At 48.8% G+C, this 139,493-nt stretch overlaps 1 protein-coding gene across 2 annotated transcripts; it reads right to left on the reverse strand.

Annotated features, from left to right (window-relative positions):
* Positions 1-1,978: 1,978 nt before the first annotated feature.
* Positions 1,979-104,760, reverse strand: CACNG2 (calcium voltage-gated channel auxiliary subunit gamma 2). Of its 2 annotated transcripts, XM_081082383.1 has the most exons (5): positions 103,998-104,356; positions 103,567-103,712; positions 12,750-12,833; positions 4,320-4,460; positions 1,979-2,941 (listed from the first exon to the last, which is right to left on the reverse strand). In XM_081082383.1, exons 2-5 carry the CDS (start codon positions 103,706-103,708, stop codon positions 2,406-2,408), a joined length of 903 nt encoding a protein of 300 aa, XP_080938509.1. In that variant the 5' UTR covers positions 103,709-103,712; positions 103,998-104,356; the 3' UTR covers positions 1,979-2,405. The 2 variants fall into 2 exon arrangements, with proteins under 2 accessions (XP_080938509.1, XP_080938508.1); XM_081082382.1 differs by having other exon boundaries at positions 103,567-104,760.
* Positions 104,761-139,493: the final 34,733 nt, after the last annotated feature.

A 139,493-nucleotide genomic window follows, 5' to 3' on the forward strand; every position in this document is an offset into this window, starting at 1 on the left:
GAGGATCCTCTTTTTCTCTGACCCCTAAAGACAGTGGGGGAAGCATGGTGGCTGATGTCTTCTCACAAGGAAGCCCCCTCCCCTTTCTGTGACTGGGTTATGGCATTAAAGGGGACACAGAATGAAGAGTGGCTTTGGGGACCTCTGGTGCCTTTTCCCTCTCTGTCTGAATGGCAGGATATGTTTGCTCACGTGTGTGTAATTTTTGCTTTGACGTTGGATGTGGGGGCAGGGGGTTGGGAGCACAGTGAGGAGGCATATGGTGTGTGTGTGTGTGTGTGTGTGTGTGTGTGTGTGTCTGTCTGAACAGCTGACCGATAATTCAGAAATGTTCTCAATGTTTTGGGGCTGGATGGCAGCTATTTTGGTTGTCTCTGGCATCTTCCTCTGGGCAGGTGGCATATCTTTTTAAAAGTCATCAGCGCCAAGAATAAGAATGAGCCTTCGGAGCTCATCTGGGTCAATCCACATGCTTATCACACAGGGGAAACTGAGGCCCAGAGAGGCCACACAGCAAGGGTTTTCAGAATTCAAAGCTGGATTCTAGACTGGTGCCCTTTCCATGCAGGGAAGTGATGTGCATGTGTGTGGTGGGAGGGCACTGTGAGCATACATGCCAGTGTGGAGCTGCTGTCCATGGCTTTGGAGGGCATGAGTCATCTTCTCTGGACCCTCCCTCTGCCTGTGTATGGGATGGAAGGGTTTAGATGGCATGTGTATCCCCGTGAGTGATTCTAGCCCTGGGCTTCAAGGACTGTGTGTGTGGGTGTGTGTGTGTTGTGCGATCTCCTTCGTGAAGAGAGGATTCTCCATCGTGGTTCTCTCTCTCCGACAGTAGCAGCGCCTTCCTGGTCTAAGGAAGAGATCTTTCGTGACAGGAACTCCCTGCAGCTCCCTAGGGCTTCTTGTCTCTCCCTCCTGCTTTAAGCCCAGCTCTAATCTCTCACAATAGTATTTTTTAAAAAATGGATTTGTATATTTGTTTTGTTTTTCTCTTTACAAGTTCCCTGCTAAATTTTAAGTCCCCCACCCACCCCATTTTTTTTGTTTTCACAGTTTAAAGCTGGAAAAGAATTAAAAGAAAAATACTATCTGATTTTCTTTCGAGTAAATCCACGTATTATATATTTACATTTATTTATAGTCTGTGGTTTTTTTTATTAAAAAAAAATCACCACTTGTTTTTCCTTTTTCTTTTGTAAAAAGAAACCTTTTTGCAATTTCATTGTTGGACCCACTGTACCCCAAGGGGGCTTCAGTGAGTCCAAGGACCCCCAAAGGGTCAGTGAGCCCCCTTCCCAGGGGACTGCGGGCCTATGAGTCTGGGGGTCCACCATCGCCCCAGGGCCATTGGATGGCCCTGAGGTGAGGGGTGAGGAGGGAGAGCTGCTTTATATCCCCGGGGGTGGGGGTGGGATTTCCTGCCCCCAAGGACAGGATCTTGGGGTTTTGACCCCAAGAGGCTCACCCTGAGGATTCCGGGGTTTCTGGGCATCTCAGCAAGCCGCCGGCAGCCATCCCTCTCCTTCCTTTCCCTCAAGGCCTAGGAAGTCATCACAGTGGGTTAAGGACCATTAAGGACTGGGAACCTGGGGGCTGGGCAAGCCCCAAGTGCGCCCCCCTCCAGGCACCTTTCGGACAGGAGGGACCAAGGACTCTTGGGTCACCTGGAGGCCTATAACTGCCCCATTGATGCTGGGTGGAGTGGACTCGCAAGCCAGGAGCTTGCCCAGCATTCCTGGGGCACCCATCCAGAGGCTCCAGGGACCTGGCAGTGACCAAGAGGCTCACCTGGCCCCGGGGCCTCTGAGTCTCCACCCCCACTCACCCAGGGAGGCAGAGCCCTCTTGGGGTTAAAGGGAACAGAAAAGTAACTCTCCCAGAGCTTAAAAAAACAAACAAGCAAGTAACGGAAAGCCCTGATTAAATGCAAAGAACATCTCCCTTCCTTTCTGTTCCTTCTCAATTTTTTGCTTTAATGTTATCTTAGTTCCCTTTTATTTTTTTCATTTAAATTGGTTTTTATTAAATGTTAAAATAATGGTACATGGGAAATCATGCATTTTCTTTTAGATTTATTTTCTATTTTTAATTTTTATCCTCTCGCTGTTTTTAAAGTTTGTTTTTTCTTCCCTCATTAATGTGTTTTTCACATTTTCTGTTGTTTGGCTTCTTTGTTCCTCTTATATTTTGTTCTTTTTTTTAAAATTTACTTATGTTTTTCTCTTTTTTTTGTTTTTTTTTGTGTTTTTTTTTTGCTTTGGGAAGGTTTCCCCCCCAGTGGATGGTTTGGTTTCCCCCACCCTCCCCTACCCCCAGGCCCACTCCACGGGCCGGGCCGTGCCCCCACTCTCGGGCTCTGCCTGGGACCCGGCAGGGCAGGCGCTAGCGAGGGCCCCGTGGCTTCATACGGGGGTGGTCCGGCGGTTGGCTGTGTTCGAGTGGAGAGAGTCTTTGTTTTCCTTCTGGATACAGTTGTGAACTTGGAGGAAGCTGTTATCCCTGTCGGAGTTGTAGGTGGCGGTGGGCGTGGTGGTGGCCTTCAGGGGGTCCCTGCTGAGGGTGTACATAGAGATCTCCGTGGACGGCAAGGTGTTGAAGCCCTTGAGGCCCACGGGGGAGGCGTCCCTGGAGTGTGAGGGCTCGGTGGAGCGGGAGCTGGAGCGGCTGCGGCGTTGATAGCGGTAGCGGTAGCTGGGGATGCGGGTGATGGCGGAGGCCTGGAGGTAGTCCGTGGCGCGGGCTGTGGCCCGCAGCTGTTTGTGCCGGTCGATAAACATGTGCACGGCCAGCACACCGACCATCTCGGCAATGATGAAGGACAGGGCCCCGAAGTAGAAGGACCAGCCATACGAGTAACTATTCTTTTTGGAGTCGCTCTTGGAGGGGTCTCCGGCATTGGCAGATATGTACACTATGATGCCAATGATGTTACTCAGACCTGTGGGGCACAGGGTGGACACGGAGGGGGCGGGGCAGAATCAGAGAGAAGGATGTTAATTTCCAAGCAGAATGCCAGGCACTTGAGCAGGATTAAAGGACATGGACGGTTGCCCTGGCTGGTGTGGCTCAGTTGGTTGAGCACCTTGCTGTGCACAAAGGTTGCTGGTTGGATTCCCTGTCAGGGCACATGCCTGGGATAAGGGCTGGATCCCCCGGAGGGGGTGTGCAGGAGTCAGGCAATGGATATTTTTTCTCTCTTCTCTCCCTCCCTCTCCATTCCTCTCTCTCTAAAATAAATAAAAACATTAAAAAGGGGGGGGGGCAAGGACAGTTGGCTGGGCCTTCATTTTCACAGTGCATGGAGAGGCGAGCATACAGGGATGTTGGAAAGCATCGCCTTTATCATTTCATTTGGAGGGAGCTACAAAGGAAAGAACTAATGGAAGCAGATATGGAGGAGGGGGAGGAGAGGCATTCGAGTATCATTGAGTAACAATAATAATAACAGACGTTGTTTATTGAGCATTTACCACCTGCCTTCACTGCTAAGTGCTTTTCCAGGGGTTTGCAAAGGAGGAACTGGATCACAGAGAAGTTAGGTAACTTGCTCAAGGCTGCCCTGGGATTTGAAGCTGGTGTGGCAGGGAGTTAGGACTGGTGCCTGGAGCCAGACTACCTGGATTCAAAGCCTTTGGCCAGGCAACCTTGGTCTGAGTTTCCAGGCCTGTGGAATGGGGATAATGATAGGACTTGCCTTGTAGGGCCATGGAGAGGATTAAGTGAATTGATACATATGAAAGCTGTGAGAGTCTGGGACTTGGTAAGTGCTACTCAAACGCTAGTCATTCTTATTAAGTGGCTCATGCTACAGCCCATGTCCTTTTTTCTGGAATTGGAAGCAAATGTGACTTGTCATGTAACCGGGCTGAGAAATGTGGTTCTGGTTGCCTGCCTGCTACCACTGAGGTAGTGTAGGGAGGGGAGAGGGCGACGGAGGGTAGACCCAGTACCCTGGGAGGGCCTAACTTAAAATTCCCTTGTCTGTGAAACCTTCACTGACATCCTTCAGCAAAGTGTTTAGGTCCTTCCTCTGCTCTTTGGGATTTGGGCCCTTTTCTAAGAGGTGGGAGGAAGGTGGGCCATTGGGCTAAGGGACAGGGTCTGGGATATTCCTGGGATCAGTGTGAGGAGGGGTGTCAGGCAGGAGCCCCAGCACAACCTGCCTTCCCCTCAATACGACCTGTTGCAAAGCCCAGAGATTCCTTTCCTCCCTCTTCTCCTCTCTGGTCAGGTCCTCCCAGCCAGTGAGCACCCAAACCTCAGCCTTCTCCCCACTGGCGGGCCTGGGCTCTGCCTGCTAGCTCAGTGGTCATTACCTGCAGACACGAAGAAGATGCCAGCACTCAGGATGATGTTGTGTCGAGTCTTGTAGAACTCGCTGGCTGCGATGCAGAGTCCACCCATGAAAAGTAGAATCACACTCAGGATCGGGAAGATGCTTGAGGCCCTCACGGCCCCTGCAGAACATGGAGGGTCAGGGAGAGAAAGAACATGGCTGTGAGGCTGAGCATGGCGGAGGGAGGAGACGGTGGCACATAGGAATGGGGTTATGGACACAGGACCCAAGCCGAGGTTGCTTAGCAATACCAGGGAGGACCACCCCCGTATCAGCTCACAGCCCTGCAGGGGCTCATCTCTGCCTACAGGCCCCAACTCCAGTGCCCCTTGAGGCCCGTAGGGCCCCGTGTGACTTGGCCTCTGCCTGTGTTCCCTCTTGTCCAGCAACAGCAAACTTCCCATATTATGTCATTGCATGCCTCTGACATACTAAGCTTTTTTATTAGAGTATTTTTCCTGCTCTTTTTAACTCAGGAAACTTCTATTCATCCATCAAAACCTAACTTAGCCGAAACCGGTTTGGCTCAGTGGATAGAGCGTTGGCCTGTGGACTGAAGGGTCCCAGGCTCGATTCCGGTCAAGGGCATGTACCTTGGTTGCGGGCACATCCCCAGTGGGAGATGTGCAGGAGGCAGCTGATCAGTGTTTCTCCCTCATCGATGTTTCTAACTCTCTATCTCTCTCCCTTCCTCTCTGTAAAAACTCAATAAAATATATTTAAAAAAAAAAACAAAAAAAACACCCCTAACTTAAAATTCCCTTGTCTGTGAAACCTTCACTGACAACCTTAGGCAAAGTTTTTAGTTCCTTCTCTTGCTGTTTGGGGGTAATTGGGGGTATATTGAGAGGCAGTACATAATAGTGTCCAGGAAATCACATGACCTGGATTTGAATCTGGCTTTAGCATTTATCAGCTGTGTAAGTTTGGGTAAATTATCTCACCTCTCTGTGCCTCAGTTTCCTCATCTGTAAAATGGGGACAGCAATAGTGCCTGCCTCCTAAGGTTGTTCTGAGGATTAAATGAGTTGATTCTGACAATGCACCTAGACAAGTCTTTGAGGGCATACAGTAAACATTTCATGAATGGTAGTATCCAGGTGGGCATGCATGGGGTGAACCCTAGCTGTGTGAGAGGAAGAGGGCAAGGGGTGGGGGGCAGCTGGGTTACTCTGCATTCTCAGCACTCTTTCCCCTCTGCCCCCAGGCAGGGATGGAAGTACCTGCTCACCAAACCTGGGTGTTCTCTCCCTGCAACTTGTTTATAAGATAAGGTGCTGTATCTCCAACCTGAGCCTTAGCCCACACATCTGCACACACACACACATGCATGCTCAGATGTGCACAGTCAAAGCTACCTGTATTCTCATCTTCATAAGCACACAGGGCTGGTGAGAGCTTCTTGAAGACCCAGGAGAGAGAGAATGTTTGTTGGGTCTTGAGCGGGTACCTAACATACATGATATAATAGCCCTTCATGTGTGTTTTTTATCTCCAGTTGATAGATGAGAGAACCGAGGTTCAGAGAGATGAAGTAAGTTGCCCAAGCCCATCCAGCTAGTGAGTCAGAATGGGGATTATGCAGTTAGTCTCACCGAAGTTCAAATGTCTGTGTGACCTTGGACATGTCTTTACCTTGCTGAGTCTCAGCTTCCCCATCCCGTAAAGTGGGAAGAGCAATAATAATATCCAACTCACAGGTATGTTGTAAGGCCCTGCACTCAAAGGGTAGTCTGAGCAGCAGCACAGACCTCATGGGGAGCTGGCTAGAAATGCAGGTTCTCAGGCCCCACCTGACCTACCTACTGAACCAGAATGTACATGTTAATAAGACCCTCATAACAAGACTTGTATGCGCACAACAGTTCATAAGGATTAAACTGGATAATATCTGCATTGTTTCTGACACTACAAGGAATACAGTAAAAGATAGAATAGTTGTGATTTCTGATGCCCCTGCCCCTTCAGTCCAGACACAACTTCGCCATGAATTGTCTTGACTTTCCCTGAAGCTGGTGTGGTCTTAGTGCTAAAATCTATCAGAAAATATCTGATTTTCTCCATGAACAAGTATTTATTGACCTGTGAGTATATGGAACTACACAATAGCTACTAATATTTAGGGACCTCTTCCTGTGTGCTAGGCCCTCCCTCTTCTAAGTGCTGTCCCTGGGTTAACCCATCTAAACCTCACACCAGCCCCATGAAACCATGGGCCTTGGCTTTGAGGAGATTCCACATTCCAAAAACAGGTGGTGGCAACCTTTTTCCATAAAGGAACAGATAATAAGTATTTCTGGCTTTGCTGGCCATACAGTCTCTGTTGCAACTACTCAACTTTGCTATGGTAGCATGAAAATAGCCATAGACAATATGTAAACAAATGAGTGTGGTTGTGTTCTAATAAAACTTTATAAAAACAGTTGGTGAGCCAGATTTGGCCTGCTAGTTGCAGTTCAGCCACCCCTGGCTGAGACCCTAATAAAGGCTGCAAGGTCTCGAGCAGGGAGATGCATTGCTCTTGACAACTGGAAGTCCGATGAATAAATACAGGCTGAGTGCTGGCCACTGTGCCAGGTTCCGGGCTAGGCATGAAGACAGAGGAATGCAAAACAGGCCCGGTCCATGTCTTTATAAGATCTCATGGAGAAGATATATATCAGATAATAACACAGATAAATGGTTATCAACTAGGACAGTGTTATGAAATAAAGATGCCGTATGGCACCATGAAGGCATGGGACAAGCTAATGTTCATTGAGTGTAGCCATTTGTCCAAGGCCACCCAGCAGAGACATGGGGGGCCTGGGTGTATGAACCCAGGCAGTCTGCCTCTAGGCTCTGTGTGCCTACCACTGCACTCCCCTGCTTCATGCCTCTCAGAGCCTCTTCTGAGTCAGGTGGGGGTCAGAAGAGGCAGTGATGTTAGAGCTGACCTCTGATGGATAGGGGGAAGCTAGTTTGGCAGAATAGAGGCGGGATGTGGAGAGTGTTCCGGAGAGAGGAAGCAGCATGAGTGAGGGCTTGTCCAGGGAACTGAAAGGAGCTGGATCACTAGGAGCTGGTGGAGGGGCCGGGGGAAGCACTGAGGGAGATGGAGCCACTGGGGCCAGGCCACACAGGGGTTCATGGGTCACCAGGGTCCTGTGGGTCATGCTCCAGAGCAGGGGTCCTCAAACTTTTTAAACAGGGGGCCAGTTCACTGTCCCTCAGACCGTTGGAGGACCAGACTATAGTTAAAAAACAAACAAACTATGAACAAATTCCTATGCACACTGAACATATCTTATTTTGAAGTAAAAAAAACAAAACGGGAACAAATACAATATTTGTATTTGCATGTGGCCCGCGGGCCGTAGTGTGAGGACCCCTGCTCCAGAGCTTACCTTTATCCAGAACAATGGGCAACATTAAAGGACTTAAAGCGGGCAGGACTGTCACACTCTGATTTGCATCTTAAGAAACACAAGGATTCTCAAGATATTAAAAAATACATATCCTCAGGTGAGGATTAAAAAAACACATGGAATAAGAAGGGGCCAACGTGAGTACAGGGAACCAGTGAGAGGGCTATTGCAGTGAGAGGGCTAGTGCAGTGAGAGGGCTAGTGCAGTGAGAGGGCTAGTGCAGTGAGAGGGCTACTGTGGCTGGCCAGACAAGTGATGGTGCTTGGCCAGGGTGGGCACAGAGGGTATGGGCAGAGCTGGGTTTGAGGGGTGTTGAAGAGGTGGACTAAGACTCGGCGATGGGTGGATGGGGGCACACTGGCTTGGGAGGAGCTTCCAGGCTCTTGGGCATCTCTCCCTCTCTCCTTCCACACTGTGCCGGGTGCGGTCACCGGTGACTGTGGAAGGGGAGGGGCTGCAGTAAATGCGTGTATGAGTGCATGTGTGTGAGTGTGTGAATGTGTGAATGTGTGAGAGTGTGTGTGTATGAGTGTGTGGGTGTGAGAGAGTATGAGTATGTGTATGTGAGCGTGTGTGTGAGTATGAGTGTGTGTATGTGAGCGTGTGTGTGAGAGTATGAGTGTGTGTGTATGTGAGTGTGTGAGTGTGTGAGATAGTATGTGAGAGTGTATGTGAGTGTGAGTGCATGTGAGTGTGAGAGCGTATGTGAGAATGTGGGTATGTGAGAGAGTGTGTGAGGGAGATTAGGGGAGAGAGGAAGGGAGAAGGAGAGGAGGTGGGAGGGAGAGAGAGAAGGTGTTATTGGAGAGGAGAGAAAGAAATGGGAAGGGGACGAAGAAGGTGGTGGGTGAGGAGAAGAGGGAGAAGTCGAGAGTGGAGGTTGGGAGCATGGGCTCCAGGTGTGGGCCGCTTGGGTCCCGTCCCATCCCTCCCCTGTCTTTGTGGCCTCCGTGCCTCCTCTTTCTCAGCTGTATGACGGGACACCAGCAGTACCTTCCTCTTGGGGTGGTCGTGCAGATGGATGAAGATAATGCATAAAGTGCTAGGCCTGGCCCCGACACAGCCGGCATCCAATGAGCGTCTGCTGCGTGTAATGACACATGAACAGAACTCGGAAGCTCAGTGAGCGTCCTCCGGGAGCACCATCTGTGCAGGTTCTGGGAGCCTTCCCAGTTCCTGTTGTCTCTGGGGTTGGTGACCCGCTGCAGGACAGGAGAGAGCGGCCTGCACCGTCTCCCTCGCTGCGCTGCCTGCCCTCCCTGAGCCTCAGTTGCCCCCGGGGCCGCAGGGAGAGGGTCAGACGCCGGCTCAGAGGGCTGCAGTGGTGTCACGGGTACACGCGCTTTAAGCAGTTAGAACAGTGCCTGGTACTGAGAGCCCTGGGAAATGCTGGTTCTCCCCGCAGCAGCTTATTGTTGCTGTTCCCGGGGGCCTGCGCTTACCTGGGTTGGTGTTGGTTCAAGGCAGGTTGTGCCTCATGACTAGCTGGTGTAGTCAGCATGGTGGCTGCAGCCAGCACCTGAATGAGTGGGCCAGGACCGAATAGAAATTGCCACGCGTGCACAGCGGGCGGAGGGCAGGCCCCGTGTTGTGAAACGTAGGCTCTGGTTGCATGGATGTGAGCACCAGCTGCAGCTGAGCAGGTTCCCTAACTGCAAGGATCGGTCACCACAGTTTTAGCGACGCTGACCATGGTGACCTCTAGGAACAATTTTGCTAGAAGGGGCTGCAGAGCTCGGACAGTGGACAGGAGCACTCGGCCCTGCCTAACGTTCCCGGGGGCAGGTGGCATCCCAGGTAGTGTGCAGGGCTGGGTAGGCCATTTAACCTCTCTGGGCCTCGGTATTTCCTCATCTGTAAAATGGGAGGATGGGGTTGTGTGTGCGGCTCCAGCATTTCAGGAGCGCGGGTGTATCGCTGTGCTTCTGTCCTCTAACTCCGTGGTCGGCAAGCTGCGGCTCGCGAGCCACATGCGGCTATTTGGCCCCTTCAGTGTGGCTCTTCCACAAAATACCACGTGCAGGCGCGCACGTACAGTGCGATTGAAACTTCGTGGCCCATGCGCAGAAGTTAGTATTTTGTGGAAGAGCCACACTGAAGGGGCCAAAGAGCCGCATGTGGCTTGCGAGCCGCGGTTTGCCGAGGTGCAGTTTGCCGACCACTGCTCTAACCTGAAGCGGGGTGATGGACTTCTCTCATGTTCCATGGGCAGCGGGGACACTCTAACAAAGCACCATCCTAGCCTTTGTCTCATCGCTCCTCAGCGTCCCTCCCGGGGACTGGTATTCATCCAGGCTCAGAGAAGTTGTGTAACGTGCCCAAGGCCACAGAGCAGACCTCACCTTGAATTCAGGTCCTTTCCCTCTAAATCACAAGCTCAGACCTTGACCCCTGGTATTCCCCACACTTCCCATGCTGAGGTACCTAGGAGACCCCTCGGTGCCTGGTGGGCCCAGCATAGGGGGGCAGAGAAGGGGAAAAAGGGAGGGGAGTCCTCTGAGGCTGGGAAGGGTGGCTTTGACTCAGCTTGAGACCCTGCATCCACCTCTGTCCTCATTCTGGGAAGAGGGTGAATGTGCCAAGGGGCCCTAGGAAGGGTGGGTTCTCATTTACTCATTCAGCAAACATCTCCAGCTGGGTGAGGGGTGGAGCGAACTGTCCATTTGCAGCTACTCAGAGGAGTCGCTGTTCATGGTCCAAGGGGCAGGGAGAAGAATCCGTAACAAATCATGACATGCAGGTTGGGGCAGAGGATCCTTTAAGAATGATCCCTGTCTTTTAGATGCTCTCGCCAACCAGGTTAGAGCTTAACAGAGAATGATAGGAACTCACATCTTCCAGGTTAAAAAATTACTTTTCTTGTCTAGCCCAAGATTAGCATATTATAGGTCAGGGGTCAGCAAACTACGCTGCTTTAGCCGCTGTCTGTTTCTGTAAATAAAGTTGTTTCATTTCCTTCTGTTTTGTCTCTGCCTCTTTTGTGCTCCAAGGTTAGTTGAGTAGTTGGGACAGATTGTACAGTCTGCAAAGCCTAATGTATTTACTATCTGTCCTTTTGCAGAAAAAGTTTGCTGACCTCCTATTCTAAATGCTTAAAAATATTGTTGCATTTAGTCAATTCAGATCCTCGGACCCTGCGCCGCTAATATATGTTCAAGTCTTTTGTCCAGGGACACCAGCATGAACCCAACACTTGAAGCTCTTCTCTCTTTAAGAATTAGGAAATGAAGGTATGGAGTAGGTAAGGGAAAGTCACTGAAGAATCCTATTAGCTTTCCTTTATTTAACAAGCAGCATTGATGGAGCATCTACTATATTCCAGAAGCTGTTAAAGGCATAGCAAAGAATGAGACAGAGTTCCTGCTGCAAGCACTTGGCATCTAGCCATGCTCTACCATTGGGGCTGTGCTGTGGGGCTCAGCTTTGCCCCCTTCCACCTCTGTGTGCAGGATGCATCTCTGCATGCGGGTCTCCCAGTCCAGCTATTTCCCTGAGGGTCCTCCCAACGTGATCTCCCCAGGGCCACAGCCTGTCTCATTCATTCCTCTGGATCTCCTCAGCCCTGAGCACAGGGTTAGCACATGGGCGGTGTTCAGTCAGCCTTCTCACTATCGCCAGACTCCTTCGGGGGCCCCAGACATGATAACAGGGAACACAATCAAATGGCCCTTCAGGAATTCCATTTATGAGCAGCATCTTGCAGGACTTCATAAAAATAAATGACGAGCATTGTAAGATATTCTCCCTCATTTAAAAAGAAATCTATAAATTGCATCATGTTCCCTTCCTTCCTCTTCCCAGCTGCCTGGCTGACGTCATGTTCTGTGGCTTCTCAGCAAAACCCAATTCCAGGCTGACCTGAGATTGGCTTTGATGTGAGGAGTAATTATTGAAAGAGATGGGTGATCCATAAAATAAAATACCTCCTACATTTTTCATAAAAGTAATCCGAGAGTAATGCTAACCCCTCTGCCTCAGGGGAGGGGTGGAGCGGGGCAGTTCCTGGGGGGAAGGATGGTGGGAAGGCAGGCCCAAGAGCCCCAGCCGAGCCTTCAGCCACTTCTGCTCAGTGGCTTTGCTATCCCGGGTGTCAAGGACCCTCAGCCCCTCTCCTGGAAATCCATTTCTCAGGGAACATTTCATCTTGTTAGTTTTTGCCGATTCTTGAGAACCTTTTTTGGGGACTCAAAGGCTTTCTCTTGCTAATATGTGTCAGGCGGACTTAAGATAGCAGCTATTACATCAGGATTTAACTTTGACTTGACTTGTGGGGAAAGAAAATAAAAATCTCACAATGTTTCAGTAGAAGTTCTAATCTGGCACTGCCCAGATGAGTGTCTTCATTCAGTTATTTAAGAAATATTTACTGAGGGCCCTGGGCTAAACATATAATGCAGACAAGATGGGAAGAGCCCTGGCTGGTAGCGTTGGTAGGACGGTGAGGGAGATGGTTGCTCAAACAGACAAGGACTCTATAGCTTAATAAAAGTGCTGTGCTCTGGGAATCTGTTCAGGGGGCATGGAGGACTTCCTGGAACAGGTGATGTTTCAGCTGAGACCTGGTGGGTAAGTTGGAGTTTGTCAGACAAAGAAGGGAGGGTAAGGTGCTGTAGGCAGAGGGAACAGCATGCATGAAGGTTTGGTCTCCGGACAGGAGGGAAGGAGGCAGGCCCTCTGCTGAGACAGGGACCTCTAGATAGTCCTGGTGTTTGTGCTCTAAAGCAGCGGTTCTCAAACCCTGCTCAAACCCTTTGGGGGTCGAACGACCCTTTCACTGGGGTCACCTAAGACCATCGGAAAACACATATAAAATTACGTATTGTTTTTGTGATTCATCACTACCCTTTAATTATGTTCAATTTGTAACAATGAAATTGGGGGTCACCACAACATGAGGAACTGTATTAAAGGGTCACGTCATTAGGAAGGTTGAGAACCACTGCTCTAAAGGCTGGAGGGCAGAACCCATCCCCATGAAGGAGATAGAAATGGCTTGCACTCACGGAGGAAATACTCTGCTGTGTCAGCTTCATAATCTGTATCCTCTGGGAAGTGATCAATTTGCTTGCAGAGACCTTTGAAGTTCCCTGGAAAACAAGAGGAGAAAGGACACATGAGACATCATAGTTTCTGGGGTTCAGACCGCTGGCGTCTTCTGAAGCTGGCCCAGCCTCTCCCTCACTCTGGAAGGGAGGTATTGCTTTGTCTGTGTGGACATCCTCCGGGTGAATCAAAACACGCAGTGCTGGGGAGAGGATCTAAGGCCTAAGACTTCAAAACCCAGCCCTCCACGGAGGCTTCTGAGGATTAGCTGAAGCTTGGCGGGTGGTGGAGGTTTGATTCGGGGCTGGGGACTGCCACAGAGGAAGCCATCAATGATGAACCGGTGTGGTCACCTCTGTGCCCTAGCTCCCCCACAGTCACCCCACAGTTTGCAGGAGAGAAAACAGATAGCTTTCCAAAGAAGACAAACCCTAAACTGATGCTGACAAACATTCCCACAGCACTTTGGATAAACTTGCAAAACGCCATCCCATCTGCAGGGCATGAAATTCACGGCACCCGGCCACCAACAGCTCTGAAATCCAGCGGGTGAGCCTCCACGGGGGTGGGGTGCGGGGTCGGGGGAAGCTGGGCCCTCTGCCAGGCTTTTGGACTAGACTCATTCTGCTCTACCACAGGCCTCTGAGGGGGTATTTTCATCCCCATTTTACAGATGAAGAAACTGAGGCTCAGGGAGGCTAAATTAATAAGTACTTGTGCCAGGAAATGATGGAATCAGGGCTTTTGACTAAATATTTGCTCAGTGAGAAGGTGAGAACTGGCTCCGGTGAAAACCCCAGCCCAGTGCCACAGCAGGCGCCACCAGCAGTCACTAAGTGAACTGCAATGCAGTCTCCATAAAGACAGATGCACAGAACAGAATATACAACCATGTCCACTTCATGACAGCAGGGACTTCTGTGTCCCCAGCACCAGCATAGGTACAACAAGTGTTGGCTAACTTTCCCTATGCTGGGAGATACGGTGTAGGGGTGAGAGGCTGCGAGATACGGTGTAGGGGTGAGAGGCTGGGAGATAGATAAGGTGTAGGGGTGAGAGGCTGGGAGATAAGGTGTAGGGGTGAGAGGCTGGGAGATATGGTGCAGGGGTGAGAGGCAAGTCCAGCCTCACTGACATGCCTCAGTTTCCTCACCTGAAAGTAGAGATCATAGGAATTCTGCCTTCATAGCTAGTCATGGGGATTAGATGAGCTGACATGTATAAAGTGCTCAGAACAGCGCCTGGCACATTAGTGAACGTGCTCGAGGGCATTGCTGTGAGAGAGAAATGGATTTGGACTATATTCAGCCACTGACATTGGGGATTTTTCTGTGACAGTAGCTAATATAACCTAATTAATAAGTCCTCAGTACATGCTAGCAATTTATTTTCCTAGAGAACTCTGAGTGGCACATCCCATAAAGAAGGCTTTATTGTATGCTGTGGAAATTGGTTATGAATTTTAAAGCATTGTAACACAGACCCGTGTATATTACACCCGCATCTACAGGACGCGGGTATACTTACATGAAATAAGCATTTTATGTATTTCTAGCTATTGTTATATGGTTGACCCTCCTCACCTCCCATTCACTGTCTCTGTACCAAATTCACCTCCTTTCCCAACTTCTGCAAGAAAAACCATTCCCTAAAGCAGCGGTTCTCAAACTGTGGGTCGCGACCCCTTTGGGGGTTGAACGACCCTTTCACAGGTGTCGCCTAAGACCATCGGAAAACACATATATAATTACATATTGTTTTTGTGATTAATCACTATGCTTTAATTATGTTCAATTTGTAACAATGAAAATACATCCTGCGTATCAGATATTTACATTACGATTCATAACAGTAGCAAAATTACAGTTATGAAGTAGCAACGAAAATAATTTTATGGTTGGGGGTCACCACAACATGAGGAACTGTATTAATGGGTCGCGGCATTAGGAAGGTTGAGAACCACTGCCCTAAAGCATTTTGAGATTTCTGGCAACTTGACGGAAGCTTTGTAGGGTCCCAAGAGCACAGAGTTTCACCCAAATGCTCCCAAGGGCAGGTCTCCTCTCTGAGTGTCTGGGCAGTCCCTCTCCTTGCTCCCTTCTCCCGGACCTGTTGTCTCCCCGCTTCTCTGTCCTTGGAGCACACCTGCCCTGCCCTCGTGCATCTTGGTTCATTAACCAGTTAACTGCCACGGTATTTTGAATTTAATTAAAAAAGGTCCACTGCTTGCATCTATAGACGCTTATGGCGTACACATGGTTAACAGGAGGCCTCAGACCCCCCAGCAGTTTCTCCCCCTTTCCAACCACACCCCCCTCTCTCCTGAGAAGTGTTTCTATACCAGCTGCTAAGAGGATATACTATCCTCCCTAGTGTTAAAATTACAAATCAGTGTGTTTGAAAAGCATTTTGCAAAGCACTTTCATTTTCTCTCAATTCAATCTGACAAATATTTCATCAGCGCCAACTCTAGGCCAGGCATCTTTCTTTATAAAGAAGCCTGCAGGAGGTGAGGTGTGGAGAATGGTCCTGACATGCCCCAAGTCTCCTAACAGATGGGGGACAGTGCTCAACCCCAAGCCAAGGGCTCGCAGGCGGAGCCTCCACACCCCTCTTGTAAGGGTGCATGGCCGCATCTGCTCCCCACGCAGCCTGGCTGCCCTCTGCACAGGCCTGTGCCTCAGCCATCTTTGGACTGACTGTTGGCTCCTAGCACAGTGCTGAGCACAGAAGAAGGGCGAAGAGATGCTTGTTGGGCTTGTTGGGCGAAGAGAGGCTGTGTGAAATAATCAGCTGCACGGACCTCTCCTGGGAGGTCCAGACCTGGATAGTCAACTGCTTATTTGATGTCTCCTGGTGGATGTCTTAAAGGCATCATATCCTCAGCAGGTCCAAACCTGAACTATGATCTTTCCCTCAAGCCTGGTCTTCTGGAGGCACCAACTAGCTCAGCGAATACCTCTCCATTGCTTCCTGGTGCAAGTTTGAGCCCAGCCATCATCTCTGACATCTCCTCCTCCTCACTGCAGGTTCATGACACCCTGCTGTATTAGCTTCTCAGTATCTCTCAAACTCATTGATTGCTTTCCATCGACAGTATCACCCACTGCCAGACCACCTTCCCTGCTTCCCTGGAGGACTGCAATAAGTTCCCCACTGGTCATTTTGCACCCACTCTTATCCCACTCTACAGAGTTATCAGACTGGTCCTTGGAAAATGCCAATCTGATCAGGCCATCTCCAGCTTAAAATACACAATAGCTTCTCCGTGCTCTCAGGAGAAAGCTCAGCAGCCTCTGTCTGTCCTCCCCTCTCTGTGCACATGCTATCTGGGCCTTCCTTCTTGCATGCTCTTTCCTACCACAGGATCTTTGCACGTGCTGGTCTGGCTGCCTGAGCCCCCACCACATCCTTTGTTGCCTCCTTCCCTCTACTTCCCAGTGAGATATCTACCACCCTGCTGGCTATTTTGTGTTGGGGGAGATGTTAAGGCACGAGTGATGCTGGTGAGAATGTTCCAGTAGAAGAAAGAATTGGCATAGAAAAAGGAGGGAGCAATGTATAAGCAATGTGAGGGGGGATGAGGTCCAGGACACAAGTACAAGGGTGGCCTTTGATGGGGTGGATGATGGCCTGTTCCCTGCACCAGGAGGGCAGGAGACACATGTGGGTAGACATGGTGGGAACTTGTGACACTTCTCTCCTGGTTGCTTCTATTTTATTGATGGAATGGGAAGCAGGGCCATCAACTGAGAATTAGAAGGGGCGGTAGGGTTGGAGATTCAAGGAAGGAGGGAGTCAAATTTTTCTCCACGAGAAAGGGAGAGAGAGTGGACCAGACTTGAGACATGAAGTATGTATGTCGATGGCTTCAAGGTCCCTCTTGAGATCCTGTGGTTTTCTCAGGCCACATTTAAGCATGCCACTGCAATTTATCTAGCTGGAGGGTTGCCTTTAACCAGGACGGGGGTCTGTGAGGAGAGTGCAAGAAGGGGAGGGAGTGATTATGAAAACGGACAGGCACGAAACTGGGTAAACAGGGCAGTGGAAAGATGGGCGTCAATGCATTGGCAGCTGGGGGGTGGGTGGGGGTCAGAGAGTTGTTAGAGTCAGGGGCTCTTGGGAGTGAGCTGAAAGGATGGGCCTGGGAGTCCAAGAGCGGACGCAAAAGACAGATTGTGGAGTGTGGTTATTGGTAATCTCAGGGCCAAGTGTAAACCCATGAACTGGGTGGTTCAGGTTGCAAGGAGGTAGGGGTGACATTCAAAGTATTTAGCAACTGGAAAGGGCATCCAAATGAACATATAAGACAAAGCTACAGTTCGTTTTCATTTTCTATGTACATGGAGTATATATTACAAAACTGCTTACTAAGTTAACAGTTGAAGTGCAAATGATTCATTACATTATCCTAATATGCCCCAAATTATCGGTTGGTTTTTAGAAATTATTGGTGTGATCTTTTGATGATGAGGCTCTTACAAGCTAAATGATGGCCCTGTCTGGACCACGATTTGACACAGGGAACCACACCAGATGCTCCTGGCCCTTCTCTGCTGCAGCACGAGTCATTCCGTCTCAGTGAGTACTGAATCTTAGTACTGAGTTTTCTCCCACTCTGGTCGGAGGACTCTGCGAAAATGGCCCTCCATCCTCAGCAGCCCAGCAGGCGGGATTGATGGCGGTGAGGGGGAGGGCTGAAACCTCAGAAGTGGTGCTTTCACAGCAGTAGTGTGAGCACAGCTTGGCCTGTCACTCAGGGCAGCAGGAAGGGTCTGCTCTGCTTGGGCCCTTGAGCTTGTGCTTGGGCTGGGCCTTGGGGTTGGTAGAGATGCAGGGCCTGAGGCTCAGAGCTCACCCTTCTGCCCCTCTTTGGGGAGGAGGGAGAGTAGATGGGGCTTCGGCCCCAGCCCCTCCCTCTTCTGCCTGTCAAACAAAGAAGCCAGCCTCTTCCCTAGACTTCTTGGGGCTGATCGGTGTGATAAGTAGGATTTCAGTATTTAAGGACCAGTGACCAGACCAGCAAGGCAGGACTAGTATCTGTGGCTGAGGCGGGGAGTGCGCTGTGTGCTGGGGGGACTGTCTGCCTGACTGTGAAATCTCTAAGAGGACTGCCTACAGGAGTGCCTTGGAGAATGAGGCAGGCGGTACTACCTTCCCACAGAACAAGGTGTGCCAGGAGTGAATGGCGGCTTAGGACGTCGGATGGAGATAGCCAGGATATTTTTCAGAGAGGCAGGGAGTTTGGGAAGGAGGCTGAGGAATGGTCTGGAAATAGCAGTGAGGAGCAGGAGTGTGGGCCAAGAAACACCCCCCACATAAGCGGTTGCAGGGGAGAGAGCCAGGCTTCTGTCAGAGCAAGAAGAGAAGTTGAGAGTATGGGTGATTCTGCTGACATTGGGACAAAATTCCAAAGAGCCCAGGGCAAGAACTTTGGAGGCTGGGGAGGTTGCAGATGGGTCAGATTAGGGGATGAACAGAGTGCTGAGGGACAGATGATTAGTAGTGAGAACGACTGAGGTCACCTGGGTCCCAGGCCATAATGGGATTGGTCTCAATGGTCTCTGAGGCTGACGGTGGCAATGAGGCTGTGAGGGTCGGCCGGATGTAGTGGGATCTCCAGGAGCACTTGGAGCTCTGTGGCCCTGGACTCAGTCTGACTAATGTGATGATGAGGCTCATGAAGGGAGGTGGTACCAGTGTCACTCAATCACCTTTGGTGGAATTTAAATTTGGTAGAACCTTCCTGTCAATAGACATCACTACAGTCAGTGGAGAGCGGTGTACTCTTGTTTTCCTGATGCCAGCCTAGAGTTCTGCTGTACTTCCTTTAGACTGGTGGTCATCAAGCCCAGGGGTTGTATGGCTTCAGGCACAGATGGATCCAGGTGCTCAAAAAATCTGGTGTTGGCTTTCCTCCCAGTTGGCTTCATTCTCAAGCAGGCTCTTTCCCCAAAAGGAGACCAAGGGCTAAGTGCCTGGCCCGGGGGTGGTGGAGGGAAATCTACCTAACCCCTTCCCTTCAGGGACACAGTCTGGAGGGAAAGACAGAACGTTCGGGATGTAATATAATTTACTAGAATGCAATGTCTCACATACTGTGTTAGAGGGATGTGCAAGCCTTATGGGAGCAGAGTTGTTCAGCTAACATTTATGGAATGCTGACTGTATGTACACTCTCTGTGCAACCTGCTGAAAACAGGGAAAAATATGCTTTCTGTCCCACAGAACTTGCAGTCTATGGTGGGGGACAGAAGGCAGATGCTGTGGTGTAGCAGGATATGTGTTGTGACAGAGCAGGGCCTGTCTGGGTGCACACAGTAGGTGCATATGTGAGTGTGTGAGTGTGTGGGTGTTGACACAGGCCTCCTGAGGGGGGAGGGGTGGCTGAGCTGCTACAGAAGGTGCCGAAGGTGGAAAAGGAGTTAGCTAGGAAAAGCAGGTTGGTGTGTGTGTGTGTGTGTGTGTGTGTGTGTGTGTGTGTGTGTTGGGGTGTGGTGAGGAAGTAGTGGAGGGTGAAAAGGGATTCTAGGAAGAGGGACCAGCAAGAGCAAAGTCAGTGAAGTGCTGGGCAAACAGGAGGAACAGACTCGGGGTGTGTGTGTGTGTGTGTGTGTGTGTGTGTGTGTGTGTGTGTGAGAGAGAGAGAGAGAGAGAGAGAGAGAGAGAGAGAGAGAGTGTGAAAGAGAGAGAGAGAGAGAGAAAGTTCCCCAGAGCAGAGTCAGGGTCATGAGGAAGCCTGAAGGTAGTGGATGCTGGAGCTGGCCTGTACCGGCTCATGGGAGCCGATGGTTGGTGTCTTTTCCTAACTTACATTAGAAGCTTGAAGTCAGCCACGGTGGGAGTATTTGCACCGTGGGAATTGGCAAATAGTACAACTCAAAGTCCCCAGAGAGCCAGTTGTTAGACATCTACCAGCACACCACTGGATGAAGGGCTGTCCCTTGTGAGGGGTCGGCTGGTGTAAAGACATGACATCCTAGTGGGATTGGAGATTTCCAAAAACATGGCTTCCACTTAGAGTGCAGGGTGGGCGAGGGGAGGGCAGGAGGTGGCTAGAGAGGGGACAGGGGCCAGATCCCGCAGGGGCCCGTGGTCCAGGCTGAACTGCTCACTCCCCCGACAGACATTGGCTTTGAGCTTTTGGAAGATGAGAGAGTGAGGGGAGACTCTCCCACCATGAACTAGGGGCCCAATAAGCACAAAAGTCTCTGCTGAACCCCGACCCCAGAAGGGCAGCAATACTGCACCAACCCCAGAGCCGCGAGACTTCAGGCCAAGTCAGAACAGAAAGGCCACGGGCTGTGCCTGCGGCTGCCGCAGCTCTGCCTCCAGGAATTGACCGGCTCACACTGGAAATTTCAGCTTGCAGGTATTAAGTAGTTTAAGAGGAGGTTTCATCAGCTTTGTAAAAAGCACATTAATATCTCACAACACCAACTGCTGCCTCATGTCTTTGAATTCAATAAGCTCTTCATAAACCTGGTCATTAGGGGCTGCACGGAGCTGTTCTGTTTTCCACTTTTCTTGAGGAGTTGTAGGAACAGCATGGGAGCAGCGGGTGGCGGGGCTCTGGTGGAGGGCTGAGGCGCGAGATGGAGGCTGGCTCAGTAATTTTTTTAAGTGAAGCAAATGAAGGGTTTGGTGGGAGCTGCTTTCTCTGTGTTTTAAACCTTTGCTACTCCTAGCTCTTTGCTTTGCTGGCAGGGCCCTCCCTGAAGGCAGGGATTCAGGAGACCCTGAGCTGGTGAGCGATGCCTGGCTCGTCCCTCCTGGAACGCCAGCCCCCTGGCACAGCGCTGGCACGAGTCTGCATTTCTCACAAGCTCCCAGACAGTGCTGACACTGCAGGGTTTGAAACAACAGCCTATGTGGTTCACTCATTTGCCTATTGTTCATTTGCTCATCCATCCATTCACCGGATTGTTTTGAATGCCTACTATGTGCTAGAGCCTGTGCAGACACTGGGTGGGGTTAGAATGGGGTAAGAAGCCTGTTGTGGCTGCCTTCTTCATTCCCCTAAGTGTGCCCTTTCCATTTGCCCCGAGCTCTCACCCGCAGAAGTCCTGACCCCACAGTGAGTACTTGCTCATACGGTAGTATCCTGTCCTCATTCTTGTCTCCACAGCTACTTCTTTAGTTCCCTCCATGTGATGCAGGGGAAGAGATTGTGCTCAGACTCAGAAAGATCTGGCTTCTAAGCCTGGCTCTGCCAGCTATCTGCTGTGTGGCCATGAGCAAGTTATGTGACCTCTCTGTGCCTCAGATTCCTCAGCTGTAAGAAAGGGATATTAATCTCTGTCCTGTGAGGTGATTCTGAGGACTCAGTGGGATGACAGAAGTGAAGGCCCCTAGTGTATTCCTAACCCAGAGCAGGCACTCAATGAATGTAGTTCTCCCTTCTCTTTCTTTTTCAAATGACACCTCTTTCAGGAGGTCTTTCTTGATTGCCCTTAGCAAGAAAGACTCTTTCCCTCCCAGAGCTCCCATGCAGTGCTTCTGGATTGTAATGAGCACAGGAATCAGCTGGGGGTCATGTTAAGCCAGATTCTGACTCGGGGCCTGGGCTGGGGCCTGAGAGTCTGCATTTCTCACCGTTCCCAGGCAGCGCCGACACTGCAGGGCCCTGATGGACCACACTCTGGGCTGGCTCGCGAGCCTTTCAAGCACTACGTATCTGTTCTGGTCACATTCTGCGTCCTGGCATCATTGTTTAGAAACAAATGGCTGCAATCTGTAAGCTCCTTAAGGGCAGGATTTTTAGTTCCCTGAACAGACCACATTGCCCTGGATTCTGAGAGGCTCACAGGCACATTCCAGTGTTTTCGAAGTGGGTCTGTGTCTTATAAACAGGAGGGTTCATTTACTCATTGTTATATTGATGGCGTGTTATGTAATTAATGATAATGGCTACATGACAAATGTTTACTGAACAGACAAATGAATGAGTCAGTGTGTATGTGTGTGCGCATGTGCATGCACCTGTGTGTGGGCAGGGAGTGTACTACACATCCCCTCCTAAACAGATGAACATTATGTCAACTATTAGAATCCCCAGGGCACAGGAGATTCTGTGCCTCTCTTATTAAAAGCCCATTTGACAATATCAAAATGTGTGTAGACCCCGCCACCCAGCAGTTTCTCTTAGGAATTTGCTTTGGGAGAGCACTTGCATGTGTGCACAAGGAGATGAATCTAGAATGTCTGTCACAGCGCTGCTTGTAACAGCTGAACACCGGGGACAGCCCACACTTCTATTGTCCGAGAATGATAATACCTGGGAGGGTATTACAGTCATGGGGTCCGTGGAGGTGAGTGGACCACAGCTACACATGCCAGCACAGGTGAATTCCACAAACATAATGTTGAACATAAAAAAATCAAGCTGCAGGAAAATGATATGGCATGGTTCCATTTCCCCAAAGTTAAAAAACTTGTACATCTAGACCATTGATGGCGAACCTTTTGAGCTCGGCGTGTCAGCATTTTGAAAAACCCTAACTTAACTTTGGTGCCATGTCACATATAGAAATTTTTTGATATTTGCAACCATAGTAAAACAAAGGCTTATATTTTTGATATTTATTTTATATATTTAAATGCCATTTAACAAATAATAATCAACCAAAAAAATGAGTTCGCGTGTCACCTCTGACACGCGTGTCATAGGTCCGCCATCACTGATCTAGACCATAGATTGCTCAGAAATACCTACAATTGTGGTGAAACGTTGAAGTCAAGCAAGGCGACGATACACACAGGACTCAAGAGGGTGTTGACCTGACCTGGGTGGGGGCAGGAGATGTGGCGGGGTGGGCATACGATGGCTGTAACGTACTGGGTATGCTCCATTTCTTAGCCTGATGGCGAATGCACAGGCACTCATTTTATTGTTATTCTCTATGCCTCACTATGGCAGAGCCTGCTGGCTGTTTCCTAATATCCTCCTCTCTCTATCTTCCTGTGTTTTCCCTGATATGTGGCTTCCTAGAATGTAGGCTTTAGTTCCCAGCCTCTCTTGCAGCTAGAAGTGGCCATGTGACTAAGTTCTGACCAAGGGATATAAGTGAGAGTGGTGGGAGCAACTTCTGAGAAATGTCCTTCATGGGACATCCCCTGCTCAGCTCTTTCCTCTTGGTATATGGACTGTGGAGGTCCACGGTGCCATCTTGGAACATGACACAACCTTGAGAATGGAGAGCTGCATGATGACAGAATAAGGTAAAGGCGTCTTGACCACGCCACCATGGAATCATACCAGCCCTGGGCATCTGATCTCTAGAGTTGTGCGACGAGAGAAATAAACCATCTTTTTAATTTTAGTTTAAAAAAATCTGGTAGCTGAACCTAATCCTAATAAACATAACCATATATGTTAAAATAGTCTCTGCCCAGCCAGTGTGGCTCAGTGGCCCATGGACCAGGAGGCCACTGGTTAGATTCCCAGTCAGGGCATATGCCCAGGTTGTGGGCTCGATCCCCAGTAGGGGGTGTGCAGGAGGCAGCTGATCAATGTGTTTATCTCTCTATCCTTCTCCCTTCCTCTCCCTAAAATCGATAAAAATATATTTTTAAAAAGACTTTTTATATGTATTTCATATCATCACATTTTTAAGAAAACAATTTATTGAACCCTCAGTGCTGGCATCTAACAGGTGCTCATTAAATTTCTATAGAATAACTGAATGAATTAATAGGTATCTCCATGCTCCTCACAAACTCTTTGTTCAGGGTAAATTTTTCTACTATTCAGTGCTAGCTGTGGCCGTGAATATGGGAGGCATAGGTGGGGGCATTGCTGAGATGTAGGTGGGTGCATCAGCCTTGGACTAAGGGGGCTGGGAAGGGTGTAAGATGGTGGGTTTGACCTCAGACAGGAGGATGTAATAGATCCCAGTGACAATAAGCAAACTACAATTATGGATTGTTGGTACTTAGAAATTATGGAGGAGGCCCCTGGAGATGGTGGTCAGGGCCCCCATCTGGGGACCTGGGCGTCACGGGGAGGGGTGTGCTCATGGGCTGGTGGATTGATAGGGGCGTGACCTCACCAAGACGGAGAACTTGAAGGATCCGGGCTCTGAACTTCAAGGCACCTTCATCACAGCCTTGAGCTCTGAGTCGCGCTCCCCCATAGTGCTGACACTGGAGCAGGCCCCAGGGACAGGAAAACCTGAGGTCCACTTCACACCACAGTGTGATTGGAGGCTGTTCCCATGAGGTGAAGGACCCTTGGCACAGGTAACAAGCTAACCTAAAACATACTCCACGAAGTAGGCTATGAAGGAACCGCCCCAAAATACAGTTCAGTTAATTCAACTCCTACTACTAAAGAGGCAGGGAAGGTCAGCGGTTAGCCTCAGAGTCTGGAGGTGGGACACTGGATTTGTATCCCAGTGAACTTCTCTGGTCCTCAGTCGTCTTGTCTGTAAAATGGGGAGACAGAAAGACCTGCCTCACAGGGTTGTGAGCATAGCATAAAGCACTGCATCAGAGGGCTTAGCACAGTCCCTGGCACCCATAAGGGCTCAATCAGTGGTAGGTGCTGTTTCCCATTGCTGGGCCCCATGCTGGGCGCACAGATGGGTCCCATGCAGTCCTGCCCTCAGAAAGCTCACAGACTAGCCAGAGAATGGTGATCACACTCCGATGTGCCAAGAGAGCTCCCAGGTGGAGACATGCCCAGGGAGTACGGGGACCTGATACGATTAGATCCTACAAGACAGGACTGTTCAAATGACTATGTCAACCCCAGAGCCCCAGGAGCAGGCAGATAATGAATAAATACTGTCATCTGCCAACAGCTCCACATTCATCTTGAGGAGCCTGTGGTAGAGAGGAAAGATGGCCGTGCCATTCAGTGAGAGAGCTCGTCTCTGAGCTCTCCTTCTGCCATTTATTACCCATGTGATCCAGGGCACGTCATTCACTTTTGATTCATTCAGGCTTTCGGCTAGTCCTCAAGTTCACCGAGGGTCTACTAGATGTGGTGGTTGAGCTAGGCACCACCATAGAGAGGGGATCAGTGCTGCAGGATTCCCTGTTCCCAAGAGCTATGAGTCCAGGAGACGCCTGGACAAATAACTAACTTCTATGAGGCGGAATGAAAACAACGGGAGGGCAGGGGTGGTGGCGGGCGGCCCCTCAGGGAAGCTGGCATGAACCAGGCACTGGAATGGGCACATTACATTTTACCCTTAAACACGTTTCATTGTTTTTTTCCACTTCAAAGGTGTGGAAATGGAGGCACAGAGAGGTGAGGGAATGCATCTACGGATTAACTGCCAGTGTGAGCGAAGGAGCTGAGATTTGACCCCAAACAATGGGGCTCTAGGTGACCCTGTGTCCTGTTGTTACAGCAAAGCACAGGACACTGGAGGTGGGTCGGGGGATGCATGGCTCAGTCTGGGTGGTGGTGAGTTGCCAGGAAGGCTTCCTGGAAGAAGCTGCATCTTAGATGAGCCATAAAGGATAAGTAGAAGTTGGCAGTTGGCAGATGAAGGGAGGGCAGAGAGGTGCTAGGGAGAAGAGCAAGGGTTATGAGAGAGAGAGATGGAGAGACAGAGGGAGAGAGGGTGTGGGAGAGAGAAAGGAGAGAGAGAGGGAGGGGGAGGGGGAGGGCGAGGGCGAGGGCGAGGGCGAGGGCGAGGGTGAGGGCGAGGGCGAGAGAATGGGGTCTTGAGGCCAAGAGCATGGGTCTTTCTGGACAGATGCTTGGTCTGGATGTGTGTGTGTGTGTGTGTGTGTGTGTGTGTGTGTGTGTGTGTGTATAACCAGTTGGGAGAGATAGTAGCTGTGATCAGATTATTTAAGGCCTAATAAGCCATTCAAAGTATGAATTTAGGAGCCATGGGGAGCCACCGAGGGGTTTTAAGCAGAGGATTAATGTGACCAGACTTGTGCTTTAGGTTGATGGCCCTGGTGGTCGACTGGGGAGTAGACTGGAGGGGAAGACTGAAGCCAGGAGCCCCGTCAAGGCCACCAGGGTCTCTTGCCTGGTCACACTGACAGGAGAGGTCCAGGCGAGAGCTGGAGGTGGCTTGGCAGGGCAGGGACTGTGGGGGCGGAGAGAAGTGGATGGATATGAAGTCGCTTGAGATCACTTATCTGTAAAATGGGGAAATGGGCCGGTGCTGCTTCTCTGATAGTGTAATTGAATAGATGAAATGAGAGCTAATAAACCCATTTGGTAAATTGCAACCCCCGCCCCCCCCCCGCCCCAGCCATGCAAAGCTGCAGGCCGGTTAGCACAGCCATCCTTCAGTGAGCAAATCTATGCCAGACTTACACCTCTCCCTCCGTGCGTGCACTTTCCAAACCCTGGACGGATTGCTGCTCTAACTTGCACTGGTGTGTGACCTGGTCAGGCCACGTTCCCTCTCTAAGGCTTGATCTTCTCCCTTGTAAAATGGGAGTAAGGTTGTTGTAAAAATGAACAAGATAATGTACAAATAATTCTGGGTGGACACCAGGCCTGTCACATCGTAAGTGCTCGGGAAGCAAACATCTCTACAGGGATAGCTTCTCTTCTGCTACTCCGCGCACAGAGATCATGGGGCCTGGTTGCCAGGACGTGTCCTGCAGACTTCGCCTTCTGAGGGACACTCCTTCCTGCTAGCAGGCGTGAAGGTCTCCAATATGCACCCAGATTCATCGATGGAATGAAAAAAAATGCCAGTGGCCTTTCCTGCTTCACAAAATCCACCTTAACTTTCTGAACATTGATTTTTTCCCAACTCCCCTTGGTTCAGCTCTTTTATCTGCTTAGGCCCATTCAATTTCATGGCAGAGATCCAGGCCAGAGTGGTCAAATGCCACCCAAACCGCCGACCCACAGATGGAAATGTTTTATGCGACAGGATCCATAGGCCTGGGGATCCATCTAACCACACTCTTGTTTCCAAGCCAAACACACACTCTCACTCAGAAGTCTCCAAGACTCCCATTGCCTGCAGCACAGAGAGCAGATGTCTTAAGACCCAGACATTCTCAGCTACATCCAGTTGGACCCGGGTTTCCCGCCTCATCTGCTTTGATTCTTGATTCTTCTCTCCCCGCTACGCTGGTCTCAGAAAAGCATTTGCCCATTCCCCGCTCCTCACCTTTGCTCACATTTCCCTCCCAGCCAAACCAAGCCTCCCCTCTTTTCTGTCTAAAACATGCCTGTTTCACTGGGCTAGGAGAGCTAGGAGCCATTGGTGGGAATTCTACTAGCATTCCCAAGGTGCCTAGGTCCAAATTTAAGGTGGCACTTGCTCTCAGGGTTGTGCAGGTGCACCAAGCACCTCCTTCAATTTGTGCCTCACCTCAATTGGACCCTGTCAAGGGGAGAGGGAGATGTCAGCTTGGTACCTGGGTGAGTGTTGTGGTTTTCCAGTCTGCCTCCCAAGGTAGTGAGCTCCCTGTCACTGGCGGGGTCCATGCAGAGGGTGGTCGCTGCCTTTTAAGGATGCTGAAGAGGGCATTTCTGGGAGGTGGAGTAGATGGTTCTGAGGTGCCTTTCATCCCTTGGAAGCTAGGGTTTAAGGAGCCCTCCCTGCTCCCTACAGCTCAGAGCTGCCTCCTCTCAACTCTGCTTTTACCCCCACGATCATTCATTTGGCAATTAAGCACAAGCTGCCTCGTGACAGTTCTTGTATTGCCATCCTGTCTTGTTATTTCTGATTTCACCAGTTCATGTGCCATTTTCCTAATAGTGTTCTGTGTGCATTGAGGACAGGGATTGAGCTGTGTATCTTCTATTCTCTCTCAGGACATGTGAGGCACTGTGATATTTCTTGAAGATTCTCTCTGTGCCCATACTTTATATCTCCCCTGATTTACCTACCACATCAATCCCTTGGGTGAGTTCTATTCATGGCCCATTCTACAGATGAGGGGCGGGAGGCTCTTAGAGCTTGATAAATATTAACTGCTTTTTAAAAATAGAAACTCAAGACAGATGCTGTCAGAATACCTGGGTGTGTACCTTGGGGAAGTTGCTTAACCACTTTGGGCCTCAGTTTCCTTGCTGTAAAATGGGATAATATTACCTATTTTCCAGTTTTGGTGAGGGTTAAGTTAATATATGTGTAAAGCTCTTAGAACGGTGCATGTTATAGGCTCTCAGTACACATGATATATTATCACTATCTTTGTTATGATAACAAGAGTGGCAGGCCTCGTCATATCTAGAAAAGAGAATGATCAGAATGCGAGTCTTAGAATTTCAAGGTGTTTAAAAGATCATCCAGGTGGGAAGACAGGCGTCTCCCCTTCAGAGCATGTGGTTTCCTCAGAATTGTCCATCTCCTCAGTGGAGAGGTTCCTTCCTCCGAAGCCACTTGTAGAAATGGAAACGGAGGTTCCCATGAGTCTCATCGGCAGGAATCAGTTCCTGAGGACTTGATGTCCTTTGGGGAAAATGCAAAGAGAGTTCTCAAAACCATAAAGCTGAGGGCAGCACTTGGTCTTTAATGATCGATCAATGGATTAAAAACACATTGGCAGCCTTCGCTGTGCTAGGCACTCTGCTAGGGAAGCAGATAAGGATGAAAAAGTCAGAATCTTTGCTCTGAAGCCTTCATAGTCTGGGGGAGTGAGGGGAGGATGGAGAATTGGACACAGTGAGCCCCGGTGCCCTAAAGCCCGCCTGTACTGAAGGAGGAGCATATGAGACAGCCAGGCCACTGCTGCCTCTCCACCACCATCCCAGGAGGAAAAGGGCTCTGGAGGGATGAGGAAAACTACTGAGAGACGGTGCAGCTGATCCAGACAGCTCGGAGAGGACAAGGTCAGCAGGGCGGGGGAGGTGGTTGTGCTAGTTGATGGGTGTGTGAGGAAGAGGTGGAGGCAAGCTCTCAGGGGGCCACAAGGCCTCTTCCAACCACTGAGGAAGAGCAAGCGGGCTCTGGAAAGACCTGCCCTGCCGGCGCCTCTGGCCCACCGTTGGCCGCTAAGAGCAGCACGTTGGTTGCTGTTGGGAAGCCAAACACTGTTTGCATTTCTGTCACTTAAAACAATGTGGTGTTGTGACACTCTGGAATCTGAAGATAAATGTTTAATAAAAGGATTCAATTTGATATGATGTCAAAACTTAATTAGATCCATAATGCACAGAGGGCTCTGCAGGCCCTTTAATTAGGAGCTACATCAGAGTCTTGCATGTGTGTGTGTGTGTGAGTGTGTGTGTGTGTGTGTGTGTGTGTGTGTGTGTGTATCTCCAGCGCTGTGGAGGGGCTGCCTGGCTGGGATGGCGCCTCCCAGCCTGGAGGCCTGCAGATTCTGGCTCAAGGGCACTGCTTTTGGCAGTGCTGCCAGCAGTGATGGAGGGTCTGGGCCCTTTCTGTGCTTTGGAATCTTGTAGTTTCTCAGATTGGGGCTGCAGCATGTGACTGTAAAATGCTGCATGTGAATCTAACCTAGTTGAGGCTCAAGGTCATGACCCCAGGTCAGGTTAGGACTCCTAATAGGAGGCCAGCCCTGCACAGGGGAACCCAGGGGCATTGAAGATCAGGGCTGTTAGAAATTTAAACAGCCATGTTTTTGATTCCAGCCAACACTGACATTCCACAGGTATGTGCCGGTATAGCTACACTGACTGCCAAATATGACTGCTGTCCAAGCACCCCCGAATTCCTCCTCTCTCTACTGCCCTGGCCATGCCAACCCCTCCTTCAGGATCTTCTCAACACCTCCATTTCCTCCATTCCAGCAACTAACATGGGACCTGACACGCATGTCTCCAGGATGCTGTTCCAGCACCATGGCCAGCACCCACTCTGCCTGGTCAGGGTCTAGGCCCGAGAAGTTGTGCAATATACTGATTATTGCCCAATTACAGCCTGTAAAAATGAGAGCAGTCTGATGGCACGAGGTTATAGACCATCAGCATGAGCTCTGAAGTCAGATCCTACCCCACCCCCGAATTCAAGAGTCTCAGCGCTGCCTGCTATGAGCTATGCTAATACTCTGAGCCTCCACTGTAAATGGGGTTAATAACACCTATGTCAAACTGCTGTTATGAAGATCAACGAACATAAATTATGTGAGTGGTTCCAGGTTAGCACTTTAGATTCAGATTCCAGAAATCCAAGTTCAAGTATCAGGGGGATGTTTTAAAGTGTGTAGAATGGGGAGTTGAAGAGTACACTATCTGGCGCAGACTGTTTGGTTCAAATCCCAGCTCTGCCACCTAAAAGCCATGACCAAATAAGTTGGGGGAATGCTGGGTTAACTGAGGTTAAACAGGTTTCCTTACTACAGGGCTTGCCAGAGCCTTTCCTACACTAATTGTATTGTCGAACTCTAATGTAGGAGTATAGTGCACAACCCTCCCCAAAATTAATTTCACTCCTGACTGTGTGTGTGTGTGTGTGTGTGTGTGTGTGTGTTACCTCAGGGGCTACATACAGTCTTTTGATCATCCTTTGGGAAACATTGCACAAATGAATCTTCGATTCACTCCTGTACATTCATGTAGAGCAGAGGGTAATGAAGAAGTAGGGTACAAAGGTTTCCAACACCTCCCCCACCCCCACATTGAGTGCTAGCGTGGGAAGCATTTTTACACCCGTCCCTACTATATTTGCTGGCCTCTGCCGTGCCCTGTTGGCATCGTTTGACCCAGCCGAGCACTCTAGTCCACTGATGTGCCTCTTCCCTTGGCGCCTGGGACCCTCCTCTCACCCTGTGGCCTGGTTTTCTTCCTGCTCATTTTAAGATGCCTTTACAAGTTCCTCCTCTGATTATCCTGTAATTTGGTGTCCTGGGGGCTTTCCCCTTGGCCCACTTCTCTTTTCACTCTGTATAAGTTCCTCCTGGCTTTAATTTTCATTACATACTGATGATCCAGGAGTCTTTGCCTCCAACCCAGGCCTGTCTTTTCACATCTCCCTATGAACATCCCACAGATACCTGGACCTCAACCTGAACTTATTGTCTACTCCCCCCACTCTCTTTCCAGAAACTCTCTCTTAATAAACCACGACTCATCCGGCTGCTTTCCCAAGCGGGAGTACCCTTAATTTCTACCTCTCCATCCCCACTCTCATCTCATCGCTAATTCTCTAACACGCCTTGAGCCATTTGAGCTTTGGTCCAGACCACCACTGAACCGTCCTGTGCTATTAGAACACCCTCCAACCTCAGCGGCTCCCCTGTTTCCCTCTTACCCATTTCAGATCTACTCCCCACCCTGCAGCCATTGTGATTCGCAAAAGGTGAAATCTGGGTTGCCTCTTCTCTGCTTAAAGACGCTCAATGTCCCCGTCTCCCCTTCCCTCCCCCATTCCTAAAGGATAGGGTCCTTTGGCAAGCTCTGTAGGATCCATCACAATTACTGTTCAGATCCCCGTCTCATCTATCTTCAGAAGCCACACTTCAGCCATCCTGAGCTGCTCTGACTCCTACGATCTGCTGTGCTGGCTCCTCTCTTCGACTTTTCCACCTTTTCCATGTGTACTTCCTTCCCCACTTCCCTACAACCCCCTCCCCGCAGCCCACCCCCGGATGCCTCCTATTGGCTCTTCAACTCTCAGTTTATGCATAATTTCCTCTAGGAAGGCTTCCTTGGAGTCCTGTTCATTCCCCCACATCACCCCAAACAATGGGCTGGCCCCTCTTCTGTTTCCCACTGCACTCACGCTCCCCCATTCGGTAATACTTCCCACACCTCGTTGAGATGGCACATGGGCCTGTTTTCTCTGCTGGAGTGTTAGCCTCTTAAAGAGCTGCTGGTTTACCATCATGTCCTTAGGTAAAAGGTAGCCTGCCTGCCTTCTTGTGTCTCCAGTCGTGCCCACGTACCATCTCAGCCCTTGCCAGAGAGTGGGCAAGGTGGTGGGAGCAACAAGTAGTGGGAGCTACAGTGCCACAATCAATTTTGCTGGGTCAGTGTAGCTAGTGAAAGGCTTGTGGAGGGAAATGATTGCAACTATTGACTCAAATGAGGTTGGGGGATTTTCTGTGGTTTGCGATGATTCATTTGCCTATTACCAGCTGTGATGTGAATCAGCAGCACTGACAGACGGCCTGGGCCTACTGCACAGGAGGGAGGCGCGTTGGAGCCTGGAGGCAGAGGGGGTTGTCCTTTCCCAGCTTCTCGGGTGCCTCCCCTCACCTCTTGAGCAGTGCCTGACTGGCAGCAAGGGGCATCATGACTCGGTTTACTTCCTGTCTCCCTCATTAGAGATGCCCCAATTGGAGCAGGAACTATATATGTTTTATTCACAGTGTATCCTCACCACCCACAGGGCCTTGGCTTACACCAGGTGCTCAGTGACTGTCTGGGGAATGAATGAATTAAATGAATGTTTTTGCAGTCATCTGCCCATTACAGCATATAAGGCCCCATCAGATTGGTTTGGAGGGAAAGACTGAGCACAAAGTTTGTGGTGATTGTCTGGAATCTCACACAGAGAAGACCAATGGGCAAATGGCATGAATTGCCACCCACTGTACCCATTTTTGCGTATCAGCTACAGCCGCCCCTGGTTTAGTCTGATGACTGCTACACTAGGCTGTCACTCTCTACCATTCACTCTGCTTCAGACACACAGGCTTCCCAGTTTCTCCTTAAACACACTGAGCACCCCCCCACCCCCGCCTTTTCAGGCTCCCTGCCTGCACCGCTCTTGCCCTATCCACACAGCTGCATCTCTCACTTCATTCAGGTTTCTGACCAAAAATCGTCTGACCATTGTCCTCTGTTCCCACGTAGCTGGATTTACCTTTCTTCTTATTTAATCACTAGCTAATGTCCGTTTGCATTTTTATTTGCTGTATGTTTGCTCGGTGTCTCCCTTGCTGGAGTGGGAGATCCACAGGGCAGAGCTTTGCTCTGCTCACTGTTGCAGCCCAATGTTTAAAACAGTGCGGCACGTAGCAGGTGCTCAGTAAATGCTTGTGGGTTACGCGAATACATCTTTGCATGTTCTGCTTTAGCCTTTTGCTGTCTAAAGAAATAATGTCACAATAGGCATCCGTTTCTTTTTAAAAGACCTTACTGGCATCCTGCATTTAAAGGTAAGAAAGCGTACGTATGCTCATCCCCCATTTATTCCTCAGAACTACCTAAGCTGTAGGTGGAATTTTCATTTCCCATTTTTCTAAGCCAGGGCTCAAAAAAATAAAGTCATTGCCAAAAAAGACTCCAAATCTGGTATCCTCCGAATGACAATGTCCTTGAATTACTTAACCTCTTGTTGCCTTGGTTTCCTCATCTGTGATATGGAGATAAGAAAAGTTTAGGCCTCATTGAGTTGCTGTGAAGGTGTTAGTTTGGTTAAATGCTTAGAGAAATGCCTGGCACATACTAAGAACTCTTTAAATGCTAGTTATTCTTGTTGAGTCATTTTAATATTGAATTTTTATTGAAATCCTCCCTGATTAGAATTCCATCTCCGAACTTATGTATTTTTCATGCAATTGCATTGTAGACTTATTATGAAGACAAAAGGGCGACATCTAGGCAAATCCCTATTCCTGGCACCTAATAGGTGTGCCATAAAACATCAGCCTCTCTTTCCCTCTTGAGTTCAAAAGGCAGTGTGGTGTGGTGGGACGGATGTGAGCTTGGGAATCACAGTGCAAGGACGGAGCTCTGTCTTTATTAACCCTCTGCTTACCTACCCTCTCTGAGCTGTTTGCTCACCTGTGGAACGGGAGAACGGCTCCTGCTGTTGGGGATTTCTGAGAAGATTCGTTGAGATAGCGTATGTTGAACCCCTGCCACATTCTAGGGTCTGTTAGCCTCCAGTCTAAAACTTAGGAGCCCTCCATGTTTCAATTGCTTGTCTAGAGCAGCGGTCACCAACCGGTGGTCCATGGACCACTGGTGGTCTATGAGGTCCCAAAGGTTGGTGACCTCTGGCCTAGAGTATAAGCATGTTTACCCGGCCATAGTGGCTGACCAATACACGTGTGCTGAATGACTGTCTCTGATTTTATGGGGCTAAACGCCACCGGAGGCAGAGGTTGAGGGCAGAGGGGAAGGGGCGGGTAGTGACTTCTGAGTCATGTGCTGGTGATACCTAGAGGCTTTAGGATGATTCCAGGGCCCGGGGACACTGCCAGCCTCTTCTCTGTGACTTTGCTCCCTTGGGTCTCTGGAGGACCGACCTCCCTTTGCTTCCCAAAGAGGAGCCTGCTGCCATATGGCCGTGTCTTCAGCTGGGCTGGAGCCTGGGTGGAACCCAGAGGAAAGCAGCCAAGTGTGCCTGCAGGGGCCCCTCGGAGGCAGCTGCTCCTCTGTCACATCCCGGGCTGCAGAGGCTGCCCCGAGTTGCTGCCAGGTCTGCTGACTGCCCTCACACGAGTGCCTGGCTTTCCCCTTCCTGGGGAGACAGGTGGCAGCTCTCTGTGCTCCGTCTCCCTCCACCTCTCTGCCTTCCTGATGGCCACCAGGGCTTGGCTGCCCCTGGTCCAAACGAACCAGCAAGAGAAAGAATGGACATGGCTCAGCAAGGTGGCCACTGGCAGTGGGCGTGGCTGCTCTCCCTGGCCTGTCCTCCAGGAACAACAGAGCGGCATGCACTGGGGGTAAAATGTAGAGAAAAGGACAGGAAGTTCATTTCAATTTAAATAATTTAAGAAGTGAAAGTGATAGTCTAGGAGTCTGAATTTGCATTGCCACAGATTGCAAGAGAGTTTAGTCTTTATAATGTAATGCCTACTGCATGCCTGGAACTTTCCTCAAAACATCTTTTTAAATCCTCACAGCAGACTGCTGATGCCAATGTTATGATTCCAGTTCAGATGAGGAAACTGACAAAGGTTAATAGGGAGTTGCCCAAGATCTTGCAGCGGCCACGTGGCAGAGCCAGGATTTAAACTCAGTTCCGTCACCCCCCCCCCCCCCGATTCTGTGCTCGTCCCCCTGCTTTGGGGTTTCTCAAACCTAAGTGTTTTGTTGTAGGGTGCATGAAATGTACATGATTCTCATGGCTTTCAGGATGACAGCCTTAAAAACACTCCGATGTTTAAAAGGTAAAAACATTGCTAGGTACAGATTTCTTATGCTCCCAATTTAAAGCACTTATATGATTGTAAAATATAAACAAAATTACCAAGGAAATACAGAGTTGCAATACTGATCGAATTCAAATTAACAACATTGATTTCATGCGATGGATGTTTTCTGCGGGAGCCTCTCTCGAGTTCGTCATGCCCTGGCCAATATGTGCCAAGTGATTACTCTGTTTGTCTACCGACGTCTTCACTGTGAATTATCTCAAGGCCCTCATGCATGAGGGCCACCACCCTGTCATTTGACCGCAGTTCAGGGGAGCCCGCCATCCACAGCTACTTCTGTTCTCTTCAGTCTGTGACAGTGAAGGCAGTAAATTTCCTGCCCAGGGACACTACTCTTCGTGACGTAAAATCACAGCCTCAATTTACTAAATAATTTAAGAAGTGAAAGTGATATTCTACGAGTCTGACTTTCCATTGCCACAGACCGCGAGAGGGTTTAGTCTTTATAATGTAAAATATTTCAACCCGAGGGCCGATGGTTGTCACTTGAAAGCTGGACATACCTGCCACTCCAGTGGCAGCTGGACATGGTTGTCAATCTGTTCAAAGTTCAATGCTGTCACGAGGGGCCATTGCTTTGTGTAAACACAGAGGCAAGTTCTTGCACTGAAATGGTGCTCACAGGGGCCTCACAGCGCTGTGTAAGCCAGTTATGCGTAAGTGGATTTGAAAAGATTATCATCAGCGCGCAAATACAGAAACGTGTGCATACAGCACAACACAGCGCCTGGGCCTGCGGCCTGGGAAGGACTTCACTCTGGGAGATCCCCCCTGGCTCCTGTGACTTCACTCAGCCAAGACAAGTAATTGGACACTCACCTTTCAGCACCAATCTTCCCAGTGTGTTTGCAGAGGGCAAGTGGCTCAGAGAAGGGTTCCCTCACTGGCATGAGGACTTAAGGCAGCTGGTCCTCTGGGAGGCAATTGAATGACTCTCAACCAGGTGACAGCAAAACCCGCACTCCAGAGGGAGGCTTGCAGTGTAGGGGGAGAAATGTATTCACCCAAACGCACTTGGAGAAAGAGGCCTCTAATGTTTTTCTCCCTTTCCTTCAAATAAACAATCACCACCTAGAAAATCTCTCCTCATCCCTCTGCCAGTTCATTTGTTCTAATGATATGGTGGAATGTTTAAGAGCATAGTCTTTTTTTAAAAAATATATTTTATTGATTTTTTCACAGAGAGAAAGGGAGAGAGATAGAGAGTTAGAAACATCGATCAGCTGCCTCCTGCACACCCCCCACTGGGGATGTGCCCGCAACCCAGGTACATGCCCTTGACCGGAATCGAACCTGGGACCTTTCGGTCCGCAGGCCGACGCTCTATCCACTGAGCCAAACTGGTTTCGGCAAGAGCATAGTCTTATGAGTGACACTCCCCACTTTTGAACACCAGTGACACCAATCACTGGCTGTGTGACCTTGGGCAAATTCTTAACCTCTCTGTGCCTCTCTGTTCATCTGTAAAACGATGCTGGTGGTTGTGGGTTTGTTATGGAGCTCTCAGGGGGCTTGTATATTAAGCCCTCAGCTTGGGGCCTAGCGTCAGGGAGTCCACACAAGGGCAAGGCCGCATTTGCAATATTCGCCAACTTCTCCCTTGCATCTGGCCAGTAGGAGCCCCAAAGGAAGGAGCTTTGTCCTTAGGTTGCGCCTCCTTTGGGAAGCCTTCCCCACTTGCAGAAGCCCTCAGCGAGAGCTGCCTTCACCGAGCCTTCTCCTGGCTGCTGGATTTGCTACCCAGTCCAAGCCTGTCTGTTCTGGTCACATATTTTGTCTGTAAGAATTTTACATCTTATGAGATGGGAGCAATTGGAGCGCAAAGATGACTTTTGTTTGTGGATTAAGCTTGGTGCCTGGATGAATAAGTGATGATATCGCATAGGTATTGAGCTCATTCTTGAATTTGATAAAGAAGTCAGGAGAACAGGATAAATTCCATCCCTAACGCCCATATGTGCTTTTTATTAAAAAGACAAAGATGAAGTAGAACCTGTGCGTGCATACACCTCCAGAAGCCACCCTTTTCCACCCATGCACCGTTGGGCGCTATGACACATGTCTGCCCCCTTCCCTCCCCACAGCGCAGTTGCATTTGTCTCGCGGGACAGTATCTTATTCAACCTGGCATCACAGAATCGTAAGGCACTGGCAAATACTCGGTGCTCAGCAACTATTTCTTGGATGGAGCTGAATTAAAAAGGCAACTGGAGCTCCAGCCGTTTAAGACAAGCGTGAATGTTTGCAAGGCAATCCACACTGTTTTCCATCATGTTAAACATGCAGGTTGGTTCATGCATTTGCCAATGACAACAGCAATGAAACAGCATGTGCCATTTACTGAGTGCTTGCTATCTGCTGCTTACTCTATTGAATGCTCTATCTCTATAATCTCATCTAACCCTCCAAACACGGTGACGAAGCAGGCACTGCTATCACTCCCTGTTTAAAGACAGGAAACGGAAACAGAGGCTGTGACTTGCCTAAGGTTGCTTAGCTAGTTGGTGGAGGGGCAGGATTCAGACCCGGACAGTTGGCTCAACCTGTGTTTCCTGAGTTCCTACTATGCATTGGGCACAGACTAGGCATGATGCAAATTACCGTCAGTAGTTCTGAGTTGTCAGTGTGCCCCAGAATGTCCTGGAGGGCTTGTTGAAACAGATGGCTGGAGCCCAGCCCCAGAGTTTCTGATTGAGTGAGTTTGGGGCAAAGCCCGAAAATCTGCCTTTCTAAAAAGTTCCCCAGGTGCTGACAGTCTGGGCACTCTGAGAGCCATTGGCCTAAACTCACTTCCTTGGCCTTAAGATAGGGAAAGCAAGTTCAGCAATGTGTGTAGACACAAGCCATCCATGGGTGGGACCTGGTAACAGAAATGCCCAGTGAAAGCAGAAATTTAGCTCTGGAACTCTAGGGGGCAGGGGGTGGGGAGTGAACAATTGTTAGGCCCTGACTATATGTCATTCCTGCTCTGACGCTAATTTACTTAAAAGACAAGGTAAGACACCCTTTTCAATCAGCTGCAGAATTTGGAGAAGTAACAGAGGTATGACTTTGGAGAAGGTTTGAGGTGTTAAGGGCGAGCATTTGACATTCCTGTGCTGGGGCCAGACTGCTCAGTAAAAATCTCAGCACTGCTCCTTCCTGGTGGCGGAATCTCAGGCATGGGACTTACTGTCTTATGCTCAGTGTCCCGATGTTGGAAATGGGGTAACAGGAGTGTCTGCCTGATAATGTTCACTCTTAGGGTCAAGTCACTTAGAGCAGCAGTGCTTGGCCCAGAGTTTGCCAGTATCTTTCACTATTGGTTAATACAGCAAGACTGCCTGGCCCGTGTGGCTCAGTGGTTGAGTGTTGACCTATGAGCCAGGATTTCATGGTTCAATTCCTGGTCAGGGCACTTGCCTGGGTTGTGGGCTCCATCTCCCCGTGGGGAGGGGTGTATGTGCAGGAGGCAGCTGATCGATGATTCTCTGTCGCCATTGATGTTTCTATCTCTCTCTCCCTTCCTCTCTCTGAAATAAATCAAAACATATTTTGGAAAAAAATACAGCAGGACTGAGTCTGAAAGAACGAGGTTCAAGCCACTGAAGGGAACTGGGCTGAGAGTATGGGGAATTGCTTCAAAACTGATGATGATAATGTTGTTGTTGATGATGATAGTAATAATAATAAGAATTGCTGTTAGTATTATTCATTGAGACATTTGTGGGCCAGTCATTGTGCAAAGCGCTCTACTGCAAAATCTCACTGAATCTTTTCAGTAATCCCAACTGTTACCTCTGCTGTTGGGATGAAGAGACTGAGGCTCTACCTGGTTGGCCCCATTAACTCTCGGTGACCCTGGGCAAGTGGCCTGACCTCTCTGGGCCTCTAGGATGGAGTTGGTACCAATGTTCTCAAAGGGCTGTGCTGTTCCTGCCTGGTGACTCCTCATCCCACATCATTAAGACGTATCAGTTCTTAAAGCCTTGGGGATCCCCAGCGTGGGAGGCTCTTCCCTCTTGAGCTTCAGGTGTTGAAGTGCCAGCTCCTTGGAATTGGTCATCTGGGTTCTAGACACGCCATGAATCATTTCCAAACCATGCAGCACCTTTGAACTCTGGGCATCTCTGTGGGAAGTGGTGGGAGTGGCCCAAGGTGGAGCTGAGCAGCAGGCAGAGGTTTCTGGGCACCTTCTCAGCCCACCCTGATGCTGGGAGCACCAGCTCTCCTTTACATAGCATCAGCTGCATGTCAGGCACTGCACCTCATCCCCTGAGCTCCCTGATCCCCTGCAGCAAGCCCCAGGTAGGGAGATGCACAGGTTCCCTATCTAGATGAGGAAGCAGGCCCAGGTAGGTCAGGCTGCTCACCCAAAGCCACCCAGCTCGAGGGTCAGAGCCAGGATTTGAACACAGGCCTGTCTGCCTCCTAAGCCCACGCCAGTGATCACCACCCTGTCTCCCTGTGTCTCTTTGTTTCTCTTTCCCTGGATTTCTCATTATCCCCCCAATCTGCTGGCCCCTCTCTGAACCTGCTCATAGTGTCCCAGGTCAGGTCTGATATGCACCTTCACGGTATTAAGAAGCACTGAAGCCCTGGCTGGGTGGCTCAGTTGGTTGGAACATCGTCCTGTGCACCAAAATGTTGCAGGTTCGATTCATGGTCAGGGCACATACAGGAGGCAACCGATCAATGCTTCTCTCTCTCTCTCTCACTTCCTCTCCCTCTAAAATTAATAAAAACAGAACACCCAAAACAAGGATTAAAAAAATAAATTAAAAAAAGAAGCAGTGAAGACACTGACCCCCACACTCTGGTTTGGTAGCTCTGGGTGAGGTACCCTCTTGATCATGAACCAGAGGCCCCTTCTGGATCCAAGGTTCTTTGAGGCTTGGGTCTTAAAATGTGTTAAAAAGGGCTCTCTGCAGTTCCGCTAGGCTGTGCACAATTGCAGGTGTGGGATTCGGCACATTTCAAACACTACACTAAATCTATTCTTTATACAGAGGAAGAGCACTGGATATGGAGTTTGAGAACTCATTCTGGCTCTCCCAATAACTCACTCTGTGACCTTGGGTAAGCCCCCTCCCCTCTCTGTGCCTCACTTTATTTTATTTTTTAAAAAATATTTTATGTTTTTATTGCTTTCAGAGGGTGGAAGGGAGAGAGAGCGAGAAATAGAAACATCAGTGAGAGAGAATCATTGATTGGCTGCCTCCTGCACACTCCCTACTGGGATTGAGCCCGCAAACTGGGCATGTGCCCTGACCAGGAATCGAACTGTGACCTCCTGGTTCATGGGTCGATGCTCAAACACTGAGCAACACTGGTCGGGCATGTGCCTCATTTTAAATGAGGGTTGGATGAGATGATCCTTTTTGGCTGTACAGTTTGGAGACTGCATTCTGCCTTCACATTGCTTGTGTACCTGCCCACCCCCTTGCTGAAGGTTGGGATCTTTCAGGACAGAGCACTGGTACCCCTTGTTTGCCTTAGTTGGTGTCCCCAGGGTCTAGACAGCTCCTCTCACAAACTCTGTGTTGAGTAAATATTGTAGAAAGAATGAACAATGCTTCACAGTGTCTGGTAGGCTGCTCCATTCTGCAAACTGTAATATTACATTTAGATAATCACCAATGATAGCAGATAATCTGGGTTCTTAGAAAGAAACTGCATTGTGCTTTGTCTTACTTGATAAAGTAGCACAGTTTTGGAGACTTGTGTTTATCTTTAACTACAGTTTTAAAAAATAATTTTTAGTAAAACCTTCTGAAAGTAATTTGACTATATGGGGTTTTCTACCTCTAGCCATTTTCTTGGAGAAAAGCAAAAAAAAAAAAAAAAAAGAAAAAAAAAAGAAAGAAAACAAGTGCAACTCAGTCATAGGCAATGCTTGGGGATTTAAAAACACAGGAATGAAACATTTAGCAGAATGAGCTATCTGCCTGAAAACCTGGCTATAGAATACATTGCCATCTTTAAAACTAGTGTCAGTTGCAGACCAACTAAGAGCTCCAAATTCTAATCTAATTCCTGACCCCAACTTGTGTTAGCCTCTGAACAGGTCACTGAAATGCTTGGCCCAAGCTAGCTCCTACGGCAAAGGATGACAGCATCGACCTACTTCAGTCTTGCCTTTTGTTTCTTTCTTTCTTTTGTCTTTTGATGTGTTTTTAAAGAATCATCTGATCCATATCACTCTACTTTATCCTTTTCTTCCTTCCTGCTTCTCCACCATTCCCCCCTCCTCCTCTTTCTTCCTCTTTTTTTAATTGGATTAAATGTGAAATTAGAAAATAGAAACCATCAGGGTTTTGTTGGTCTGTTTCCCTCTTTATCAACGAAGACAATATTTATGAAAGATCTTCATGGGTTTTGTGGCAAAGCCAAGCTGAGAACCTCAACCAACTAGGAGAAAGCTTTCTGAGAGTTGAGTAATATTTCGGTTCTTGTCTACTCAATGTTTTGCGTTAGCAATCAAATTCCCAGCCCTCTGAGAGGGTTCCTGCTCTAACATTAAAATGTACCCCCTGTCCAAGCAGAAAAGTCTCAGCTGATTAAGAGTCTGCAGCTATAGCCAAGGAAATCTTGGCCTCAGCCATGGTAAGAGGAAGGACTGAGAGTTTTAGAGTAAAACTCAGGCCCCAAGATGGTCAGTGGTGAAGGCATTTATTTGATGCACGTTTTTGTCAGAGATGATTTAATTTAATCACAGTATAATCCTGCAAGCAGGTCTCCTTATCCTCATTTGACAGATGAAATTGAGGTTCAGAGAGGTTAAGTGACTTGTCCAGGGTCATACAGATAGGAAGTGACACAACCCTTCTGACATCATAAGCCTGTTCCCATCAAAGTTTGTTTCAGTTCTGCTGAGCAATGCTGCCTTCTGGCATCAGACTTGAGATGGGTGGATTGTAGCCAGATAGGAAGAGACTGGGGAATGAGGTGCTAGCCCCCTGCTCTCTCTCACCCCTGCCCACACAGGCACAGGGAGGGAAGTATGGGCAGGGGTGGAGGCTATGCACTGGAAAAATGGGAGGTGGGACTGGAACTCTTGGCTGTGTGTGTGTGTGTGTGTGTGTGTGTGTGTGTGTATACACAGGCAGAATGAGAGAGCAAGGGTAAATATATAATTAGGTATTGTTTGCTTCCAAATGAAAATAGCATTATGGTTTATTTCCAATTTTAAAAGCAAGGCATGCTCGTGGTAATATAATTTAGTCTGTACAGAAAGGGATAATAAAGGAAGTGAAAACCGCCCATAATCCCACAATCTAGAGATAACTGTGACCCATGACAGCTGGGCTCTGAGCTTTACATTCTCAGGTTTGCTACCTTAAACTCACCTCGGTCTTGCTTGTTGGTGAGTTGCCATGGAGACCACCAGAAAACAGTTAACATGAATAACTCTGATTTTTGAAATTTGGACTCACTTATCACTGGGAGGTTGTAGGGTGGCGAATAACTTCTTTGGATTTATTTGATCTAAGATGGATGTTAAAACTAGCAAAACACGATTAGCTCATTCAAAGTATGTTTTCAAAGGCAAGGAATATGGGAAAATTTTTTATATGATGTTTAGACAAAAGAGAACTTGTATTCAATATGTTGAGTCTTGAGTAAGATATATATCTACACTCAGAAAAAAAGACAAAGAAATTTCAGTATTTCTCCTAAAATGTTATCAGTGCTTATTTCTCAATGAATTATTTTAGTTGTCTTCTTCATATTTTTCTGTACTTACTAAAGATTTAATATTGTCAAAGAATAATATATGCTATTTTTAAAACAGACATTTGGGGATGAGATGTTTTTTAAATATACAGTGATTAGTAGGTATGAAGAGACAGAATGAAGCAGAGTATTAAGCAATTTCCCATCGACCTTAATCAACATTCTAACCTGGATGGATGTGGGCGAGCGGGGCGGGAGTGACTGGCTGAGGGAATGTTCATTTGAGTTTCTGAAATATTCATTTCCTGCAAATGCCTTAACTCAGCACCAGCTCTGATGAGTGGAATCAGTTAAAATGAGCAAGAGAGTTTCTCTCTGCAGGAGCCTCCAAAGTCCTCATTTATAGCTAGGGTTTTGCTTTCCCAGTGGAATTGGTGGTTTTACCAATGGACAGCTGCCAGAAATCAAACAGAAGGGACAGGTAGGAGAAAATGGCCTGTGACTTTGGCTCTATGGATGTGTGTCATATAGTAAATTCCCCCAGCTTGCTGTGTTATGGGTATGAAACTGTCAAGAACTTCCTTGAAGTTCCCACTATTTGGGTCCACTGATAGGGAGGGAGTGAGCCCACAGTCCCTCCTGGGTGGAGCTAATGAGCCTCTCCAGCCTCCTCCTGCTCTGTCCTTTCCGGACGAGTGGTAAAGGTAACAATAAAAACCAAGAATCCTTAAATCTCAGGGGAGAGAGGGGAGGTGAAGGAAGGTCTGTTTTATGGCACACCTTCAATAAAAAAAGATTTACAGGTAAGTCGTTTTCTCTTCTTTCTAGGCGTTAGATTGAGAGGCTACAGTAAACTAAGCCCCAGAAAGAGCTTGGTATAAATAAAACAATCTGACAACTGTCAAAATGAATAGCAACCCATCAGAAACACAATGTTGAGGGAGGCTTTAGTTCCCAAATAATTCAGAGAAGTGTTAGCCAGTTACAGCAAGAGTAAAGACTTAAAGGCACATTCAGAGGGTATTTAGGTTGCCTCCCCCCACCCCCCGCCAAAGTCTCAAACTTTGAGGCTGACTGACAAAAATGTGTAGCACGGGTTTAGTTTTCTCTCTGAAGGAATAATTAAAGCCCTAAGATCAGAAGAGAATACATTCTTCCCTTCATTTAAGACCTAGCCACTGAGTGCCTCCTCTGGGCAGGCGTGAGCTGGGTGATGGAGATGCAGAGTGCACAGACCGAGACCCTCCCCAGGCAGCCCCGACTATGGCTGGGAGGAGCCATAGCTATAATGCAGGGTGTTATATACAGTGGTGGACATGAATGCTGGTGGTTATTATGTTGGATAGAGAAGAGGCAACTCTGTGTGTGCGCTGATGATTGGCAGGCCTGAGCTTGAAGAACACAAAGGTATTAGGCAGGTAATGGAGGCCAGGTGATGAGAAGCAGGAGGAATAGTCATTCATTCATCATTCATTCATTCATTCATTCATTCATACAACACATATAGGGTGGGGCAAAAGTAGGACTCTGGTGTAGTGGATACAATGTATCATTTCCTTAATGCATACTTGGCTCTTTCTCCTTCTTCTGAACACTGAATTGTTCACAATTGCCTCCCTTCCCTTCCCTTTCTGCTGACCCACCCCCAGTGCCAGGGATGGCCCTCCTGGCCAATGATTAGTATGAGAATGATCATGTGGTCGACTTGGGCCAATGAGATGGGAATAGTGGTTTTCTGGGGGCTTCTGGGCAGCGGCTTCCTCGCTTTTACCTGGAAATGACACTTCCTGGTTGTCTGGGTGTTGTGTTTTGAGATTGGGTAGTCCTATATCACTGCAGCTATCTCACTACCACCGTAAGGATAATGAGAAACCCAGGCCAATAGGCCAGAGCCACCCAGTTCTGTGAGCAAACCCATATGCATACTGTGAAGCCAGTTTGAATTGCATTTTCTCTTACTTGCAGCTCAAAGCATCTAAACCAGCCGTGGGCAAACTACGGCCCTCGGGCTGGATCCGGCCCATTTGAAATGAATAAAACTAAAAAAAAAAAAAAAGACCATACCCTTTTATGTAATGATGTTTACTTTGAATTTATATTAGTTCACACAAACACTCCATCCATGCTTTTGTTCCGGCCCTCCGGTCCAGTTTAAGAACCCATTGTGGCCCTCGAGTCAAAAAGTTTGCCCACCTCTGATCTAAACAGATACAAGGGCCAGTGGGACATCCAGGTGGAGATTTCCAGCAGCACATGGGCTTTCTTTCTAGGCCTGGAGCCCACGCTAAGGTCCAAGATAGAAAAAACTAATGCTCACACTCTTCCGGAGTAGGTATTAATAGGATTGTTTTCCTATTCAAATAAGACGTTTTTTTTTTTTTTGCTTTAGAAAATATTATCTTTGTTTTTGAAAGTATTACAGAGACATTTGTACTCCCCCCTCCCCCCCCGTGACCCCTTCCTTTCCTCCCCCACCTCCTCCTCAGGCCTTCACTGCACTATTGTCTGTGACCATGGGTTATGCATATATGCATGTAAGTTCTTTGATTAATCTCAAATAAGACTTTTTATTTATTTATTTAAATTTAAAAAATATTTTTATTGATTTTTAGAGAGAGAGAGGAGAGAGAGAGAGAAAAGTGAAACATCAATTGGCTGCCTACTGCACGCCCCCTACCAGTGATTGAGCTGAAACTGGGGCATGTGCCTTGACTGGGAATTAAACCAGCAACACTTCAGTGTATGGAACAATGCCCAGCCAACTGAGCCACACCAGCCAGGGCAAGGCTTTTTTTTTTTTTTTAAATGAGGAAGGAACTGGAGTAATAAAAGGAAGAACTTCCTTGAACAACACACTCTACGGTGAGGTAGTGCACAAGGTGGATTATGGAGAATTTAATTGAGAATTTAAAGGAGAGATACATCATTAGAACGATTCAGACACTCTTCAAAGAGAAGCTGAATGACCTATTTTCTGAGGTTTTTTAACAGTGGGAACTCATTTTGTATTGGTTATTCCAGATGACCTCTAAGAGACATGGACTAGCCCAGAGGAAAGAACATGGGAGCTTTGGGGTCTGGCACACATGAAGGCCAAGTCCAGCTTTCACACTTATGAGCTGCATTATCTCCTTGAGTCTCATTTGTAAAATGGAGAAAACAACTGCTCCCCAAGGGGGTCCTGTGAGTGAAATTGGCAAACTCATAAAGAATCTATACTGTGCCTGGAAAATAGTGGAGGGAGGGAAGAAGGAAAGGAGGGGGCTCAGGGGAAAGAGAGAGAGTCTTTTTCTTCTCCCATTGTCTCTTGATCTCTCTCCATTACGCATTCATCTCCAGCATCCTCTGCTCATGCTGTGGTTACCAGTGACCTCTGCTCGTCCTATCTGCTGGTTAGTTCTCTGTCCTCATCTTGCGTGACTAAGCAGTGTCATTCGATCTGGTCAGTCACTCCCTCCTTAAACCCTCAGCCTGCCTTTAGGCACCCCTTGCTTGGTTCTCTCCCTACCTCTTGGACTTCTCCTTCTCACTTTGTTTGCTGGCTCCTCCTCATCTTCCTGAACCCTGAGTGGTGGTGTGCCCCAGGACTTGATCCTCAAACCTCCTCTCTTCTCTAGCTTTACTCACCCTTCAAGGCTCCTTATCGCAGTTCAAGTAAAAAGCCCAACATCCTGATCATGGGCTACAGGCTCTACCCAACCTGTGCGCTTTCCCGATTTCCTCTGCCATCTCCACCACCACTCTCCCCAGCTCAGCTGATCTCCTGCTGATTCTGGAAAATGCCAAACATACTCTTCCTACATCTTCACTTACTATCCCTCTGTCTAGAGCAGTGGTTCTCAACCTTCTGACCCTTTAAATACAGTTCCTCATGTTGTGACCCAACCATAAAATTTTCGTTGCTACTTCATAACTGTAATGTTGCTACTGTTATGAATCGTAATGTAAATATCTGATATGCAGGATGGTCTTAGGCGACCCCTGTGAAAGGGTCGTTCGACCGCCAAAGGGGTCGCGAATCACAGGTTGACAACCGCTGGTCTAGAGGCTCACTACCTTGCTTCTTTCAGGTCTTTGTTCAAATGGCACTGTTTCAGAGAAACCCTCCCTAGCACTCCGTGTGCACCTTCTCTTAATCTGTCTTCATAGCACTCAGCACCACTCAGTGCATTATATATTTACTAGAGACCTGATGCAAGGGGCTCAGCCTCGCAGCCCCGGCTGCCTTGGCCCTCGCAGCCCCATCTTCATCTGGAAGGTTATCCAGAAGGCCATCCACACGGTCATTCTGCTGTTTGGTCTAATTAGCATATTAGCTCTTTATTATATAGGATTAGCGCTTTCTCCCTTTAGAATGTCAGCCTCATGTGGTCAGGAAATGAATTTATGCACAGTTCTGTCTCTAGCTTTTTAAATGGTGTTTGGCACAAAGTGGGCTCTCAGTCAATACTTTATGGATGAATGCATTCATTGGGGATTACTGCTTTTGTTATTACTAATAGCATTATTTTCCCCTCTAAACTCTATGGTTTAGAGGGATCATAGTACCAGATATCAAACTATACTACAAAGCCATTGTAATCAAAACATACTGGTACTGGCACAAGAACAGGCATATAGATCAATGGAACAGAACAAAGATTCTAGAAATCAACCCATACTATTATGGTCAATTAATATTTGACAAAGGAGGCAAGAGCATACCATGGAGTAAAGACAGTTTCTTCAATAAATGGCATTGGGAAAATTAGATAGGTACATGCAAAAAAATGAAACTAGATCACCAACTTACACCATATACAAGAAAAAACTCAAAATGGATAAAAGACTTAAATGTAAGTTGCAAAACCATAAAAATTCTAGAAGAAAGCATAGGCAGTAAAATCTCAGACATCTCTCACAGCAGTATTTTTGCCAATATGTCTCTGAGGGCAAGGGAAACAAAGGAAAAGATAAACAAATGGGACTCCATCAAACTAAAAAGCTTCTGCACAGCAAAAGAAACCATCATCAAAATGAAAAGGAAACCCACTGTATGGGAGAACATATCCACCAATGATACATCAGATAAAGGGTTAATTTCCAAAATATATAAGGAACTCAGACAACTCAACAAAAGGATGACAAATAATTCAATTAAAAAATGGACAAAGGACCTGAATAGACACTCCTCCAAAGAGGATATACATGCCCTAGCCCCGTGGTCAGCAAACTGTGGCTCGCGAGCCACATGCGGCTCTTTGGCCCCTTGAGTGTGGCTCTTCCTAAGCCTCAGGAGTACCCTAATTAAGTTAATAACAATGCACCTACCTATATAGTTTAAGTTTAAAAAATTTGGCTCTCAAAAGAAATTTCAATCGTTGTACTGTTGATATTTGGCTCTGTTGACTAATGAGTTTGCCGACTACTGCCGTAGCCGGTTTGGTTCTGTGGATAGAGCCTCAGCCTATGGACTGAAGGGTCCCAGGTTCAGTTCTGGTCAAGGGCACATGCCCAGATTGCGGTATCGATCCCCAGTAGGGGACGTGCAGGAGGCAACCGATCAATGATTCTATTTCATCATTAATGTTTTTATCTCCCTCTCCCTTCCTCTCTGAAATCAATAAAAAATATTTTTAAAAAAGGATATACAGATGGCCAGTAGACATGAAAAAATGCTCAATATCACTAATCATCAGAGAGATGCAAATTAAAACTACAATGAGGTATCACCTCACACCTGCCAGAATGGCTACCATCAATAAATCAACAAACAACAAGTATTGGCAAGGATGTGAAGAAAAGGAAACCTTAGTACACTACTGGTGGGGATGCAGACTGCTGCAGCCACTGTGGAACACAGTATGAAATTTCCTCAAAAAATTAAAAATGGAACTACCTTTTGACATGGTGATCCCACTTCTGGGAATATATCCCAAGAATCCTGAAACACTAATCAGAAAGAATATATGCAACCCTATGTTCATAGCAGGGTATTTACAATAGCTAAGATCTGGAAACAGCCCAAGTGTCCATGTAGGTCAGTGGATAAAAAAGCTGTGGTATATTTATACAATGGAATACTCTGCAGCTGTAAACAAGAAGGATCTTTTACCCTATATGATAGCATGGACAGACCTGGAGATGATTATGCTAAGCGAAATCAGCTGGTCAGAGAAAGACAAATATGACATGATCTCACTTATATGTGGAATCTAATGAACTAAATAAACGGAATGAATAAAATAAATCCAGAGACATGAATGCATGGAACAGACTGATCCTCATCCCATTCTCTCTCCCACCTCCTTCTCTGCGATCCAGCCACAGGACATTGCTCAGAGGGAAAGGGGATAGGGAGAATAGAAAGAGATTAACCAAATAATTTATATGCATATATGCATAGCTCATGGACACAGATATTAATGCGGTGAAGATCTGGGGTGGGATGGGGGCAAAGGGGAGGGACAAAGGGGAGGAACGGGCGACTTCTGTAATACTGTCAACAATAATAAATAAATAAATTCTATGGTTTATGCTTGCAAAGCAGAGGTAGAGCCAATGAACTCCCAAGATTCCTTTCAATTTTGCAAACCCAAGATGCATAGCACAGCGGGTGTTCTGTAAATTGCTTACATGGGAACAGATCCAAACAGAATTACTGATCCTCAAGGGCCTCAGATCACCACACTCCTGGACGTCCTACGCTTCCTAAAAAGCCATCCTGAGCGATATGGTCAGACAGCTATTTAAGACGTGTCTGTTTTGGAGACAGTTTGACCTATGGTGAGAATGTCAAGTGAAACAAAAACATTCTGACATTTTAAAAGCTTTAATTTACTCAAGATAAAAGCCATAGCATCTGAATATGTCAAGTTCATAAGGCAGAGGCTTCAGAACAGGAATATGTGCCCACCTAATGTGAGGGCATGTCAGCGAGTTGATTGCCTTGTTGCAGGAGCACACCGGTAGCAAAGTTGAAAGAAATGGAGGATGCATCTGCAAAATACATCTGAACCTTGGTTTTAGAGTGGATCTGTCACTCTCTTTGCATTTTGGAGTTAGAATATATGTGAAATCCAATGATTACTATGCTGATTCAAACAGATGCCTCTCAGAGGCCCCAGAAGAACAGCGCAGTGATGGCTGTCAATTTGGGGGGGGGGGGGAGCATGGGCTTTGGAGTTGTACAAACTGGGGTGTGAATCCTGGCTCTGCTGTGCACAGACTGAGTATCATCAGGAACGTTACTTAACCTCTCTGGGCTTTGGTTTCTACCATCACATGACAGAGATTGCTATGAATGACCCAACCACCCTGTAGCCTAGCACTCAGCTGGACTACATTTCCCAGCCTTCCTTGCAGTTAGGTATGACAGCAGGACTGAGTCCTGCCCAGTGGAATGTGTGCCACTTTCAAGGGTAGCCCATGGGAGTCTTTCACAGGTCCACCGTCATGCCCTTTCCGCTCCTGGTTTGAAGCAGAGGAGCCGGCACCTCCAGAAGCTGTGTGCTGAAGATGGAGCAGCCACAGGATCAACAGCCCATATCCCCGAATCAGTGCTTGGAGTAGAGCTGCCTGTTGTGAACTTTCAGTGAGTGAGAAGCAAATGTGAGTGAGAAATCCACTTCTACGCGTTAAGCCCCCTGGGATTTGGAGATTAGTTGTTATATCAGTGACTGTTACCCTAATATCTTTGTAAAATGCGAATAAAACACTTTTTTTGGAGGTTTGGAATATATGTATTATGTTTAAAGCTCCCAGAAGAGGCCTGGGAATGTAGCAGGAGTTTAATAGACATGGTTCTTACCATCCTCTTGCCCAGATAGTTTATCTACACTAGTCGTTACACATCGACCCTGGGCAGAGTTTTACTAGGCCCCAAGGGGATGTCAAGAAATATAAAACAGTTCCAGCTCTCAAGTTCCAGGTACTTACAATGGGAAGACAGTTACCTTTCATGTGTATTTTTCCCTAGAGCATCTGGCCTATGAAGGACAAGAGTAGAGTGAGTGTCTCCAGGATTAGCCGTTAGAATTCAGTGGAAGGTCCCTTTGTCTGGTTAGATAGGGAAGACAGTAAATCACCAGATATTTATAATGGTCCATTAAAAAAGAATTTATGTTTTATTTTGGATGCATAATATATCCATTCTCTTAGCAGTTATCCATTGCTAATCATGTTAGAGATGTAGGCTATTTAGAAAATTAACCTAGAATATGGATAAAGCTATAAATTAGGACCAGGATATTCATTACTGGGGCATTAATAATGTCAAAAGACCCGAAACAACTCAGATGTCCAATAGCAGGAGAATGCTGAAGTACAACATGGTGCATCCTTTTGATGTGTGTCCCTAGGAAATCCATGGATGTCCACAGTCTACATTACCACCTGGACATCAACGACGTCTTTATTTATGTCTCTGGCTCTGCCTTCTCCACACTCTGATCCCCTATCTCCAGCTGCCAACAGAATGTTTGCACTTGGATGTCTCAAAGACATCTCAAACTCAGTGCTCCCAACCCTGAGCTTATGATTCACACCCTTTCGTTATCCCTCCATTGTGTCCCTCTTCCAGCATCTTCTGCCTCACAATCTCCAGTTGTAAGAGTCAGGGTTATGGGAATCTTCCTTGCTATTCCCCCCCCCCTCATCCCCATGTTCAATTATGATGTCTAATCTATTAGGTCCTCAGTCTGTTTAAAATCCATCCTCTTCATCTTTGCTGCTACCTCCTTGGTCTAAGCCACCATCTTCTTTCACCAGGACTGGGACTTAGCTTCCACAGTGGCCTTCCTGCAGCCTAGACTCCCCTCCAGTCTGTTCAGGACCACCTCTGCTCATCGTACTCTTGCCTGTCCTCCGCCTCAGCACTCCTCAATGACTTCCCACTGAGTCCCGCATTGTCTGAGCCTTGCCTCTCTCTCCATCCTCATCCCATTCTCTCTCCCACCTCCTTCTCTGCGATCCAGCCACAGGACATTGCACAGCTATTCTCTCCACTCAGAACGCACTTTCCAAACCCGCTCCCCTACTCCAAATGCACCATTGCCAGGTTCTCATCTGTCTGTGCCCTGGAACTCAGACTCTGTCACCTCCAGGAAGCCCTGCATGGGCCTGCATCTGTTAGGTCCCCTCGGGACCTGCTTCTGTGGCTCACACACAGACTGGACAAAGGAAAAAGTAGCATAGGGGCACTCTGGATGGTGAAGAGCCAGGTATTAAAAAACATTTGTTGCCGAAACCGGTTTGGCTCAGTGGATAGAGCGTCGGCCTGCGGACTGAAGGGTCCCAGGTTCGATTCCGGTCAAGGGCATGTACCTGGTTTGCAGGCATATCCCCAGTAGGAGATGTGCAGGAGGCAGCTGATCGATGTTTCTCTCTCATCGATGTTTCTAACTCTCTATCTCTCTCCCTTCCTCTCTGTAAAAAATCAATAAAATATATTTTAAAAAAAACAACAAAAAAAACCCAACAAAAAACAAACAAACAAACAAACAAAAAAAACCCAAAACATTTGTTGCCCGACTGACGTGGCTCAGTGGTTGAGCATTGACCCATGAACCCGGAAGTCATGGTTTGATTCCCTGTCAGGGCACATGCCCAGGTTATAGGCTCAGTCCCCATTGGGGGACATGCAGAAGGCAGCCAATTAATGTTTCCCTCTCATCATTGATGTTTCTATCTTTCTCTCCCTCTCTGAAATCAATAAAAATATAAAACAAAACAAAACAAAAAAATCACACACCATTTGTCATTGATAATGTGGAGTGGATCGTCTACCTAGAGTGTAGTCCTGATACTGGGTTTGAATCAGGACTAGTCTTCCAGGCCAAAAATATTTACCATGTGCCAGACACCGAGCCATTTGCCCTATTCTTGTAGAGCTTGCTATTTATGTAACACGTTTCAAAAACCTGGGTATCAGGAAAGCACATTTGTATCCAGGGAGCTCCCACCAACGTGTTTTATTTCCTTGAGTAAGACATTTAATTTTCTGGGTCTCAGCTGCAATAACAATCCTTGCTGACTGCCCTGTGGCTGGCATTCACACTGCTGAAATACTTGGACATCTTCAGCCCTGGAGTGTGATGCAGAGAAGTCCGGCTTTGAATCTGAGCTCTTGAAAGTGTGGCTTTCCCAAGACCCTTCCTGATCCTCCCTGAGGACTTGTGTTCTTAAACCAGAGACCAGAGCAGATCCTGGCTGGCAAGAACTCAGGGATTAATGTCCAGGCGTTAACATCATAATTGGGCAGGCATTGCAGGCGGCAACATCTGCTATGTGAGGCTTTGATGCCAGAGCCCACAACCGCACCTCTCTGCTGGCCAGGACCTCGGCTGGGGATTCAGCGTGGGTGGCCTTAAGGCTGTACTTAGCACATGCTCAATAGCTACTGTCAGCTGTTGAAAAGCTCTTATTAGGGCTGAGAAATTGACTTGTGTCCTGGGCTTCTCAGGAAAACAATGGGGACCCATGGGAGAAGCTTCCTGCCTGAAGGTGCCCAGACACTGGTAATTGAGTTACTGCTAAAGCAAGGAGAGGCTGTGGTCAGTGACTAGCATCACTGGTAGGAGGCTGGCAGGCTGTGGTGAGGCCATCCTGCATTTTCTCTTTAGCATGGAGTATATGGGGATTACTTCTTTCTTTAAAAGGGATTGCTGGGGGCAGTGGGGCCCAGGAATCAGGAGGGCAGTCCACAAGTCAGACTGCTGGTGTCTGGAGGTGACAAGGGGATGCCCACTTGTCCGGGGAAGGTCACTGTGCTCCATACTGTCACGTGCATTGTCTCATTCAATGACAGCATTCCCGGGAGGCTGGGTCTCTTATCCCCATTTTCCAGATGAGGAAACTGAGGCTTCGGGAGTTTGAAAGCTATGCCTGAAGCTACAGAGCCATAAAAGATGGATTGTGGATTAGAATCTCACCTGCCTCCAAGGCCACACTGCCTGTGGTACATCACAGGTCCCTTTGCAGACAGGACTGAGTTATGTCAATATCGTCTTCTGTGTTTGATGTCCTGCTTTTAGAAGGGACCTTAAATCCATCCTCTTCGCCACCCTGGCTTGCATGCCTGTTACCTGTGCCGTGACAATAGCCTCCTGACCAGTCTCTCTGCTTCCCCCTCTGCTCCCTATGGCCACGTGGCACTCCCATCCTTCCATCATAGACCAATGGAGGGATGGCACTCTCCTGCTTCACACCCCTCAAAGGGTTCCCATCACAATTAGGCTAGAATCCAAAATATTTAACGAGGCCCATAAGAGCTTCCTGAAACCTCGAGGCAGAACTTGGGGGCAGAGAGTGTTCCTTGCTCTTTCCCCGGTCTCTCCCACTCTTGGCTCTGTCCACACGACTCTCCCTGTACTTTCTGGAAGGCTCTAAGCTAGTGGTTTTCAACCTTCTGGCCCTTTACATACAGTTCCTCATGTTGTGACCCAACCATAAAATTATTTTCGTTGCTACTTCATAACTGTAATGTTGCTATTGTTATGAATCGTAATGTAAATATCTGATATGCAGGATGGTCTTAGGCGACCCCTGTGAAAGGGTCGTTCGACCGCCAAAGGGGTCGCGACCCACAGGTTGAGAACCACTGCCTAAGCTCTTAGTTCTGCCTTGGGGCCTTCACATATGCCATTCCTTCTGCCCAAAACACTCCCCCCACTTTTCTCCTGGATGACTCCTAGTCAACCTTAACTATTCCTTACTCAGAGAGTGTCCCTGTCTTAACCGTAGCTCCTCCTTAGTATCCTGCACTCTCTTCATTACTATCTAATAATTTGCAAATATCTCTTCCTTTGTGACATTACACTAGTAGACCGTTTGCTTGTTTTTGGTTAGGGATCAGGATGCTCTGTTCCCCACAATTTCCGCAGATCTGAAACACTCAGTGGATATCCAATAAGCACTTCAAGAAATTCTTGTCAAACCCATAAACGGCTCTCAAAAACTGTTGGCTTTGTCCCTGACAACGTGAGTGCATGTGAGCATATTTATAGAAGCCGGGTCATTATAATTTCGTTTCTTCCATTTATTCACCTATGAATCATTTCCATCGATGTTTACTAAGTACCAACTGGGTGCTGAGGATGCAAAAGTGAATGAGCAAAGTGCCAGCCCTCTGGTGACCCAGTGGGGTGGGGCGGGGCGGATGTGGGAATGTGTAGGGGCAGAGGCCTGCATTGTGAGTCTGTTGTTCCAGCTTTGGGTCACTGACCCTCCAGTCACCCAACTGTGTGACTTTGGGCACCTCTCTGAGCTCCGGGTCATCTGTAAAATGGAGAGGACCATATGCATCTTGTAGGGCTGTTCTGATGCTAAATTGAAGGAGAGTAAGTCTGTAAAAGCAGATCTCTACAAAGAGAAGATGTTTTGCTGTTGTGATTATGTGAGGGGGGCATAAAGGTGAGTTAGGTGAGTTCTGCTTTGGGGTTTCAGGAAAGCTCTTATAAATGAGTAAATGCCTTCGAGGCAAGGTGGGTAAAGGGGGAGGGCTTTTGAGTTAAGAACAAAGAGGGACTTCTGGGGGGGACCAGGGGTTGTGGTATTTTGAGAATTAGCATTCCCCATGTCTCTCTCTCCCTCAGGGGCACAGACCACCCTCACTCCCCCCCCAATAGTTCAGCCTGTCCTTTGGAAGTCCCCACCCCGCCATCCACTCTTCCTCCCCTGTTCTATCCCTGTTCCCATCCTTGTCCTCCCCATATAAGCCTGTACCTCCAGTTTTCCCTTTTAAGACTGGGAAGAATGAAGGATCGGAGACATCTCTGTCATCCATCAAATAAAACTGGGAGTTGGCAGCCATGGTTTATTAATGACTACTCAGCTCTTCTCTCTCAACATCTGGAAGACTTGTACCCCAGGAGGGACAAGCCAGTGACATGCAGGAACAGACTTATCACAACTTGGAGATGGATGGGGACCCTGAGGCCATCTCATCTGGCCTCCATCCTGGGCAGGAAGTCCCTGGCAGCACCCTTGAGGAGGGGCCACTTAGCCCCTGCTGCCCCTGTCCAATGTGTCAGCAGTGTGAGCTTCAGTCTCCACGCCCAATGTCAGCACAAGGATACTGAAATGTAAACATCTCTTCAATAGTATGATGTTCAAGAGTTCAGATTCTTGGAACCAGACCGCAGGGCTCACATCCCAGCTCTATCCCTTGGACCAGCTTCAGTTTCCTCATCTGGGAAATGGGACTGGGAATCATAATTCCTTCATCATAGTTGTTGTGAGGACCAGTGGGGAGCATTTAGAAGACTGCCGAGTCTATAGTAATAGTTTGAAAAGTATTGACTATTATTTTAACTTGTGGTGGAACCCTTTCCAAGCAAGGGCTGGAGTGGGATTACAAGGGCCCAGGAAAATCACTGGCCTACCAAACCATTCTGCGGAGTAGGTTTCCTCCACCAGAAAACAGTGCCTTTTGTCGCGTGGGAGCAGAGAAGCTTCTGGCAGAGCCAAGAGAGGCAGTCAGGCCTCTGCAGTTGGGCAGCCGGTAGGACTTGGTTGGCTGCTTCCGAACCAACTAACCTTGGGCAATTACCTGCCCTTTCTGTACCTCAGTTTCCTCTCTTGCACAATGGGGAGCATTATCCGCACATCAGAGGGTGGGGTCTGACTGGCATCACCCCCCTGGCTCGCTCTTTTTCCAGGCCACCTTCACTTATTGCCTTGGTTATTGCAATTGTCTCCTAGTGGGCTCTTTGTTTCCACACCCATTCCCATCTAGGCTGTGCTCCACCCCGCAGCCAGAGCAGCTTCTGAAACCCTTGTCAACGAATGGCACCCCTTTTCGTAGACTCTCCAATGCTTCTGACATCCTTCAGGGCGAATACCTCATCCTAGCCCACAAACACTTCCATGTCTGGCCCCACTTCCTCTCTGTTCCTCTTGCTTCTATCTCTGCCCTTCCTTCACTCTGCTCTCTCCTACCTGCCTCCTTGGAACACACTGAACACTCTCAGAGTCTTTGCATTTGCTGTTCCCTGAACCCAGAATGTGTTTCCCCAGAAATCAACAAGCTTATTCATTCTGTTCAACTGTCACCTCCTCTGAGAAGCTTTCCATGGTTACCCTGTCTTCTGTAACATTTCCCTTTTTGTCATTCCCTCTCCCCATACCCTGCTTCATTTTTCTACACAGCACTTATCACTGCCTGCAAATGTTCATGTATTTCTTAGTTTATTGCTTCTTTCTTCCCATTAGGCTACAGAACCCATGAGGGGAGGATCTGACTTTTGGTCTATGCTGGATCTTCAGGACCCAGCACAGTGCCTGGCTTAGTGTAGACAATCAATGAGAATTTTTTGAATGAACAAGTGTATAGTATGCAACACAGATGAACATTGTTTATGAAAATGTGCCTGGTCCATTGTAGGTGTTTGATAAATGTGAGTTTTTAATTCCCGTATTACCAAACTAGAAAGAACATTTAAAAAGCAACTGCCTTTGGGAGGGATAATATGTTGATTTGAATTCACACAGGATTCCTGTAAAAGGGAGGACTGAGTTGGGAGGGCAAAGAAAGCAGGCCAGGGGCCCTGTAGACAAACTTCACTTGCTAGGCAATTTTGCCCTTGGCCACTTCTGTTTATGTCTGTGTTTACGACGATTCTCCAGGCAATTGAATTGCATTACCCTTTTCATTCTAATAATATGAACAGAATTCAGATGTGGTATTTGATGATGTCTTGTCTATTGAACGACTTCAGGACTGCCTGGCACGCTGCAGCAAATTACTGTCAACTTGAGGGCCGCCGTGCCTCCACCAAAGTGCCAATATTTCCGTGGAAAATCCCGGTCATTTACAGTTTATGTCTCAAAAATGAATTTTTATTTCATTGGCTTAATCTTTGGAGTTATCAGAAACGTGTTTTTATTCCCAGCGAGACTTCAAATGCAAGATTCTTATAACGAGACCAGAGCTGGAAGATTTCCTGAAGGGAGAGAAAGAAAAGCGTTCCCTGCCTGGCTGGAATTGCTGTGTGTATGCTACCTGCTGGGAGAGAGAAGAGGGTAGACTGGATTCCTTCCAGAAATTGGAAGGGAGGCTGATTCCAGCTTGGGAGGGTGTTAAAATCTTAAGAGCAAGGGCTGACCTAGAGAAGGGAGGAAGTAGAGGAGAGAGGGGAATGCATGACCATCTTTCCCAGCTTTGTTATATATCTATGTATATTAAAGGCTAATATGCTAAGTGTCTGACCATCTGACTGGTTGCTATGACACATACTGACCACCAGGGGGCAGACGCTCAATGCAGGAGCTGCAGAGCTGCAGTGACTTGGCAGCGGTGGTTCTTGGGGGATGCACCCCAAAACCACAGAGGAGGGAGCCTGATTCCTCACGGGGCCTTGACATTCCACCTTTGGCAGTGGGTGATGTTGTTGCTGGAGCACTGTCGGCCCTGAATCTGGTTTACTGCACACTTTTTACGTTCCACACCCTATACAACAGCAACTTTGCAGAATGCCCTCTCGCACTCTGGGACTCTTTGGCGGATGTTGGAGAGCCACTTTCAGCCCAATCCCCACAGGCAGGCGGAGGGACCCCACCTGCCGGAGGGATCCCGCTCATTGCGCAGATGCCCTTTGAGCCACAGCACCACCCCAGGTGCGGCTGGCGGGGGAGGGACTGCAGGAGGTTGGCTCCAGGGCATGTCTGGCCCATCTAGTCCAGTCCCGCCCCTCCAGCCACCTTCTAATTAATTTCCTTTCAATGTGCATGAATCCGTGCACCGGCTCACTAGTGTGTGTGTGTGTGTGTGTATTTCAGAGAAAAAGGGAGAGGAGAGATAGAAATATCAATGATGAGAATCATTGATTGGCTGCCTCCTGTACACCTCACACTGGGGATCAAGCCCACAATACAACCTGGGCATATGCCCTGACTGGGTATCGAACCGTGACTTTCTGGCTCATAGGTTGATGCTCAGCCACTGAGCCACACCAGCCTGGCTCTAACTGTATTCTTAAAACCAAATACCTGGACATCCGCTGCCTGCAGCCATTCCCTGGGCCTGGCATATAGTAAGCACTCAAGAAACCTAAGTTTAATTGGAACTGAACTTAGCTGGTGAGCATTTGGAGCTACTGTATTTGGATGGGAAGTCAACTGAGTCTCCCCCCACAGCCCTCCTGTGCATTCAGATTGCCTAATCATCTGTCATAAGAAGCAGCAGTGTTGAGCCTTTGGCTGTGTCACAGCTTCCAGCCTTTCCCGGGGGAATCTCCCCAACACAGACAGGCACGGCTTCCCCCACACCCTGGGTCTCCAAGTCAGAAGGGCCTGTTTTTGCTGCGACTAATTTTACTACTATTATTTTTATCAAACTGGTAAAAACCCGGTTAGCTTTTTAGGGAAGGGCTCCACACCAGCTGAGACCTTGAGATTAGTTATCTTGATAAAGAGGAATTACCCTAACCAGCCCCTGACCCTGTTTCCTCATTTCCTGTCCTTAGACAATGGGGGAAAGACAGGCTGCATGGTGAAGACTGTCGTCACAGCAACTCCTCCCAAAGCTTGTAGGCTTGGCAAGGGCTGGTGGAATCCTGGGTAATTAGTGAAGTTGTAGCAACTAGCTGACCCAGCTCCAGTGCAAAGCGATTGGCTTAGTGATTGTATTAAATCCCAGTGAAGGGATTATGCTGAGCAACAGATATGGGAAGATGCCATTGCCTTTTTCTGTCTGCCTTTCAGCAACAAACAAAACAAGCAAAATGCTTTGCTCACTTGGGGCTTGTATTCTAATGATCCAAAGCTGTCTAGCCATCTCATGCAGTAACTTGAAATGACACAGACAATACAATCACAGAAAAAATCAGGCTCAAAGAATATGTCAATCAGAAGGGAAGGTGAGCACCGGAGGAGTAGAAACGAAAAACCAGTGAGCAAGTCATAGGGTCTTATACAGTTGACAGTGCTAAATGGGAGCTTTGGCCCAAAGATCCCAGACAACCAAGGCGGAGAGGGAAAGTATATCAGTCACAAGAATTTCATTGTTCAGAAAGGGACATTACTACTTTCCCTATTTCTTCTCATACTCATATCTGTTATTTAATCATAGTACCTTATTTAATCCTTAGAACAATCTTATGACCATCATGATAATAATGATGATGATCATACAATTATTATTAGCCCCATTTTACAGATGGGAAAAGTGGGGCTTAAAAAAGTTAAGTACCTTGCCCATGATCACAACTGGAAAGCGGCAGAGCAAAGATGAATTCTCAGGCAGTCTGAATTCAGAGCCTGTGCTTATAATCATAAATGTCACTACCTTTTCTTCAGGGCAAACTGAAAAAGTACATCGATGGTCCTGGGCAGAAGCCTAATTGCCCTGAGAGATATTCTCCTGCCAGGGACCGAGGGGGGGGGGGGGCGGGGGGGAGGGGAAAAAAAGAGGAAATTGGTTGTTAATTTTTTAAAAAACAGATTCCAGAGAGGAAGGGAGAGGGAGAGAGAGATAGAAACATCAATGATGAAAGAGAATTATTGATTGGCTGCCTCCTGCATGTCCCCCACTGGAGATAGAGCCCACAACCTGGGCATGTGCCCTGACCGAGAATTGAACAGTAATCTCCTGGTTTATAGTCGATTCTCAACCACTGAGCCACACCGGCCAGGCAGGAAATTGGATATTATATATGAAACTCATCAGCGTTTAGGCCCAAGACATTCCAGTAGCCCAAGAATGGGAAAACCAGAGCTGTTAGGTCCCAGGCACAAGATGACCTGGCTTAAACTGGTCGGACAATTTGCACCCATTTTCTGATGTCATAAAGGTATGATCTTAGCAAGTAGTAAAAATTCCCTTTTAGCGTGGCTCTTGCTGTCCTCAGGCTCACCCTCTTATCATGGAACCTCATTAGGGCTCCAAGAGCTGCTGCTCGGCCAGGAAGAGCAGCTGGAAGGCGCTCTCCAAGGTTCTGAAGCAAGAGGTGCTTTTCCTTTCAGATTGGCTTCTTGCCTCTGAGTCACTACTCCTGGTAACCCATGAATGGGGGCAGGGAGGGGGGAGGGAGGGGAAAGTGCACCAAAAACTCTCCTTGATAAAGGAGACAACCCACATGACCACGCTGAGAAAACATGCCAATTTGTAAGCATTCAAGTTTATTTGCCGGTGATGTCAACCCTAAAAGGTAGCATAGGGTACAAGATATAGCATGGACCCTGGAACTAGTAGACTACGTTGACTCAGCTACTCACTAGGTGGGTGACATTGGGAAAATTTGTTAAACCTTCTATGCCTCAGTTTCCTCAAATGGTAGTAACAACAACAACAATGATAATACCGATTTCAAAAAGAGTTGCTATGAGGATCAAATGAGTTAAAAGTTACTAAATGCTTAAAACAGTGCCTGGCAAGTAATAGGTCCTATATATGTGTTTGTCAAGAAAGTTAGTTACATTCCTTGGGGCAAAATAGCTTGGTAATGAGGTCATCTCTGGAGTGATGAACCTCATGCCACGGGGTAGATCCAGCCTTAGGGGATGCAGTAATGGCAGATGGCACAGAAAACAGTATCCCGCTCTCATCCCTCTCTATCACATTTACATGACAAGACAAAAGCCTGCACCAAATCCAGCGTTCTGTTGCATCTTGGAATACTAAGTCCAGTCATTCTCTAAAATGTTGAATTCTGTTTGCTATCCACTTCTTAAACAACAGCTGTTCATCCACCCCAGAGGTGATAGCGAGTCAGTATCAGGGGTTGTTCCATGCATACCCACATCTCTGGTTTTCCTCGTGGGGATGTTAGAGGCTCTAATTAATTACTGTTTGCAAAGTCCTGGGAAATTCTCTAGTGACAGTTGCTATAGAAATGCAAGTTGCTGTACTATTACATGTGCTTGTCATTGTTCTCAAAGTTTACTGGGAAAAGATGGAGAATTTCTTTTTTTGTGGCAGTGGATTAGTGCTGTGTAAATTGACATTTATGGATGTTGTCACTTTATAGAGACCTTGTATCTCTGGAGCCACAGGGATCTCTTATGGGAAGCGTACATGAAGCATGCATGTCCTCTTGCAGTTTTGCACCCTCCCCTCATTCAACTCCTATTTCCCACAGTTGAACAGATATGAAAAGAAACATTGTAAGAAGCCACTGCATACTAGTATATCCAAATTTAAAAAGGTCAAATACATATTTCTCTATAAAATTTCCTATAAAGAGCCAGTTTTTTGCTTACATCATTCCTCCCATTAATTTATCATAAAATTTGAGCAACATTAGTTTGAAATAAAATTTTGAAATAGAAAGAAAAGAAATTAGAGATAGACATAAACTCCAACATTAAAATCATGTGTTGGGCACCTCCACCTAGAAATCTATCAAAAATTTTGGCTTGACTTGATTTTGTAAAAGTGTGAAATGACTAATATCACGCTCACATCTCAGAAATATCTTTCCATGGTTATAAGTATATATGCTTTTCTTTTTTTCTTCACTATCTATTTCTCCTACTTTCCAGGGAAATACCTGTTTTATAGGTATGGTTGGCCACTATTGATGAAATGTACCCACTTTCCTTTAATGTTTCTGTTTCCTAACTCAAGTTTGAGATAGTGACATCACTCCTGGCATACTGGAAAAGCAAAACAAGACAAAGAACACACACCAAGTTCACTGGAATGAAAATTGAGCATTACACAGAGAAAGAACACAAGATCTTGTCTGCAAGCTGTTCAAGTGGTGATGAAATCTGAATCAGATAAGATTGCTATCCTTGCTACTATTAGCTGTTCCTCAGCCAAGTTTTATGTATAGCCTCACAAAAATTGATTTGCAGTCAGGTATATTTGTCTTTTAAAATCTCACAAAATCTGCCCTGGTTGGTTAGAGCATCAGCCCATGGACTGAAGGGTCTCAGGTTCAATTCCCAGTCAAGGGCATGTACCTCGGTTGCAGGTATGATCCCTGGCTCTGGTTGGGATGCATTCAGGTGGCAACCAATTGATCAATGTCTTTCTCTTCCCACTCCCCCCACTCTCTCTAAAAATCAATAGAAAAATATTCTTGGATGGGGATTTTTAAAAACCTCACAAAATCTAAGAAGTCTATTTTAGTTTATAAAAAAGAGCAAAAACTTCCTCTTGTATATGAATAAATGTAAAACCGTTCTGGAAGAATGGCCATTTTCTTACTCCCCAACAGGCACCCTGGGTACCAGTCACACCAAATACCTCCTAGATGTTCTAGTGTTATGCTCTTATGTTCAATTTGGGGATCTCATCAACTCTCCCCACCCTTTTCTTCCCCCTGCCTACCTCTCCCAGCTGCAGACATTGATGTTCTCCTCTGGGCTCCCATAATATCTGTATGCTATGGGATTTCTCACATAGTAATCAGTAAAGGAAAGGATGAATGAATGAGGTGGGTATTACTACATGAGGGTAGGGAGCCTTGTTTTGTATTTTCTTACAGCCTTTGGTGTGGTGGCCTGATTCCAGGGGCAGCAGTGATACTATGTATTCAGGCACCCAGTCATGGTCAGCTCACAACAGCAGCTCTGGATGGCTTTTGCTCCGAGTGGATTAGTTATATTGCAAGTGATCAATAAGTCAAATTATTCTGGCATGTCTTCATTTAAAATTCTTAGGGATGCTGTCACTTACTTAGCTGCATTCAGTCCTATTGATTTACCTATCAAATTCTTCCGCTCTGCTCCCTCTCTACTCACCATCCCAGACCAGGCCACCATCGGCTTTCATCTGGACGGCCGCAGTGGCCTCCTCACAGGTCTGCCTCAGTCATCCTTGCTTATTCTTTTTTTAAAAAATATATTTTATTGATTTTCCACAGAGAGGAAGGGAGAGAGACAGAGAGCCAGAAACATTGATGAGAGAGAAACATCAATCAGCTGCCTCCTGCACATCTCCCACTGAGAATGCGCCCGCAACCAAGGCACATGCCCCTGACTGGAATCGAACCTGGGACCCTCCAGACCGCAGGCCGACGCTCCATCCACTGAGCCAAACCGGTTTCGGCATCCTTGCTTATTCTTATCTTTTCATCTGCACTTTAAATTACTGGAGGGGTAATTTAGAATGGGAATCTTAAAAACAAACATCAGGGGCACTCGGGCATGGTGGGGCAGCCATGTGAGGACACAGCAAGGAAGTGACCCTCTGCAAGCCAAGGACAGAGGAGAAACCAAACCTGCCGATGCCTTGATTTTGGACTGCTGGCCTCGGGGACTGTGAGAAATAAATGTCTGTTGTTTAAGCCACCCAGTCTGTGGAAGTTTGTTGTGGCAGCCTGAGCAGCCTAACACAGATGCTCAATCAGAATGACACCCACATCAAGAGAACACCCCATCCAGACAAAGCCCTGCTTCCCTGAACCTGAAAATCACCTAAGAACACGAGCAAAATCCCACACCAAGTCCTCAGAATAGCCTCCTACTGAGACAGACGCTCTACAGTCCCGCAAGGAGTGTGACCTGAGCGCTGTGGCCACAGGCCTGGCTGGTGCTTCCCGAGAGATGCAACATGCTGCTGCACCCCAGCCACTGTCTCTCTGCTGTGACCCCCATCTGGCCACTGAGACCCCACCAGCCTTGGGAATACCATCTGGCATCTGGCAACTGACACTTTTATGCCAGAGGGGCGGCTTCTCTGTTCCCGCTTCTTTCATTCCTTGCCAGAGGCCTGTTGTTTCTCAGAATAGCAGGTTCTCTTTGCCCCATGAATGGCCATCGACCTGGGGCCAACCCTCACCAACTAATGTCAGTAGCCTTAGAGATGGAGACTCTCTGCCCAGATCCCCTCCCACCTGCCAGCCACAAGCCATCCAGGCCTTGGGATCTGAGCTCTGCTTTCCTTCTCCCTAAAGAAGCGGTGGAACTTCCCTGTGGACCCAAAATTCCGGCCCAAGCAGAAGCCCCTCTCCGGGTGTGCATGGCACGCTTACTCTGAGGACAGCTCTGTCTCTTTAGAGAAAATTACTTTATAGTCTCCCAGAAATGAGGCATCCGTAAGATTATTTTCTTCAGTTGGTTTTTGCACACATCTATGTACAACTATTAAAATACATTTTGAGTTTCATGTTTGATATTTTTCCACAGAATAACTGCCATGGCCATGCCAGCCTCTCAGTGTCTCCATCCACCAGGAGCCTCCCTGCCCTCGTTCAGGGGAGCAGAGCTGGCATAGGCAGGCTCAGTCACTTGCCCGCCTCGTAAGTGCTGATTCAAACGAACACACTCTAGGATCCGGTCAAGATGGACGCTGCACTCACCTCCTCCCATGTCCACATGAAGATTACAACTCAGTTATAGCACAATCAACCTAGACAACCACCTGAAGACTAGCTGCACAGAAGCTCTATAACGTAGGATATAAAGAAGAGACCACATCAAGACTGTATATATCTCATTTTTGTCATAAATAACATTAATGAACATTCTTCAATGTGAAACGTTCTACCATATATTACTATATCCTTAAGCTAAATTCCTAGGAATAGTATTGAATTAAAGAATATTAAAAAATAAGATGCAAATCTTATGACATCAATCCTTGGTTTCTTAAGATCCATCAGAGGTTCCCATTGCTTTAAGAACAAAAATAAACATCTGCCTTGGTTTCACCTCCCACAAGTCTTGCTCCACTTTTTTTTTTGTTCCAGTCACTCTGCCTTCCTTCCTGGTCCTTAATTATATCAATTTGCTCTCAGGACCTTTGCGCATGCCCATACCTCTGCCTAGAACAGCCGTGGGCAAACTACGGCCCGCAGGCTGGATCCGGCCTGTTTGAAATGAATAAAACTAAAAAAAAAAAAGACCATACCCTTTTATGTAATGATGTTTACTTTGAATTTATATTAGTTCACACAAACACTCCATCCATGCTTTTGTTCCGGCCCTCCGGTCCAGTTTAAGAACCCATTGTGGCCCTCGAGTCAAAAAGTTTGCCCACCCCTGGCCTAGAACATTCTTTTCTTCCTCACCATTTACCTGATTACCATGTCATCCCTTAAAGCCCAGCTTCCTTCAGGTGAGATAAACCTCTGGTTACACACTTTCCTAATTCCCCAGGCTTTGTCTTCACAACACTTAGTGTGTGTGTGTGTGTGTGTGTGTGTGTGTGTGTGTGTGTGTGTTGTTTGCTTCCCACGTGATCCCCAGAGCTTAGGCTCCCCTGGAACAAAGTAATTATTTTTAAAAAATTTGTTGAATAAATGAATGAATGAGTAACTCTGGGATAAACTTAAGATCTTTTTCTAATAAAGCAGGATCTAGAGGAAAATATGCGCTCAAACGTTTATTTTTCTAACTACTGGGCAGGTTTGCACCAGCCATGTAATAGCGTTGCCCAGCTCTACTCCCAGCAAATCCTTGGTATCAACCTGAGAAATAATGCAGTCTCCCCGCTCCCCCCAGTATGTTAAGTCCTTAATGAAATGATTCCATCAAGTCATGGCAACTATCCAAGAGGCTCATAATGAAATGCAAACAGAAAATGTAAAAAGAGCACATGATTTCCAAATCAAGCACTGGGAAAAAATTACCATGCGATTGTACAATGACAGTTCTTTATCAGTGAAATAAATAATCCAGAATCCATCCATGCAGAATGTCCTAGACACCCATTGCTCTTGGTAACATGAAATAAACCACAGTCCCTCACAGGGTTCCTGCTGGCTTTTCTACTTTGTCTTGCCATTCGTGGTTCGTATCTTATATTCCAGGACAACCTTACTCAGAGTGCCCCAAGCAAGTCCGCACTGGGAACACGTGCTTCCCTTTGCCTCAGACTGTCTACCCTTTACCCATCTCCCTCTTTGCCCTCCCGTTTACAGGACCCCTGGGAGAACATTCGTTATCATTTCCCTGCCCAAGTAACACCTTGTTCAGCTGCATTTCCCAATGCAATTCAAGTTTTAATTTTCCCTTCACCATTTTAGTAAATAGCCCCCTCCACACCCTCCATTTCCTCAAGACAGAACCCTGGGGATCCTCTTTGCTTCTTTCTTCTCTCTCCTGTACCAGCCACGTCACATCCATCAGCAAGTCTTGTCCCAAATGCATTCCTTTTCTCCAACCCCAACATCCTAATCCTAACCATCATCTTGCGTGCAAAGGTTTCCCAGTGGGTCTTCTCCCCTCCCCCCCTCTCCTCCATTCTTCCCTCAGCTGTCAACACAATCTTCTGGAAGTAAATTAGGTCGCACCCAAAAGTCTTCTGTGATTCCCCGTTTTACAAGCTTCCTTCCGTGGCCTACAGATCCCTGTGTGAGCTGGTTCTTAATTTTCAGACTGAATCGACCTCAGGGCCATCTCAACTCAGTATCTTCGTTTCGGGCATCTCAGACTTGACGTGTCCTCAGCTGTGCTCCTGACCTCCTCTAGTCCCCAACATGCTCCCTCCCCAGCCTCTGCCTCTCAGGAAACGCCATCCTTCCAACTGGTCTCCAGTATCCCCAAGCCATTCCCCATAGTTACTGCCTCTAACCATAGAGCCCAGAATGAAGGTCAGAGTTCATAGCATGACCTCAAGGACCTTCCTGAGCTGGCCTTGTCTAACGCTTCTGTCACACCCTGCCTTCCCTCTCTGTAATGCAGCCTCGGGCCTTCTTTGGACTTTGCTTTTATGTTTTGTTTATTTGTTTGTTTTTGCATTCAAACCCTTCTATCCCCTGCTTCCAGAATAACCTTTACTCCCCCCCTCCCCCCCGACCCCCCCCCCTCCACACACACACACCTGTGCCTCTTCTCTGTAAGACTTATCACAGCAGTGACTGGGCAGTAATTGGTGTGCTTTCTTGATTGATGTCTCTTTTGCCCACAGGGCTGTATGGCCAGAAGGGCGGGGATCACAGCTCCGAGGTCTTTGCATCCCACCCCCAGCAAGCTGCCCATAGCAGGTGCTCAGGAATGTTGCTGGATGAGTGAATGTGGGGCAAGATACCCCGCTGAGCAATTAATTTAGGTTGGATCTTCACTGGATAGTTAGTTTTCACACCCCATCCCAAGGAGGCAGACAAGCCTCAGGGGCACAGTAATGGCATGGGCTGTGGGCTGCAGTGTGGTCCGTGCTGGAAGGCCCAGGCTGTAAGCAGAGCAGCTTTGTTTGGCAAAGCACAGTTGGCCCACGTGGTATTTCTTTTTTCTAATTTGCATTGCTAACATTGAACAATGGGAGGTTTCACATGCCAATTTGAATATTTGAAAAGTCAAAAGATCTGGCAACCCTGGGCCTGCAGTTGGCCGGAGCTGACCTGGGTTGCCTCCTGGGGTCTGTGTTGTGCAATTGCCCACAGTTCCCACCTGGAATGCTTCTGCCACTAGGCTACCTGCCCGGCTTCTGTGCACTGGCGGCTGTGGCGCCCAGCCTGGGCTCACAGAGACAGCAGGCAGTGCTGGGTTATCTAATGATAAAGAGAAGGGCTCCAAGGGTTGTGAAAGGTCAAGGAGAGCCAACCTGGAGATGCCAGAGGCATTTGCAGACCCTGAAGGCCCGGGGCTCCGTGGGGGACCTTTACACCGGGCTCGCAGCCTGGCCTCCCGGTGTCCAAGCTTGTGGAAGCAGTGGATATGCCCACCTTCAGGACTAGGAGTATGGACAAGGAGAGGACAGGCCTTTTCTTAGAGATTCTTATAGGACTTCAAGGATTCTTCCATAATGGGATGAGAAAGAGGCCTCTCAAAAACATGATAGATTATATATATACATACATATATATGTATATGTATGTATATATATTTCTAAGAACTGTGTGTGTGTGTTGGAGTACTTTTAGAGGTAGATTTAATTTGTTTTAGAACAAATAAAGTAATTCAACTTTCATACCTGCAAGAGCTATGGATCAAACTCATATCTACCTCATTTAATAATGTTTCCCATATTTTTAAAGGAGAGTCATCCTTTTTCTTTGAGGAACAGTTTTATTCCTATTTCATCTTGTAATAAAGAGTGAATTTGGGCATGCTTGATTTCCCATGTACCCTTTCTCCCTGTAGTTTTAAAACCCATACTTACAAGAAGTCCCTTATGACACTGCTCATTGTTATATATATATTTGGAGATAACTGTGGCAAAAGCCATGACCTTCAAAAGTCAAAAGTTAAAAACCAGATATGTCAGTCCATTAAGAAGTGCTGTCTTAGCCTCTTAGCCTTATGAACATGTTTCAGTTTAATCCAGACATGTTCTGGGGTCAGGGTGAGCTTCAGCTACAAGAGTTTCAAAAGGGTTCTTTAGCCAGGCTGGTGTTACTCAGTGGTTGAGCATTGACCAATGAACCATGAAGTCATGGTTTGATTCCCGGTTAGAGCACATGCCTGGGTTGTGGGCTCAGTCCCCAGTAGGGGGCATGCAGGAGGCAGCCGATCAATGATTCTCTCGGGAGGGAGAGAACAGAGTACTGGGCCTGGGCCAGAGAATTTCAGCATTGGTGTAGGAGGCTGGAGAAGCAAGAGGTGCTTCTGTGGGTTATGAGTTGAGTCCTCTTTAGTGTTCCCACAGGATTGGCATTCCTTTTTAATTGCTCTTTGACTAACTTCTTCATATGTGACTCTTTGCTGAGCAGCATTCCATTATTTGTACGGGTTACACAAATTCAGGCTACTGGGCTTTTGGTAAAATAGTTCCTGTAAGGAGAATATCAACTCTTCTACCTGATGTTTTGATTAAGTCATTAAAATCTGGATCAAGTGAAGCCCTTCTCTACTTCTGCATCAGGTATCTAGGTTTTTGACGTCCCCACACAGGTTTGTTCATGGTTCTGTTCTAGTACTCACCTCCCTGTATGGCAGTTTGTCAGTTTATATTGTCTCCTTTCCTTGGCCTAAGACTCTAGAGGAGAGAGACCAACCATGTTCTATTGGTTTTAATAGAGTCAGCCCATAGCAAAGACCACAGTAGTTGGCACTTGATAGGCACTCAGGAAATGTTTTGTTGAACAAATGAATGAGCTACCAATGGTGCAATTTACTTGTTTTTCAAAGCTCTTTAATAGGTTCACAGTAAGGGCTACTGAAGACATTTAGGTAGCATAAGGTGGAGCCAGCTAGTAAATAGAGTCTAACCTATTTCTTGTGGGAGCTGATTTAAGTTCAGAAATGAATGTTCCCAGGAAACAATATTGGGCCCTTGTAGTCATCTTATAAATGACTCAGGGAGGGAAAGACTATGCATTGGTGAGTTTGCAGATGACACTAAGTTGGCCCCCAAACGTAGATTCATCCTTGACTCCTGTCTTTCATAATCCACATTCAGTCCAGAGCAAATCCTGCTGGCTTCACCTTCTGACACAGCCCGAATCCAATCACTTCCCATCACCTTCTCCACTCCTTGCAATTCCAGCTACATCCTTGCTCACTGAGATGTTGTAAAGGCCTCCTGACTGGTCTTGCTGCTCCCATTCTACTCCCTGTGGTCTGTTCCCCACCCACCAACCAGATCCTGACCCTCCTCTACTCAAAGCCTTCCAGTGGCTTCCATCACACCAGAGTAAAAGCCAAAGTCCGTTCAACATGGCCCATGCTGCCTCTTGACCTCCCTTAGCTCCAGGGACCTGGTGTCCTTGCACTTCCTCAAACGCACCCAGCACATCCCTGTTTCTCCTGGAGTGCTAGGCTCCGCCCCAATATCCTTGTGGCTCTTCCCCTTACTTCACTGAGGCCTTCCTTCCCTGGCTTCCCCAGGCGAAATGGCAGCTCCTCAGCCTGCCCCTTCTCTGTTAAATTCTCCATAGCACTTATCTCCATCTGACCTACATTTTGCTTTTTTATTTTATTGTCTGTCTATCTTCAGTAGAATGTAGGGCCCTTCATTTATTGGTTTTTATAGATTTTTCAGTTTGTTGTTGTTGTTTGCTTGCTCTGTCCATATTGCATCCTAGTGCCTGGCATGGCACCGTAAGTCAGTGTGTGACCTTACAGAACAAATACAGGGGCAATAAATATGGACAAAGGCCTCACATAGCCACACCAGTAAACATGGAATCCATGTCAAGAGCTTTTATAGGTAGTCAATGGGTTGTTTCCATGTGGCATGTGCCTCGGTTTCTGATGTTCGCTGTGATCATGCTGAGGTGATGAGATGATTGTGTTGAAGTTCTGTGCCTTAATTGTTAAGAATCAATGTTTAATTTCTGCCCCTTTGCCTTCTACGAGAGATCAGCAGGCACTGGGCGTGGAAGGATAGCTGAGCAAAAGACAACCCAGGCATCCACGTCTTCAGTGCGACAGTGGATGGACAGAGAGGAGATTGTGCTTTGTGGTTAGACTGGAGGGTATGCAGAACCCAGCTCAAAGGAAGAGGCTCACTGGCCCCGTAAGATGCGTGGGGCACACATGCAAGGACAGAGGAGCGAGGCCTGGGCTCAGGAAGCCTCTGCCGGGTGGAGAAGGGGCGGAGGGCTGGCCTGGAAGTCAGGCTGGGAACGCTGGGCTGGGATGGCCTTCACTTGGGTGTTCTCTGGATTGAGGAGTTTATCTCCATAAGATGTTACTTCCTAAATTGGATGGTGCTGGGCACTGGATTGACACTCTGTGCCTAAATTTTTTTAAAAAACTGTATAGAGTTTTGAGTTTTACAAATCTTAAAACTTTTTTTTCCTGGCACAATGAGATTGGCTGTGAATGGACAGTGTTGTGATGAGGAGGACCTCTTGGGGTTTGTGTGTTTTATCTGCCATGACCCAGGGAGGGGAAGCAGCTGGTTCTAGAATATGGAGCAGGCACCGTGGGCTCTGGGACCCTAGGGAGCCAGGCAGGTGGTACAGTAAATGGTGTGGTTCTGGTGCCCTGGGGGAAACAAAGCAAATCTCAAGTCCTTGTCCACTCCCAACTGTACTGAGTACCCAAGGCCCCAGAGAAGTCTAGGGAGTGTGTGGGTCGGCAGGGACTTCGTGTTTGGGGGATGAGCCTATAGACCTGTCGTTTCTAGGGGGCTAGCACCCCCCTGGGTTGTCATACACAAGTGCGTTGTGATGGATTTATCACAGCATATTCTGGTTTGCAATAAAGCTGCCAGTGAGGTCAGGGGAATCCTTACAGAACAAATACAGGGGCAACAAATATGGACAGAGACTTCACGAAGCCACATGAGTGAACAGAAAATGGCCCAAGAATGCATATGGCAGTTATAAAGGAAGGGAACTCTAACCTTGAGTGGGAGGAAGATGGACCCTGGCCTTTGAATCTCAAACCTGGACAAGAACCAAGGTCAGGGCAGATTCCTCCTGTAACATGAAGGGAACATGCTGCCTTTGCCCAGACTGAGAAGGGCGGGCAGGCACTAGGGGACTGACGGTTAGGGACAGTTCAGGACCTGCGGGAGGGAAGATGAGCAGAGAGCAGCTCTCACTCATATTGGGCATTTCACATATGAGAGCACCTTGAAAGATTCCTGAAATGGTTATTACTCTCCCATTTTACAGATGAGGATGATGAAGCTCAGAAGCTAGATAGTTTACTACTATCTCATGGCTGCTGAGGGTTGGGCTGGGGTTCAGACCTAGGCCTGCCTTCCTCTTCCATCTGCTCTTTAGTTCCTTCCTTTAGCACATTCGTATCCAGTGCCCAGCGCATGCCAGGCTCTGCTCAGGTACTGGCATCTGGCAGTGGCCAAAGCAGGAGCATTCCTGCTCTCACGGAGCTTCCAGTCTATGGGGGATGCCGGCAGTGAACCAAGTAACAGACCGATGAAGCAGTCACAGACTGCACAGGTGCCATGAAGGAAACTGCAGGGGGCAGTGCTGGGGCGGAGGTGGGGTGGTCGGGACCGGCTTCCCACGGACACTGAGATGGAGCCCAGCAGGAGGAGGGCTGGGTGGGGAGCTGTGTCTGGGCTAGGGGAGCAGTGGTGAAGGGAAGGGGTTCGTATGTCGCAGGCACTGAAGGACCCCCTTCGAGTCTGCAGAGGAGTGGGCCGAGGGGAGCGTGAGTCTGAAGGTGCTTCTCCACAGTGAACACCCTTTTCTCTCTGGCATGTGGCTTCTTCCCAAGGGGGGACGGCCCAGTCAGAAGAGGAGATACCACTATATACTGTGGGTAGGAAACTTACGGCCTGTGGAAGTCTAGGAGATGGTTGTGGCAGAAAGTACCAACCACACCCCAGTAGGTGTGGACACAGTCCACTGAGGGTTCCTGATGCATTCTTAAGGCAACCGGGAAGGCGGGGCTCCATCCTATTGAGGACAAGCAACCTGTCTTCCATGGCTGGGGTGGAGCCCTGTAGGAGTGGGAAGTGGGGTGGGGGCCATGTGTGGGTGGAAGCCGGGTCACCATAGGGATCCTGATGGCACTGCCATCGAGGAGCAAAGGACAGGAGGGAGGCGAACACTGCTTAGAACTTGCTCTGCCATAAGCACTATTAGCTCTTTAACACGCCTCACTCCCTAGAGGCCTCTCCATCTCCATTGTACAGATAGGGACACTGAGGCTCAGAGAGGCCAGGCAACTTGCCCACGGTCACTCAGGTAGTAAGGGGAGCTGTGTCTGTGTCTCCCCAACGCCACAACCCACGTTATTGCCCATGAACAGCCTGAGTGGGGGCGAGTCAGGTGGGAGGGGTCGGAGCAGCAGGCCCTGGGGTGATTCAGGAGGAGGGGTGAAAGCGGCAGGAGGATGGGGAGGGGACAGGGAACGCGTGTGCTGGGGTGGGTTTTGCTTGCGGGACCAGATGCCTGGTTTCAAATCCCAGCTGTGCTAGCTGCTGGCATCTAGCAGGTGGAAGGAACACCTGGAGTGTCCTGACTCCCCATGCAGCCCCTCCCCCACCTGCCACCCGAGAGGAGGCCCCCACAGCTCCTCTGGCCTCTGGCTGCCCGAGTGAGCAGTCCCCCGGAAGAACCTGACTCATGTGTCCTGGCTCCCTGCCACCAAAGCTGCAGGGAGGACAGTGGCCCCGTACCTCGCCGCCTGGTCTGACAGCCCAGTCTCTAGGGGACAGGCTGGGGCAGTCGCCGCACGACACTGCTCCTGCAACCTGCAGAAGCCTCAGCCCTCAGGTCAGCCTAGTGCATACCTGTGCCATCCTATTGGTGTAGTTGTATGTTCACGTGTCACTGTCCCTCACTAGGCTGTGAGCTCCTGCACCGCAGGGATGTGCCTGAGTCATCTCTGGTCCCCAGTCCCCACGCCGGGACTTGGAACAACATAGGGGCTGCTCAGCAAATATTGGTTGAATTCCCTTTTGAGTCAAATAGGAACCCCACCCCCATCCTTGCGTGGGGACGAAAACCCATGGAGACAGAGTCCCCTGACGGAGCAGCCCCCTGGCAAGGCAGCCCTCGGCTGCAAAGCACACATAGGCATCTGCTGCATTCGGCATTGTTTTCCTTCGGATGCTTTCGATGGCTGGTTTTATTCCAGCCCATTCTCACTTTCTGTCTTGGAAAATCACAAGGAAACTCCACGCTGCTCCTGGAACTGTTGCCAACGTGATTCAAGCGGAATTGAGCACATGGCACTGAGTTCCCACACAAACAAAGACGTTGCCACTTTCAGCGCGATGGCCTCCTTGCTTCTGCCAGCCTGGGCCCCCTCCCTTGTCCAGGTGAGAGGGGGCAGTGTGCATGCCTGGCTGACTCATCCACTTTTCACTCGTAAGAGGCGCCAGGGCTTGGGTGGTGTGGGTTGTGAACTAAACACGGAGGTGAGGTTGACCAGTGGGAGTAACCCAGACACTCACCACATCCTCATACCCTCTCAGCTCAGGTGCCTCCCCCTCCAGGAAGCCTTCCTTCCTGCCTAGGCACGAGAGTGCATGACCCTCTACCCAGTCATGCACCCCCTGCACAGTGATAGTGGATTCAGTTTACTCAGCACATTCCGTCTCGGGGCACTTACAAGGCTCTTTATATACCCACTTCCATCGTGCCCTACGCTGTTCCGCACAGTCCTGCTTGTCTCCATTTCGAGGTTGAGAAGCTAGGATCTGAACTCCGGTTTGTCCGCCGCGGGGCACCTGGTTATACTTTGCTTGTTCACTTGTCTCTTTTACTGGACCCTGGCTTATTATTTACCAGGACTCTATGCCACATAGAAATTCAAGGAATGGATGTGGGAAGAACCCTGAGCACTCAGAATATGTTTCTAGAATAATAATAGTTAAAAAGAGGATAGATCTCAATCAACTATCCCAGGCTCCCATCCTCCTCACTGGTTAGGACAAGTTCTAATGGGGAGCGTGAGCCCTGGGGGAGGAGACCTCGCCTGAGTCAGCCAGTGCTTGTCGCTCTGGTGCCTGGCTCAGAGGGAGGGCTTGGAAACTACAGAATCCACAGGAGCCCTTGCGCGTTAAATCTTAGTTCTGCTTTCTGTGAACCATCTACTTGGGCCCCCAACTCCAAGGCCCTTGGTTTATGCCAGGGGGTTCTTAGAGGAACTAGCGATACTCTCCCTCAGGCCAGGGAGACCGGACGTCTGATGACTGCTACCCACATAAGCAAGAAATGCAGCGACAAAGCGATGGGAACATTAAAGTACGCAGAATACCCATCTTCTCCAAGCATCCTGAGCCTTTCTTTTTAGAGCAAAACCTTGTAATATTAATAAATGACAGAGAGAAGGATGGATAAATGACTGTTTCCCTTTGACATGGCGAAGATCACAGGGACTGGAGAGACCTTTAATCTTTATTAATGTGTCGCAAGGGGGCCTCTCCCGCAAGCTGTGGGAAGCAGACATCCAAAGCGTTTGCATCGCTTACAGTCCCCAGTGTCCCTGGGCGCCTCAGATGACTGCCTGACACTGTGCAGAGTCTAGCAGGGCCACGTCACAGGGCCCCGCTGTGTCCTGGGCAAGAACAAGGCAGCCCTAACCCAGCTCCCATCTGTGGGGGGCTGGAAGACAGGAAAATTCAGGACACGGGCTCAGTCACGTGGCCCGCCTCTAACCAAGGGCACCGATGCCCTGAAGAGGCTCAGGAGGAACCAGGCTGGCGGTTGCAGGGACAGGCACAGGTCAGGCCTCGGAGAGGGCACACCTGAGTTCATTAAGGAGAGCATCCGGTAACGAGCATCCCCATCTCCCTCCCTCACTGCCCTCCACCGCCTGGCTGAGGGCTCCTCCCCAGTCCTCCTTCCTTATGGCTGGGCCAAGAGAATCCGTGACCTGGTATCATGCAGACTTAATCCCACCGAGTTAGTAAGTCAGGAATTGCAAGGTAGGCTCAGGAAAGTGCAATAGAAATGATGAGTTACCATCAGGGTTTAAGGGCCTAGAAAGTTGCAGAGGTAGACACATACACACATACACACACACACACACACACACACACACACACACACACAAACACAAACTGAACAATGGATTTTTACATGCATTCATTCAGAAGTATTTCTTGACCACCTACTCAGTTCTGGGTGCTGGGGATCGCCGAGGTTCTTGTTCCCCTTGAGTTTACACTCATTCCAGGGTTCTAGTAGGGGAGTTCCTCCAGGAGCCAGGATGTCCCAGGGTTAATCTCATTAAAGCCACATTATAACGCAAAGGGGTAGACACCACCTGCATCCCCTCTCTCAGGAGGCCAGCCTGTCCAAGGCCACACACTAGGTTCTGGACCCAGGATCTGATCCTAGATGCCAGACCCTTCTCTTTCTACGTACTGTCAGAGCTGGCTAAGAAACCTAGGCTGAGAGGGTGGTGCAACCGGGGAAGAACCGGTGGAAGTGTGCTCAAGTAAGGCCTGATTTGATTATGTCTGCTAGACTGCAATGTAATAAAGCGGAGTTCTCTCATAAGCATCATCTCCTAGTGTTTACAGAACAAGGAGGCAACATTAAGATAGGAACTTCCAGGGAGAAGAGCATGTGTTTCAAGCTGAACTATAAAGAGAATAGACCCAGAAGGAAGTGATTCCTGATTTTACAACTCAGCTCTGATGAAGGGATGCCTGGTGCGTGGGGAGCCTGGCACCCCCTGAAAGGCCTGGCTGGTGCCCGGTGGGAGCTGCTGAGAGTGGGAGGTCCCATTGGGAGGACACCAAGGTGGGGCAGAGAGGCTGATGGGAAGAGACTGGTTAGAAGGAAGGAGAGTAGTGAAGGAAAGTGACAATGAAGACTTGGGTGGCCTGTGGGATTTATTTCAAACACCTCCCTGCTCCACTCCAGTCTCCACTTTCACATGTAAAGTGACTTTTCTGGCACCAGTAGAGCCTGCTGACTAGCATGTGGACCCTGGGGCCAAGCTGCCTAGGTTTGAAGCGTGGTGTGCCCCTTCCTATGCTGTGTGTCCCTGGGTAGATTACTTGCCCATTCTGGACATCCATTTCCTCATTTCTAAGTGAGGCTTGAAGTAGATATCCAGACTCATGGTTGTCATGAAGACTGAATGAGCCAATATGCACAAAGCATTTGGCGCAGCGCCTGGCACATAGTAAGTGCTCAATTAACTTGATATGTTGTCATTATTTTAAATCTGTGTATACCATGCCCCCTTTAAAACCCAGGAGTGGAGGCTCTCTGTTGCCTTCAAAGGAAAGCCATACTTCCTAGCTGGCTTCAAGGCTTTTGCAATCCAGGCTTTGCCGGTGCTAGTTTTCTGTATCACTGCTCCCTCTGTCCATCTTTGCATCCCCACTGGATCCAGTGACCAGCAGCCCCTGCCAGCACCTTGCTCTTTCATCCCTCTGGGCCTTGCTGGTCCTTCTTCCTCATCAGGACCCCAACCCTCCCAGATGCAACATGGAATCAGCTTTCAGACTCAGCTCCCACTTTGGACAGAACTTTCTGACCCGTGTCCTCCCTGGAATTCACTACTTCCTCTTCCGTGCCTCTAGATTTGGGCCCTGTCCCCTCATGATTTCATGTTTCTGAGCTATTCGCATGACCATTCACTCCACTCAATAGTTAGGGCCCAGGCCCTATCGTTTCCGAACCCCCAGTCCTGCCCAGTACTTAGCTCCATGCCCCAGTCAGCGGCTGCCGAATGGATCTGACACTTTTTAAAGGAGAAAGTGCAGGCCAGAAGGGGCACGCGTGACCTGTTATTATTATAAAGTAAATACATCCAGCGATGGGGAAATGTTAAGAACCTTGAAAGACTGTTTAGTTTGTTTCTTTGGTTAAAACCCTTCGTGACAAAGAGCCGGGAGGGGATTCTGCATTTTGCCATCACATCGCCTCTGGAACAGGGAGGAATAAGACGAGGGTTCGGGTTTCTCCTTCGAGAAATGAGGTCACTGGGTGTTGTTAAGTGTGCCTTACAGAGCGATGCTAATCAGTTCTCTCTGGCCTAGATATCTGGTAATTATCTTGGCTTGTTGCTTTGCCAACTTGGCTTCCTAAAACAGTTCATCCACACCGTTACTTCCCAAGATCTCCAAGGATAAGGTTAACCGCCGCTACCCAACAGCGAGCATGCCAGCTCCTGCCCCTTGCCTGGCGCTGTTCTGGCTGTTTAAGTGCACAGACTCCTCAGGTCTCTGCACAGTGCAGGAGGCGGGTGATACTATTACCCCCAGTTTACAGGGGAGGGACTGAGGCTCACTGTTTCGAGGCTGTTGCCCCTTTTCCTGCCTCTCGGCCCCTCTTCCTCCTCCTCCCCCTCGTGTCCCATTCCCCATGCTCACCCCTCATCTTGGTCATGCACCAGGCAGAGCTCCCGGGTGATCCAGGCTCCCTGCCCTCCCACCCCAGGTCGCCCACCTGCCTCCGGTCTGTAGACCCCATGCACCCTCCAGGGCATGGCTTTGTCTAGGCTCTTCCAGAAAGTTCTCTCTGAACTCCAATTGCAATCCGAGTCCAGGGGTTGAGTGTGCGTGCATGCATGTGCATGTGTGTGCGTGCTCGTGTGACTGCTCTTTCCATGCTTAGATTACAACTACTTGAACGCAGGGGTCAAGTCTCATTCTGTCTTTCAGCTCTCACAGAACACTGACCTAACGACAAGATTCTCCTTACTAGCCTCATTCATTCAAAAAAACAACAGCAAACATTTGTTAAGCACCTACTGTGTGCCAGATACCAGGACCAGCTCTGGGGTGCTGGACTAGACCTGTTGTTGGGAGGGCAAAGGTGAGAAGAGAATTAAGGAGAAAACTGTTGTTTGAAACCCAAAGTTCCACAATCCCAACTTTCCACCTACCACACTAAATTATACTGTCAATAACAAATAAAATTCAACACAAAGTATAAATGTAGATGATACAGCTTAGCATCTCCTGACTAGTTGATGTATTTGGAGGGATCTGTTTTTAAGGTTGTATTTTTATAACCTGACAATCTCGCTGAGCTGTTATGAAAAGGTGGTTATCATAATAGCCAAGTAATTGAGCTTGTGTAATAGGCTTTACTTACAATGTGTTCATTGTCCTGACCACTCTCTCAGAGCAGGCCTCCTCATACCTATTTCTCTGAAGGGGAAACAGAGGCTCAATGAATTTAAGTCATTTGCCCAAAGGGCAGGACGGCTGGAATTGCAGGCCAGGTCAGTGTCCATGTGCTTTACTCTGCTGGTCTCTCTCTCTGCTTCTGCAGTTCCAAAATCATAGAGGAAGAGAGAGATGTTTTGACCTTGTGGTAATACATTTTCTGTAAGGTCAGAAATAAATAAGTGGAAATTAATCTGACAATCTCCAAGCAGGCTGCCAATACCATTCCATGTTCCCCTTGGATTTGACCCCCATAATTGTTCCACTCATTGACAGCTGATTGGCTTAAATAATTCATACCCTTTCTGGAGGCCTATGGCTGGGAATTGGCATTTGCTTGATGAGGGCTCTGACTGACGGGCTCTTACAGGCTGATATGTTCCAGGGAGAAGCTCAAAACTGTCATTGGCCCCAGGGCCTAAGGTGAATCCATGTGTTAGGATCTCATTGTTCTGCAAAGCACAGCATGTGAACATATGTACATTCCCAGTCCTCTTGTGGACCCAAAGGTCAGGGTGGATGGCTTCCTGGGACACCAGGAGGCCCCTGCACTGGAGCTGGGTGCCCTGAGGGTCTGCATGGGGCCCCTGCTTCATGTCCTCCGGGACAGAGCTTCCATAGCTTTCCAGGCCCATTGAGGACCTAGATCTGCTATGAAATGGGGACTCCAGTTTCCCCCAGCCCTAGCGAGTGCCCTGGAAAAACGGCAGGGACCTCATTTCCCTCAGCTGCCCGTGGAAGACTTGTCTCCCTTTCTGCTGCTTGTATTATGAAGTGTGTGCGCGTGCGTGTGTGTGTGTGCGTGCACGTGCATGCACGGGTGTGTATTTTTAAAATCTTTTGTCAGCTCCAAATTCATCTGAAATTGCAGTAGGAATAATACTTCAGTGTCCTCTTTGGTTCTGCCAGTCTTACAGCATCAGCCTCCCCTTCAGAGGAAAAATCATAATGAATGACTTAAAATAACTGCGGAAGAAAATGAGGTTTGATTTGAATTGCAGAGAGAACAACTCCCTTTTAGTCCCTCTCTCGCCTCATTTCCTGGCGAAAGCTTTCAGAGTCTGCAAGATCCTCCAACATTCAAAGATTCCAAGAGTCAAGAAAAACCAGTCAAATTATTTGATCTAAAAGTGTCAGGTATCTATCGCTGTAATTCCACCAAATATCCCCTTAAGCACAGGAAGCACTGAGGTCTTGGTCTTTCCTTTCTTAAGCGCTAGCTGGCCCAAAAGGAATGAGTTGATGGTTTCCCCACCACAGGTACTGCCTACGCGAGCATTTCTCTCCGGGTGGGTCAGAATGGTCCACACACCACAGAGCCCATTACGAGCTGATCTCATTAATCACTGTGATCCATGTCAATAGGAAGGAATTCTCAGAAGAAGCCGAAATGCAGGTTTGACCAATATGGCCCCATCTGAGCAGGTTCATTATAACTCCAGCAGAGCTCCCGAGAGGACACGGCAGGTCATGGGGGTACTGAACACATCAACAGAAACCCCGCTTAACCCACATGGGCAAAAACGAAGCTGGAATTGCCAGAGAAATATGCGCTGACCCTGTGGCTCTGCTCACTCCTAATAAAGTTCTGCGGATTTAATATATTTTCTCGGTACAGTGTCACAGCGGACAGAGTTGTGAATTGCACATTCTGTTTCTGCCTTGAGAATAGTTGTATTCAGCTAAAGTGGCCAATAGGAGCTCAGTAAATTAATAAAAGCAAATTCCTGTCAAGCACAATTCTGAGTATTGTTGTGGTTTGCCCCGTGATTGCGCGGATTTGAACAAAGCCAGTTTGGAGGCAGCTCAAATGAACTTATTACCCAGCTTTTGTTTACCAATGTATTTTGAGGCTGCGAGTCATGGGTGGTCATGCAGTGATGCCAGTGGTGGGAAGAGGAGAGGAGGGGTTGAATTTGTTGATATGCTGAAGCCCAAAGGGAGGGCAGCTGCTCACCAGGCTTACATTCCAGGTAAAACGAGGCCACACCAACCTACAGAATTGTCACCTCCCCAAATGGCAATACGGGTTGGCTTGCAAAGTGCTAAAGAATGAATTACACCCTGTCCTGGTGGAGATTTATGACCTACAATTTGGGGTAGGAAAAGGAAGCCTTCCTTGTCTAATGTTATATGAGGGGAGCCCGCAAGTCAATGGAATTGAGAGGAGATGAGCATAATACAGAAACTCAATGTTTAACCCCAGTGTGGATCAAAGCCAGCTTCCTTTTCCCCCTTCCCCTCTGATCTTAGAGAATCAGCCCACTCTCTCTATCACCTTCTCCTACCCTCTTTTCACCCACATTCACGTTTGACCCAATTCCCCCTTCTATCCAAAGACTCGACCCAATTCTCGAGCCTTCTCCCCCACAGTTCTGACCCAATTCTCTCATCATTTCCACAAAGACGTGACCCAATTTGTCTCCATCCTTCCCCATGCACATGTGATAACATTCTCCCTCCACCTCCCCACACTACAGATCCATCTAATTTCCACCTCCGTGCTAGTCATTCACACCTGCCCCTCCCCCACTCTGTGGGCCAGAGCCAGAGCAAGTTACCTTCTCTTCCTGCTGCCACGACACCAGCCCCTTCTCTAAAAACAGTGTAGACACGGCTTCACTTCTGCACAGCAACCTCTACGCTTCCCAGATGCCCTCGCAGGAATTTGACCTGATTCTCTCCCTCCCAAACCCCACGGGGGTCATCGATCTCATTGCCCTCCCCCCGTTCAAGGACACGTGGGTCGTGTCATTGCTGGGATGTCCAGTCCTCTGACAGCCAGCATTTCCAGTTCAAGTTCCTGGTATAGCTCAGAGCAGGCAGTTACTGCAGCACTGTTATCAGGTTATTTTTAAAGAAATCATTTTGTGGGCAGCATATCTGTCAGCGTTTTGAATTTTCTTAAAAGAAAGGTGTGTGAATAGCTCTAGTGAAGTGTGGTAGACTGACAGGGGAGACAGTTCTTTGTAAGAAAAGGTGGAAAAGGGAAAATGCACTAGCCATTGGGCACGCCCTGGCTACGTCAGCCAGGAGCCTTAAGAGGTTATAGGAGCTTGCTCTCACGGAAGACTCATTCGGGGCTGCTGCCTAATTATAAAGTAAATGTTTCATTATCACAAATGATTCCTATATATCGCTAGGAGCCAGACTACACTCATTTATGCATTTTATAAAAGTTATGAATCAGCAATCAGGTGACAAGGGCATTGCATAGTATCAATTTTGGGGACTGATTTGAGTGAGTAACCTTGGGGTGGGGGCAAATGGTTGAGGGAAGACTGGAGAGAGCTTTTGTAGCACTTCCCTAGTTTCCCTGGTGCCCATTCATCCCTATGTAACTGTCCACTGACGTCTGATGGAGAAAGGACCCAGGGCAGTCCTCCCTTTCCTCTGAACTTGGCTCAGTTGGGGTGACACTCGTGGGGGGATCTAGGATTAGAAATAGTTGTTTTGAAAAAACCAGCATATTGTTGTGAACAGAGTTTTTCTTCAAAAACAAAGTAATGCAAGTTAAAAGGTGTTAGAAACTTTTAACTTGAAGAATGTTCTGAATGTCAGTTATTATGATGACAATGCCTGTTACCAGCATAGTCATCACTATTTCCACCACCTCCACCTCCATCACTGCCTCTTCCTCACTAACACCGTCAACATTGTCGCTGCCAGCTTCATCACAGTCACAACCACCTTTATTATCACCACCACCACCTCCTTATCCACAGCCTTCATTGTTAACACCCTCATCACCGCCACCACCACCTCCTTAACCACAACCTTCACTGTTAACACCATCATCACCGCCGCCACCACCTCCTTAACCACAACCTTCACTGTTAACACCATCATCACCGCCGCCACCACCTCCTTAACCACAGCCTTCACTGTTAACACCATCATCACCACCGCCACCACCTCCTTAACCACAGCCTTCACTGTTAACACCATCATCACCACCGCCACCACCTCCTTAACCACAACCTTCATTGTTAACACCATCATCATTGCCACCGCAGCTGAACAACTCTGATCCTGACCTTTACCTCTGTTCTTGTCCTATCAACCTCTTTACTTACACTTTTATCCTTTATAAAGAATAAGAATGAAAAATAGAAGAATAATTCCCTATTTTATTATTTCGTTACAAGAGTTTTTGTCTGTGTTCTTCATGAGTTAGACGTTCAAGATCTCTATTTCTATAGATCTACTTATTTCTATATCTATATCATCTATCTATCATCATCTGTCACCTATATCTATATCATCTGTCATTATCTGTTACATCTATCTAATCATCATCATCATCATCTATTATTTTCTTTCGATTTTTGGTTGTTTCTCTGACTCTTCTCTTTTTCTCTTTCTTCACCCTTCGCCCTCACTTGCAGTGGGTTTAGAGCTAAGAGCCTGAAGGTAACTGGTGGCGCCGCAGAATGCAGAGGATGCTTCCAGATGCCCCAATAGAAAGCCCAGAGCTTTCCTGTTTGGAAACATCACGGTGAAGAGCGATTACATTATTTTATCTTTTTGTGGGGAAAAGAGTACACCTCTTTATTCAGAGTCAGAAGTTTCTGAAGTGGAGGAGCGGCAGTACATCAGGACCCTCAGTCCGCACATGGCGCCTCAGCCCAATGGTGTGCATGTTGTCACCATCCGGTGAATGGATGCTTATCGAATTGGAGCATTGGCTTTGGGGCAGGAAAGGGATTAAGTCCATAGCCCTTGGGCAGCCACACTTATTCTCAATCTCTTTTTGGGTCACATCCCTAATTTCTCCCACTGCTTCCTTCTGTCTTTTATCAAAATTTATGACTCTGACACGGACATAAAATTGACCATTTATGTTTGGACTAGGGTTTAAATCTAACTCCACCAGTGAGTAACCTAAAAAATCATTTAACTTCTGTTGGTCTTAGTTCTCTCAGCTGTGCGCTGGGGATCACTGCCATGTGGGAAATGCTCTGGGAATGGAATAAGATAAGGTGTATACAGTAGCTCCCAGAGCATCCAGGCATGGTAGGCGTGGGTCCAGTACATGTATGTTTCCTGTTGCACATCGCCTCCTCCTCTCTCTACCATGCTCCTTCCTCTACAGCCAAAGGATGCCTGGGCTGCATGCTCCTGGGGATTAGCTCTCGCCCTACCATCAGCTCATATCTACCATGCTCAGCCACTAGGAGAATCTGATAATTGAATTAGGGAAGAGCGGCATAGGCAGACCAGGAGGCAGAATTCTCATGTGAATTTGCTGCCCCTTACTCATAGCTGGGACCCTCGGAGCCAGCCCATCTCCACGGAGGGAGATGGTTCTCACAGCTGGGTGATACTTGGAGGCGGGGTGGCAGGACTGGGAGCCCCAAGCTGGAGGGACGAGGGAGTCTTAAACCTGACTCCCACCTCTGCAGCTGTTAGCTGTGTGACTTTGGGCAAGTTACGCAATTCTCTGCTCCCCAGCTTCCTCACCTGCAACATGGGGATCCTAAAACCAATTCTGCATATTGCTCTGAGGACGCAATGCTAGTAAAAATGATTGGCACCTAGGAGGGTGTGCCAGAGATACCGCTTCTTCTCTCCCTTCCCTCTCTATCCTCTTTCTTTAAGCAGGTCTCCTTTTCTTTGCATTTCCTCTTCTTCCCAGGTTTTGCGATGCAGACTTTGGGAAATACTGGCTGTTCACGCTGGTTTGATGGATCTGAATTTGTTAGGAGGATAGCCACGAAAACATCCAATAAGTGATAACTGTTTGATTGCATAAATAAGAACAACGCCACAATTATTTGGGATTATTATTAAATGATGGAATCAAATGAAGCCCAAATAATAATAATTGCATTGCAAGTCCGTGGACAGCTCCACCCGCTAATCTGTTGGAAAATACTACTCTCGTTTGTTATTGATGCTCAATCATGCAGTTATTAAAAAAGAAGACCTCCAAACCCACGAGACTAATAATGGTGATAAATCTTCCCGACACGGAGGAATCTCACTTTGTTTTAATTGAAGGGAAGCTATGGAAGTGTTTTCCCTCATTTGAAAAAAAAAAAATTCTTCCTTTTTTCTCAGGCCATCTGTCTGGCTATTAAAATCCCATCAGCTTCATTGCGAGAACGCTTACTGCCCCCATGCCTGCCATCCCAAAGGGGGCTCTTAGAGCCAACCGGTTTACGACAGCTCGGGCCTCTGAAGGGGAAGCGCCGCTCTCAGCCCTTCCTTTGGGCCTCCCGTCGTTCTCTCCTGGCCTCTCCTCCGTTCACAGCGGTGATTTATTTCCAGGCTCCACATTAATGTCCAGAAATTAGTTTAGATCTTGAATCCTGTGTTGATTTGTTTAACTGTTTAAGAAATAACTGTCTGTTCTCGGTGGCATGGGCTCTAACGAGACAGTGCTGGAACTTTGGGGTAAACATACTTGGGGTGAAGGTCAACACTTCAAGTTCGATGGGTGCTTTATAGACAGGTGGGGCTGTGGCCCGGTGAAGCCCATGAAAATAAGTGGTTGAGTCAGGACCAAAGCTATAGAAGGAAATTCTTGTGTCCCTCTGCTCCCATCCAGTGCCTGGACTCCAACGCTCAAGACTCGGGGGCTTGTGTGTCACAGTATTCCAAGCTCTTGCTGTGCTCCCCCAAATCCTTTCTCTCATTACTGTCATGGGAGATAGTCCTTACTATTACCACAGGCCAACTTACCACCCCCCCCCCCCAACCCCCTCACCCTTAGCACAGTCATTACTGAGAAATTTCATAGCATCTTCCAAGTAGTATCTGTTCACACTAGGGACAAATTCCTCTATATTTGAAAGACTGTAGGGTGGAGAGAGAAAGCCCTTAACCTATGGTAGAGCAGAGGAGAGAGCGAATTCCTCTTATTCTGGTCGTCCTGGGAGGGGGCATCTGAGGACCCTGCAGGAGAACAGGGGACATTCTCCAGCTCAAGCCAGGTTGTCAGGAAGGGAGGCAGGCTCACAGCTTCTCCCCCTGGGGGTCATCCACACCATTGTCTTTTCAGACGGAAGAATGGGTCCGGTTATAACAAGAGCCTAGGCTCCTGGTACCACTTGGAGTCCAAGTGATTTCTGTGGATTTGGCTTCTGACCTTCTCTTTGCTTTCCATCACCTAAGAAGAAAGCTGGGCCCTGGCCGGTGTGGCTCAGTTGGTTGGAGCTTTGTCCCGTGCACCAAAAGATGGCGAGTTCGATTCCCGGTCAGGGCACATGCCTAGGTTTCGAGTGCGGGAGGCAGCCAATGGATGTTTCTCTGTCACATTGATGTTTCTCTTTCTCTCCTCCTTCTTCTCTCTAAAATAAATTTTAAAAAAATAAAAAAGAAGCTGGCAAGTAATGGGGATGGAGGGACACCAATCTTCCCACCCCTGATGGGTAGTTTATTAGTCAAAATGGTGCTTTTGCAAAGTAAATGGTGGGCCTTGTGTTGTGGTCTCTGAGGTGAATCTGGTAGGTATAGGGATGGACAGTTAAACAGATTGAAGCTGAGTATTTTTAATGTTTGTTAAAAATTTAACTAGTAGGTTAAACCAGAGATTCCTTGAATATCATTGCTTAGGAGGAGGCTAAAACGGGATCAATGTAAAGATATGTGTTTGATTAATAGCAATATCGGTTGTGACCAAAATAATGAAGGTAGATCCCAAATGACTGAAGGGTGGGAAATCTCGATTTTAAACAACACCAACCATCTTTCGAGCCCCACTCTGGGTGCATAGCCTTTATCCAGATTATTTTAACTTTTGTAGCACACTGCTTCATAAGCATTATTATTCCTGTGTTCTGTGGCGGGTGGTTCAGCGGGATTAAGTACCTGCCTGAGGTTGCAGAGCGAGTTGGGATTCGAACTCAGAAGGTCTGATGACCACACAGGGCTCTTTCTGCTGGATCGTGTGGCCCAATCAACCCGAGAAGAAACTGGGGCAGGAAGTGGTTGGGTTCCAGGGAACAGCTATGGTCTGGGCTGCTGTGGGGTGCGGTCCTATCGTAGCCTGTAATTTTAGCCCAAGTCCTGGCCACAGGCTTTGTGGCTTCATCGCTCAGTCTACATTTACTCCCCTGCCCGGTACGTCGCAGCGAGTTCTCCCTGGGCAGTGTTTTGGGGCTGAGAGGGGGTGTCCATCCCCACTGCACATGCTGCTGCTGCTTCTCTTTGCTCTGAGCCATTGTCCTGAGCCCTTGGCTCCAGTGTTCCATCTGCTCCGAGGGGGCTGGCCCTGTGCTCAGGCACCTCCCCCCGCCCACAGCCTCTGCCATCCTTCCTCCGCTTGCCCCTCCCCCACCGGCCTCTTTATGCTGAGCTTCTGCCTCCTCTCGCCTGCTTTCCATGACTCAAAAAGCCACTGACTTAGACACGCATTACTCTCTCTCTCACATCAGCTACCCCACCCATTCTGCCTCTGGCCACGTCCTTGTACCAGGTTCTGTGGCCGCTGAGGCCCCTTGGGAAGCTGGAAAGACAGTGTTCTGAAGCGGGAGGGGGGCACTTTGAAACAGACCTTTCGGGCCAGCTCCTCATGTTCTCCTGTGAACTCGGTCCTGGGGGGAGGGACCCCGCCATTTCTTCTCTGAGCTGCTGCGTTCATGGCAAGCTTACACTCAGACCGATTTATTCCTCCCTTTCCTATCCGCCCTTTCATCTTCCCTTCCTTCTTTCATGAAGAGATTTTGCTGAAAGCCTACTATGTGCCAGACACTGCCATAGTTACTTCATTCCAATGAACTGGCCAATCCCGTTTATTCACCAAGCACCCGTGTGTGCCAGGCCTTCTGCCAGGCAACGGGGCACAGAGGCAGATCTCACACTGCCTGGTCTCCAGGGCCTTCCTGTCTGGCTGAGGAGACACAGACTTGAAAACTGAGACGACAAGAAAGTACACAGATCTTGGCGCACATCTGCCCCAGGGCAAGGCTCTGGTTTTTACAGCCCATGGGAAAAGGCAAGAGTGACCGCGTGGCTTCTGGCTTTGATCGGCCCCCATCCCTCCCTTCACTGTGTCAGAACAAACACTGTGGATGCCAAGACAATGGACACCATTTCCTGCCACAACCACCCCAGGTATGAAGCCCATCTCCAAAGTAGATGTCCCCTCTGGAGCAAATCCGTGCTGTTTGAGGGCTCCCTCTTCCCAAACCATACTGCCTTTTTATGTGACTTTGTGGGATAGATAGAGATGCATGGAGCTCACCCAGGGCATCAGCAGAGCTGCAAGCTGGGAGGAAGGGGCATAAAGAGACCCAGGAGAGCAGTTGGCCCTGCACACAGGTGGGATTTCATCCGCCCTAAGGGGGAGCCGCAGAGCGTGTGGTCCAGAGGGGAATGTTTGATGCTCTGGGATGGTAGAGCCCCCTCAGTTTCACAGGCTCCTCCTGTGTGAGCTCCTACTATGTGCCAGGCACTGTGCTAGGTGCTGGACTGGGACGCAGGCTGTGGGTTCTAGTCCAGCACTAGTGCCAGCTGGCTCCATGGCACCCTCAAGTCCCTTCCCTCTCCGGGCCCCAAGTTCTTCACTCATAAGGTGAGGGCCAGGGTAGCTGAGCTCCCTGGATATAGTAAGTCCTCACTTAAAGTCATTGATAGGCTCTTGGGAACTGTGACTTTAAGTGAAACGACCTATAACAGAACCAATTTGACCATAGGCTAATGAAGAGAAACAAGAGTTACATTCCTACGGGCATATTTCTGGTCACAAAAATATCATCAAACTTCTAAATAAAGAGCCAAAACATATCTAATATTAAACTTTGAAATAAAGTAAGCCATACATATATATTTAAGGAAGATTAATAAAAGCAATCCTTTCAACAATAAAGATAAATTAAAACAATAAATAAAAACAAGTAAGAGAATTATTTTCTAAACCACGTATTCCAGTTCAGTCTCATGGGTGGCAGGAGTCTCTCCCAGCAGCTCAGGACACAAGGCAGAGCCCAACCTGGAAAGGATGCCCTTCCATCGCTGGGCCACCCACACCCACACCCACACGCACTCAGACTGGGACCACGTAGATATGCCAGAGAAAACCCGTGCAAACACGGGGAGAACATGCTTACTCATGGGTTTCAGTGAGTTCTCCACACAGAATCAATTCTTTTTCTTATCACTGTTATAACAAAACAATTTTGAACAAAACAATGTTATTCGAGGACCTAGCTGTAAACCCCTAGTTACCTTCCCCCTTTCCTTTTCCTGTAGCAGCAGAACCTCTAATTTTTCAATGGGCATGTGGCCACCAGGGAATAAAGATTATATTTTTCAGATTTTCTTATAGCTAATGTGTGGTCACATGACAAACATCTGGCCAATGAGACCAAAGCAAAAATGTGTGTTATCTTTTAGAAAACCTCCTTAGGAGCCAGGTGACAGGTGCCCTTTGCCTTGATTTCTCTGTGCCATCCCCACCTTGATGCCTGGAATGTGAAGGCAATGGCCGGAGCTCTGGCAGCCCTACTGGACTATGAGGTCAAGGGCCACACTGCAGGAATGGTGGAGCAGGGAGCTGGTAGGAGAGTGAACTGCTAGCCAGTTTGTGGAGCCTCCAGACCAGACCTGTACTTCGTCTCCAGATCGGTTTTATTTGAGAGAGAAGAAAATTTTTGTCTAATGTAAACCACTTTTAATTTTCATTTTCTGTTACCTGTAGTCAAATCTAATTCTTTGATACAAGCTCTAAATTCCCTTCTAGGTGAACCATTCTGAGGTTGTGACATTAGGGGAGTTCTTTAAGCACTCACTTACTGTGCTAGACAGAATAATGCCTGTCAAAGATGTCCACATCCCTATTCCTATAACCTGTGAGTATGTAACATTGTACAGAAGAGGGCAATTCAGATTGCAGATGGAATTAAGGTTACTAATCAGATGAATCATCCATTTGGGCCCAGTGTATCACAGGACCCCTAAATATGGAGGAGGGAGGCAGAAGAGTCAGTGTCAAAGGGTTGCAGCATGAGAAGGATTCTGTCTGATGCTGCTGGCTTTGAAGGTGAAGGAAGGGGCCACTGGCCAAGGACTGTGGGCTGTTTCTAGAAGGAAAAGGCGAGCAAACAGATTCTCCCCTAGACCAGGAGGAACTCTACCAACACTGTGATTTTAGCCCCGTGAGACCATTTCAGACTTCTGACCTTCAGAACTGTAAGACAATGTGTTTGTGTTGTTTGAAGCCATTAAGTGTGTGGTAATTCGTTATAGCAGCAATTGGAAATGAATACACTCCCTCTGTTTCCTACTGGTAAAATGAGAATCATGGTAACACCTATGTTATAGAGTACCGTGTGGCTTAAGGAAGATGACATATGTGTGGCCCCTTGGACAAGGTCCAACATACAGGAGACCCCAGGGAAAATCAGTCCTTCCTCTCACACCTCTAGTCGCCATCTTTGACCATACATAACAATTTAGCTGAAACATACTGTGTGAAGTGCTCAGGCCTGAACTAATGGCTTTACCAAATTCATGCACTTTGAATTCATTCAGTGCCTGGGAGGAAGGTCATCATCCTCATCTCAGAGGCGAGGAAACTGGCCCAGAGGTAGGATTTAGATGCACATCCACCAGAGCCCACTGGCTATGTTCCAAAGCCTTGCTTCTCCAAGTGTGGCCTACAGACCTGTGGCATCAGCTTCCCCCAGGAGCGAGACACAGTCTCAGCCCCAAGCGGGACCTCTGTGGCGTCAGCAGTTCAACAAGATCCCAGGTGATTGGTGTTCACATTAACGCCTGAGAAGTGCTGCCTGGGACCTGTAGTGCTCCACTCTCTCCTCACCTCACCCTTGTGGGGCAGCCTCAGGGGATTTCATTTCCTCCGTCTGCTTTGCGCCTTTCTCCTCTGTTCTACTTGGAAAACTCCTATTCATTCTCCAAAACCCAATTCAGGGGGACCCCAGTTCTGACCTCCCCAAACCGAGTTGCTCTTTTGTCTGACTCGGGCCTTCATCAGTGCCTGAGCTCCCTGACAATGGTCCCAGTCCATGCCTGTCTCTTCTAGGCCTTGATCACCTTCAGAGCAGAGCATGCCTTCTGTCATCCAACCAACATTTGCTAAGCATCTACCATGTGCCAGGGGCTGGTCTCATCCTGGGGCTGTGGCAGTAAATAGGACAGAGAGGGACCCTGGTCTCAGAGCTCACATTCTGGTCGGGAGAGAAATAATGTACACTGTAGACAGACACATTCAGAAAGCCGGAAGTCTGATGAAGAAAATAAACTAGGCAAGAGGAACTGGGAAGAGGAGGAGCGATGTCAGCAGGAGGATCAGGGCAGCCCCACCCCCCACTTCAGAGCTGACTTCTTTCTGTGCCCCATGGATTCGCACAGAACCTGACAGAGCAAACATTCAAAAACTGCCAGGTTGGATCAGATCCAACCTTTCTTCCCGATAAAACTGCATGTTTTTGTAAGTTCACATCCTTTCTGAGCAATTGCTGGGTAACTGTTTCCCTACCAAGACAGCTTCTGAAACTTGCTTCTTCTCTATGAAGTCTTTGAGGTAAAAATTCAAAGTAGAAGATGCCCCATTTTCCAGCAAAACCCCCACCCCCTCTCTTCAGCCAACACTGGCAGCGTGGACTGTCTCCCCAGCGCCTGTCATTTAGTTATTGAATCCAACACATCACGTGGTCTGCATGACAGGGTGCACTTCCCCAACGGGGGTCAAGGTCAGAAAATGTCAGCCTCTGAGAGAGAAGCAGTGAGGGTGGCAGCAAATGGGTGAGAGGCTCTCTCTTTAAAAGCAACAACTTGTCCTGGAGACGCTCAGTAGAGGGAGTGGATGCGGCCAGCCTTCCACCCCAATCTTACCTGCAAGCACTGCTGGGGAATGCGAGCTTTTTGCGCATTTATTTACAGATGCACGGCTTTATTCACGCTTAGCTGCTACACCCTGCCAGGGCTGGCATTGTTTTGCTAACGTTTTCAGCCCACGGACCGACAAAGCTCCGCCTGTAGTTTGCCATTGGCAGAGAGGAGCTTTTGCAAACTCAGAGCTTGCAGAGGCCAGGGGAAGGCCAAGGGAGAAAAGCAGCCGCACAGACACTTGGGGGGTGCATAGCACCTGCCACACCTGAAGGGACATCTGGCTCCTGCTGATGTTGCCAAGCAGGAAAGGGGCCGAGAGTGACAAAAATACAATTATTTTTTTTCAGGGGAAGCCCCAAATATGAACTTTTAAAAACATATAGGAAAGTTCTCAACGTGTAGAACATTTGAAGGCCAAGCACAGCTCACTTGCAGGTCACCCGTTGCAGCTGGGAGTATAATCAATAATAAACACACCACTGCTACTCACAGCACCCGGCATTTCTCGAGTGCTTACTCTGCACCGACACCTTGCTAAGCACTTTGCATGGAGCCACCTACTGAAACTTCAGCTCATGAGTGAGATCTAATTTTCCCCACTTACACACGAGACAATCAACTTAGAGAGGCGAAATCCCCATCCAAGGTCACGTAGCTGGTAAGTGATAAGCTGACATGGATTCCAGGCCTGGCTAGAACATAATGCATGCTTTCATCATGACGGTGCTGAGGAAAACCTGAGACTAAATATGCATCCTAGTCTTAGATGCAAAGCTTTTTTTTATATTCATTCATTCATTCATTCATTCATTCATTCATCGAGCACTGGTTGAGCACTGGGCCTGGGAACTCAGGCGTGGAATCCCTCTATCTGAGATGAAAGGCCCCATCTTCTTGCACGTTTCTCCTCTTTGCCCTCTCTCAGTGAAGGTCACTCGCCGTCACACCTTACTCAACCCGAGCGACAGCTCCCAGGACCTGTGGGTCCTCCGGTGTCAGTGCCCTGCCGGGGTCAGCTGCCTCCTCACTGGCCGGGCTGTGCGGTCATCTCCTTCCTGGACTCCCTGCTCTGTGCTCCTCTTCCTCCCATCTCCACGTCACGCGGCTTCCTGAGCCCTCTTTCTAAAGTGCAGATCTCATCTTATCGTTTCCTCTCCACAGTCTCCTCTCTGGCCTCTTTACACAGCATAACCGGCTCTTCATGGTGTGGTCTTCGAGGCTGCCTAATCTTTCTTGTTCGTCTAATCTCATCCTTCCTCTACCTTCCCTCCCACACCAGGTCCTCCAGCAAAACTGCAAACCTGTGTGGTTTCCCAAACACCCCCACTCTCGCACCCTCTTCCTGGAACAACCTCACCTCTCCGCCCTGCGTGTGCTCGCTGTGCCCCTGTATCTCCCCTCCACCCCCCTCACCTCCACCCCTAGCAGATGGTAACTGACACATAGCAGTAACTGAGTGCATCTTGTTGAAGAAATAGACAAGAACTCATGATCTAGAGCAAGCATGTCAAACTCAAAGGCTAACACGGGCCAAATAAATGAGGCATGTGGCCCGTGGGCCATGAGTTTGACATGCTTGGTCTAGAGGCAGAGCTGAGATGGAAACAAGCAACAGAGACGATGGAAGGTACTGTGGGAAGCCTGTGTGGATGCTGTGGAAGGAAAGAGGGAGGGAACGCAACCCAGGTGCGTGCAGATGGGAGGCGGCAGGGGAGCAGGGAGAAGTGACAACTTAGCTGAGTCCCGAAACAAGTACACAGTGGTTGGAACGTGCCCTCCAGGCATAGGGCAGGGGAGAGGGAATAGATGTTCCTTCCCTCTCTGCTAGCTTCAAGGAGAGGGGTGCCCATGCATTTGAGGCACCCTCAGTTTGCACAGCAGTGAGAAAGCTGGGCAGCCCCCCCTCTTCCCCTCTCTGACCTGGGTAAGGAGCATATCCTATTCAAGCTGCAAATGTTTGAAGACGTCATCATGCATGGGGTACAATTTCTGCTTAGCTTTCAACTTCTCCAAGAATTTTATTTATAGATTTGAGGGGTAGGGGAAAATGTAATTAGTGTCATAGAAGGCTGTGCATAGGTTTTTGGGTTGGACAGACTTGGGTTGGAATCCCAGCTCTGCCACTTGCTGTGTGAACTTGGGCAAGTGAGTTAACTTCTCTGAGCCTCTTAAGATGGAGAGAATGGGCATCATGGCGCATACCTCCAGCATTTTGAAGACTGAATAAGAGCTAACTTCTGGAAAGCATTTAAGACTGCTTAGCACAAAGAGTGTACTAAGCAGATGATTAGCTATGATTATTATTACTATAGTTATTATTAGTTCTGAAGTTTTTCAGAGTTTCCTTCTTTGTAAAAGATGTTGGAGGAAAATTAGGGAGGAGAGTTCCCAACCTTAGGGAGAATTCAAGAAGGATCTGTGCAGACAGAGATCCAGGTTGGGGAGGGGGGTGGTGGAAATGTGACAGAAAAGAATTAATGACCTTTATGCAGAGAAAGTGAGAAAGGCGCGCAATGGGGCAACACGGGGTAAAGAAGGGTCTTGGTCAGCCACAGCCAGTCACCAATAAGTTTTGCCCAATGGCAAGGCCAGAGCGAGGTTGGCACTGGGGTGTTTAAATTGCAGAGTGCCGATTCCCCGTACAATGAGGCCTCAGCAACTGTGCACCTGGGATCTTGTACCTAATCCTTGGCATTCTCGTTAGCAGCTGGAAGACTACCCAAAGCCCGGGAAGTTCAGGGAAGAGTGAATAAATATAGTGTCAATAAGGTGAAGGTGTGGTGGCTCCTCGGAGGCAGACCCAGGGCTGCTAAGTCAGTACCTGTGGGCCAGGCGATAACTAACAGGGGTTTGGATTGAGAGGAAAGGTGAGTGCTGCCCAGGAGGGAGCAGGCTCGCAGCGGCTGATCAGCTTTCTGAAGCTTGATTGCAAAGCTGTGGCCCTGGCTGGGGGTGCAAGGGAAAGCCCTGCCTGTTCTCAAGAATGTGGCCCCGGCCAGGCCTAGCAGAAAAGACTGGTCAACAGGATGCTTGGTGTTTCTGTTTCAAAGCCCATCTCCCTCCTTAGATGGGAGCTTCTTGAGGGCAGGCACCACTTTTTTTGGTTTTTTTTAGCCATTCATTCAACAGGTAGCTCCTAGGCGCTCTCTCTGTGCCGAGGCGAACACGGCCCCTGCCCTCATGGAGCGTGCAGTCTTAGAGGGGACACAGATCATAAACAAGTAAATGCTAAAAAGTGAAAAAGTCAGTGTTAAAATGGTGAGGACGGAAATAAAAGAGGGTAGTGGGACTGGAGGCGACTTTAGATTTAGATAGTCAGGAAGGCGCCTGGAGAAGGGACATGTGAGCCAGCCTTTCTGGATCTTTGAGCCCCAGGGCCTCATATGCATTCACTGGAGGCTTGTTACACTAGGAAGTGGGGAAGGAAGAGAGGATTGTGGCGCGCTGCTATTGTACATCACTTGTAAGCTTCTCCCTTTACTTTCCATTTACTACAGCTGACAGTGTACGTCACCTGGGCACCACAACACCCTCCGCATTGTGCCTCACCCCATCCCTGTGAGTCTCACCAGCTCCCACCCCGATGCCCTCCCGTCAGGCCTCTCTCAGCAGCCTGTGACTGTGCTGATGGGCAAAGCTGGTTGGGACTTCTCCCCTTGCTCACCAGCGTTCTGGGTCTCCCTGTCCTTCCATGCCGAAGCACATACTGCTCCATGAGCCATTTACGTCCCTTTGGGATCCCGTCTCTGCCACCTCCCAGCCTCACTTCTCCCCGCTTCTGTCTTCCTGCCATGCTGGACTGCTTGGGCATGTGTTTCTGCACATGCCATTCCTTCTGTCTGAAGTGCCGTCCTCTCCTTGGCTCGCTCACCCCTATGATGTAGCCTTCAGAACTCCATCTTCCCTGACATACCCCCCTGCCCAGTCTCTGTGCTTCCAGGATCCTGTGCTTATATTTCATGCTGTGCCGTTGTCATCGTCTGTTCATTGATATGTCTTCTCTACTAGACTAAGAGTTCCTTGAGGGCAGAGATTGAGCCTTTGACTCTGTCCTAGACTCACACAGTACCTGGCAAGTGCTCAGGGAACAGCTGTTGAATAAAAAAATTAACTCTTGCCCTTTTCCTTGTCAAGAAAGGCGCTGGTAAGACCACATTCTTCTCTCCTCTGCTGCTTCCTGAGTCATGGGACAGATACCAGCTGCACGCTAAAGAAATCCCTTGGGCCCTCTCAGCACCCTGCCTGCATTTCTCTCTGCCAGCAAGAGAGCTTACCATCTTTCTTTGATTCTAAGGCACATATTTCAGGTTTCCACATTTCTGAAATTAGAGTGTGTTTTACAGTTGATGCATACATTCAATTCCTTTTCCCCTCCCCTGAACGCCGTTTAAGTGGATAGTTCATTTTGTCATTGATAGTGTCTTAGAACGGAGGAAAGACGGAGCTGGATGAATAAAGTCCTTTATATGCCCGGGAGCAAGGACCAGGATGCTAGGCCACAGGAGCTTATTGATAATCCTACAAAAGTTGACATGCAATTTTTGGCCTTGGGAAACGCAGTTAACATCCCTTTACTCTCAATCTTATTTTTAAAAAGTCTGGTGATATAACTGAGCTCATTCAAATTCCAGCTCGAATCCTCAATGATCCTAACGTTGTAAAAGATGCCAGGAATCCCTCTGAATTTGCAGGAGGGCGAAGAGGAGGAGTGGCGGCAGGCGACGTCAGATGTCTTGTATGAAAAGGAGCTGTTTTGTGAGATGCCTGCTCTTTAGGATCCCAGAACTGGGACTCGCCTGGAGGGTCCCTGAGGCAGGGTGGGGCTTGTTCACCACTGCCTCCCTATTTTAAGCTCAGGGTTGGCTAAATACCTCCACTGACTATATTTAGAATTTGGTTGATTGGAGTTGAATCAACTTATTTCCTCTCTTTTCTGTGTTGTCATGGAAGTTTTGAGACCACCATAATCAGGCTGGGGTGGAAGTGGGAAGAGCATGACAAGGAAAAGAAGGGAACAGTGTTCTAAGCCTCATGACAACCTTAGGCACAGGCATTCTCATCTCCATTAAGTAGATGTTGCAAATGAGGTGCAGAGGTAGAATTAACCAGCTCAAGGTCACACAGCTTAGAAGCCAGAAGTCAAAGAACAAAACTCGAACAAGACCAACAAGTCCCTATCTTTGAGTCCTCTGTAGTCCCCTTCCCACACCATCCAGCACCCCTTCCCCGCCCCTTCCCCTCCCCATCTCCATCTCCAGCCACCTGGCCTTCTCCAGTACTGGTCTCATTCTCTTCCTCATCGATCTCTGCATCTGCTGCCCTCCTACCTAGGATGCTCTTTCTTGTTCTCTTCACCCAGTTACTCCTACTTATCCTTCAGGTATCCATTCATATTCAGATATCCAGGGGTGCCTTCTCTGCTTAGATACGATGGTAATATGGTAATATTATAAACGCACAGTTCCATGGGACTCTCCTTGGGAGCACTTATAGTTGGAGTTTGTATATACATTGGGATTTACTGAAAGTAGGGTCTGTCTCTCTCAGTTGGCCCTCAGGACTCTGAGGACAGTGACCCCCCCCATGGGGGCTACTTCCCATTATGACCCAAGCTCTGGCCCAGCACCTGGCACTTGGCAGGGGTGTATCAAAGATTTAATAAGTAAAATAAATGAGTGAAGAAATGGACTGATCTGTGGCTATAAATCAACCTAGAAACTCAACGTGCTTGTTTCATTTGAATATGGGTATTTGGCTGAAAGATATGTAGTCAAGTATAAGAGGAGCTATTGAATTTGGAAATTTAAAAAAAATCCCTTGCATTATCAGTCTGGATTGTGTCTTCTCCCCCATTAACCTGGGAGCGAACACTCATGGGGAGCTGCCCCCGGGGATCTATGACAGACGCCCTGGATGATGTGGAGGCAGAAAAACATGGCCAGTGTCTATCTAGAGCAGGGGTGGGCAAACTTTTTGACTCGAGGGCCACAGTGGGTTCTTAAACTGGACCGGAGGGACGGAACAAAAGCATGGATGGAGTGTTTGTGTGAACTAATATAAATTCAAAGTAAACATCTTTACATAAAAGGGTCCGGTCTTTTTTTTTTTTTTAGTTTTATTCATTTCAAACGGGCGGGATCCGGCCCTCGGGCCGTAGTTTGCCCACGGCTGATCTAGAGGCTGTTCAGCCCCTAGCACTTCCTTCCCAGGCATTTCCTACCTCTCCACTTCCTTTTCTTTATTATCTTTCTTTATTACCACCCCTTGTGTGTTGAGTCTCCCCTTCTCTCCTCTTCCCCCCTTTCCCTCTTTCCCTCCTTCCTCTGTGTTGGGTCCATTATTTTTTAGAATGTAAAAAAAAAAAAAAAAAAAAAAAAAAAAAGATGCCTTTGCCACCACTGTTGGCTGGATGTAATTTAGAGAGCAGTCCTTTGACGATGTGAAGGGACCACCATTCCGGAAGGTGCACCCTGCAGCAGGCAGTGGTCATATGTTCCTTCACCAACAAAGGCGGGGTGACGTCTTGCACTGTCACAGGTGCTGTGCCTACAGCAATGAGCAGAGCAGACAGAAGCCCTGCCCTGGTGGAGCTGACAGTCCAGGTGGAGGTGGACAACAAACGTCCTGAGCTAAGTGCGCTGTGTGCCAGAAGGTGGTGCCCTGCACAAAAATAAAACAGGAAGGAGGGTGGATGAGGGGCGGGGCTGGGGGGTGTTGATTGCAATTTCCAACAAGGTGGTCATCGGGAAGTAGATGACAGACAGCCACTCCTTTAGTTGCTAAACTACCAACCGCCCTGTGAGAAGGCTTTTATCCTTCACTTTTACAGAAAGGGAAACTGAGGCTGGTGGAGGTGAAATGACTTGCCCCAAATCACATGGCTTGTGAGGCTGCAGGGCTTGACATGAACCCGGGTCTGTGTGGCCGCAGGATTCTTTCAGCTGCACCACACCCCACAAAGCTTCATCTGAAAACTCCCATGAGTGACAGGGGACATCCACTTGCCACTTTTTGAAAAATGCTTGCAAACGTAAAACTAACAGACAATTTACATTGAGGGCACTTCCAAAATGCAAGGGCGAAGCCAGGGAGGCGCATGGTGGGTCTGCCCTGGAGTTCAGCGTTGCATTCCCTCAGCCTCATGGGAGTGAGCAGACTGGGGCAGAACTGTCACCCTGCATGGTGCAGGGTGCTGGGTGTTGGGTGGGTCAGAACTCAGGTTTCCTGACATGCTCAGGTTGGCACTCGACGGGGTGCAGACAGACTAGAGTCCGATGCCAGCCATGAGGATGTCAATTGGGCCAGGGGCTGTGTGCGGAGCCCGCTGGAGGCTTGCAGGTGGACCTGAAACGCCTGGATTTGAGTTCTGGCTCTGCCACTTTCTGCCCATGTGTCCTGGTGTGTGTATGTCACTGTGTGGGTCATTCTCATCACGGGGAGGCAGGGGCAGGAGGGCAGTGTGAATGCCCGGGACTTGCAGAGTTTGTTCCTCATTCCAAGGTGAGTGGCTGGGCTGCTGGGCCTGGTTCTATGGAAAACTGCCGAGCAGAGCCCAAGACCATGGGGAGTGTTCTCAGGGTCCGGGGGATTGGTGGGGAAGTTTGGTAACGAATAGAAGCTTCTGTAGAAGCTACATAGGGATGGGCCAGGATGCCTGCTCTCTGCCCAGTGTCTATTCTGGTGAGTATTAAGATCAAACTGGCCTTTGATACACTTGAAAAGCAGGAAAGGGAAGAAAATCAATGGGTTATTCTTTCCTTCCCTGTAGAGGTTGAATGTACTGATGATTTTTCGTTAGCCAGTTAGGAGCTAATGCACCTGCAATGACTGACTCCTTTGGAATTCTCTTATTTTATAATAATGAATTCATGACTCATTATTATTCTTAAAAAAAAAAGTTCCAGGAAGAACAAACAAACCAGCCTGATTTCCTCACTGCCCCCCTCACTTGATTGTCACAGTCACATGTCCTTATGATGTTTGAATTAATTTCAGCAATTTTAAGAACTTCTGAGTCAATCCATTGATAAATATTTTTTATGCACCTACTGTGTGCAAAGTGCAAAAGACAGTCAAATTATCTTGGGAATTCTGGAGCCTTCGTACACAGTATGAAGGCCCATGAGCGACTTCCATACCCAGCTTGTCCATACTGAAAGGCAAGAGTGTCTGGGAAAGGTGGTTGGCCTTCCTAACATACCAGACTCATCCTTTCCTCCTTCAGAACAAGAGAGCCGTGGCTGAGCCCTGCGCGGAGCACTCGCCACCTCGCAGCCTCGCAAAGGCTGTGCAACCACGGACTTGGAGGAAAATCAAGACACGACTTGCTCAGTGAGAGCAGAGCAGGAGAAGTATGGCAGACCCTCCGTGAGAAGCAGCATGTGGAGGGGGAGACAGGAGAAGCCATGGAAGGAAGAGGAGCTTGGAAATTCAGCAGAGGGAATTAACAGTCTGAACACAGACAGAGATTTCGGCTGTGCCTCACAGAAAGGAAAGGGGTGGGAGAGGGAGCGAGAAAGCAGGGTGAGTTTCTGCTGCAGACCACACTGTAGCCCAGCCTCCTCCTCTGCAGGCCTGGAGATCCTCTGGGGGAGACAGACGTGCAGCTGGGACAGGGGAAGGGACAGGGGAGAATACACACAAAGAGTGAATTTCTTGCTGCCCCTGGAGACAATGATTCCTTTTGGTGACAACAGAGGTTAATGTCTTAGGCAGCCAGCCACTGCACAGCCCACAGATACTCGCCTGGAACAAGCTGTTTTAGTGTCCTGTTGCAGATTTTATAGAAACGGCCAATTCATCTCTGCATTTCAAGGCTCTTAACTCAGGTTTTGTGAAAAGTTCAAGAACTTCCATCACTCTCTACCTACCTGTGTCCACATGCAGACCGTCCCCTAACCTCCCAACCCCACTAAGGACACCAGCCTGTTAGGGGTTCAAGTTCATACACGGAGACGCTGCTGTTGTTGACTCTGCAGAGGGAACACATAAAGGTAGTTTCCTCCAGATTCCTGTCCCCTCCTGCTGTGTCCACCCCTAACAGGTGGTCCTGTCCCTTCTCATTCTGCAGCAGACTGATTCATTTCCAAAGCAGCAAGAGAGGCAAGGAAATATTTTCTGATTCTTATTTTCATCAAGAAGTGAAAGAAAAAAAAAATCATCTCAAGAACAAACGCCCAGTGAAAGCCAGAGAGCAGGAGAGAGCAGAAGCAGACAGGGTTGTGTTCTGTCTGGCGTCGTTAGCAGCCTCTGGGGGAGAAGATCTGAAATCTGCTCACAACTTCTTGGGTACGGGTAGGAGGCACAATAAAGAGGTGATGGGGGACCTTTTTTGAAAGTCCAGTTTCTCACAAAAACCGTAGGTTGGGGGAGACGGAAGCACCGATAATCTGATTTCCGTAAAGGACGACCCTATTGTGAATGCTCAGAAAAGCAAGCCCATGAGAGCCCCACAACAGCCGTCTGTGCCAGCCTTCAGAAATAAGTATGCTTACGATCTTGGGAAACCAGCACAGCCTTTGAAATGAAGTGGCTTAACGTCTTCAAACTACTTCCTAAGCGGCCAAGGCCCAACTTCCTAGCGGGTCCGGGGCCTGCAAAGCCCGTGTGGACAGAGGCTCTGGGAATGAAAGGCCAGGCTGAGTGGGGGCCCTGAACACTCACCCTTCCTGCCTGGGCCTTGGCTACAAGTGAAAACAGAACGAAGGTCTCAAAGGGAGCCTGGCCCAGCCATCCCCTCACTGCCCGGAGGCCCCAGCCCGGGGAGAGGGGCCGAACCCACAGCTCCTGTGTGCATCACACAACCCTTGGGAAGGGTTGCAGGCCTAAGCTTTTTAAGGATGATTCAGGGAGAGAGATGGTGTGTGGCTTGGAGAGAAAGTTAAAGGGGCTGGTTGGGCAGCACGTTTGGGGATGTGGACACCAAACAGATGGAATTTTAATGAAAATATTTAAGCCTTTTAATGCACAACTGATCCAAAGTTCTCCCTAGTCCTCCTGCCTTCTGGGGATTATTAATTGTTTAAAAGATCATAGGAATAAGAAAATACAAATAGAACCCTCATAAAGAAAGCATATGTAGACCAAGTCACCAAGCGCTGGGGATCGTTCTAAAAGAGTGTCCTGCTTTCCTCTAACCCGTGGCCGCATATCTCCATCCATCCAACTTAAATCCAAGGGAAGCAAATTGCCACGTGATCGTTTCCCTACAGCAGCCCTCATTCACTTTGCTTTTCTTCTCTTTCGGAATAAAAGTCGGCCATAAATGTTTAATTAAATGGAAGTCTTTTCGCGGTTAATGGCCAGCTGCATGAAAGGCTCTTCATTTTTTTTTTTTAAAGGAGGGGTGTGTTTAAAACAGTCTCTATTAATTTCCCGATATTGATTCTCTGGCTGGGGAAGAGCATATAGTATTCAGCAGAGAGCTGCTATGCAGACGATGTTCAAAGCAGCAGTTTGGATTGAGAAAGGGCACCAAATGCAGTATGCGTCAAATAGACCATCGCTCACTGAAGTCACTTAGCTATTCAAAACATGTCCAGCCATCACTCAACCGCTTGCACCAAGAATGTTGGGGGGCGGTGGGGAAGCACAGAGCTGATGCTCTTTCCCAGACACGACCATCTCCCAGAGAGCGGCTTTTGCTCAGTTTGGATTAGACCCTGGGGTCACATCAGTTTCTCCCACTCCTGTCCATTTCGCTCTTTGCTCCCCCCATCTCCTGGCTTCTACTCCCTGCATTACCATCCCATGTTGAGCTTAACAAACAATCCTGCAGTCTCTGCTTCCCGACGCTGCCTCCAACAGCCTTCAGTATTGGCTCAAATCAGAAGCAAAGCACATAAGCCTTCTCTCCACACAGAAACGTGTATCTTTCTGTGCACGTCTTTCTATGGGTGGCTGTAACCATTCAAACACAGTCCCTCCCATTAAAGTCTGTTGCTAAATGCAGATCGTATGACCTGCAGGAGTTTTTTTCAGTGCTTATTAGTGTGTCTCAGAAGCACATGCCTTCATCCGCACCCTGTTCACCCAGGCTTTACACTGTAGGGACCCCTCCCCCCACAGCACATGCACTGGCACATATGTCCCAATGACCCTGCAAGATCAAGGAAAACAGCTGACACCCCTGTCCCACTGCTCTCCTTCCCCCCCCCCCCCAACCTGCCCATGCCCTCGCCTCCCTCCCTGGCCTTCCTGCACAATGTCTGATTCTCCAACTGGCTGCAATGCTGACTCTACGCGCGTCTGGATAACAGACATTTCACTCTGCGTGGAAGTGAATTGGTTCTCAGCTTAACCTGCAAGTGAATCTCTGTTTATTAGAACTTGGGCTTGTTTCCTGTGAGAGACGTATGTATTTTTAGACTTTGTAAACATTAAAACACACATACACACACAGCCAGTCGCCTCCAACAATATGTGTAGCTCATAGACATTACGAAATGCTCTTGAACTCAGCTTGAGATCCTGGAATAATTAGGATTTACCAAGTAAGGATTCTTAGAAACAATTTTTTTTTTTTACAGGAGATTTTCAGATGATGATGTGTCTGGGACTTTTGGGGAGTAAGGGGAAGAGGAGGGGGAAAGGAAGAACATTTTTGAATTTCTCTCAAAACAGTGTGAGAGAAACAATTATCCTCCCCCCATAGATGGCAAGACTACATCAAATGGCAAATCCTAATGATTCCGAAGTAGGCAGAACACATTTGACTTTTAAAGACAATCCCTTGTTGTTTTCATCACATCATAGATTATTCCAATGAAGAGGTCTGGGGAAAGGGAGGTGGTGGTGGCTTGAGAGTTGAGAATGGCTTTGGCTTATTGATTTCCTTTCCTCTGAAACTAACCCAAGCAACCTTGATCCGTGGTGGAAGGAGTGAAGTAAGAAAATGGTGGAATGTGAAGGGGACTTATCCGGAGGAGGGTGGGGAGGGGGAGCGGGGAGGGGTGGGGAGGGGTGGGGTGGAGAGGGGGAGGAGATGGGAAATCAAATACCTTCTAGGCAGCAGGTTCTCCATAATCCAGAATGGGTCATAACTTCCTCGTTCTTTTTGCTGGTTTCATTCTCACTGACACTTTTGCTCTTGCAAACCCCTCTGGAGTAGAGCCAATAGTCGGTTCCCACAGCTATGGTCATCAGACTGAAGGCAGCGAAAGCACCAACGGTGGTTAAAAGCATTTGAACACCTCGATCAAACAGCCCCATAATTCTTCATTATATAAACACCCAACCGACTTCTGGTTCTCGGGAGAGTGTGTGTGAGGGTGCAAGTACTAAAGCAAAAAATAAAATAAAAATAATTCCACTACTAATATAATGGATATATGTGTGAATAGAGATTATGGAGAGATATAAAAAAGGGGAAGTAAGAAAGCTCACGGAAAAGAGTATAAATTATAAAGATCACACGGGAAGAGAGGCTTGCCTTTTGAGATCAGAAACTGTTCCAGTTGCAGTGATTTTTTTTTAAAAAAAAGGAAAAATAAAATAAAAAGACACCCCCCACCCCCCCCAAGTGAGATGCCTTAAGCTCTTTTCCTAAAATTCTGGTCTCCAGTTTCCATATGTGATAGCTAATTTGGAGATGGCTTCCACAGTGAACCAGGGAACAGCCGCATTCTCAACACAATCTCTCATGGTCGGGACCTAGACAGTTAGAGATTGTAAAAGCCGAGATGCAACCTTCCGTCTCTGCGGCCTGCGCCATGAAAATCCTTTGCTTCTTCGCCAGTTCTCTTCCTTGGGGGGTCTCGGCGCTTTCGTTTCAGACCAGACTTCCCAGTATTCTGTAAGCCCTTGATCTCAGCTGAACAGGTGCGGGGGTCTCGCCTTCCATGGTTTTGCCCCGGCAGTGGCAGCGGCAGCGGCGGCAGCAGCAGGGCGGGCAGGCGCAGCGGCGGCAGGACGAGCAGCGGCGGCGGTTATTGTTGTTGGTGGCGGGGTAGTGTTGGCGAAGTGGGGGAGGGAAGGGGTTTCTCCCGGAGAATCGAGGCGGGTTTCCCTCCCCCTATCTGCAAAGCTCCTGGAAACAAGGGAGCCGGCGTCTTGCTGCAGGATGGGCCGCCCGCCTGCCGGCCCCCCCTCCCCAACTCCCTGCCCGCCGGCCCGGCGGAGGCGCTCCCACCTACTGCATTACCGGGTGGTGCTGAACTGGACAGCTCCCTGCGCCTCCCGCTCCGCGCGCGCCCGGGCAGGCAGGGCGTTCGGCCAGGAGGGGGGCGCGGGCCAGAGTCCTCCCTCCCCTCCCGGCAGCGGGCAGCGAGGCCAGGGCAGAGCTGGGGGGAGCGCCTTTCCTCTTTTTACTCCTCTCCCAAACCCTAAAATGAGCGCTCTCCTGGGCTCCCAGAGCTTAGAGGAAGGCGTAGCTAGAGATAGCTCGCTCCCTTTCCCTCTGCCCCCCCCCACTCTCTCTCCCCCTCCCTCCCTCCCCCTTGGTGTTTCTTCCAGCTCAGCCTCTTTCTCATTCCATCTCTACGTGCCCAGAGCTTCAAATACAACCCTCCCATCACAATCAGATGGGCACAAAACTTCAACCAGCCGTTTCTCTCTGCCTGGAAGCGGTGAAAATATAACCTGGATGGGTAATTACAAACAAGGTCTTTCTCTGTTTTTTAAATCATCAGTTTCACTTTGCTGCTTGGGAGTTTATTTTATTTTATTGCCACGTTAGCGGCGTCTCGTTTTGGTTGTTCCTCTCTTGTCTCTTTGTCTCTGATTGGCGAAGTGGGGGTGTGCAGTGCACTGTGTGTGTCTCTCTCTGTAGTTTACCGTGAAATTCGAAATCTTGCTCCTACAAGCAGACATTTTGGAAAGATTATTCATGGAAAAGGGTGCGGAAGGGTGAGTGGTGGCTGGGACTTGGGCAATGATTTTCATCTTACAGATAAACATGTTTGTAGGGGAAGTGGGTGAAATGTGAACCCTTCTTAAGTTTCCCATGCCATTCATAAACTGGATTGGAAGAGATAAAAATCTCCCTGCTGGGAACACTGAAACACATCCTAACACATCTCCTCCTCTGCAGAATCCTTATCCTGGGTTAATCACAGCATCACCTCTTGTTTCTATATGTGCAACTTTTCCTTAATGTAAACTCTGGAAAACGCAGCACATCCGATTCCTGCTGCTACTGATTCCTTTTTTCCCTCTGATCAGCTTCATAGTTAAGTGAGTGAGAACACATGAGGCATGATGGAGGGTACACTGTCTTTATTTTTTGGGGGTGGGGTGGGGGGATGGGGAGGAGCCTAGAGAGAGCTGTGAGTCTGATGGGTCAGTTGGGGGTTAGAGATGTAATTTCATAACTCAATTATTTCATACTTTCTGGCCTCTCCATTTTTTATTTTACTTAACAATTTCTCAGAGATCTGGTTATTTTCAAAGAGTATGTAATACATGACTGAATTAAAATTAGACTTTCTTTGGTGTTGCCCAACTTGTTCCCTTACCTCAGAGATGACCTGCAGGCATGTCCAATGAATTCTTGTATGTGTGTAGGAAAACTACCTGTTTCTCCACCTGCATGATACTCCCTTCTCTCCCTCTTTGCTCTCTTCTATCACCCTGTGAGGGGGGACTGCTGTGCTTCAGGCACCTGGAGAGGGTTCTGGTGTCTGGAGAACAGAATGAAGATCTCACACTCCTGCTAAGGTACCTGTAGGCTATAGAAAGAGCTGCATTTGCAGACTGAAGATTTCTCCAGCTTGGTTTCTTGTCCTGTGAGGATGGGGATGGGAAGGGGCAGATGTATGGATCCCACTCAGCAGGAAACCCAGCACATTCAGCCAGTGGGACAGGTGGGTGGTTTTCTTGGCTCCCATTTTTGAGGAAAAAGTGAAGAGCAAGCAGGAAGGGCTCTTAGATAGACTAGGCCTTTTGGGGGCAGTGGAGAGAGGCTTGCGTATAGCCACACAAGCCTGAGAAGCTTGCCCTCACTCTGTCACCTTTGACCTGTCCTAGAAGTCCCTTCAGACTGGAGATAGATACCTCCTTCTCATCTCCCCACCCCTTTCACACCAACCCCTGAATCTTTTGCTCAAATGAAATCAGTAAGAGAGGCTCAGAGCTTCTGATTGTCCACAGAAGCAGCTAACATCTTAGCCACTGACAGCGGCCACGGCTTTAGCAGCATTTTGTTAATCTTCTGGCTAGATAATCATTGAGAAAAGGAAAGGGAGTTGGGGAGAAAGGTAAGAGCTTTCAGGCTGCAAGTATGGAAAGAAAGAGACTTCTGGAGACAGAATAGACCTGATGGCATAGCTCGACTCGGCTACTTGGTAACTGCACGACTCCAAACAAGCCCACTTCCCAGAGCCTCAGTTTCACAATATGTTAAGTGGGCACATTAACACCCGCCTTCTTTTTTTCTGATGTTATTCCCAGCTACTCCCTGCTTTTCACTGTTGCCACCCTGCTCAGGCCTCTACCATCTCATTCATAGCACTTCAGTGTGTATGTGTTATCTCTCCTACTGACTTGGGAGCCCTTTGAAGTCAATAGCTGTGTCTTTCTCACCGTTACATCTTCGGGACCTAGTCCAGCGCTACATAGTAGATGCTTAATAAACAATGGCCGAGTGATCATAGTGAGGTTAAATAGTATGAGATAGATGAAATTCCTGGTACATAATAGGCACTCTCCCCCCATTTACATCCAGTTGGTCTCCAGCTTCTTTTTCTATCTAACTCACGTACCACCCTCTGCCCCTTCCTAACCCAGCTCTACTCCGTAGGTCCCTTCTGCAGACCAGGCAAGGTCACCTGGGAAGAGCTGGCTTGGTGCAAGTCCCATTAGATGGTCTGGATCCACCCGGCACACATACTTAGCAGCTGCTGAATGGATGCTCTTAGGGGAGCAGCTTTGTGTGCCCGCGGTTGGTTACTCGGTAAGGGCTTAGAGGAAATTAGCTGAAATGCCACAGGCCTATTTTGAGCTCCTTCTTTGATGGAGTGAAAATAACATGGGATTTGGGAGCAGCAGACCTGGCCTTGAAGCACAAGGCTGACATTTCCTCATTGTTTGACCTTGTGCAGTCACTTCACTTCTCTGAAACTCTCTCTTCACCTGTTAAGGAGGACCACAGGCAAGAGCCTTACTGTGTGGTTGTCAGTGTTATATGTTAAAAGCAATGACAATAGCTAATGTGCCAGGTGCTGATCTAAGCTGAATTCCATCATTATTCCCATTTTACAGATGAGGAAACTGAGTCACATAATGGTTTTTAAGTATTTGGCCTAAGGTTGTCCATTTAGTGAGTGACAGAGCTGGTAGTCCAACCCAGCTGCCCAGCTTAAGAGCCTATATCCTTACCACTGTGCTGTGACCCAAGCTATGAATTTTCTGAATAAGGGTATTACACCTAGTCTATTTCCTACTCATCCACAGATCTGACAAGCATTTAGGGAGTAACTTCTAGGTGCCAGGCATTTTCACACAGATTCTCACACTTAACTTTCCAAGAACCCTGCAAATGCATATTACCCTCTTATCCTATAAATGAATAAACAGTGACTCAGAGAGGTCTTGTATGAAGTCTCAAGGTCATATATTAAGGTATGTGAAATAGAGATCTGAACATTTTGCACTGCTTCAAGTTCTACTCACTCCAAGTCCCATGTTTATGCATTTATTCATTCAACAAATTAAGCAACTACTGTGTGTCAGGTACCATGCAGATTCCTGGGGATGTTGAGCAGGGCAGACATGGTTTCTACCTCCGTGGAAAGACAAGCAGGAGAAACCGACAAGTAAGGAATAGCCACAGTTGGGTGAGGAATGCTATGGGGCCACGGAACAGGAAAACCAAATCCATCCTCGGGAGTGAGGAACATCTGGAGGACAGGACATGTAAGCTGAGATGTAGGAATGAGAAAGAGTAAGCTAGGCCAATATGGAATGCGTGGAGGGGAGCTGAGAAGAGTGGAGGGGCGCTGAGAAGAGGAAGAGCATTCCAGAAGGAGGGAACAGCATGTGCAAAGATTCAGAAGTGTGCACACATGGGAAAGACGATTGGCCAGTTCTAGGGGAAATGTTAAGTATGGCTTATACAAGGATAATGATGGGAAATATTTTAGGCTGAGAGCCTGGAGGCCATGAAAATGAGGTTGAAGCATAAGAAACAACCTGGAGGAGGCTGGTAGAACATGGAATGTGAAAACCAGACCTGGAGGCAGGGAGACGGGAAGGCAGCTATTGCTGGGCTCCAAGCAAGAGACAGTGGTGGCCTGGACCAGCTTGTGGCCATGGGGGTGGGAAGAGGTGGAGGCATTTGGGGCTACTGGGGAGGAAATCAATGAATATTGGCGTCCATTACTGAGATGGGCCACTCTGAGGGAGAAGCAGGTAGGAGTGTTGGAGGTACGGGGAGTGGGGAATTGAGAATCCTGTTTAGGGCATATACAGAGTTTTGCTATCTTCTACTGCCTCTCAACTCCTGCTCCCATTCAGTCTCTTCTCAGCATGCTAATTAATAAACTAGATTTGTAAATAATTCACTCAATTACATTGTAGCCCCACTAGAATGTAAGCCGCATGAAGGCAGGGGATTGGTCTGCTTTCTTCACATCTTTTCCAGAGCACTTAGAACAGTGCCAAGCACATAGCAGGTGCTCTGTAAAAAGGAATTACTTTATTGATATAAAATCCAAATGCATGTCTGCTGCATGCCAGGCACCGTGCTGAGGAGTTAGGGGTGCATATGAAATTAAAATACCAACATCAGGGAGATCAGCAAGCAGACAGTCAATCCAGGGCACTGAGACGCAGCCGGGGGAAGATCTGGGGTATCTGACATTCCCGCTGTGTCTCCCACAGCCCCCGCCCCCTCGTCTTTTTCTTCTTTTTTTAAATATATTTTATTGATTTTTTACAGAGAGGAAGCGAGAGGGATAGAGAATTAGAAACATCGATGAGAGAGAAACATTAATCAGCTGCCTCCTGCACGCCCCCTACTGGGAATGTGCCCGCAACCAAGGTACATGCCCTTGACTGGAATCGAACCTGGGACCTTTCAGTCCGTAGGCCGACACTCTATCCACTGAGCCACACCAGTCTTGCCCCCTTGTCTTGTGGCATGTCTCTCCATGTTTTGGATTTGCTGTTTAATGTCAGGCACATAGTACGTCCACAACACGTATCTGATGAATGAATGAAATGAAATGAAGACGTGTGCGGTGGGAGTCCAGGGCAGGGAGTATTGATTGCTGTCTTGGAGTGTCTCGGAAGGCTTTGCTTTGGTGACAAGCTCACCCTCAAAGGCCAGGAGAAAAGGTTACAATTGGTCAAGGAAGGGAGGAGGGCATTGCAGACAGAGGAGCAGCACATGTGAAAGCCACGAGGTCTCAATCAGTAGGAGGGACCTCAGGGAGGTTGGTATGATTGACAGGGACAGACAGGAAGGCTAAAGCTAACTCCAGGGAGACTGCTGTGCCTGGGACGATGGGCCATCCATTGGCATCACTGTCCTTGTGGCTCTTTCCCAGGCAGGAGCAATGAAGTGGGAAGAGAACAGGCTATGGGGTCAGATGTGCCTGGGTTTGAACCCCAGCTCTGCTGCTTCCTCTCTGTGTGGCCTTGGGCTGTGATTTAACCCTTCTGAGCCTCAGCTTCCTCAGGGGTAAGAGGTGCCTAGCTTGTTCCTGCCTTAAGTCCTTTGCACTTACTGTTCCCTCTGCGGGGATGCTTTTCTCCCTTAGTGCTGGACCCCTAGCTCATCATTCAGGTCTTAGCTGGAATATCGTCTCCAGTGAAGCATTGCTGGTCACACAACTTAAAATGTCACTCTCTCAGACGGTAGACTGTTTTGTTTAAATCAGTGGTTCTCAACCTGTGGGTCATGACCCCTTTGGCGGTCGAACGACCCTTTCACAGGGGTCACCTAACACCATCCTGCATATCAGATATTTACATTACAATTCATAACAGTAGCAACAGTACAGTTATGAAGTAGCAACGAAAATAATTTTATGGTTGGGTCACAACATGAGGAACTGTATTTAAAGGGCCAGGAGGTTGAGAACCACTGGTTTAAATCATAGTGCTTGTTGCAACCTGACACTCTCTTGTTTATGATCTGAAATCTCTCCCCACCCAGCCGCCTCCCCCAGGATGTCAGCCCACATTGGTCTTCACTGCAGTCTCTTCAATGCCTAGAAAGTGTCTGGCACGTTGTAAGTGCTCAGGGAATGGTTGAGTGAATGAATAGGTATGGCTGTGGGGGTCAAGCCAGGGGAACTAGATGAAGGGTTTGGAAATAGTAGGAGCAGGTCTCTAGAAGCCCCTGATGCTCAGCAGGTGGAGAGCTGGGGTGGGGGAGGGGAGGTGGCCTGAGAGCTGTGGGAGGCCTCGTAGCCAACAGGCAGAGAGGTTGCACCAGAGTCAGACGTGGGAAGGCCGGTGCTGGCCTAGTTTCCATGCTGCGTCTCCCCAGCCTGCTCTGCTCTCTGGACCCCACCCCCGCCCACCGTGGATGACCAGAGGCTCCCAGCCCGAATCCCCTACAGAGAGGCCCTGGGGCTGGGAGGGAAGGAGACGCTGGGAGAAATGGCAGGTTTCCCTCCTTGCGGAGAGCTGTGGAGGAAGCCTCAGGGAGCCCCAGCGTCTGCTGCCGGAGGGGCCGGGAGAGGGTGTGTGGTTGGTTCTGAGCCTGGCGAGAGCTGGGAACTAAATATCCACGCGGCAGTGTCCATGACAAGAATTCCCACAGAGAAGTCCTTTCTCACCCGGGACTTCTGCCCCTACTCCGAGCTCCGAAACACCAACTATGCAACCTCCCCCCATCCCTGGGCAGGTATGGAATTTCACTGAGCCATGGCCAAGACAATTATAATACCAAATTATTAATAATGAAGTTACAGAGTAAAAAAAAAGTAAAGAGGCCACACAAAGGTGCAGAGGAGAAGCAAGAAACAGAATGTTAAAGGGCAGAAGGGCAGGAAGAAAAGGCGATTTCCAGTGACTCTTACAGGAGAAGGAATCCAATGGATGGAGGAAGTGAGACGAAGGCAGTGTGCATGACCGAGCATGCAGGACAGGACAGAACATGGATCCTAAATGTCCTACATGACCAGGCTCCGCTACCTCACAGCCCCTCCTCCTCCATACAAACCAGACTCCTTTTCTATTCCATGGCCCCATACTTGCCTCAGGGCCTTTGCATCACAGTTCCCCTGTCTGTCTTCCTTTTCAATCTCTGGTTCCCACAGCTGTCTACCCAGGAGGGCCCAACCGACCCCGGCATAAAATAGCCCACCCATCCCTCTTCCATCATCATGCATTCTTTACCTGCTTAATGTTTCCCCTTAACTCTTACCAGCACCTCTCACCTCACATATGTGCTTATTTTATGATTTATAGTGTAAGGGGAGGGGCCTAGTCACATTACTGTTATATTCTCTGTCTGGCTCATAGTAGGTACTCACAGGTATGTGTGAACTGCATGGTAAACCCTGTGGCAGCAGGGAGGGAAACAGAAGCCGAAGTGGGTGAGGAGGAAGGAAATGGCTAGAATATCCCCAGGGGTGGGGGGAATGGGGGGAGAATTGGCCTGGAACTCTGCCCCAGGAAGCCATCTGTGTCTTGTGGAGAAGATGCTGGGGGTTTCTGAGAGGAATGGGAGTGGGGGACTTCTGAGGTTCCTGAGCAAAGTGGAACCTGGAGAGGTGACAAGTAGGAAAGAAAAGGGGGCCACTCCTCTCCATGTGGATTTCAGGCGGATCAAGAAGGAGGATTGCTGAGGTGCCTGTACAAAGTCCTGCCAGTACATAATCAGCATGGGGAAGCACTGCTGGTCAACTGCCTCTTCCCTCCTGCTTGACTCAGCAGCAAGAGGAATAAGCATCCCAGACAGGGGAACTGTGATGCAAAGGCCCTGAGGCAGGCATGATGCCATGAGATCTAGGAAAAGGAGCGCTCATCCCCCTCCCCCCTCCTCCCCTGCTCAGGGCTCCGGCCTGGGACTGCCCCTGCTAAGGGGGCTGTGTTAGCTCTGGAGGCCAGACTGCATGGGGCAGTGGAAGAACTTGGAGCCTGGAGTTAGAAGACTGGCTTACGAGTCCCAAGGACCTTGGGAATGGTGCTTCCCTCTCTGGGCCCCAATTTCTTCATCTGGGAAATGGGACCAATGGTAATGATTCCCTCAGATTAATTAATACCAAGCGCCTGGGACTGTGTGGTCCAGACAGATAGATGCTCAGGAGTGGTGTGAGGTAGCAGCATCTGTAACCATTTGTGAGACCTGGCCCAGCTCCTCCAATCTCCTCCAATCACCTCCCCCGGCTCCCCCTCCCCCACCCCCCCCCCCCCCCACACACACATTGCCTTCCAGGCACACTCCTTCTTCCGCAGGCTCTTCTGCGCTCTCCGATCCCCCACACCTCCCTTTGTCTTTCTGTACAGATCCACGTGGAGATGCTCTGCAAAAGGGCATCGCTGAGATAATGCCGCTCCTGCCAGCTGTTTTTTAGCATTGCTTTCTCTTTGGCTTGACTCCCTTCTCCCTATGCCAGTGATGGCGAACCTTTTGAGCTTGGCATGTCAGCATTTTGAAAAACCCTAACTTAACTCTGGTGCCGTGTCACATATAGAAATTTTTTGATATTTGCAACCATAGTAAAACAAAGACTTATATTTTTGATATTTATTTTATATATTTAAATGCCACTTAACCAAGAAAAATCAACCAAAAAAATGAGTTTGCGTGTCACCTCTGACACGCGTGTCATAGGTTCGCCATCACTGCCCTATGCACATCACTCTCCCATCCCCATCATCCCCATGTTAGCAACCTGTGCATTTCTGCCTGTCTGTACAATCATAAGCAAAATAGCCATGCAGACCGCATGCGCACGTGAACACACTCCTGCACCTGTCTATGCACACATTCACGAGTGGCGGTCCATCACTGTTTCCCAGAATGGGATTATATGAGGCACCCTTTCTGCTTCTTGCTTTGTCATTCAAACAACAACTCGCATGGGATGCCCTCCAGGTCGGCTGCCATAGCTTAATTCATTCTTCTAATGGCAGCATAATCTTTCGTAGTGATAAGTACTATCAGTTCTTCATCTGGTCTTCTATTGACAGGCATTTGTTTCCTGTCTCCCCTCCTCCTGCTATAAACAGTGCTGCAATAAACATCTTTGTATATACATCCTTCTAACTGGAGCTTTTATTTCGATAGAAAAATCCCCAGGAGTGGAATTGCTCAATCAAAGGTTATATGTATTTTTTTTATTTCAGTCGATGTTGCCAGATTGCTTTCCAAAAATGCTGCGATACATCACATTTTCTCCAACCATTCATGAGCCTACGATTTCTTCACATCCGCTCCAGCAATAGGTGTTAGATTATTGTTATTTTTATTACTTCCCAGTCTGATGGGGATGAAATGAAATCTCATAGTTACTTTAATTGTGAGTTCCGGTAAGCCGGAGTTTGTGCATCTTTCTGTATGTTTGTTGGCCACTTGGATTTGCGCTGTGTCTCGCCTGGTTTTATCCTTCGCCTAACTCCAACCCTCCTCTTCATTTCTTAGCACTTTAGTAATTAACCTTTTATTTGACATCTCTGTTGCAAATAGTTTTGTACTCAAATTTCTTGTTGTTTTTTTTAAACATATGTTTTTATTGATTTAGGAGAAAGGAAGGGAGAAGGAGAGACGGATAGAAACATCAATGATGAGAGAGAATCATTGATCAGTTGCCTCCTGCATGCCCCCTACTGGGAATCAAGCCCGAAACCTGGGCATGTGCCCTCACCAGGAATTGAACCCTGACCTCTTGGTTCATGGGTTGATGCTTAACCACTGAGCCACACTGGCCAGACTGTCTTGTTTTTATATTGACTTTATAAATGATATCTTTTGCCATAAAAAGTAATATCGTGGAGTAAATGAAATTTTTTTCAAATAGGACTTGCTTGTTTTTTCATGCCCTGAGACTGCCCTTGTCTTTTTTTTTTTTTTGCATTTTCTTCCAAGATATTTATTATCTTAATTTTTTGGCTGTTAAATCCTTAATTTGTCTGAGGTTTATTTATGGATATGACATAAAACAAAGTTTTAACTTTCTTACAAAAGATAGCTAGTTGTGCAAGTTTCATTAATTAAACAATTACTCTTTTTCCCACTGAATACCATTTCTGCCACATACTGGCTTCTCATGAAGATGCTGATTGCTTTCTGATCTCTCTGTTCTGCTCTATTGAGCTATGTATCGCTTCCTTACCAGCACCATTTGGATTTGATTATAGGGGCCTCAATATGTTCTGATCGCTAATAAGCCAAGTTCTTCCCCAATATTCCTCTCTTTCACAGTATCTAATTATTGCTATCTTCGTTCTTCTACACCAGCAGTTCTCAACCTGTGGGTCGCAACCCCTTTGGCGGTCGAACGACCCTTTCACAGGGGTCGCTTAAGGCCATCCTGCATATCAGATATTTACATGACAATTCATAACAGTAGCAACATTACAGTTATGAAGTAGCAACGAAAATAATTTTATGGTTGGGTCACAACATGAGGAACTGTATTTAAAGGGCCAGAAGGTTGAGAACCACTGTTCTACACGAACTTTGAAATTATTTAATTCAGTGATGTCTTAGTTACCACTGGATCCCAGAGACTTACATGGGGTCAAACATGCAATAAGGGAGCAGGGGATATTTGTTGAATGTTGTTGCTTTCCTTCCCCTTCCCCAATGGGTCCCACCCCTCCACTTCCAGGACTATTAAAGGTATCAAATACTAATATTCAAGCCAAAAGTAGGTCCCATAAAAATGTGTGTGGAGTACAAATCAAACCAAATAGAAAAAGGGTTGTCAAATTTGAGACCCTTGAAGCACAGAGATAAGGCTCAGTTAGGGAATACCTGTTTATTGAAGCCCACTGTTTGCTAGACCGTATTCTAAGTCTGGGGACACAGTGGTGGCAAAGACCAAGACAGAAGCTTGATTTTTAAGGTGTGAGGATGGCATTGTGTTTATTATTTTTCGGTGTGATAATGATATTGTGGTTATGTTTAAAATAAAGAGTCCCACTTTTAGAGATACATGCTGAAATGTTTACAGATAAAATTATATGAAGTCTGGAATTAGTTTCTAAATAAGCTAGGGTTGGGGAAATGGATGGAAGTAGAAACAAAATAAGATTGGCCATGAATTGATAATTATGGCAGCTCAGTGATGGTTTAATGGGGATTTATTAGATTAGTCTCTCTACTTTTGTCTATATTTGAAATATTCCATAATAAAAATGTTTTTAAAATGCATACAGAGCTTATTATGTTTCAGGCATTAGTCTGTTTGCCTTACATTCATTAATTCATCAAATCCTCAAAATAGCCCTGTCTTACTCAGCTATACCAAAATACCATAGCCTGGGTGGCTTAAACAACAGGCATTTTTATTTCTATTTCTTATAGTTCAGGAGGCTGGAAAGTTCAGATCTTGTTCCTGGTGAGGACCCTCTTTCTGGCTTGCAGGTGGCCACCTTCTCTCTGTGTCCTCCCATGGGGGAGACAGAGACAGCACAAGCTCTCTGGTCTCTTCCTATATGGGAACTAATTCCATCCTGAGTGTTACTTCCAAAGGCCCCGCCTCCAAATACAACCACACTGGGGGGTAGGACTTCAACACTTGAAGTGTGTGTGTGTGGGGGGGGGGGGAGCGGGGGGGGGGCATAATTCAGTCCATAGTAATCCCTATGAGGTGGCATTATCATTCCAGGTGAGAAAGTTGAGGCCCCACAAGATTTGGTACCTTGCCCAGGATCCCAGGACCTTGCTTGCAAACACTATGTACTACTTTTACATCTTCTACATCTATTCATGGCAATGAATCTATCAATGAATATCTATAATAATAAAAGCATAATATGCTAATTAGACTGGTCAGCTGAATGACCTTTCAGATGTCATTCTGGACGTCCTTCCGGACAAAGCCACCATAGTGGGGTCCAAGGCGGTTAGGGGCGATCAGGCAGGTGAGTGGTTAAGGGTGATCAGGCAGGCAGGCAGAGGTGGTTAGGGGCAATCAGGCAGGCAGGCGAGTGGTTAGGGGTGATCAAGCAGGCAGGCAGGCAGAGGGGTTAGGGGCGATGAGGTAGGCAGGCAGGCGAGCAGTTAGGAGCCAGCAGTCCTGGATTGCGAGAGGATGCAGGCCAGGCTGAGGGATCCACCCCCCTTCCCCATGCACAAATTTCATGCACTAGGCCTCTAGTATGTATATAATTTCATATAGCAGGAAGGACCAAGAAAGATAAAACCAAAGTAGGACCTTGGAGCGGAGAGAGAAGACCGGTAGTGGGGAGGATGGGTTTATGGTGGGGTCCTCCTTCAGCAAGGGGTCCAGAGAAGGTCCCTCGGAGGAGCTGGGGGAGCCGAGACCTGAATGCAGGTGCGGAGGCTGCGTGGAGATCTGGGACAGCTGTCTAAGCAGAGGGACTGGCAAATGCACAGCTTCTGAGATAAAAACAGGAAGGTCTGTGGGGCCAACACAGCCGAACAGGACACGGGCAGTAAAGCAAAGCGGTGGGACCAGATCTTCCTGCAGGTGGTCAGGCATTGACAGGTTCACAGGAAGGAACTAAGATAGTGCAGTGAGATCATAACGATTTATTGGCTGTATTAGCTCAATGATCATTTCAATACATCGCCTACATTTTGTAGTGTGAAATTCATTTATAACAGAGGAATAATTTAATTCTGAAGCCAAATGAACTGCTCTTTGCCTTCATGCAAAGTCACCCACTTTTGATTTTTTTTTTGCATAACTTAATTCAATTTTTCTGCTCTTGTCACATTTTCTCCAGCTCCTCCACACTTTTTTTTTCTGGGTGGTTATAATGTTATTATCTTATTATTGGTCACTAACCAGGGATAATTCACTTTTCCAATTGATCTATGCTGCTCATAAAATGCCAAATCAACTGGAAGCCCCGGAAGCCAGTGGTTAGTGAGTTCTGAAAGCCAATGTAGACAGAAAACTGTGTGCGATGGGCAGGGGACCAGGAGTTGATGACCTTCCACGTGTCGAATTTCTCTGGGTTGAGCAGGCCCACCATCAAAGGAGCATCCACAGGGCAGATTCTCTAGGGCGCAGGTGGTGGTAATGGCTTGTATCAGACTCTTGTTGTGTGTACTTAATATTTTACACGGTCCATGCTAGCTCATATTTGCTTGAAGTCAGTCTCTGACAATGTCAAGTTCAATGGGTCCTGTAGCTAAAATGTCCTCAAGCACAATGTTTCCCTTGGGGAAAAAAAATGCTGGCAACACATGCACTGTTGTAGTGTAGCCTGCACACGAACCACACTGATTTAGGTAAAATGGGAATGTGTACTGGAGGTCACTAGGCCCTCTGCCATTCTGGCTTGAACCTGGAGAATGTCAATCATAGACAAACAAGGTTGGGGCACAGACAGTTGCTTGGTTCACTTTACGGTAGAATCACCCCTGAAGTTGCGAGCTGGAAGAAAAAAGGGTGAAGATGGAACACTGAATGGACTAAAAGGGGAAGCTATAAAATAACATTTTTCTTTAGGTAGGAGGAAGCCATTAAAAATGACAAATTTATTAATAAAAGAGAGTTCCTGGTTTTTCCTTTCAGACTGTCAGCTGATTCTTGATTAGTTTTTTTTTTTGGTGGGGTGGGGGGAGGGACAGCTTTGGGATACAGAATTGAGAAGAAAGAGGGAGAGGGAAATGGCCAGGGAGCCTCCATTTGGGGCCCAGGAGGGACTTTTCGGGGTGTTGAAGGAAAGCGTGGTGGGGGAACTTCAGGGAGGATGAGAAAGGCAGTGGGAACGGAAAGGTGGACTTTAAGAAATGCTGATTCAGATTATGATGCTTGAAGAACATAATTAAGGAAGCTGAGTAACCTTGAGATTTTGGCTGTTGGGTTGATTCTCTGTCTACTACACCTCCTATGGACTGGGCCAGGTGGGCCATGGCTTTAACAGGCTATGAGGCCAGGAGCGGGTGCTGGGGGAAGCTGCTGTAATAGCATGGTAGATTGGCCAAAGATGGGGTGAAAGCTCATGCCAAACCATACAATTCAGACATCAGAATTTGTCTCTTTGTTTTAGGTGTTAGGTAAAAAAAAAAAAAAAGCCAGAAGAAATAAATAGCCATAGAGAGGGTCGAGAGACCTACGTATTTGCCTCACTAGGTGGTCCCTTCCTTCATTCAATAGATTATTGAACAAGCCATTCTATATCCCAGGCCTGAGCTAGGAGCTGGGCATTTAAAGATAAACTGTTCATCCTTCTGGGTAATTTTGAGCTGTGTGTTGATGGCAGAATAGGAGCTTATATACAGACAATGGGAGGAAGGGAATTTTAGGCAGAGGGAACAGCATGTACAAAGACTTGGAGGCTTAAAATGGCAGTGAGTCTTCCAAAAGCAGAGGACAGATTAGTGGGCCTCAAATCTAGAAAGCAGGTGGTTGGGGGAAAATGTGATTAATTTTTCAATTGTTGCCATTAAGGATGTTTCCCTTTTTCACGATTATAAATAATGCTGAGGCGAACAACTTGATACATAAAATGGTTTCCAGGTTTTGCCGTGGGATAGATTCCTAGAAATGAAAATCATAGTGACTTTTAATAGGAGAGTCGCCTGGCGGGCTGGGCCCTGGAACTTGGGCCAAGCCACGGCCCCTATGGGTTTCTGTTTCCTCGTCGCTCAGAGCATCGACCCCAGGAACAAAAACGGCCCTTCTAGCTCACACCAGACATCGGATGGCATCCTCCAGCGATGCCTGGGCCCAAGATTCTAGAGAGATCGGGACTCCTACTGATGCAGAAAATTGCTCATTTTTCATTTCATTTCATTTCATTTCATTTTTTAGTTAGTGAGTTCTGAAAGCCAGTGTAGACGGAAAACTGCGTGGGACAGGCGGGGGACCAGGCATTATGACCTTCTATGGGTCAAATTTCTCTGGGCTGAACAGTCCCCATGTCAGAGACCATCCACAAGGGGGTCCCCACGCCACAGCTGTGTGACCGTGGCCAAGTCTCCCCGCTCACTGGGTCTCAGTTTGCTCATCTGTCACAGGGAGGGGCCGCTGGACTCTCCCTTGGAGCAGCATCGCTGCAGGGACAGAGAAAGCTAGAGCAGGTAGAGGGTAATCACCATCATCATTATCACCTCATTTAATAACTACCCTTAAAACTGGGATCCAGGGGGCCCCAAGATGCCCCCTGGTGTTTTTGACCTGAAAGAGGGAACATTTATGTTGTGCAGCCCCAGGGCTGTGAACTCTGGGGCATTCTCTGGCCACCCGAAAGGCCAGCCCCGTGGCTCCCTGGTGTGTGCAGAAGCACTAGCGGCTGGCAGGGGTGCAGCGTCCCACAACTTACAAAGCTCTTTATTCTACATCGCACGGAACTGCCCCTCACTTACCCTAGAGCCTTATGATTCATACGTCAGGAAGCGTCTGCTGGGGGTTAGAGAGGCTGACCCTCAACTCACAGAGGAGGATGTGGAGGCTGAGCGAGTCATACTTGGGTCCTAGCCTCTGGGGTGACCCCAGGGGGAGTGGTGGTGTGTGTGGGGGGGTCCGAATAGGCCCTATACCCCCTCCTGGTCCCCTTGGCTCTGCCTCCTGCTCTCTGCGTTCCGCAGAAGGCAGAGTCCTCCTGAATGAGGCTTGGGAACGCTGCCACCGTTGAATGAGCTAATGGCGAAATTGGAAACTCAAGGGCTGGTAGCGGAGGGAGAAAAAAAAAGACAGGCTTTGATTCACGGTCCGGAGGCTCAGTGAATGGGGAAGACTCATCCTGCGGTAATCGTAATCGGAGGAACCGCCTGAGTGGCACGTCCTTCGTCCTTGGAGCAGAGTCCCTCCCAGAGAGAGGAAGGTCACGCCAGGGAGACCTCCGTTAGCAGGTTAGAATGGGGAGCAGACGGGAGGGGAGGGAGCGCTCCCCCAGCATGGGGCACAGATCTGGGCCCACATCCCAGCCCTGCCGTGGGAGCAACCCTGGTGAGCCTCCTCTCGAAGTGGGGGTGGTAGTACTTGTCATCACAGGGCTCCCCCAAGAAGGGTGTGTAAACAACTTACAGGAGCTGGGCACAAGGTAGGGGCTCACAGAATAAAAACACCGGGAGCTTTTATTTTTTTTTATTAGGGTAAAGTGGAGAGAACTTCCTGTTTCTTAGACGATGGGGGATAAACTCTCTCAGCAGCCTCCATTGTTCCTGAATGAATGAATGAATTGGTTTCTACAGCATCAGATCTGATTTCTGGTGGTAAGTAGCTGAAGTCATAAAAATGTTTCTGAAGGTGACAACTCACGTGTCTGTGGGTTACCATTCACGGGGGCTTTCCCATACAGCCTCTCACCTGTTCTTCATATGGACTCAGTGAGCTGGCCGCTATGATCACAGTGCCGGTGAGGACTGAGGGACCAGAGAGGGGCAATGACTTGTCTCACGTCACACAGCTAGGAGATGGCAGGACTGGGCCTTCAGTTTGGATCTGTTGCTTCCAGATCCCTGCTCCGTCTTAATTTGGGAGGAAATGAAAACTCCTAAGAATAGAGAGGAGAAGCATTATAGTGTGAGGAGAGTGTTATTGTACTGTCATCAGTTATAGAGGTTTCTTCAACCCTTCTAACTGCTGGATGTCTTTGCAAACACGTTCTGTGATAGGAAAGCAACTGGGCTGCTGCGAGAAAGACTTCCATTCTCCAATTTTCTGGTTCACATATCAGATTCCTAAATTAATAGGCTTCCTCGGAGTCCTGGGAGGACGGTAAGAAAGCTTCCCAGCCTGGAATGGGGCGATAATAGTAATTAATGAAGCGGGTTTGGGCGAGCAGCCTCAGCTTGCAGGGTAAACAGGAAAAGGTGATATTATGTTTTATTTGTTCTAATAACTGCTCCCACTGTGCTCTATTGAGTCTCATCCTTCTTGCTGGGTAGCTGAAGAACACCGCAGGCCGATTCCACAATTTTCCAGTCACTTTCAGTTATTAAAAAGAACAACTCCATTTTGGTTATTAAGACTCAATCCCCTTCATGTTACAATGCCAATCTCATGGGAAACTTGGAGCATCCCTCCGGGGTTGCCTGTGTGCATGTGTGCACTCCTGCCCACACACGTGTGTGTGCGTGTGCATGTGCATGCATGAGCACATGCACACGTGCTTGTGTGTGTGAATCCTCTTGGGTCCAGTAGAAAGGTGCCTCCTCGTGTGCCTGCCTCTGCAGAGCGGGCTGTGCCGCCGGTAGGCTCAGCCCTGCTCCCCCGCCTGCAGGCAGCCCCCGCCCCGTATGTCTGTTCAGTACACAGTATCTGTGAGGGTTAGGGTCAGGGTCAGGCTCCTTAGGGAGCAGGTATTGATCAGATGCGGCGCAGGCTCAAACGCCCCCCTTCTCCTCTCAGTTCTCAGGGGCAGCTGGGGGTCCACCTCGCATCTCTGACTGCCAGGGCCCTGGTCCTGGGAGTGGGCCAGGGTGTTGACCTAAGTCCTCTCCGCCTTTTTTCATGTCCGCTCAAGCTTCGGAAACCCACGGCCCTTGTCACACCAAGCCCTGGGCACCCTCCTCTCGGGCCCGGGGTCTCCTCTGTCCCTTTCTCCATGCGCCCCGCGATCTTCAAGCCTGGTGGCCCCGGCCAAATACGCCATCACAGTTACTCCTCCCAGAACTCGCATGGGGAAGCTTAGGCCCAGATTGTGGACGAGTAAGCTGAGGCTGAGGGCCGTCGCTAGGGAAACGGGGAAGGTGCTTGGGTTCCACTCGGTGTTGGCCCGTCAGCAGGGCAGTCGCTGGTTGCTCCCGATTCACTTCAAGGCAAACGCAGAAGTCCTGGAGCCTTCCAGAGATAGCATTAGATTTACAAAATAGCACATGCACTCCTCTTACCAGTATGGGTTTGATCCCGCTCCTGTAAAAATAACCCTGCCTCTGTGATGCTAATGGGGACTTCAACCCTTCCTGGGCCGCGCCTGGGTCCTTGGGGCCAAAGTGTTCTCCTCACAAATGCCCTCTGCACATGGATGACCCCCACCTACACCAGCCTTCTCATCTCCACGTGGGCGTCAGGTAGGCACTTCCTACTCCGTACATTTAAACCCTTGGTCTCGCCCTAGCTGGTTTGGCTCAGTGGGTAGAGCGTCGCCCCGTGGACTAAAGGGTCCTGGATTCGATTCCGGTCAAGGACACATACCTCAGTTACGGGCTTGATCTCTGGCCCTAGTCAGGGTGTGTGCAGAAGGCAAACAATCCATGTGTCTCTCTCACATCGATGTTTTCCTCTCTTTCTCTCTCCCCCTCCCTTCCACTCTCTCTAAAAATCAATGGAAAAATATTCTTGGGTGAGGATTAACAAAATCCTATATAATAAAAGGGGGATATGTAATTGACTGAACGGCAGAATGACTGGTTGCTATGACATGCACTGACCACCAGGGGGCAGATGTTTAATGCAGGAGCTGCCCCCTGGTGGTCAGTGTGCTCCCACCGGGGGAGCACTGCTCAGCCAGAAGCCAGGCTGATGGATGGCGAGCACAGCAACAGTGGTGGGAGCCTCTCCTGCCTCCGCGGCAGTGCTAAGGATGTCCAACTGCTGGCTTAGGCCCACTCCCAGCAGAGCAGGCCTAAACCAGCAGTCGGACGTCCCCCAAGGGCTCCCGGACTGCGAAAGGGTGCAGGCTGGGCTGAGGGACCTCCCCGCCCCGCTCCCCAGAGCACGAATGTCATGCACTGAGCCTCTAGTAAATGAATATAAACCCTTGGTCTCCTCCGCTAGTCCTGCTTCTCTTGTAGTGTCCTCCCCACGATGTCCAGCAACTCCAGCCTTCCGACACCCAGCCCCAAAGCTCCAGAGTCATCGTGGGTTTCTCTCTCCATCTCACACCCCCAGCGAATCCATCAGGAAATTTTATATTCCGAATCGATCGCTTCTCCCCGCTTTCACCCTTGTTTGAACCACCATCTTCTCCTACTTGGACGATCCTATTAGCTTCTAATGGGTCTCCTTCTCCATCCATTTCCAGCAAAATGGCTGGGATGATCTTAAGACATAAATCAGACCATGTCACCTCCCTGCCTGAGCTGGGGTGGTGACTCCCCACTTCAGTACCATAAAAGTCAAAGGTCTGAGGAGGTCTCTCCAGGGTTCTCCAGGCTTGGCCTCATATCTCACAGTTCTCCTCTAATACTCTGCTCGGCCTCACTAGTCACCTTGCTGTTCCCTGGCACACCAGGCACACTTCTGCCTCAGGGCCTTTGCACTGGCTGCTCCCTCTTGCCCAATGTACATACAGCTCATCCCATCACCTCCTTTGAGGTCTACTTCTTCCTCCCTGACCACGCTAAGATTGTATCACCCACACCCCACACCCGAGACTCCAACCTACCTTACCCCACTTTTTCTTTGCTTCTGACATCTTATACAATTTACTTAAAGAGAATTAGAATTGCCCTTTGTTGTCTGACTCTTGGCACGAGCAGGTCGGCTCCTCAGGGGTGAAGCTCTTTCCTGTTTTGCTTACCCACATGCCATAAGCTCTGGGATCCTGCCTAGCACACGGTGGACACTGTGAATGAATCCCTAATAGCTTTTCTCTAATCCTCAACTTTCCCCCTGAAACTCGGGCAGGGGAGCATCAGTTCACTCCACTGCACAAGGTATTGTTAAAATCTCCAGGTGATCCACGTTGCTGACCTGACCCCTGCTCCTACTTCCAGGCTCATCTCATTCTATTCCTGTTCTCACCTTTAGGCTCCACCACTGTCAAAGCCCTTGCAGGCTCCGGCTCTGTCATACCTCAGGGCCTTTGCATGTGCTGTGCGTCTTTCTGCCTGGTGGGCCCCTGGGTGTCCTTCAAAACCCTGATTAGGTGTTGCCTCTCCCCTGAGGTCCTCCATGATACTCTCACCCGCCTCAGTCCTGGAAGACTCCTTCCTGTCTTCCTTGGGGTGACTCTTGTGCTGTGTGCATCTCTCTTCATGGGCCCCATTGTCTCACCGGGGCTCATCTCCATGTCCTTTGCACCCTCAGACTGTGAGCTCCTTGAGGGTGGAGGCTGGGCCCTGGCTCTGTGTCCCGAGCCGGCCCGGCGCCTGGCACATGGCAGTTGCTCAGTCAGTGTTTGTTTGCTGCTGACGATAGAGCAAATCTGAAATAAGCCAGGAGAGAACAAAGACTGTTCTAAAGACCCTTCAAGGTCGCCGCTGGCAGGGAACAAACAATGTCTTATTATTTGATCATTTATTTATACTGTATTTTCAAATAGGATTTGGGGCAGCCTGAGATGAAAGGCACAGATACGGCAGAAACAAAACCTGTGTCTTGACTGCCTCCCTCTCCTTCTACTACTGGCTCTTCCTTACTGGTGTATAAACACCCCCCTGGTTTGTTGTCTTAATAAAAGCAGTGCAAACCCTCCCACGGCTCCGGGCCCCTCTGCGGCTCGCACCCCTACGCCAGGCCTCCAGGATTGCCTTCGCTCACACCCACCTCCTCACGCCACCACGGGCCTGCTCTTACGACAGCAGCTGCCTCTGTGCCACCACATACAGTGGGCACTTCAGACCTCACTCACTTCGCCCCCTCTTCCCTTTTTGAACACAGGGCAAGTCAGTGGCTCCGGGTCCCCTACCCAGACTGTCCACTTACTGTCCCTGCCACTGGGGGGCAGTCACGCTGCCTCTCTGAGCGTCCTTTTTTATGTCTATCTGGAGAGGAAGGTGCACCCACCTGAATCCATCGTGATGCTGATAAGGAGGTCCTTCTTGGACAGGGCATGAGGCTTCCCACCCCTCATTCTCATTTCTTGGGCCCAGGAGAGATCCGTCAATCGGCTGGACCCTGGAGTTGGGCATGTGGTTGGAAGGGGATGGGCTCAGGAGCCAGCCAAGGGTGGCTTGCTTTTGGGGACTGTGCAGGGACACCTGGCCAGAGGGCAGCTGTGTGATGGGCTCCTCCTCTGGAAACCTGTGGCCAGGGTGCGAGGACTCACCCAGAGAAGTGACCAGCTCAGAGCCTGTGCTGGGCAGGGGGCGGTGGAGGGGAGAGGGGGGAAGGGGCAGGGCTGATCGTCAAACCCATTACCCACGGTCAGTGGCATGACAGTGGGCATAGGTCGCCAGCTCTTGAAGGTGGATAGGCTGGACCCTCTCTCCTCTTCAAGGAAAAGAGAGCTCACATTGATTAAGCGCCTACTGTATGCCAGACATTCTTCTCAGTGCTTTACATTCACGATCATTTTTATTTTTTTTTAATTTATTTTTATTGATTTCAGAGTGGGAGAGAGAGATAGAAACATCAATGATGACAGAGAATTATTGATCAGCTGCATCCTGCCCGCTCCCTACTGGGGATCGAGCCTGCAACCCGGGCATGTGCCCTGACTGGGAATTGAACCGTGACCTCCTGGTTTATAGGTCAACCCTCAACCACTGAGCCGCACCAGCCAGGCTCATTCATGATCATTTAATTCTCACAATAGCCCTGGCAGGAATGGCTGGTCATTGTCCTGATTTCACAGATTAAGAAACCAAGAGTTAGGAAGCTTACCATTTGAAAAATGCAGTAACAGTACAATGACAAGGAGGATGCGCAAAGATCCTCATTTCCAAGGCCAACAGCTTATTTTTGAACTCTCAGTTGAGCCACATCATTAACTCTCCTGGGACCATCAGACAGAAAAGAGGCATGGACTGGGCTCGAAGTTCAGAGTCCAACACTTATCGATGAGTTGTGTTGTACAAGCCACTTCACCTCTTAAAGACTCCATTTTCTCATCTGTCCAATGGGCACAATCATGATCTCCCAGGGGCAAGACAGAGAGCTTTACAAACTGTAAAGGTCTGAGTATCTTCTTTGGTTAAGCTGCTATCATCTCTTAGATATTTCTTTGGGGTCTTCTCATGTTTACTCTGCTCCTTCCTCTGCAGCCTCTTCTCTGCACAGCCAGATGGATTTTTTCTTTTTTTTTGAAACAGATGTCAGTTCATGTCACCTCTTGCTTAAAACCTTTAAATGGATTCACATACATTCCTGGTACTTGCCTCCTGTCTTCCCCAGGACCAGTTCTTGTCCCTGCCCCTACCTTTAGCTCTCTCTCTTCAGCCCTCTGGCCACCTTCCAGGTCCTTCATTACACTGTACTCTTTCCTGCCCCAGGACCTTTGCACATGCTCATGCTGCTACCTGGAATATGCTTTTCTCATGCTCCCCGCCTGGACAACACATGCTCCTCCTACAGATTGCAACAGAAACTTCACTTTCTCAGGGGTGTTCCCTCCTGCCTCCTCTGGGTCCTCCCTGGGTTCTCTCTTGTGGCCGTGTCCCTCACCCTGTACCAACTGTCACTGTGCTCTTAGTTGTGTGTGTGAGGTTTGGTTTTGTCTTGCTTTGATGTCTGTCTCCCTCTTAGAATGTGAGCTTCGTGAGGACACACACCTTGTCTGCTCTGCTCACCATCATGTCCCCACCGCCAGCACAGAGCCTGGCACAGAAAGGGCACTCGACACTTTTGAAGGAATGATGGTCGCCGCTGCTCCCTGGACGCCAGAAACGGCTTGTTTCAGTCCAGGAGGAGTCTGCGGCTGCCGTTGTTAACCAGCAGTAGTCGCAGCGAGTTTTCACATCTCTGATCTCACTGAGCCCTCGTGACATCTCAGCCTCAGTTTCTCCATTTGTAAGTTGGGACTAACTGGGGCTTCCCTGCAGGATGGAAGGTTCGCTGTGATAAGGTGTGAAAGTGCATAGTGAAGGTATTTAAAACATGCCGTTTCCTCCCCATGTTACTAATGTCCTTGCTGTCTCCGGGGGCAGTGTTTCTCCCATGTTGGAGATAAGGATGCTGAGGACAGAGAAGTTAAGCAGTTGGCCTGGGAACACAGCAGCAGAACTGGGCACAGTGTGGGTTCTGTGCACTGTGTGAGGTCGGGCTGGCCACCGGGGAGGGGTTCCGGAATCCTTTCTGAAGATGTGCCCAGAAAAGGCCCACACCTGCTCACAGGCCCCACGGAGGAGCACAAGGAGCTGCTCTTCGCAGGGTCCTCTGGTTCCCGAAGAGCAGCCCTCCCATCTCCACCCTCCAGGTCCCCTCCTCGCAGCTTCCCCGAGATGGCACTGTGGCCACCTCCACAGAGCCAGCCCTGAGGAGGTTCTCTCGTGCGGACCCCTGGGATACCGCTCAGAAACTGACCTATATTAGTCAAAAGTGCTATTCGTCGCCATGGTCCCTCCCACCCAGCACGCAACCCCACCCCGCACAGACACCTCCCTCCATCCAAGGACGTTGTAAAAATAAAATGATCACAGCCTGGCCCTCCGGGACCCCGGCTTTACAGCGCGTCCTGCTCCGAGGCGCCTTTCACAACCCAGTTTGAGGAAGAGAAAAGGCAGGGAGGAGGTGGCGGGGAGGAGAGCCTGAGGCAGATACAGGTTTAAGGGGTGGGTGGATGAGATGAGGAAGGTGAGGGAGGAAGGGGCCAGGAAACAGAGAGACCAAAACAGGGATGAGGAGAAAAATTAGCAGAAGAGATTCAGGGGAGATTACATGGTGGACGGGACTAAAATTCTCAGAGGAACAAGTGGAAGCTTCAGAAAGAACAGTAAGTGGACAGGAATGGAGAACAAACAAGAGGACTGGAAGGAAGCTGGTGAAAGGGGAAGAACAGGGTGAAGGGGGCAGAAGAAATGAAAAGCAGATCCGTGAAACTAGAAACAGAGAATGTGGAATAGGAAACCAAACCTAAAGGCTGGGGGTTCGGGAAGGAAGGGCTGGTTGGCAGGACAGAGAGCAAGTTCAGGGGTGACTGGGCTCAGCGTGGTAGTCCGCCCCCCGCCCCCCCCCCCCGGGGTCTCCTGGGGTGGCGGGGGGGGGGGGGCGTGGGTAGCTGGGGACCTTGGGCAGCGACTGGACAGCCTCTGAGAGCTGGATGGCGCTGTAGCTGCAGACCAGGCGTGTCCAACCTACAGAGCCTGGCTCCTCAGCAGGGCCTCTCCCAGCCTTCACGCCGGCCCCTTCCTGCCAGCGCCCTCCTGGGGGTCCTGACGCTGGTTGCTCAAGAGCAAACTGCCCCCGAGGCCCAGGTCACATCCACTGATTCGATGTCTCTCTTCTTCAACCTTCACGCAGAGGATCTGGGGCAGCCAAAGGTTCTGTCTGGGCATTTGCAGTCTCTCCTGGGTCCATCCGGAAGTTTGCCTTCGAATGTGCATTAGGAAACTCAGTGCACTCAGAATTACCGTCGCTCCTTTCCCCTTCTTCATGTTTCATTAGTCATCAAGTATTAATTGAGCACCTACTATGCGCCAGGCCTCTGCAGTGAACAAGACACACAAAGTCCTGCCTCGTGGTTCCTTCTTCCCCCCCTCCCCCATCTTTGCCTCCTCCCTCCTTTTTGCTCTCATGCTCTTATTCACCCCCAGGTGCATTGGCTGTTTTTGCTGCATTGCAAACTGTTACAAATGTAGGGGAGGGTCAAACAGCAATAATCACTTATCATTGTTATGCTCTCTGGTGGTTCTAGGGGTGACTGGGCTCAGTGTGGCAGTCCCCACCCGGGCTCTCCTGGGTCAGTTAGATGGTGGCTGGCGTCCTTTTGACGGCTTCTCTTGCATGCTGGTGGCCGTGACCTCTTCTGGGGCTGGCAGTCAGTATGTCTACAGTGGCCTCTCCATCTGGGTAGGGCTTCCTCACAGCATGGTGGCTGGGTTCTAAGAGGCTGTTTTGCCTCTTATGACCTATCTTCAGGGGTCACTTTATGCTACTTCCATTGTACTCCATTGGCAATAGTGTTACTGTCTGAGACTATTGGGTGCAGGTAGGGATGTGTCTCCTCAGGTAGAGTGCCCTGGGTATAACTCCTTGAGAACCACTCCTCTCAGTAGGAAGATCTGTGAGTTGAAGAAACAAGTTCCTCATCCTCCCTGCATACCCAGGAAGCAATGGTGGGACAGGCACAGAATAACCCCCGTAGACACTCCCACTAAAGGGGGAGATGTGGAAGGCACGTAGCGGTCACTGGTCCATAGCAATTCCGAAATCCACTTGGGCACATGTGGCCCATTCCTTGATTAGTAATCAGTTCTGCTGCCCTCTGGGGTTTCGGTTCTTTCTTCTGAGTCAGCCTGGCATTTCCATAATGAATGACCAGCGTTTGCAGCAGAGTCATTTTCTTAGCCTTCTTCCTGCTCATCGATATTTGAGGGTCCAGAGGGCTCTCTTTTCATTTGGTGCTCTCTGTCCTTTCATTCATAGCCAAAACAATTCCTTTAAAAGTTTTGAGGGCTTCTTATGAATCAATTTTTAATTCATTCCATTTTACAAATCTACCCCCATAAATCTTTTTTTTTTTTTTTAACCTTGGGTTCCTGGCAAGGCTGTTCTTCAATTTTTTTTTCAAAGAGCAATGGTTTAAAAGGATGGGTTTTCAGCACATGCTTTTAAGACCCCCATAAGGCCTTTGTCTGAGAGGGTCTATGAGGCACTTTAAATCTTTCTGAGGTCTTAGCAAAAGGCTTTGCAGTAACACTCTTAGATTCATCTTCAAGCCATTTGACAGTGGCCCTGGCTCTGACCTATATTTGCCTGAAAGTCAATTCTTCTTTTGAGGATTGTTTGTCATGTGGGTGGATGGGGACGAGAAACGTTTCACACCCTTGACAGAGGCCGGGTTTGCACCCAGAGCCACCTGTTCTCAAGGCCGGCCCTCTTGCTGAGGGACGCTGTTGCCTCTCTGCACGGTGGAGTGATCAGGGAATCCTTCAGGAAGGGTGGGTTCACGCAGGGCGGAGCAGGGAGGGTATTCCAAGCAGGGGAACCACGTGGATGAAGGAACAGGAATGGAGGGACAGGCACAGTGTGTCAGAGGGCAGCATGGCACCTGAGACCTTCTGTCCCTCTCACCTTTGCCTTCTTCTTCATACATCCAGTTCCTACCACCACTTCCCTTGTGGCCACTGTTTCTGTCCCTTCGTAGCATAAGCCCTACTATGTCCTCCATACTGCCTTTCACTCTTCAGCCCATTGGCCAACAGGGTCCCATCTTCCTACGAATGCCCTTCCCGTCTTGCCCACCTGGAGAGTGACTGACTTATCGGTCAAGGCCCAAGATGAATGTTACCGCTGCGTCCTCAGGGAGCTTGCAGCCCAGCGGGAGGGACTCAGAATGAGCAGAGCATCACAAGCAATTGTGCCAGTAAATTTGAGGTGACAACGATGATTAAATGCTCTGGAGGAAAGGGGCAGGGTAGGTGCTGTGAGCACATCCAAGAGAGAGGTGCTCTAACCCAGTGGTTCAGAGAAGGCTGCCTGAGGAGGTGACATTGGGCAGAGCCCTGAAGCACACCCGGATATGAGCCAGGTGGAGGAAGGATGAGCAGAGGAGTGTGCCAGGCACGGGGACAGCCTGGGGAAAGGCCTGGGGTCGGAGAGAGCATACTGTCAGTCATGACGACAAGCAATGGCATTATTATGATTATCATTATTAGTAAATCATCAGCGCACATTTCAGTGACCTTTCTCCCTCCCAGGCTCACTTCCCTGTGCTTCTGGGGTCACCTACAAATAACCACCAGTGTCTGCACATGTGTCTCAGGGTAACCAGGAACCAAAACTAAGATACTGTTAACTGTCCCATTGAATAGGTGAGGAAACAGGCACAGAAGAGTTAAGTAAACACAGAACTGAAAGTCTTGGAAACTGAAGCACCAACAGTGTGTGTGTGTGTGTGTGTGTGTGTGTGTGTGAGAGAGAGAGAGAGAGAGAGAGAGAGAGAGAGAGAGAGAGAGAGACCGTGAGGCTGCTGAGGTGTGTGCAGGCCAGGACAAGGATTTAGGGTATAGGAGGCTTTTGAGGGGCTGTATGCATATGGGGTGACATTCTGACTGATGTTGGGACAGTGTCACCATGGTAACTGAGGCAAACCTGGATTAGAGGGACTCAAGCAGATGCAAGGGATGGTTGGGGGCTTTGGGTATCATTTGGGCGGCCCTGAGGACCCAGGAGGCAGGGGCACAGAGTTCACTCCTGGGTCCCGGGAGCTCTGGGTGGCACCAGGAAGTCCAGGGAGCACCTGGGCATAGAGGGGCTCCGTTCCTTGCACCAGCCCCAGGTGCTCATGTCTCCAAGGGGAGCACACCCGTGGTGCCTCTCCCCCCCATCCCAGCCCCTTTCATCACAGAGTTCTCCCTGGCCCCCACCCCTGGGACCTCTGTCAGGGAGGGTCTGTGCCTGCAGCCCAGCACCCCGCCACCCAGCAGCTCTGGCAGCTGCCATGGGAAGGCCAGCCAGGCCTTCTGACCATGCAGGTCCTGGGGGTCCGCACGTGACCGGCCGGGTGCCGGCTGTTTCTGCCCCAGTGCCCTGTGCGGCCCGTCCGCCTGAGCAGATGGTCTTGGAAGCCAGTGCAGTCTGGACGGGGTCAGGAGGGTCTGCGGGCTCCACTGTCTCCTCCTCTGCCTCTGCTGAGCCGGCTGCCCTTGTCGCTGGTCTGGAGGGGCCCCGCACAGCATGGCCAGATGTGACCTGGAGTGACCCAAGCATCCAGTAGTGCTGGGTGTGCGGGATGGGGGTCCCAGGAACTCTGGAGATCCAAGGCGGGGCTGGAGGGTGGGAGGGGGCAGGAGTGGGAGGACTGTGGGCTACCCTGCAGATGCTCCTGACTGCACAGTGGGCCCCTCACTGGGTGGCTTGTGGTGGTGGCAGGGCCCCCAGAGGAGGAGGTTAAGGGCTTACATTTGCTGAGGGCTTACCATGGCCTGGCCCTCAGTAAATGCTACCTTGGACTATTATTACCTGCCACTCCTCACTCCATCACAGCCCCTACCTGCACCTTTCCTGGGAGTCTTTCTCCAACCCCCCAACTTCCGTGTTTAAACATGGGTTCTCCCTGCTCGCACTGTAGGACCACTGTGTCCCTGCAGGTCTGTCCTAAACATCCCAGCCATGGGTCCTGCCTGCACACCTGCTCGCTCACTTGGACCTAAAGAGCACAGGTCCTCTGTGGGTTCTGCATCCTGACTAAACTTGAGTACTTGGCTTCACCTCTCGGAGCCCCAGTTTTCACATCTGTAAAATGGGTACAATCATGGGCACTTGGGTGGCTTGCATATCTTGGCTATTGTAAGTAACACTCCACCAAAGATAGGAGAATCGCTGGGTTACCAGGCAGTTCCATTTTTTGTTTTTTGAAGAACCTCTATATTGTTGAAAACTTTAATAGTAGCAAGGACCCACCAGGACCTGGCTCCTGTGTGCTCCTAATTTAAACACCGCCTTACAGAGGATACAGCCCCTAAGGAAGTACTGGACTCAGCACCCTGAACTCATCATAGTCCTGTGTTACCCCAGCCAATGCTTACGGTTGGCATGTCAACTGGAGAATGGGCAGCTTTGGTACTTGGGCCAGTTCTTTGAATGCTTGTGCTCAACATATGATTTCATGGTGCCAACTGGAGAGAGCGCGTCAAAGGCCAGCAAACCATGGTGCTGCCACCTGTGGCGTGAACCTAACCGAAGCCAGGCTGCAGCAGCCAGCACCAGCCTGTGCTCCACCTCCGTGTGCAGGGCCAGGCCCCACGTGTATCTTCATCTTAAACTTATTTTATTGATTGATTGACTGATTTTAGAGAGAGGGGGCAGAGGGAGAGAGAGAGAGAGAGAAGGAGAGAAACATGGCTTTGTTGTTCCACTTATTTATGCATTCATTGGTTGCTTCTATATGTGCCCTGACCGGGGGTCGAACCAGCAACTTGACATATCGAGATGACACTCTAACCAACTGAGCGACATGGCCAGGGTTATATCTTAATTTTATCTGCTCTTCGCAAGCCTGAAAGAAATGTTAGTTTTAAAACCACAGCAATAAACACACAGATAAAATGAAGCAGCAGCAAGGTATATGCCCCCCACGTGTCGCAGGTGGGGCTTTCCCCTGCCCTCCCCCTCCCCCCGTCCTTAGCCGGTGCAAGAACGGAAGGGCCCCTGGCCTTTGGTGGCGGAGATCCCCACCCAAGTCGAATCCTCTAACCTTCAGATCAGGCCTTGGGTTATGAGCGCAGTGGATGGAGCGCCTCCGGGGAGTTCAGGAAAACAGACAAGCTTCCAGCACAGCTGGGCTGTGGCGTTTTGCCTGCCTTCAGCCGCGGCAGCCTGCGCCTCTGGAAAGGCGGCTCCTAATTGGAATGGATTGAAGCGTCTTTGCTCCAGCTTTGTTCTCGGTCTCCATTGAATCGTTGCTTTAAGACTTAATCTGGTGCAGTCGCTGCTGGGCTGGGAGCCTCGGCTCTCTGAGCTCCTCTGGGCTGGTGGTGGCTGGCAACCGCGGGGGAGGGGTTCGGGGGGGGGGGTACACTGCATCCTCTCACTCCAGGCCTCTTTTCCTTTTCTCTTTTTCTCCCCACCTGCTTTCTCTCCCTTTAATCTCCCTTCATTAACCATCCAAGGCTGTCCAGGGTGCCTGTCCCTGCTGGTGGGAGTATAAATTGGTACAATTTCTCTGGAGGGCAATTTGTCAAATGCTATTAAAAGCCTTAAAAAGGTGCATAGGTTTTGACCATGAAAGTTCCCCTATAGGAATTGGTCCTGGAGAAATAATTGGACAGGGGTCCACATAGATGTGCAGAGGATGTGGCCCTCAGTGCTTTTTGTGAGTGACAGCTGGGACACCGGTGTTCATCTACGGCGGGGTCATTAAAAATGATTGTGTGATAAGCCAGCGGGAGAAGAGCCTTGGGGAGCTACGGGGAAATTTGAATCTTGACGCAGTGTTAGATGCTCCTGATGAATTACTGTTCATTTCGATCAGGTGTGATAATGGCCTGCAGTTCGTTTAGAACAAGCATGTCAAACTCGCGGCCCGAGGGCCGCATGCCTCATTCATTTGGCCCGTGTTAGCCTTTGAGTTTGACATGTTTGGTTTAGAGACACTGACAGAGGGGTTGGTATTTGGTTTAAACTGTTAAAACAGTAACAGTAATGGAAGGGGATAGGATAAAGCAAGGGTGGCAAAATCTTGCAAGTTCTGGCTAATGGGTAAACAAGTGTCTATTTTGGGGTATGTTTAAAATTCTTTATGGCTTAAAAAGAAATAAAATAATAATATAAAACTGGATTTCTTGACCGGAGATGATGTTCACAAGATAGTAAGTGAAAATAGCATGTATGGCACCACGATATGTACAAAATGTTATATGCAGAGGAAAAGGGTGGAGGTGCATATACTAGGATGCTATTGGCCACTTCTGGGTGGTAGGATTTGAATAATTTCCATTTTCTTCTTTATACTTTTCAATAGTTCCTGACTTTTTTTTCTTGCAATAAGCATACATTCCTTTTATGCTCATAAAAAGCATAGTTATTGAAGAAAATTTGGAAATCACCTACGATGCATTAGACTATGCCTGGTGAAAGAGGTTTTACATATCAGAATCCACACACAGTAATTGGAAAGGTTGAGGCTGTTACGCCCATTGGATAAATGGGGAAGCCGATCATCAGAGAGGGTGAGTGACATGCCTACGGACACACAGCTGCGATTCTAACTCCACTAAAACCCCAGCTGCTTCTCAGGGACTTCCGAGGAGCCCCGGATGTGGTCCCTGCCCTCTGGGAACCCACACTGCCCTTGCTCTCCTGCTCTCCTGCCCCTAGAACCAGTTACATAATGGCTTCAGCAAAAAACACTTTTTCTTCACACCACAGGTAAAACTCGGACACCATCCGGTCGATATTTTCTCCTAATGAGCCTTCGCAGTCTTCTTGCCTTTTTAGCATGGGAACGGGCTCTCTGCTGCTGTCCCCTTCATATTTATCTGCTCTGTTTACTGGCAGAGAGGAAGGCGAACGGGCATTGTATACATAAATATCACAGAACCCACAGAGGCTGCAGCGGGGTTCTTAAGCCTGGCTCCATCGCTAACAATTTGCAACCTAAAGAAGTCACTCTCTCTGGCTCGCTTGTCTCTAAAGGAAGTAAAGGCTAACACATTAAAAAAATCAATCGGTGTTCTGCGGAAAAGGGGAAGAAAACTCTAAGTTGGCTTAAAAGACCTTTCCCAATATTTTGCTAACGTTGGAGATGGATTGAAAACTTGTCGCCACCTCCCTCCCATCAGCTCTTTGCTGAACTGTGATGTCTTACCGGGTCTCCTTACCTCCAGGCGCTTCCTCTCCCACTCCATCCTCCAGTTCCCCCCTCGGTTGATCTTCCTAAAGCAGGCGTCCTGGTGAGTCACTTCTGTTAAAACCCTATTGGCTCCTCACTCCCTACTGGAAAAAGTCCCAACTCCTCTGCTCTGTGTGATAACAGCTCCATGCGTTTGCTTTGTCCTTCTCTCCAACCTCTCACCTGCTGGGCACCCCTCGCTCCTCCCCCCACGCTGCATGCACAGTTCCCCAAGCGGGCCCTCAGCTCCGTGCCTCAGGGCCTTTGCACATGCTCTTTCCTTGGTCTGGAATGCCCTTCCCCCACTAGCATCAGGTATTTTCCTGTAAGGCCCCTGGAAACCCTCCCTGCCTACCAGACTTGAGCTCCTGGAGGGCACAGCATCAGTCATCCCTCCGATTAGCAGGGCCCTGCACAGAGATGGAGACAAGAATGGGCGCACGGGTGCAAAACCGAAGGTTTCTCTCTGCACCTCCAGGATGGCCAACTTCGCCAGCAGATTTGCGTTTGTGTAACTCGCAGGTCCCATCTTGGGCTTAGTTGAACCTGTGCTTCCTGACACTCCAGTTTGGGACAGGACATTTTTAGTTTTCAATGTTCCATTTAAAAAACACAACATTCTGCCCTAGCTGGTTTGGCTCAGTGGATAGAGCGTCGGCCTGCGGACTCAAGGGTCCCAGGTTTGATTCCGGTCAAGGGCATGTACCTTGGTTGCGGGCACATCCCCAGTAGGGGGTGTTCAGGAGGCAGCTGATCGATGTTTCTCTCTCATTGATGTTTCCAACTCTCTATCCCTCTCCCTTCTTCTCTGTAAAAAAAAATAATAATAAAAAAATCAATAAAATATATTATAAAAAACACAACATTTAGCACCGAGATGAATGTATTTTATCACAGACATGACGCAGGTTGCCTCCTGCCCCCGAGCCTCCTTGCAGAAGACGCTAACTCTGCACCTTCCCAGCCGTGGGAATCTCCAGGGCTGGCTCTCAGGGCAGGAGGTGTCCTGGTGAACCACTGCGTCTGGGGACGACATCCGGGAGCTGCTCCTGCACCATCCACATCTGAACAGGGACCCCAACAAAGGAAAGTGCCCGAGTGTCACAGAGGCATCGTGTTTGAACTGGGGAACCCACTCCAAAAGCGCCCGCCTGCTGTGTCCCCCTCCCACTCTGGGCTTCCCTGTTCTCCTGGTGGCTGAACCAGAGCAGTGTCAGCAGGCAGCCAAGGATGCTGCAGAGGGTCAGCTTCACGGAGCCAGGGAGGGAAGGAAACCCTGAGGGTGTGAGCAGAGCTTCCCCTCAGTCCCCAAGGAGACAGTAGCTCTCGGCGGTGGCTGTGGCTGCGGCTGCGGCAGACCCTGGCTGGGGTGCTCTCTGGGTTCCGCTCAGCGTTAGAAGTCGTGTTGGCCCAGTTTTCTCCTCCATGGATTGTAGGAGATTCTAGGGCAGGTCCTGAGTCCCACCCAACTCCGAACCCCCCGAAGTCCATACACACAGTCCATGCATGTCTGAGTCCCAGTGCTGGGAGCCGGGGAAAGAAAGTAGAAGATGGCCCACCTCTGAGGGGCCGATGAGTCAGCCATGCCCAGGGTGTGCCAGTCACTCTGCCCTCTGAAATCTTAAATGTCACCTTCTCAGAGAGGTCTTTCCTGAGCTCCTTAGGGAAGTGCAGTGATTAATAACCACTTACTACGTTTCCAAATTGTGCCGGGCACTATGAGGACGTAAGAGCTACGATGTCTGGCATCCTGTAGCCTTTGAAATAGAATCCATTCCTTCCAGTCTGGCCCTGCCCATCTCCCCTCCTCCTGCTTCCCCCACACCGGACAACATCGCTGCTGAGCTGAAGTTCCTTGGCTCTCCAAGCTTGTCACGCCCCAGGGCCTTTGCACTTGCTGTCCTTGCTGCTGGATGTGCCCCAGGTGGCCACGTGGCTGTCAGACCTTCCTTCCAATGTCACTCCTCAGAGTTGTTCCTGCTCACCCAACCTAGTTACCCCACAAACCACCCATCCCAGGTCCATTTTGTTGCCTGTACAGCACTTGGCATGGTCTGAAATCATCTCCATCATTTCGTTATTATAGAACCAATTTATTGGGGAATCTGGACTCAGTAGGCCCCAAGCCTAGACCATCTTACTTCTTCTAGTTGTTTCATTCTCCCACACTCAGCAGAGTCCCTCTTATTGCTGGGCCCTCATGACAGGCTACGCTGAACCCAGTTCGGGCACTTTTATTTGTTAAAGCTCAGATCAGGCCAGCTCAGAGCTCCAAAGCTTGGCTCGAAGCTCCTCTCCAGAAGTGGGGAAGGGAGCAGAGCGTCCTCTCTCGGGGCGCCTCCCCAGTGGGCGTTGCTGTTCCCCTGCTGTGGTCTCCCTGGAGATGGGGGTGCCTGGCTGTTTGGGGACCGAGACTCCTGCGTGGCTGGCATTTCCCCGGGAGTGGACAGCCGCACCCCCAGCCCTGCCAGCAGGATAGCGCCTGACCTTCCCGGGGGAGCAGCTCCCTTTGCCCAGGGCCTGTCTGACGAGCCCAGTGACTCCCTACCCTGTGGCTCCTTATGAGGTGGGGTACCTGCTCTCCCTGCTGCTGGTGCAGGCTTCTCCCCACTGAGTCCCCCCAATTCCGAGGGCTGCATGCCAAGCTCCCCCAAGGACACCCTCACACCCTGTGCCTGCAGTTGGCACCAGGTTTCTGCAGCTCAGCGAGCATCCAGCTGGGGCACGAGGTGCCAGCCTCCTCTTGGCAGCAGCCTCTCTCAGGAGTCTCATGGGACCTCCTTTGTTGGGTTATGGGGGTGGGGGTGGGGCAGGAGCGGGACTGGTACCCACTGCCCAGCGCCATGTCTACCCTCGCTCTCTCTTGACCACTCAGTATTATACGAACAGGGAACGGCAAGGAGCGAGGGGCTGGGGCTTCTGGGGGCAGGGACAATTCTGCCACCTCCTAGCTGCCACAGGCACGGTGCCTGGCCCCAGCCTTCTGTGGGCTCTTTAGGGAGGGGGTTCCTTAGCATCCCTCTCTCCACAGCTGTGGTTCCCAGGAACCAATTCTGGGGCAACTGGAAGCGTCCCCCCAGGTCTCCTTGGGTTTCGGTAGGTCTTCCTTTCTGGAACACGTGACAGGAGGCTGGCAGCGTGGCATGGCTGGTGCCTAGAAAAACGCCCGGCACAGTCGGCCCTCAGCTTTCTTCTGAGAGGATGACTCAGTAGGGAGATTGCTGTGGCTGCAGGGACTTCACGGAGAAATGACCAGAAGAGGAAGGCGGACGGTGGGGGCTTGCCGTGGGTGACACCGCGGGCTGATGTCTTTCACCCGTCATCTCACTGATCGCGATGACCTTGAAGGGCAGCCTAATCACCACCCTTTGCAGATGAAAGACCTCCACCTTCTCCAGGCCTGGCCATCTCGGGAGGAGGCAGAAGAGGGGGTGGGGCTGGGAGCTGGGCTCTGGCATCCCTGTCCTGGCTCTGCCACTCCTTGGCTAAGTCACTGAGTTCTCTGGTTCATTTGGAAAGTGGGGTAAGACTCTGCTTAAAGATTAAATTAGCTAATACCTGTAATGCGCTGAGCTCATATAGAGACAGGACAGGTCATCAACTAATCGGAGCCATTTCCATCACCATCATTGGGGCAAACCGGGTCTGTCTACCCCATAGCTGGCACCTCTGCCCCTTAGCTGGGGGCCTGGGGACTGAGGGTGAAAGGAGCTGAGACCCTCGGGGGAGGGTGATAGCCAGAGGCAGCCTTTGATGCCAAACCTCAGCCTGCAGCCTGATGTAAAGG

Source organism: Myotis nattereri, assembly GCF_964212035.1.
Source record: "Myotis nattereri genome assembly, chromosome: 2".
In the NCBI taxonomy this organism is placed as follows: domain Eukaryota; kingdom Metazoa; phylum Chordata; class Mammalia; order Chiroptera; family Vespertilionidae; genus Myotis; species Myotis nattereri.

Coding starts and splice junctions, on each gene's coding strand:
- CACNG2 (XM_081082382.1), bottom strand. CDS start 103,777: ATGGGGCTGTTTGATCGAGGTGTTCAAATGCTTTTAACCACCGTTGGT. Junction 12,834..103,566: donor GAGAACCTGCTGCCTAGAAG/GTATTTGATTTC, acceptor CTTGTTTTCCAG/GGAACTTCAAAGGTCTCTGC. Junction 2,942..4,319: donor CATCTTCTTCGTGTCTGCAG/GTAATGACCACT, acceptor TGTGCCCCACAG/GTCTGAGTAACATCATTGGC.